General features: G+C 38.8%; 3 protein-coding genes across 12 annotated transcripts; 1 reads left to right on the top strand and 2 right to left on the bottom strand.

The window, feature by feature from the left end:
- Positions 1 to 21,159: 21,159 nt before the first annotated feature.
- Positions 21,160 to 71,386, top strand: LOC131228221 (LIMR family protein At5g01460). 2 transcript variants are annotated; one of them, XM_058224112.1, is made up of 14 exons: positions 21,160 to 21,662; positions 22,603 to 22,688; positions 24,577 to 24,695; positions 25,124 to 25,234; positions 25,336 to 25,434; positions 25,556 to 25,678; positions 48,277 to 48,339; positions 48,437 to 48,501; positions 68,369 to 68,478; positions 68,555 to 68,669; positions 68,759 to 68,824; positions 70,352 to 70,462; positions 70,631 to 70,697; positions 70,962 to 71,386. In XM_058224112.1, the coding sequence occupies exons 1-14, from the start codon at positions 21,313 to 21,315 to the stop codon at positions 71,007 to 71,009; spliced, it is 1,533 nt and encodes a 510-aa protein (XP_058080095.1). In that variant the 5' UTR covers positions 21,160 to 21,312; the 3' UTR covers positions 71,010 to 71,386. The 2 variants fall into 2 exon arrangements, with proteins under 2 accessions (XP_058080095.1, XP_058080096.1); XM_058224113.1 differs by lacking the exon at positions 70,631 to 70,697.
- Positions 71,387 to 79,441: 8,055 nt separating this feature from the next.
- On the bottom strand, positions 79,442 to 92,851 carry LOC131227228 (putative disease resistance protein RGA4). Of its 8 annotated transcripts, none has more exons than XR_009162122.1 (3): positions 92,373 to 92,841; positions 90,373 to 90,674; positions 87,904 to 88,189 (listed from the first exon to the last, which is right to left on the bottom strand). XR_009162122.1 is itself a non-coding variant. In XM_058222980.1 (3 exons), exons 1-3 carry the CDS (start codon positions 92,667 to 92,669, stop codon positions 88,168 to 88,170), a joined length of 366 nt encoding a protein of 121 aa, XP_058078963.1. In that variant the 5' UTR covers positions 92,670 to 92,851; the 3' UTR covers positions 87,904 to 88,167. The 8 variants fall into 8 exon arrangements, 4 of the variants coding, with proteins under 4 accessions (XP_058078964.1, XP_058078963.1, XP_058078961.1 ...); XR_009162124.1 differs by lacking the exon at positions 92,373 to 92,841 and adding an exon at positions 88,319 to 88,365 and having other exon boundaries at positions 90,373 to 90,706; XR_009162123.1 differs by lacking the exon at positions 92,373 to 92,841 and adding an exon at positions 88,326 to 88,365 and having other exon boundaries at positions 90,373 to 90,706.
- A 3,598-nt stretch (positions 92,852 to 96,449) lies between these two features.
- On the bottom strand, positions 96,450 to 111,463 carry LOC131226720 (uncharacterized). 2 transcript variants are annotated; one of them, XM_058222385.1, is made up of 9 exons: positions 111,369 to 111,463; positions 106,535 to 106,634; positions 106,253 to 106,373; positions 106,111 to 106,166; positions 102,806 to 102,853; positions 102,602 to 102,699; positions 97,763 to 97,832; positions 97,508 to 97,618; positions 96,450 to 96,775 (listed from the first exon to the last, which is right to left on the bottom strand). In XM_058222385.1, exons 2-9 carry the CDS (start codon positions 106,628 to 106,630, stop codon positions 96,716 to 96,718), a joined length of 660 nt encoding a protein of 219 aa, XP_058078368.1. In that variant the 5' UTR covers positions 106,631 to 106,634; positions 111,369 to 111,463; the 3' UTR covers positions 96,450 to 96,715. The 2 variants fall into 2 exon arrangements, with proteins under 2 accessions (XP_058078368.1, XP_058078369.1); XM_058222386.1 differs by lacking the exon at positions 111,369 to 111,463 and adding an exon at positions 110,401 to 110,423.
- Positions 111,464 to 122,354: the final 10,891 nt, after the last annotated feature.

Below are 122,354 nucleotides of genomic sequence, written 5' to 3'. Positions count from 1 at the left end.
GTATATTGTTTGTCAATTACACTTATCTCCTTAATAAAGAGAAACCAAAATAAGTTACTTGTAGCATAAGTAGCTTATATAAAGTAACTTACGATCAAACACCCCCTAAGCGTGAGAAAAGATGGGAGGCAAAAGTAGTGATGGTTAAGGAAATTAGGCCTAAAGCTTATTCATAATTGATTCTCATTGATAGGATAGCTTGAACTTGTTGATCTAGGAGGAGATTGTGTCTTTCTTGGAGAGACATTCACGTGCCTGTTCAAGACATTTTCACGCCTTTTCACACTATAGTTATTTTATTGTCCTGTTCAGACAGGATGATTATTCCAACGGTTTTAAAAAAAAAAAAAAAAAACCTACAATCACTTGGCAAGGCATGTATAACTACCATGCAAGTTTGAGTTAGTCCAATTGGGACTTTGATTAGGTAGAACCCCTCCAGTACTCACAGCAGTACTGGTCATTTCTCTGAGGACCCCACTATGATGCATGTGTTTTATCCATGTTATATATCCATTTTGTCAATTCATTTTAAGGCATGATCCTAAAAATATGGTAAATCCGAATCTAAGGTGGACCACACAATAGGAAATAGTGGTGTTTGAACACCCACGGTTAATACTTCTTAGGGTGCAATGTAATGTTTATTTGCCATCCAACCTGTTGATTAGGTCACAGACACCTTGATGAAGGGAAAACATAAATATCGGCTTGATCCAAAACTTTTACTCCCCAAAAAGTTTTTAATGGTGGGCGTTCAATCACCACTGTTTCCTGTGGTGTGGTCTACCCAAGATTTGCCTCTGCCTCATTTTTTTGCTCATGTCCTAAAATGGGTTGTGTAGATAAAACACATACATCTTGGTGGGCCACGGAGCTTTTTCAACACCAACATTGTACTGGAGGAAGTTGGATTGCATATTGGGTAACTCGGTGCACTTTTACGTTGGGCCCACAGTGAATGTATGTGGTTTACCCATGTCGTCTATCCTTTTTTTTAAGCTCAGTACAGGGGTTGACCCCAAAATTGAAGCATATCCAAAGCTCAAGTAGACCACACCACAGGAAACAGTGGGGATGAAGATTTCCACCATTGAAACTTTCCTATAGTCCACAATTGATGTTTGTTTGTCATCCAACCTGTTTATACAATCACAAACATGGATGAAGGAAAAACACAAATATCAGCTTAACCTAAAACTTCCGTGGCCCAAACATGGATGAAGGGAAAACACAAATATCAGCTTGACCTAAAACTTTTGTGGCCCAAACATGGATGAAGGGAAAACACAAATATCAGCTTGACCTAAAACTTCTGTGGCGTTCAATGCAAGCTCTTCCCTGTGGTGTGATCCACTTGAGCTTTTTCAATGGTAGACGTTCAATGCAAGCTCTTCCCTGTGGTGTGATCCACTTGAGCTTTGGATATACTTATTTTTTGGGTTCAAGTCCTGAAATTATCTGATAAAATGGATGGACGGGGTGGATAAAATACATAAATCACTCTAGTCCCCACAGAGTTTACACAATACCCAATCCACTTGGGTAGTGGAGGGGTCACTGCTGAATCCAAACCTGTCCAATTGACACCACATGAAAGGAACCCAATTGACAGACACTATGGTTGGACCCCTGAATAGCATCCTTGATTAGCGGAGTCAAGCCCCTAGTTAGACCCTCATTTACATTTGGTTGCACCATGAAGGATAGACTCTGCATGACAACGACAATAATTATTTGTGGATGTCTGTTAGTAGAATCTACCTCCGGATGTCTCCTTCCATCATCATTGATGGGGCCACACACGATAACAGCAATCATGAAGTCCTTTTTCCCAACGGAAGTTGATAAATAAACTTTTCTCCAATACGTTACAACTCATAAACAACTATTACAGAAGTTTACTTATTCTATTCTAATATATAAAATGATACCTGTTTATAATACTATAAAAATAAAAATAAAAAAGCAAACACAGCTGCTTTTTTATTCTTTTTCTTGAGGACGCGGATTGCATGCGAAAGTCTTTCCCGGGTACACTTCCTCCCACGGGAAGCTAGGTGGGCCTACCATGATGTTTATGATGTTTATGTGAAATTCATTATGTTCATCCAATTTGGTCAACCATTTTTCCATATCTGACATGGCCAAGCTATGTGGGGCTGATGTAGAGCGGGTCACGGACAATTTCATGACTAAGATGGATCAAAAAAGGCCCGGTTGACGATAGAAGTGATCCGGACCATTAGACCTTAGATCGGGCATATCTCACAATCCAGAATGAATTATTGGACATAAAATATATGATTTTGGGGTAGAAGGAGCTACTTTAGCCAACCAACCTGCTATGCCGGGTTGCGCAAGCCGGATTTGCGAAATACCCCCGGGTTGTTTCCTATTTTAATTCCATTTTTACTATAAATAGTAAGTTTTAGTTTAATTATAACTCTTCATTTAGGAGAACGGTTTGGTGAAGCCAAATAGGACACTTACTATTTTTGGCCGAAAACCTTGCGCACTAGTAGACATCATGACCGTCTATAAATAGTAAGTTGTTAATTCTAGGAGTTTTAGTTATAGTTTGATTTTGATTTCTCTCCCGTTGTGAACTTATTTATTTCATTCATTAATTAATTTCGAATTTTATAAATTTTATATTCTATTTTGCTTGTTTTCTTTCTCATAAATTCATAGATTCGAGAAACCTCTGTGAGGAGTCCAGATAAATTCCGTGGATTTGGAATAGTTATCCTCTTGAGGAAAATAATGCTCGACCTCATCACGTTCATCCCTGTGTCAGGGGCCCACTGTGAAATTTGTGGGAAATTCACAAAATTAAGTGTGTGGTGTGACATGAAAATGTGAGTTGGGAAATACCTAGGGTTGAAACCTTCCTAGGGTCTACTATGATGTTTATTTGCCACAGTGGATTCCAGTCATTGCCTCAGTGGTAGACCCCGAGCAGTTTCAACACAAGGTCTTGGGTTCAATGCACATAGGTGGTGAAATCCGACTACGGCTTGCCTGGGTCTGTGTAGGGGATGAACTGAAAATATAAAAACATTCACCGGATCCAAAACTTATGTGCCCCACGAATCTTTCAACCGTGGGCATTCAATCGTCACTGTTTTCAGTCGTGCAGCCCACTTGAGTTTTGGATCTTTCTTATTTTGAGATCATGTCCTAACATGATCTGAAAAAATGAATGAGCAGGATGGATTTCTCACAAGCATCACCGTGGGCCCTATCAAGGGAGAAAGTTATGGAAGGCTTTGCAAGCAATTCGCGTCCACTTTTGCAGGTCCTATGTTCCTACTGTGATTTCTTGAACAAGGAGCGTTACTTTCGCTAAAGTGAATGGGACGACTTCATGTGGATGAGATCCACACCCTCCATCAGGTTCACCATCTTGAGTTTGGACTGGGACCCAAAAATCTAGCGGATTTATAACTCAGGTGGGCTACAGTATGGGAGCAGTTGAGATGGGACTCAATACCGTTAAAATTAGATCTAGACCATCCAAAAAGTTGAGCATACAATGGATACATAATGACAGTAAACTGCACTGAGAATATGACAGTAGCCATCTCACTATGCCTTTTGAATTTGGACCACTCATTGTGTCACTTTGAACCGTCCATTTGCTGGCCATCAATTAGATGGCTTGGATTGCTCGATCAGTGAGAATTTAGAGATGTAGTCCAACCACAATATGGCCTGAAATATGAATGCCCAGGCTAGCTGTACATGAGTGGCACGTGTGGAGAGGATTATTCATTACATTTTTTAAATGGTGGTAAATAATCACTAATCTACAGGACAGTAGGGAGAGGAGAGAAACGTGTTCCTGATGACTGGAATCGTCTCCAACCCCTGTTTTTACTAACGTGGTCCGTGTATCCCTGTAGGGCCACCTTGATGTATTTGCCTTATATCCATCCTGTCCATCCTTTTTCCCAACTCATTTTAGGGCACAAACCTAAAATCCAAATCTCAGTTGGACCATACCACATGAAACAGTGGTGACTGACAATTAAAAACTTCTTGTGGGCCATAAAAGTTTTCGATCCAGATGATATTTGTCTGGTCCCTTCATCCAAGTCGTTTTGGCCTATTCAACAGTTTGGATGGAAAATAACCATTCTGGTGGCCCGCAATAAGTTTTTAATGGTGGGCGTTCAGTATATTGTTTCTTGTGGTGTGGTCCACCTCAGGTTTGGATCTACCGAATTTTTGGGCTAATGCCCTAAAATGATATGGGTAAACGGTTGGATGGCATGGATATAATACATATACATCATGGTGGGCATATCACCCATCTTAGTGAATTGACTAGACCATACATTCATGTGTAATATCAAATCTATGGTCCAAAGAAGTTGTCATGTTTTTATACACTCTTGGTCCCAACAGGATGTATATATGAAATCTACTCTGTTCATCATGTGATAACCCTTATTTTCACCGTACATATAAAATATCAACCTGGTAAGAAATTCATATGTACCACACCAAAGGGGAAAAGTAATATTGCGACTAAAACCTCTGAGTTCATCAGTTGTGGCTCACCTAAGTTCTGTATGAGGTTGATTTTTGAATTTTACCTTCATCATGGTGATAAAAACATGATCAAGAGGTTTGGTGAAATGCAAAACACCATGGTGCCCAAACTAACAAATCTATGGTTGTCATCCCATCCCCCTTGTTCCCTTTGGTGTGGCCCACTTGAGTTTACCATATAACTGATTTTTAGTATCAGGGCCTGCGGTCTAAGAACCCACCTAATGGAAGGAGCGATTTCACAGATACAACATGGTGGGCTCCAAAGAACTTGGGCATGCCCGCAAAAACAAGTGTGGAATCGAAAGAGACTGTGAGAATGCCTCCGGGCTCATGCTTTGATGGTCTGATGATCTGAGCCATCCATATTATAAATGCTGCAGCATACCGGCCACAGTAAGAAGCTTATGCAGAATGAAATTTTTCTACGACCTCGCAAATGTAGAAAATTGAAAACTACAAATGTAATGGCTTATGTTCAATTTGAGATCAGAAGTCATGATAATTTTAAAGCATGACTTATCTATGTGGTCATCCAACGAATTATTTTTTTAAAAAAAATAACATACAGCCTAGATTCAATGTGCTAAGTTCAGATGATTAAGACAATCAATTCATACAATCTTGATATGGCAATACATGTATATCAATCTTTTTTAAGTATCTTATTTTTGAGCAATCAAATAGTATCGAAATGAAATGATTTTAAAATTATTTTAAAGTTTATCAAATTATTTTTTCAATAAGTGCAAGTTCATTCCAATTATACTTATAATAAGAGAAATATGATTGTTTTCATGAGATTGATCTTGCTCTCATTTATGCGTGCGATTCACAACTGTCATTCATGACATGATAAGCTTTGGCCTCACTTTTGAACTGTTAAATAGTATTTAAAATGAGATGATTTCAAAGCTATTTGAAAGTTTATTAAATTATTTTTCCAACAAGCATAAGATCACCCCAATCAAACCTCCAATGAAAAAGTTATGATTATTTTCGTGGGGTCTCTCTCGCTGTCATTTTCAAGTGCGATCCACGCACAAGTACAATCTCTTTAGACAAATGGCCCTCTACTACGGTAGGGCCTACAAAAAGCTCTTCGCACAACTTCTATAAGGCCTATTGAATGATCATGAGTGAAATCCACCTTGTCCAGTTGATGGGGATTTTAATTTCAAAGTATGTGCCCAAGTTTAAAGGAAAAAACATGACAGATAGACTATGCCAGTGGAAATAGTTGGGAGTGAATGCCCATTGTTAACACCATTTTTAAGACGTCATAATGGGATTCAATCAAACTAAATTCAATACTTTTTATGATTTTAAGACTAGCCGAATAAAATGAGTTGATCGGATCTCGCGTGGAGTGAGTTTATTCATGATTTAATGGCCCCTACTCTACAATGTTAAAAAGACACTTTTTGTCTTCTCGATGACACAATTGTCATACCATCTCCCAATGCATCAAGGGCATTCTTGTCCTGAAAAAAATCAAAAGCTAACAAAGGACTAAATAAATAAGAGAATGTGAATAAATTGGAAACTTCTATTTCGATATTTGGATGAGCTGGGCTGAGTTGCAAAAAATAAAATAAAAAATTTAATTTCTCATATTTCGATTGCAATCTGTGTCCAAACATAAAATCACGCATATATGTAACCTGATATAGTGATTCTTTTTTTCTTTTCTTTTTTAACTTTTGAAAGTATTGCTTATATTTTCACGTCTTTTTATATTTATAAATTATATGAAGTAGACTTTGGATATACTTGCATCATTCAATTAGACAATGTATAAAAGAAAAAATAATATGTGTGCTTGTTTTTTTTGTAGCGTTTTGGTTTATAAGTGTATATTGATGTCTTTTTTAACCAATTTTTCAATGTTTTCCGATGTTTCCAACAACATCGATACATTACACGATACAACTAATATAATCTCATGTAATAACCGATACATATCTGTATCCCAAGGGTGCAATACGTAATGCGATACCAATATTTCGAACACTGCTTTTTACAAGTTCGTAGAAGCATAAACGACTCTAGTAAATGGGGGACTACACATTGTGGAAAAAAGTGTAAATTTGAAAATTTATTTTTCTAAAATTAAACAATTAAGTGATTAATTAAACTTACTTAATGCTTAGAAGTGCTTTTCAAAATTAAAATAATTAAATAAATAAATTTAAAAAAAAAACTTTTAACAAAGCTAAACATGGCTCATTTTTTGTGATATTGTTCAATTTTTATATAGGTCCAGGATATGGACTTCTTGACTTCTTGATTTACATGCATGTCATGTCCATCATAAAAGAGGTCTCACTCATGGCTTGGGCATCCTTAAGATGTGCAAACTTACATGCATATATGTGTGTGTAGACACACATTGCATAAACTTCTATCATTGTCCAAAACTTGATGAGCCAATAGAAATATGTCATCAAAAGACTGATCTTATGAACTCATGAGCACTTTGACATGTGATGTGGCCAGAAAATCTAAATGGTTTATTAGACTAAGTCACCTCATGAAACACCCAAGGTCCGAAAGTTAGCATGTCTAAAAATTTGGTGGGCCACAGCAAAGTGAGAGGCAAATCAAATGACGAAATTCCCTGCAAGTTCTCATATATATATATATATATATATATATATATATATATATATAAAGAGAGAGAGAGAGTGTGTGTGAGGAATGCTTACCTGCGCACCTTCTTACGTGGGCACCCATGCACACCTTTGCACACGTGTCATGAGAACATAATGTGAACGGTCCATGTGATGTGGCACCTTTGAAATCTCATAAGCCCAACTTTCAGCCTAATACAAAACTTTGGTAGGCCATAGCAAAAGGAAACAGTCTCCTCCATTGATTTTGCATTTCTCTTTGTTATGGCCCATTGGAGTTTTGGATCAGGCTGAAATTTGGGCGCATAAAATTTCAAGGGGTGCTGTATCACATGGACCGTTCAAATTATGTCCCATGACATGTGTGCAAAGGTGTGTACGGGTGCTCACGTAAGAAGGTGAGCACATATATATATATATATATATATATATATATATATAGAGAGAGAGAGAGAGAGAGAGAGAGAGAGATGCTCACCTTCGCACCATTCTCATGAGAACTCATGAGAACTTCTTGAAAACTATTCTCATGTGATATGAGCGCAAAATTCGAATGGTCCACGTGATGAAGCATCCCACGAAACCCAGGTCTCTCTCTCTCTCTCTCTCACTCTCTCTCTCTCTCTCTCTCTCTCTATATATATATATATATATACACACACACACACACACACACACACACACACACACCTGCCCACCTTCTTAGGCGAGCACCCCATGCGCACCTTTGCACACATGTCATGGGCACAAAATCCGATCAGTCCACATGATGCGGCACCATATGAAACCTCTAATGCCGAACTTTCAACCTGATCCAAAACTCTAGTTGCCCATAACAAAAGTAAACAATTTCCTAGTTGAATTTGCTTCTCTTTGTTAGGTCCTACTTAGAGTTTTAGACATGGCTGAAAGTTGAGCCACAGGGGTTTTATGGGTGTCACATCTCGTGAACCGACCAATCAGATTTTGTGCCCATTATATGTGCACAGGTGCTCACCTAAGAAGGTGTGCGGGTGAGCACAACTCTATGTTCACTTCACAACTTTTATCCATATCATGTTTTTTTTTGTTGCGTAATTTTTTGCCACTGAACTGGACCGTACAGTCCATCGACCACCTTTCTTTAGTGGGCTAAAAATTAAAAAAAAAATAAAACAAAAGATCAGTTGTTCATTTTCATAAATTTATGGTTTGGACAGTTTGATTCGAGAGGTCAATTGTTTAACTGTCCAAAAGTGCAGAAGGTTGAGACCATTTATTACCAATGCCTGATTCGTCTGAAGCATTCCTCACACGGTTGAGCTGGAATATCAATTATTTATGTAATGCTACACTTTTTTTTATTGAAAACCCCCTGAACTTGTAACATTTGTAAGTAACTTCCACGTCTAGCTGCATTGTTTAAAAGACCCTGCCATTCAGTTTTTAATTAACCCTAATTAGGTTTTAAGTGAGACTTTGATTTAAACCCTGCCATAAAATACAGGTTGTCCAATTCCTCACGTGCAAGGGATTTAAGCTTTTCCATTATTGATATGCACTGTTTACTATTTACATCTTCTGATATAAAATCAAACCATTTCACACCTTAGGTGGGGCATACATCATACATGAAAAAAAATAAAATATCTGAAATAAAATTTTAACTATCATTCAAGCAGGATTCATCAAATGATCAATCTATCCTTTGCACCACCACTTGATCATCTAAAGATAGAAAAATGGTCATTTTAAAATGGTTACCAATTCATGTATGGGGTAACACATATTAAAAGGCTAAAGATAGCAAATCATCATTTATAGATGAAGAGTATCACTCCACTTGCTATCGTGTCATCCATTGCCGGAATTTAAACTAGGGGTGGTACGTGCAGGTCTCCCCGCATGTGGCTCACGCCATTTGAGGTGGCCCAGCCGACAAACAAGTGAGCTGAGCGAAACAAGAAAAGCCAGACAAGACAGAAAAGAAAAGAAGGGCGTGATCCAGCATTGAAGGGCCATGGATTGGGCCATTAAAGAAGACTTAAAATGTATACCCGATGTTCAAGCTAAGTTGGGTAGGGCCAATGATGAATAGCCGGTCCTACCTAGCCTAACCATGGTCAATGTGTTGGTTTGAAACATGGGATTAAGTGGTATGGAATTGCATTTGGTTCAGTAAATTCCATCTACCATTTGGAATCGATGGGAAGGATTTGATTAATCCAGGTACTGATCTTCTACTCCCAATAAGAGATACAGTGGTATTTTTTGGCCCCATGTTGATGCATGTATTTTATCCATACCATCCATCCATATACTCCCGTTGTCCATCCATATATGCCCTTTACACGTGACACTCAAGTTGTTATGAATATAGGTGACTAGCATTAGTTATGAAATTTGATCCATTAATTACAATTTTAGGTTTCACCCAAGGCTAATTTTATTTAAAACAATGTTTTTATCAAAGGAATATTTTAATCCTAACTGTGGGGTTCAATGGTCAAATATACCAAATGTTTTTATCAAAGGAAGGTTAGGTTTCAATCCTAAACAAGGGATCGGGTGGTCAAATACTGTGGTATTTCTAGACATATAATCATTGTATAATAATTATGTTAATTACATCTAATGCAATTGAATACCACTTTAACTGTAACATCTTAGATTTTTGCTATTTTCTATTTTCAAAAAATCTTAGAATTTTGTTTCCTTAATTAGTTTGCATTATCATTTACTGACCCCTAACATTCGAAGTGAGCCTATACACGGGTGATACCAGTAATGAACCGCACATATCCAATTAATTAACAATGGGAAGCTAACAAATCTGCTCGATCACTTAAAACCTCGAGTCTACCTTCATGATTTCTTTATTTAAGGCCCAAACCTATTAGACATATCGTTGACTAATCAAGATGACCACAACTAAATAAAGACCTACTAAAAGCTGAGATAACTTGGGGTCGGATTCTAACTAACAAATCAAAATAATCTAGTTACTCATGTAGCCTAAGAATCAATAGTTTAAGGTGATTCGGATCAGATCATTATTTCTGTTAGTTGTGAATAGGCCATACTATGAACTTACCTAATCCAAACTCTAATTATCACGTACAAGAAATCTCGTTACCTAATTCATTCCAAAAATGCCCCGATTATCCAAATAAGTTCTATTTCACTCATTATGGGGTTGCTCACAACCCCAAGTGTAGGGTCATGATGTAGTAATAATCTTGGTAAGACCGAGGTCGAATCCACAGGGACTAATCTTGTACGTTTCTAAATTTAAATAGAATCAAAACTAAAAGAAGATTTAAATCTAAATCTGAAATATTAGAGAGAGTAATTGTGAATGAAATAATTAAAACTTGTGAATTTAAAGGTGAGAACTAGGGTGCCAAGGATCCACTTGTAGCAATTGAGATCCTACCTTGCTTGATTTAAGAGATCCAACTGGAATTAGAGTCCTATCTTATCCAGTTGGAGAAAGAGATGATCAAATCTCTAAACTTCTCATTGATGCAGTTTCAAAGGAGGAGAATTATGAGGATTTGGAAGGGATTCCGTCACCCAACCATGCCTCAGATACGATGGCAAATAACAGGATTTACCGATCCCGCAATCTCAATTAAGAAAAGAAGATATCGAAAGCTATCACAATTCTATTATAATTTGAGTCATAACAAACCATTGAACATGAAAATATTTCTTAAAATCAACTAGAAATCAATGGAGTTAAACACAAATATGATTCAGAGTAAAGTAGACATCTCAATCACGCTACAAGCTTCACATCTTAGTCATAGCTAAGAGGTTTAGCCAACCATAGACATGATTGAACTAAAAACTCTTAAACAAAAAGACCAACTAGAACCCGTGAAGAAATTGAAGTAGAAGAATATTATTGGCGCTCCGCCTTAGCCTTCTCTCCCTTCCCAAACCCTAAAATATGCATTGAAGCATCCTAAAAACTCTTATTTATAGTTGGAGAACTTAAACTTTCGCACAGAGTTAGAAGAATCCGAAAACCACCTCAAATTTACACAGTACGCGTAGAATTTGCGTAACCTTAGGCTAGCCTAAGCAGAGATTCGGTTAGCTGACCAACAGTGGGGTTAGCCGTACCGACACTCGGGCTAGCCAAACTTCCGCAAGTTCCAGAAGATCATGTCGCTAAATTTTTAGTTGAACTTTCTCAGGCCGGCCGAATTCTTGAGCTAGCCGACGAACACTTCAAATCTTGGATTCTCCTCATTCCTTACTTGGTTTCCTTGGATATTTGGCACATGGATTCTTCAATCTTGTCTCCTAATATCTCTCCTTTGCCTTGGTGATTCTTGAGCACTAAATCCATGCTTTTAGTATTCTTTTCAATCCAAGCTTTCAGATTCACATTGCAACACAAAACATTCATAAAGTATACCATTAAGCAGTATCATGTTCATAAAACCAAAATATAAATGAAGAAAAATATGTAATATTTGAGTCTCAACACACTCCCCAACCAACATTTTGCTAGTCTTGAGTAAAAACATGCGTAAAATAATCTTCCAACTTCAAAGTTTAAAACTTTTTCCAGAAAATAAATTTTTGTGCAATCAAATATGCATGAGTAGAATCAAGACATGAAAGTGAGATTTTAAAAACCTAGAGCTGAATCATATAAGCAATCAATTAAATATGTTCTTTATCAGTTTTAAATTTATAAATTCATGTATCAAGTTTTTCCAATGTGCTTGGTGAACATCAACTTACTTCCCATGAACACACTATCAGATCATAATGTTAGCCATGCTCATCATATCAAAATTAATCAAAAACTCAAGTATTGATTCCGAACATCTCCCTCTTTCTTCTTTTTCCAGTTTTTGATTTTATATCGATGGTCAAATTTATTTTTTTTATTCATTCTTTTTCAGACATTACATCCTTTTCAGAGACATTCTTCATTCTCCTTAGAGATGTTGTCATTCTTTATTCTTTTCATCATTCATGGCCCTTTTGTCGATCTTCTATTTTTATCTGATTTTTCATCTTTTAAGGTGGATAAAATTCTTCAGACTTAATTTTCAACATCTATCAATGATTCACATGCTACTAATCAGAAATCCTAGCGTATCTTAAGGAAGCAACTTGAACGTATTTTATGATTTAGATTAACATGATATACAAATTTCCTCTTAATCATTCAAGAACTTTAAGTGGTAGTTTACTCGGTGGATCAAACTCCAACAATTCAAGATTCAGTCTTCATCTTATTATACTACTCAAGGCATTTTTAATTACACAAACTATCGCTTCCAAACAAGTTTTAATTTGAAAATTTTAAAATTTTCACAATTTCTGATCAAAACTAAACAAAATACTGATTAGTTTACCTAATCCACACCCCCCCCCCCCCCCCCAACCTAAACTCTACATTGTCCTCAATGTAAAAGAAATAAACATATAATGCACATGAGGCAACGAAAAGAAAGAGAGTAGTGATGGAAAGATAGTACTTAGAGAAGTAGAATTTACGCTATTCCAAGGATCTCGGTGTGAAGATGGGTTAGTACAAAGAATAGACAAACTGAAAGCAAATTACCCTAATCCTATGAAAGTAATAAATTATAATCCTAAACTAGGAAAGCAAGAGAAATCTACTTAATCATACAGCAAAGTTCCTCCTCCGGCCTGTATATTGATAAATTTCTAAGTAAGTTTCTCAACAAGATCATTCAAAAGCCCCTTTTGCAATGAGCTTGGATGCCCTGGAGCATAAATGTCTAGAGAAATTTATATACCTCAACAAAAAATCATCGTTGAATCGTCTGAGGTATCCAAAGTATATATGATTCACCTGTGACAGATACATTTTCAAAATTAGTACACCGTGGTGAATTAGAGACTACAAGTAGATGGAATTCAGAAAACTTTTCAGTAGGTGGTGTAGTCTTAACACATTCTGAAGTTTCAAACTTTGGTTCAATTTTTAGCTTCTCCTCATTTGATGGTAAGCATTCAGGATCTGGAGAAGGAGGTTCATCAGAATAGGGATTTCTTCGGTCAGTATCAACTACCGAGGTATTGTCTCGCAAGACATTCACCAGATCTTATATCATGGGATCATTTGAATCTGCAAAGTATGCCAAGCATTCTTTCAGAGAGTTGAGAGAGTCAGTTGAGAGGGGCTCATTGTCCATATTGAAAACTGTGATGATTTGCCCAAGAATTTCATCGTCTTTGAAAGTGGATGAAAGCATGTTCTCTTGCTCTTTATCTTGGTGATAATAAATCATCACCGGATGTATCTTGCCTTGCCCTGCATAGGTAGATTGAGGATTAGCAGGCGAAGAATTATTGTGAAAACTCTGTTCAATGGCACTACTCAAGAAAGGCATTGTATCGTCAAGGGTTGACAACTCAAATGGTGACCTCCACTAGGTGGTTTCAAATTCCAGAGTCCTATTGAGCAACTCGTCCATCTCCCTAACCATATCATAGTTTAAATCAGGGGAGTGGTCTAAACATGCCTCACAAGAGTTGGAAGGGTCGGTTGAAAGGGGCTCATCCTTCATATTTAAGTCAGACGTGTCAAATGGGTGGAGTAAATCATTATGGTTGACAACTTCCTATACCTCTCGATCATTGATCTGGACCAAACTTGAGATAGATTCCAGGAGAATTTGGGCTGTAAACTCATGATTGTCATCCCACTCCCCATTGTTGTCTAATTCAGTATAGTTCACAAGTGAGTTGAAATCACTTTTCTCGCATTGTGTTTGTAGATTGGGTTGAAGCTCGAATAAACTAGCATCTTCCTCCTCATTGAAGCCAAGTGTGTCTTATGGGTGAAGTGTGTCAGTTAGGGGTGCACACGGTTCGGTTCGGTCCAATTTTTGGGTGAAACCGTAAACGAACCATTCCCTATGGTTTTAGGATTTTTGGAACCGGAACCGGACTATTAGCACCCTAGAACCGAACCGGAACCGGACTGTGAAAGCCGGTTCGGTTCTGGATCGGTTCCATGGTTCTAAGCCTTTTAAACTCCAGCCCAATTGCACTTTTTTAACAAATACTATTAAGGTCTTGGAACCATACAATCGGGAGTAAATTGATGGAAATAACTTCGTATCAATTCTTGGACAGTTTGGATGTTTTACACCCTAGAGATGTAGACACATTTATGGCAGTTGAACGGTAACTTATCATCCAACTAGTTACATGGGAGACCTTTTTTTTAATAACCTACACGATGCAATCAAACACTAGACACGTGGCTTACATGTAACAGAATATAAATCGTTCAAATAATGGGACCCACTATAGATGGGACAGAGCTCCAAATTTAGATTCATTAGACAATTCTAACCTCTGATCAATGGACATTTTCCTGTTGATTTGGACTGTCGAAGATTTCTCACTATAACGGTCCATCAGATGTCCACGAATCAGCCAGTTAAGATCATATGCTAAATGATGATCCTTCGATATTGGGCCCACTACTTGGACAGTTCAATTTAAGGTACATGTATGCCATGTGTAATGATGCTGACTGTACATGGGATATAGCCACACCATCAGATTGACTCGGCAATGCTGTTTGCTGAGCTTGGAATTCAATTCAATGTACATCTACTTTGTTGAATTTGAATATGTTGTTTTGACCGTTCATTAGATGTCCATCGATCAGTTAGTTATGACTTGCGTTCATTAAATGTCACGGTTCGAATCTACGGTTTGTGTAACGGTTCGGATCCATGGTTTGTGAGGTTTGGATCTGCGGTTCGATTCAATGGTTCGGTTCGGTTCTACAGGGCTCTAAACCGGAACCAATCCGTAATCAACGGTTCTCGGAATTTTGGAACCGGAACCGGACCGTTAACACCCTATAACAGGACTAAACCGAACCAATCCAACAACTCTGGTCTGGTTACACGGTTCCTAATGTTTGATGTGTACCCCTAGTGTCAGTATCATTATATTTGAAAGATACTTATGTCTCTTGAACATCCCTTTGGACAGTCATCGAAATTGACTTTTCGGAAAATTGAACCGTATGCTCATTAATAGAATCTAACTTCTCATTCTTAATTTTAGTATGTTCCACAATCGCGACATGTAAACTTATCTTTTGTATATATTTTATAAGTTCTCATAATGCTTAGAGTGTGTTGTGTTGGATGAGTTCTAGATTTTGTATGGAATTCTGAAGTGAATTCTGTTGGATTGTTTCTGTTTGGATCTTAAAGGTAGGAGATCTAAGAGAATAGTCACTATAATCGATTGTTAGTTCGTATCTCCAATGTTGTTATTTCCACTGATCATAGTTATACAGGTCATATGTGGGAGAGTTTGGTGGTTGTTGGTACACGTTATCACCGATAATATAATCACGGAATGTTTTCTTATTGCTTGGTGAGTGATAATCATTCTCACTCCAATAAGCACGTACTGTTTTCTTAATCCGTGGAGTGTAATTATTATCCGCTAATGATCGCGTAGGGACTTCTTAACCAATGAGGCATTATATTTTAGTCGGCTCTCGATGATCATTTCAGGAAAGTTTTAAGACATAGGTTTTTTCCTAACATAATCATCTGATAGCCCTTCAAAATATCTCTCACTTTCCAGAACTAACTCAACATACTGACATTCCCATTCTTGCATATACATGGTGAAACCCAACTTCTAAATCTAATTCTAAAATTAGTTCCTAAAAAAACAAAATCTACAGAAATATGGAGAGTAAGTAGAGGGAAGACGTTATCAGAAGACAAGACTATAATTTAAGATCATACAAGATCAGAAAACAATGTTAGTTACTAAAATAAAAAAATAAAAAATAAAAAAACAAAAAAATCTTAAAACAAAATTCTAAAATTAGAAAGTTCTAAAAACCCTAAATTAGAAAAATTCAGAAAATAAGAAAAAGCTAACCTAAAACAAAAATTAAACTTAAAAGGAAAACTAGATGAACTGAAACAAAGAAAAGATCTAGAAAAGATAAGAGAGAAGGTTGAAACAAAATTACCAAATAAGAGTTGCTATGTTAAAATTCTACAAAACAGAAAATAGGTTAGTTTATAAAAACAAGCTAGGAAAGTACCTAAAATAGAAAGATAAGTTAGTTTCTAAAAATAATTCAAAAAAACCCTAACTTAAAAATATAAAGTAAACAAACTCTAATCTTAACCTAATTCTAAAACTAATTAATCTAAAAAAACGCAACCGTTAGTCCCCGACAACGATGCCAAAAACTTGTTCATAACCCTGAGTATGGGTCGCGATGTAGTAATAATCTCGGTAAGACCGAGGTCAAATCCACATGAACTAATCTTATACGTTTTAAAATTTAACTAGAAGAAGATTTAAATTTAAATATGAAATATTAGAGAGTGAATAGTTGTAAATGATGTAATTGAAACTTGTGAATTTAAAGGTGGGAACTAGGGTGCCGAGGATCCACTTATAGCAATTGAGATGCTACCTTGCTTGATTCAAGAGATCCAATTGGAATCAGCATCCTATGTTATCCAGTTGGAGAAAGAGATGATCGAATCTCTAAACTTTTTATTGATCCAATCTCAAATGATGAGAATTGTGAGGATTTTAAAGGGATTTCGTCACCCAACCATGCCCTGGAGACAATGGCAAACAACAGGATTTACCAATTCCACAATCTCAATTAAGAAAAGAAGATATCTAAAGCTATCACAAATCTATTATAAATTGAGTCATAACAAACCATTGAATACTAAAAATATTCCTTAAAATCAATTAGAAATCAATGGAATTCAACATAAACATGAATCAAAGCAAAGTAGACATACCAATCACGCTACAAGCTTCACCTCTTAGCCCTAGTTAAGAGGTTTAGCCAACCATAGACATAATTGAACTAAGAACTCTTAAACAAAAAGACCAACTAGAACCCGTGAAGAAATCGAAATAGAAGAACATTGTCGGCACTCCGCCTTAGCCTTCTCTCCCTTCCCAAACCCTAGAAGATGCCTTGGAGCATCCTAAGAACTCCTATTTATAGTTGGGGAACTCAAAATTTCGCACCAAGTTGGAAGAATTCGGAAACCGCCTCAAATTTACGCAGTCCGCGCAGAATTTGCATAACCTTAGCCTAGCTTAAGCAGAGCTTCGCTAGCCGATTGACACTCAGGCTAGCCAAACTTTCACAAGTTCCAGAAGATCATGTCACTGGATTTTCAGTCGAACTTTCTTAGGCTGGCCGAATTCTTGGGCTAGCTGAACCAAAACTCGGGCTAGTCGATTGACACTTCAAATCTTGGATTCTCCTCATTCCTCACTTAGTTTCCTTGGATATTTGACACGTGAATTCTTTAATCTTGATCTCCTGAGATCCCTCCTTTGCCTTGGTGATTCTTGAGCACTAAATCCATGCTTTTAACATTCTTTTCAATCCAAGCTCTTAGATTCACCTTGCAATACAAACATGCATAAAGTATACCATTTAGCAGTATCATGTTCATAAAACCAATATATAAATGGAGGAAAATATGCAATATTTGAGTCTCAACAGGGGCTACTAAACCCGAGGCTATAGAAAAATATTCATGTTAACAAACTTGACTTCTATCCCAGGACATCGAGCTGAGATCGTGTCTCAAATCGCTTAACTTGTACTTGCAAGGCTAGTGCATGATATGTGTGAATATTTTAAGTATTAATCAAGAACTTAAATTAGTTGCGTGTATCTTGTTTTTGACCAAATTTAGGATACCAATCTAAGTTAATACCTTGCATATATCTATATAGGCGTAGCCCCGATCAACTATCGGTATTGTCGAACTGACTTTTGATCATACCCATCGATCGGTGCATCCAAATGGCGGGCCGATCATATCCATATATACATCATCATTATGGCCAACTATCATACAGTGTATATCGACCCCTATACCCCATAGTGGGCCCCTAAGGTTAAAAACTCCCTCCCATAGGGTTAATATAATGAAAACCTAGCCCTTATGGCTATTCACACCACTTCTGTCACTATATAAGACCCTCATCTGGGCACCCCCTTTCCCCATACGAAATTTACCTTAAAAAGAAAGAGATAAAGAGAGAGAGAGAATGAGGAAAATCTTAGAGTGTTTTTGATGGATTCACTTTGATCAAGCCCCAGCCTCGACCGTTCTCCTCCATTGAATCCATCATACTCACAATCAAGAGGTAAGAAACAAACCATACTTCAAACCTCAAAATTTATAGGTGGAATTACATGAATCTCACTTAGTTACTTCGAAATTAGTGTAAGAGTCGTTTTCCCCCAGATCCCTAACCCTATAAGCTCAAAATTAGAGATTTTTTCTTAAAGCTGTAGACCATTATTTCTAAGTTGTCATTTATCAACCCTTGATGGTCTTAGTTAATAATTTATTGTTTGTAGATATCTTGTTGTATGCTAACATATTCACATTTCAATTTGATCGCAACATGTATTATTGCTTGTTTATTCATGCTCACATTTTTGATAAAATGCCTAATTAATTGAATGTGTTGTTCTATTGATGCTCACATATTTGATTGAATGCTTATGTGAATGTGTAGTTTTATAGCTGCTCACATGTTTGATGAATGCTCAGGTGAGTGTATTATTTCTATTGATCTCACATGTTTGATGAAATGCCCAAGTGGTAACGTCATTGAATTTATGCTTCATATGAAATATTGTTATGATTTCTTGATGAATTATTAGTCCTTAGCGATGTTTAGGATTGTTTACAATGATGGGTCAATCGGTAAATCGCCCGAACTAAAGGGTGACCTGAGTTAAGCTGACAACCCTAGGTTTATTCAATCGACCTGGGTTGAATACGAATGACGGACAATATCCGAACTACATAGAATGTTTACACCCAATGCCGGTTGCACCGGGTTTCTCCTAGGTCAATCAAATTGGTCTAATAACTAATTGATCATATATGTTTAATATAAGATATTCCGTTCCTAATGGATTGATGAATTTATTCATAACCGTTAGTGTGATATGATTACACAAAGACTCATGAGACAGGCATGGTGGTATGGGACATCGTGTCCGAACTGTCAGCCTACGCTGAGATGGCGTGCCTGCCACATAGGCAAAACATTGGGTAACAAGTCCGACATATTTGTAAAACAATGCGTGATGAGCCTCCCCGTAGTGACCAGTGAGTATTAATGGAGGTGATAGATTGTTGTTCGAACGACCTCTATCAAATATCCGGCCGATGGTTCCGTACCAGAGAACCGTTCGAACGACCCAATGGAATTTGGCGATGAGCGATTTCCTTTATGATGATTTAGTTTTATATGACAAGCTCACACCTATGAACCGAGCTATATCATACTCGATGTTTAGGTGACGACCTATCTTGGATTGATTCTTACACCTTTGGGTATTATGTCATACCTTTGGAACTATTGATTTATGAGATATAATGGGTGATACCTAAATTTGAATTAAGAGACGTTGGTGAAAAACTGTCATGTGCCGTAACAAGTTACATAATCTAGATAAAGACTCATGATATAACGTTGATATCTTAGCTTCACCAACATGCTGTTTGAACCGAGAGTAATAACAACTTGGCTAATCATGCATAACATCATAACAATAGTGGTGGGTTATACTTCGGCCCAACCATTGCGCATATCATCATGAAAACTATTGTTGTGTTGTACTGTGGGCCAACCATTGCGTATAATATCGCATTATTCATTAAATAACTAACTTAAGAATTATTTGTTTTATGTTCTTTATCATTACCTGAGCTGATTAAATCGATAACATGTGTAACTTAATACTAATAGAACCACTGAGTTAGCTATTCACTCCCACCTAGGACGAGGTTTTAAAACACAAACCAAATGATAATATCAATGCAGGTACTATTGAGATCTCAGACCGATAGGCTTAGATTAGCTTATACCACTGCCGTTAGATTTTGGAAGGTTGAGACAATACTTTAAATTTTACACTTTAATCATTTTGAGTATCTATATTGTGACTTGTATAATCCTCATTTGGGCAGACATCACTCTTAGATTTGTACAATTTAAATATTAGCCATTTATTTCTGAGCTTAATTATTTATATTTAACTTTTGATGCCGATGATTTAAAACTATTATAAATGGTGAGTGTTAACCGGACAGTGCAAGCACGTGGGAACCCACCCACGTGCATCTTTACTAGGTTCACACCCGAGAACTCGGGATCGGAGTTTCCGTACTCAGGTCAGGTGCTAATATTCGAGGCGTCACATACACCCATGTTCCAAACAAGCTCGCGTATACTATATTGTACATTAAGTATTATTTATATATACTATAGAGTTTATATGTTGGCATGTGTGCCTAATAACATGGAAGGTAAAGTATGATAGAGGATATGTAAGCACTTATAAAATTTTCAATTTGTGGACCTCATTTAGATGACAAAGTATGCATCGATGCACTTATGTTAGTTTAAGCATAAAACATATAATTGAGTGGGGCATACACTTGGTCAATTAATCATCTTATTCAACATAAGTGTGCCACATAAAATACTTGATAATTTCAAAGAGCTTAATGACTCATAAACACACCTTTATCAATAATAAAGCAATTGTACACATATCATATCTAACTTATTTTAAACTTATAAGGCTAACCTTAGTTCGACTCTTATATCATTTGGTCGCATCTTAACCTTTAGTCTAACTCGAGCTTTTAGGGCGAGGACCAAGGTTAGGAGCTCTTTAGTTTGTTAGGCTTGGGTTGGCCAAGGCCAGGGTCCAGGGCTCTAGGGCTAGCCAGAAGCTATAGACCCATTGCCACTCTTAATTCAATCACAGTTAGGAGTTTGGACAAATATGCAAAAGGTAGGGTGTTATATACAAATGAGATAACTTAGGGGGTTTCTGTTGTACAAAAAAATTACAGGGGATTTTCTGCGAAAAACTCTATTAAATTAACAAAGCTCTCTTCCATTTCTTCCCTCTTTTCTCAAAAGATCGGAGGATCGATAGAAATGCCTGATCTACGAGAGAGGAGATGAATGTCCTTCGATTCTTCCTCTTTTGAGAGATCTCGATCAAGAAACCTAGGGTTTTTTTTTTCCTCTCCTTCGTTGAAGTGAAAAAAAAGGGATGGGGGATTTCAATCTTGCGCTGGTGATCGTTGCGGTCGTGGTGACCGTGATCGTATTCGTGGTGAGCATATACCTGCTGGTGAACTACCAGCATCCCGACGATGTCAATCAGGCCTACTTCCCCAAGTTTGTCGTCATCATCGGCCTTTCCATCTCCATCCTCTCCATCTTGATGCTCCCGGCGGACGTTGCCAATCGCCAGGCCTGCAGCCGCGCCATCTACAATGGAGCCTGCAATCTTACTCTCCCCATGAAAGATCTCTGGCTTGCCGTCTACATCGCCGACGCTGTTCTCGTTTTCTTCATCATCCCCTTCGCCATGTTCTACTACGAGGGCGATCAAGACAAGTACGTATACTCCCTTTTTCCATCTTGGGGTCTACTATGTAGGGGAGAATATGCATCAGATCCACCCATCGATCATGTGTTACGTTTTCACCATGGATCCTTAAAATCAGTCCAGTCCAAGCGATTGGTGGGCCACACCATCGGGAATGGTGTGAAGTCTTGCCTAAAAACTTTAAATTCACATGGTGTGGCCTGCATGAGTATTTGAATGTCCTGATTTCGGGGAATCCATTCATTATGGTGTGGTGTATTAGATGAGTGGATTGGATGGCATATACACAACACCGTTGGGCATTGACCCTACACGCAATTTGGATGATTTTAATGGTAGAACTTCATATCTCCACTGTTCCTGTGGTGTAGCCTAACCTTACTTTTGAATTGACCTGACTTTTGGGACCCAGTCAAAACACAGGGTGGCGCACCTGATGGTTGGGGTGGATCTTATCCGCATGCTGTCCATCCACATCAGCAATAGTCATGCTCTGACATGATCAAGCATTTTTTAATTCAAAACCCTAAGCCAAGGCATGTCGATACTACAGCTGCATAGTGAATATGAAGCTTGATACACAGGCACTTAGAAATGGTGCACATGGAATGTATTAACTTGTGGAGCTCTCTATGGCTGAGTTATATACCAAGAATCCGGTTGAGTCAAAAACTCTGATTCCAGAACACTTGTTTATTGAAATGAGACCATTGGATTTTATTTTTTCCCATTTTTAACCATCCGATGAATGCCCACCAATCGGATCATCAGATGATGAAATAATCATAGAATTTCATTCATTATAGAACTAAACTAGTGAGCCTGGTTTTGACACTTTAATTTTGATCACTTGTATGCCACGCATGCAAATTGTAAGTATATCATCTATCATACTCTGCCAGAGTATTGAGTTTTTCTCTCCTGTTATAATGTTGATGGTGGTGGCAGGAGCATAGGAAAACGCATAAAGAGTGCATTGATGTGGGTCATTACGAGTGCCATTGTTTGCGGGCTTGTGCTCGGCATCCTGTATGGTAAGTTTGTTTTCCCATATTTATAGGATTTATTTTTCAAAGTATAAAAGATATACTTCTTTGTGGTCTGTTTGGAAGGATGGCAATCATCGCAATTTGGTGGTCTGTTTGGGAGGAGAGAAACAATAGATGTTTCAATGACAAGTCGTCTTCGGTTAAAGACGTTTAGTTCAGGGCAAAAAAATTATTTCTTGAATGGGCGGGTAATGTAATCAGGCTGTTCCTAGGAGGTTAGGCTCTCTGCTACCTCAGCAGAGTCCTCCCTTCCTTTGTATCTTTCACCCTTTTTTCAATATATTTCTCCGTTATCCTTTTAAAAAAAAAAGTATAAAAGATATACTTCTTTGTTGCTGTCATAGACATGGGTTGGGATGGATGAGTAAGACTGAGGATGTTGGGCTGATGGCAATTTGGCAAAGGCTGATGGCAATGGCTGTAAATAGATGAAGGCTAGGGCCTTTAGGGAATCGGCCACCTTATTTTTTAAATGCTTTTCCCAGGGAGGTATGCACTTGTCTGTCAAGCTAATGGCAAATGTTGATGGTAAGGGCTGTAAAATAGACGAAGGTCAGGGCCTCAAGGGATTCAACTATCTTTTTTTCAAAATGCTTGCTTTTGGGAAGCTATGTGCTTATCTGTCCTCTGCATACTTTAGGGGAATTCCTTTACAACAAGATGGAGAGTGCTAGGCTGGGGCATTTAAATGTAGCTTCTACACTTTAACATAGTTGTTCCGTGCATGGATCAATATGGATCCTTAACCATTTTGAAGTACACGCTATCATTAGCTAATCTCCATTTTTTTTTTTCTTAAGGGCTTGTTTGGGAGCTTGGAAAATATAAGGAGATAAAGTGGCATTTTAAAAAAAAGTTATTTTCCAAGAAAGCATTTGAAGAGAAAGGGGGTGGTTGGGGGAATTTTTTTAGGACTTTTCTATGAAAACACATTCTTGGAAAATGTTTTCCACCAAAAAAGTGAACTCCCAATAAGGGAAAATGTCTTTTCATGGAAAGTGTTTTCCACCCAAATAGCTTCCAAGCTCCAAACAGGCCCTAAAAGGAAGTGGTTTCTCTTGTGGAACTAACTCGTTGCTAGCACTAACTTGTTAATGTGGTTAGTCAGATTGCCAATTGGTTGGATAGCCTCATTTGCTTGGCACACCTTGATATTAACGTGGCAAGTCATTTGAGATGAATGAGTGGCAAGACGAGGAAAGATAGAATTAGAAATGAATGCATTCACGGAACCTAGGTGTAGCACCAATAGCTAGTAAGATGAGGGAAAGTAGGCTTAGATGGTTTAATCATGTGCAATTGTTGCTCCAATTAGGAGAGAGTTGGTGCAAGTTGAAGGCTCTAAAAGGGCAAGGGGAAGGCCCAATTCCCAAAGGACATGGGTGGAGGTACTAAGAAAAGACTTCATGACCTATGGTCTAATTGAAGTTATGGCCCTTGATAGAGTGGAGTATTGGGACAAGATTCATGTAGCCGATTCCGATTAGTTTGGAAAAGGCTTGGATGATGATGATTATTATCACCCTGACATCAAACTTCTCTCCTATCTTCCCTTTAGATGTTGGTAAGGGGGGACTAAATGCTTCTTTTTTCATTTTGCATTTTTCTTTGTATCTTTATCATTTTTCTTATTAATTTTAATGCCTTTGTAACATTTGCTCCTCCTAATTCATCCCTATGTGTCTTGGAAAATGGGGAAAATAGGTTAATCTCGTCAGGAACTTTTACATGGAGCACATATCAACTCCCCTATGTGATTATTATGCACTCATGTGCTTCAGTCATTTTAGTCGATCCCACTAAGTTGGCATGAGGCTTAAATGATGATGATGATGTGCTTCACTCATTTGTGTGTTTTGTTTGATGGTACCAGCGCTAGTTGGAAAGGTGGACTTCACAGTTAGGCATCTTTCTTCAGCCACTACAAACTTCCCAAGTACTTGGACAGATTTCACAAGCACTCAACCATGTGTTGGTAATAATCTTCATCAGGTCTGTCCCTGTCCATTCATGTTTATCCCGTTTTCTAGTTCCACTGAGTTGTCTGATTTTTTCAAAAGATTGTTTATAATCATGCAAACATTTAAAATAGATCTGTAGTTCATATGGCTAAATTGTTGATAAAGTGCTTCCATTTATAATCATGCAAACATTTAAAATAAATCTGTAGTTCATATGGCTAAATTGTTGATGAAGTGCTTCCATTTATATTGGTTTCTTTCCATTACTGCGTTCTTTCACTTCATTTATACTTTTCTATATTAGCAATTTAGCATGCTTGTAATTTTATCATTTCCTTTCTACTAGTTCTTTATGAGATTTTCTCTGTTAGATCTTTCCAAATTAGTATGGATACTGTTGCTGTGCACGTTCCTAATCTCTTTCTTGTGTTGAACATTTCTTGTGCTTTTATTTTTTAGTGCTCTGCATACTCAGCAAGTGCTTCATCAGAAACAACTTGGACTATGCGCACTAGCTTTCCAGAATATGTGGTTGCTCTTGCCACAATTGTTGGCTCCGTGCTTTTCTCTGTATGTTTTCTCTATGCAACTTCAAGCTTCTTTATCACTTTGTATTATACCTTCAATGTAAATGCAAGGCTCGTAAACTGTCTTTGTGATTTTTCCATTAGATATTCGGAGGTGTTGGAATTGCCTGCCTGCCTTTGGGGCTTATATTTTCATTTATTCGGCGTCCCAAGGCTGTCATTACACGCTCACAGTATATCAAGGTGCTTCATTCGTCTATAGTTGCAGAAAGTTGCTTGTTTTGTGCATGCTTTTTTGGTTATTTAATAGCTAATCCATGGTTATTACTCACAAAGAATTGGCACTGAAAATGAAATCATGCAGGAGGCAACTGAACTGGGGAAGAAAGCAAAAGAATTGAAGAAAGCAGCCGATGCACTTCATCAGGAAGAGAGAAGTGGGTCTAAGGGGCGAAAATGGCGCAAAAATGTGAAGGCCGTTGAAAAGGTTCGTCTGATTTTTGGTTATTGAAGCTTTGGATCTATTTCTGGCTGCATGCAGTGACTAACCTGTATCTCATCTGTTTTGTTGCTTCCATGTTGCGTGTTGCTCCTTCACTGCCTTAATAGTCTCCCAGTACTCTAGGTTTCCTAATCCAGTGCCAGTTGGTCCATACTTAGATGCTGCTCTTCAAATTTTTTTTCCAAGTTTCCTAATGCAGTGCCAGTTGGTCCATACTTAGATGCTTCGCTTCAAAATTTTTCCTGCTTTGGTGGTCTTCAATAAATATTCTTTGTTATCTCTCCAAAAAAAAAAAAACACTCAAGGTTTTCTTGTTGCAAAAGAGAAGGTGCCCCCCCCCCCCCCAAACAATAACTTGTTTAAGGAAATCTTTACAGCTTAAAGCTTGCAGTATGTATTCTTTAACGTGTTGCCAGTTTGAACCTCATTGAGAACTGTCCATGGTTTGCACATCCTTCGACACAACTTTTTTTTTTTTTTTTTTTGGTTGTTGAAGAATAACACAAGATTTTATTAAAAAAGTGCCGAGATAGCGCAAAGATTACAAGCGGAGAAAAAAGAAAGAAAGAAAGAAAGATCATCCACATATTTAATTCAAGAGGCCCATTCTAGCACAAAAAGATGAGCCTTGAAAAGACCTCCACCTTAGAAGCTTCATTTTGGAAACATCTCCCATTTCTTTCTCTGCAAATAGCCCATAGGGAAGCTAGAAGAGTCAATTCTTCATAATACTAGAGCTCCCTTCCTGGCCTCACTCCATGCCAAATAAAAAACATGACCCCCACTGATTTAGGCAAAACCCATGAGATATCAAAAACTCTAAAAAACCTATTCCATACTTGTCTAGCGAAAAAGCAATGGATGAAAAGGTGATCTTTGCCATAAACATCACACATACATTGGGTAACACCATTGACCTTTTTCTAGGGATTATCAATGGTTAGAACTCTTTCTCTTCCAACTAACCACCAAAACGCCTCTATCTTCGGGAGAGCTCCATAGCACCACACCTTCGCCATTGCCACTCTCGGCCCAACCTCATCTGAATGCCTTAATAACCCATAAAGAGACCGGACTGAAAACAGACCTGATTTACCCTTAGTACAAAGCATTTTTATACCCCTCCTTTTTTTTTTTTGAAAGATAACTAGAATTTTATTCAAGAGCCGCCAAGGCGGGAAAAATACAAGAGCTAAGAAAAGATCCAAGAGGAAAAATCAGCATGGAGAGCTGATCGAACATATAAAGCCCATTTCGAAACAGCTAGTTTGACCATATGAACGATTTCCATAACTGAGAAGTCCCTATTTTGAAAACACCAGCTGTTTCAGGCCCACCAAACATACCAAAAGATCCCCCATAGCAACAAGCCTCCATATTGCTTTATTGGGTTTACCCATTATGCCTCCGTGCCAAGCCCACAATAGTTGATCGGCCAACTTCGTCATCACCCATGAGCTATGGAAGATGGTAAAGAAGTGTTCCCAAACCTTCTGAGTGAAAGGACAATGAATTAACAGGTGATTGATCGATTCCGCATCCCTCATGCACATCAAATAAATGTTTGGGAGAATAAGAGATCTCCTTTGAAGATTATCAATAATTAGGATCCTTTTCCTTCCTACTAGCCACACAAAAGCCACAATCCTCGGAGGGGCTCCATAAGACCATTGGTGGAAAGGAAATGAATGGGGGCAAAGATGGATTGGAGACGAATATGTAGAACGAATGCACTGAGAAGACACCGGAGCTGTGAGCTTTCCAAACCAATGAGTCATCTTCTAGGGGCGAAGGCAAGCGAAGCTTCAGAAAATTGAGCATACTAAGGAGTTCCTCAAATTCATCGTCTGATAAATTTCATCGACAAGGAGGAGCTGGCTTCGCCAGTACACAAGAAGCAACGATCCATTGTTATAAATTTGTCAGTAGCAAGGTTTGCCAAAGCTGGAAAGATGTCCTGTAAAGGCCAATCCCCACACCAGGTATCGATCCAAAAATCAATACGATCTCCCCTGCCAAGCGAAGAGGAGACTCCTGCATGGAAAAGATGCCTCAGTGGACATAATAAATTAATAATAGCTTTTCATACATGGGATGTGCGATAGAGAAAAGAAGGTTTAGTGTTCCATCCCCCGTTTGAATACCATATTTGGAATCGAGAAGTTCCCTCCAAAGTATAATGACTTCAGTATCGAATCTCTAGTGCCATTTTCCAAGAAGGGCAATGTTCATGTGACCTAGTTTTTTCAATCCAGCACCTCCCTCAGAGATTGGCTTGCACATCTCATCCCATTCTAGCAAATTGAACTTTGTTTGATCATCGACCCCCTTCCCAAAAAAGTCCTTTCTCAGCTTGTTAGATCTATCCAAAAACAACTTTGGGTATTTGAAAAGAGAAAATATATCGGCATGTTGGGGAAAGCCATTTTGATAAGAGTCAGTTGCTCTCCGAAGGAAAGATAACGATGCTTCCATCTTGATTACTTTCTTTCGATCTCTTGATAACCTTGTCCCATAGATGCTTCGTTGGCTTTCCAATGTAAAGAGGCAAACCGAGAAATGATGGGAAGGATCCCGTTTTGCACCTGAAAATATTTGCCATTTGGATGTGGGCATCACGAGGTAGGGGAATCCCCAACAATTTGCTTTTGGAGGCATTAGCATTTAAACCCGAAACCACTCTAAGAAAACCGCGATTTTCTGGAAATTATCAACTAAATTGAGATTTGCATCACAATTGAGGATTGTGTCGTCTGCATACTGAAGATGGCTCACTTGCACCCCTGCCTTTTCAACCTTAAAACCTCGGATTAAACCAATTTCCTCTGCTTTCTGAAGCATCGTACTGAAAGCCTCTCTGATAAGAACAAAAAGACATGAAGATAAAGGGTCACCTTGTCTTAAACCGCATGAAGCCTTGAAGAAACCAATAGGCAAACCATTAATCAAAATTGAGAAAACGAGGATTGAATACCGAACTAAATCCAACCCCTCCACTTGAGACGAAAGTCGAGTCTTTCTAGCATATGGTCTAAGAAGTTCCAGTCGACATGATCGTAGGCCTTTTTGATATCCAACTTGCATATTAATTCACTCTTCCCTTCTCTATGTTTGGAGTCGATCATTCGTGGGCTATCAAGGCAGTGTCAAGGATCTATCTACTTGCTATGAAAGCACCTTGATTTTTCATTATCACCAAGGATAAGACTATAATTCTTATGGTGACAACTTTGGCAAGGATTTTGTAGTGGCTTCCTATTATTAGACTTATAGGCCTGAAGTCTTTTAACGATTATGTTCCTTCAATTTTGGGGATAAGGGCAATGAAGGTGGCTCCAAGATCCTTAGAGAGGTGGCCTTTGTCATAAAATTCAAATATAAAATCCATAATATCTCTTTCTAACCATTGACCAAAATTTCTGAAAAAATATCGTCGGAAAGCCATCGGGACTAGGAGCCTTATCACCACCAGTGTTCGAAATATCGATACTATCGGCCGATATATCGGCCGATATTATCGGTATCGCACCACTGCGAGACGATACACCCCCAATAACCACCGGAAGATACCAAAAAATTCATTATCCGAATATCGGCCGATATATCGTCGATATCGCACGATATATCGACAATATGGCCAGATTTCCTCTCCATTATCGTCGGAGACAAATGCACGGACAGAAAATCGGATCCGGCTTGTGGAGAATAAAAAAAATTGAATTAGAAAAAAAAGAAAAAGAAATCGGAGCGTACCTGGCTGGAGGTGGGCCACTCGACAGGTAAGTAGGATTTTCTGCAAATTTTCTTCAACTTCCCCCTTTCTTGGAGATTCCGGCGAGGAATCAGGCCGTGGTCGACTTTTCCGGGTCACAGGAGAGAAATCTATCGACGTCCGAAGAAATCCAAGCGAAATCTGGAGAAATCCTCTCCGAAATGTTGAGAAATCATCGTGAGATATGAAAATTCCTGGATTTGGGCGAGATTTTAGGGTTCCGGAAGGCCGGAACCCTCGCTGCGTCGAAAAACAAGGGCGTTCGAGCCCTCTTTTAGTGTATTTGGGTCGGGTGGTGTACCGTACACCACCGAGTGTTGACGTCATCAAGTGCTGTAGGTCCCATCATAAGGCATGCGTTATATCCAAACCGTTCTTCCATTTGGCGAGCTCGTTATAAGGCTTGAGCCGAAAAATAAGACAGATCCAGAGAACAAGTGGACCACACCCCAAACAATAGACAGTAGTGGGATATTGAACGTCTACCATTGAAACCCTTTTGAGGTCAGAGAAGTTTTGGATAAATATGATATTTATTTTTCCTCTTCATCCAGCTCTGTGTGACCTCGTGAACAGATTGGATGGAAAATAAAAGTCATGGTGGGCCGTATGAATGTTTTAACAGTGAGAATCACTGTCCCACTGCTATTTGTGGTGTGGTCCACTTGAGCTTTGGATATTAATTATTTTTTGGCTCATGATCTAAAATAATCTCTCCAAATGGTTGAACGGTGTGGATATAATAAATATATTATTGTGGGGCCATATAATATTAAATCTAATTCAAAAGGAAGCGGATTGGCTGGTGTACCACACGAGGACGCGGATTGCGTACTACCCCCGCCCGTCCCTAGCTCCGAACGGGCAGGTCTGTGGTCGGGCCCACCGTAATGTATCTGTACATCCAAACCGTTAATCCCTTTTCTCATATTATTTTAAGGTATGAGTACGAAAATGAGGCATATCCAACGCTCAAGTGGACCACACCAAATAATAAGCTTGGTTGCATTAAAATGCACTAAGCATTAAATGTCAGTGGGATTAAATGCAAGAGTCACCATAACGTTTATTTTCCATCCAATCTGTTCATGAAGTCACAAAGACATGAATTAAGAGGAAAAACAAATTTTATATTGATCCAAAAATTCCGTGAACCCCTAAAGGGTTTCAATGGCAGACGTTTAATCCCCCCATTACTTTTTTCAGTGTGGTCCACTTGATCGTTAGATCTATCTTATTTTTCGTCTCAAGTGGACTATACTCAAGGAAACAATGGTGGTTGAACACAGTACCGTTAAAAACTCTTTAGGGTGCACCTTGATTTTCCCTATATTTTATTAGGCACTTAATTTATTTATAACTTCACGTAAGTTTGAATGAAGAGAAAAAACAATTATCAGCTTGATCTAACCTTTTGTGGCCCACTAATGGTCAATCATCATTGTTTCCTATGGTACGGTCCACTTGATTATTGGATCTGCTTCATTTTTTTTTTGAATAATGTCCTAAAATGATATGAAAAAACGGATGGATGGGGTGGATACTGAATATAGTTGTCATAGTTCAATCGCATAGCGCATATCTTAGTACAATATACAAAGGAAACCTATTATGACCATTTCTTTTTTCAGATTTTATGATTTAAAAGTGTGTATTAGGGTCTTTTAAAATAATCCCTGAAGTTTCATTGAAAAAATCAACAATTATCTTAATGTTTCCCCATGTTTCCCAAAAGTGCGATAAATTATGCGATACAAACAATATATCCCATGCGATAACCGATAAGTATCTGTATCCCAAGGGTGCGATACATTGTGCGATACCGATATTTCGAACACTGATCACCACACATAGAATCGAGGGCGAATTTAACTTCTTCCTTTGAAAAAGGCTTTTCAAGAGAATCATTGTCCTATACAAAAATATGGGGAAAGTAAAGATTATCCAGGCTTGGTCTTCTCCAGTCATTGCAGGAGAGCAAGCTGCTATAGAAATGGACAATGGAATCACAAAGTATGTCCTTATTCGTGGTTCTAACACCATCCACCACCAAACTGGATATCCTGTTAGCCCTTGTTCGAGTACTCGCCATATTATGAAAGAATTGCGTATTCTTATCCCCCTCCTTCAACCATAAAGCTCTTGACCTTTGATGCCATCGAATTTCCTCCTCTGTTGAAAGGATTTGTACTTTGCATTTAAGTATGCTCGCTGAAGTCTTTCCTCTTCCGATAAGTAGCCGACTTCTTTCAAATCATGATCATGAATATTTGCTGAAATGGACTCAAACTTAGCCTCTCTAGCCCTAACGCCTCTTTCTTCCAAAGCTTAATTTTTTCTTTCAGCAGTTTTAGGTTGCAGCTTAATCTAAACCCATCGAAGCCTTCCACCATTCTGATATGAGCTCCTTAAAGCCCTCTATTTCCAGCCAAGCTATCTCAAATTTGAAGGGATGAGGACCCTGGTTATCAGCCTTTACTTCCAAAACAATCTCTGTGGTCAGATATAAGTCTTGGCAAACCCCTCTGAGAAACCAAGGGGAAGTTTTCAATCCAATTATGAGAAACTAGGAATCTGTCCAAGCAAGACAAAGTAACTTCTGTCTGATTATTGGACGAAGCGTACTTGGCACCCTCCAAAGGGAGGTCGATAAGATAACGAGAAGCATCCCAATCAGAAAATTTCTGCATGCTGCTGGTTACTCGACCCCATTTAGATTTTTCATAAGAGAAGCGCACGACATTGAAGTCCCCTCCAATGCACCATGGGAGATCCCATTTCTGTCTAACGGAAGAGAGTTCTGCCCACATATGATCACCCAGGGAGGGAGAGGATGGTCCATAAACCATAGAAAAAAAACCCAGGTGAAATCGGAAAAACAACAATGAAGAACAACTGAAACAGAATAAGAAGCGGAATAGTTGTCCGCCCGATTCCAGATATCTGTATTCCATGCCACAACCCCAGTTCTAAAAGCATTCAAGGCAACCCAATCAAAATTTGAAATACCCCAAACATATTTTTACTTTCCTTTGTCAATTGCTTGGAGTTTTGTTTGATTAAGCGCTATAATCTCTGCCTTTGATTTCTTGCATTGCCCATTCTAACCCTTTTGTTGCCCTTCGACTTGGTTGAAGAATCATAATTAATCAAACATTCCAAACTCATAAGTTCTCTCCAGCCTTTTGGGGATTTTTTAGCCTTCAATAGTTACTCTTTGTAGAGCCTCTGAGTTCCTTTCCCTTTGATGAATTGAATGAAGTTGCAGACGTCCTCATCTTTTACTCCAAAGGACATGCAAACCATTCCTCCCACTTTTTTGAGAATGTCCTTTGACCATCTGATCTGGGCCTCAGACAGATTGATATCATTTGAGGGGATAGCTTGGTAGGCGGCAATATTTGTTACCCTTGTTTGGGGTTCCACGGCATGTTTGTTCGTACCGGTCAGTTTCCTCAACACAGTCGTTGTCATGGTCTTTTGCCTCATCTTGCCGGTTTTCACTTGCCGAAGAAATGTTTGGAAGCTCATTGTCTGGGGAATCTAGAGCTTTTGGATTGAAGGGGATATAAACTGTGAGAATGAGGCTCGAGGATCCCACGTGGTAAGAGGGGGCACGTGGCTGGATATTTAAGTAGTCCACACGGTAACAATGCACATGAGCGCTAGATCAAGGTTCAACTTGTCTCCTTGTGACGATTTATTGAACACATGTGTGAGGGTACACATGTTGGGTGAAGATGAGTTTTCTTCGGGCGTAACGATTGGAAAATTTAAAAAATGAGGCTCAGGATGAGGCTTGGAACAACTCCGAGACGACTTGTTTCTCACTAGTAAACAAAATTTGAGAGTCTCAAGGAGCCTCACAAACTCCACCTCTTCATCCATCATATTCCTATGGCAAGGAGGAGCTCAAACCACCACATTTCCAATAATAGAGTAACAACTACAGACCATTGCGTTCTTCAAGGGGAGAGGTGGGCTAATCTAGGGAACACCAACTGGAGCGGGGCATCCCCGATCCACACATCTTCCTAAAAGCAAACCGTCTCCCCATTTCCAATAGCAAAGCCTATAACAGAAGAGAATGTGCTTCCATAGATACCCCTTTCCAAATCCAAGAGGCCCTAGAGGAAGCTTTCACCCTCCCATCCTCCTTCTTGACAACCATATTTTTCAGCTATCGTTTTACGCCAAAGAGTATTATCTTCAACCACAAAGCGCCACAGCCATTTTCCAAAAGTGCTAAATTCATCTTTTCTGAATCCCTAATACCAGCCCCTCCCTCATATGGCCTACACATAGCTTTCCACCCCATTAGGTGAAATCTTTTCATGTCATCTACTCCTCTCCATAAAAAAAATTGCACCTCGACTTTTCCAATCTCTCCAAAACAGACTTTGGGCATTTAAATAAGGACATGAAGTACAATGGGAGATTTGACACAGCCAATTTAATGAGGGGGATACGACCACCCAAAGAAAGATATCAAGACTTCAAATTAGAAAGTTTCCTCTCAAACCTCTCAACAACTGTATCCCAAAGATGCTTAGCCGGCTTTCCAATGCAAAAAGGAATCTCAAGGTACGTTGAGGGAAGACTCCTGGCCTACACCGTACACCGAAGCTATCCCATCGACGTCCTTCCTAGCCATGCACACCCCCAGCAAGTCACTTTTAACAAGATTTGCCTTTAGTCCCGAGACCACTTCAAAACAAAGAATAACCATTCTCAACCTGTCCAACATAGATTCACTTGCTTCAAAAACAAGTAAGATATGGGAACACTTGTTCTGTTTGGCTTGAACCTGCAAATAATACCTGCTTCCTGGCCTTTGACAAGCATCCTACCAAGAGCCTCTGCGTCTGCAACCACTACGAACAAAAGGAGTGAAAGGGGATCCCCCTAATGAATACACCTTGATGAGCTGAAGAAACCTTTGGGAGAGCCATTAATCAAAACTGAGAACATGGCTGATCGGATACACTCCCTCATCCAACCCCTCCATTTCAACCTGCATCCTATTCAACCCATCATTTAATCTAAAAAATTCCAATTCATGTTGTCATATGCCTTCTCGATGTCCAGCTTGCAACCTAACCCATTCATATCAGGGGTCGATGCACTCATGCACTATCAACGCACTATCCAGAAGTTGCCTTCCTGCGATAAACACACGTTGATTCTAAGATATAACCGAGCTCAATCCTTAGACACAACGTGAATACTGCCTATTGTTAAAAGGCTGGTTTCTTTGAAAAATTTCGTTACATCAGACAATAGTTTGCATAGGAAGGCATGTCACTTGTTGTAACCCATTTAGAAAAGAACACCTCAGCCTACTCTGTTTTTCTTAGATCAAGAATCTCAACCATTTGGCTGTGACTTTCAGTCACTCCCTAATAAAGTCATATGTTAGGTGTGGGAAGGATTCATATTATGGCTGATGGTCTAACTGAAGTTATGGCCCTTGATAGAGTGGAATGGTAGAACAAGATTCAGGTAGCTGATCCCAATTAGTTGGGATAAGGCTATGATGATGATGATATGCTAGGGATATTGATGCAGACAATATCAGGGCTTATGGGTCTGATGTGGACTCGTTGGAGTAAAAAAAAAGAAGTTCCCAAAATGAATTGATTTCTGTTTGAACTTCGTACACTCTTTTATCCTTTTTGAGTTTGCAAGATTTGTCATCTGACAAATTAAATTATGAGTTCAGTACGGTATTACGGATAAATGGTGAGATTTTGGTTGCTTGGGGCATCTTGAGTATTTTAAATGATTGGTCGTCAGGATTAGAATTAGCAGGCTGGGAAGGATCAGCAGTTGGGATTAGAAGTTGTGTAATGCTTCTTTGCACTTATAACTTAAAGGAGAACAAATGGACAGTTTCTTTAAATGTATTCTTCCATTTATGAAATTAGACGTCAGAGGAATTCTCTGTATAGGGTTCAATTCATGTAGAATAGATCTCTTGATCCTTCTTTGCCTGTTCAGACCTCTTCTTCATTTCATCTTGTTTGGATCATAGTCATCTACATTGCTTACCATACAGCTACATTGCTTACCATACAGCATTAGCTTTTTATTTAGATTGGCTATCTCACATTGCATGGAATTTGTAACATTATTTTTTTAGTTTTACAATTTGGTTATAACATATTTGTATGCTTTTTCTGTTGAGTTAGAAATTCTATTACTTTTTTATGGATGCTTCTGTTGGGTAGCTCTATAATTAGCTAGTATGCCTCCTTTTAAATGTTACATTAGGTTCTCTGTAGAGCATGATAAGGTCTTCCAGTTTGTGGAGATGGGGTTGGTCTCATCTTTTGGACATCTTAGTGGGGAAATGTAGAGGGGTGCTTTTTTTGACCACCCAGTCATTGTCAAGTGGGGAAATGTAGAGGGGTGCTTTTTTTGCCTGACATTTGGTCTGGTAGTGAATCTGGATAGGTGTTTCGTTGTGACCAGTGATCGAAATATTGGTGTTGCATAACGTATCGCATCGTTGGGATACATATATGTATCAGTCATCGCACTTTTTGGGAAACATGGGGAAACATTGGGAACATGGTTGAATTTTTCAATGAAACTTAAGGGATTGTTAAAAAAAAAAAAAAAAAAACCTTAATACACATTTTCAAATCATAACATCTCAAAAAATATGTGCACACAATAGGTTTCCTTTGTACGGGGTCCTAAGCTATGCGCTGTCTGATTGAACTAATGCAACTATATTTAAATTGAATGCATAACATTTAGAGTGTATTTGATCATCATTTCGTGAAACACTCCTAAATACTTTGAAATTAGTCTCAATTGACAGTTGGTTGAAGGGAAATTTTGAAAAAAAATAATATTTTAATAATTTTTTAATTAAAAATGATTTTTAATTTCTGAAAATTGACAAGGACTTAACAAATCAGTAGATTAGCCCTCATGCATGCTTGATTTCATGTTTGGAGTGCAATATTGCAAGCAATTTAGGAGAAATTTGGGAAATTTTGAATTTTCCCCAATTTCCCCCAAATTGGACCACCTACACTCAAATTTCGAAATTAGAGTGCGTGATGATCATTTAATCAAATACTCCTAAATACTTTGAAATTAGTCTCAATTGACAATTGGTTGAAGGAAAATTACGAACAAAAATGGAGGACATGAAGAACCGTTGGATATCGAAATCAAAGCTCCAACTCCATGATTTTTCATGCAAAACATGAAGAACTAATTGATTTGTAACCATTTAACATTGATTTAACATAATTTCAACAAAAAGGGATAAGAAATTGAAAATGCTCACTAGATTGAACATGTGGGATATATCGGCACTACCTATGTGTTTCGTATTGCACAGGTAGGATACAAGATATATCGGCTGATATCATCAATATTTAAAACATTGTTTGTGACTTCATTAAGTAGGCCTGTTTTGTTGGAGATATGATCCCCACAAGATCCATATCCTTATAGTAGCATCGAACAATTAATTCTTCATGTGATTATGATTTTTTTTTTGAAATGTAACAAGAGCTTTAATTCAAAAGGTGTCGAGCTGGCGCCGCAAATTACAAACAAAGCAGAAAATCAAAAGTACAATCCTTCTAAAAAAATTTACATTAGAAGCCCATTCCAAAACGAAGGATCTACCCTTAGTAGAACATCCACTTCCTTGCTAGAGGCATTATGGAGGCATCGATTATTTCTTTCACCCTAAATCTCTCACCAAATAGCTAAAATTGTCATCCTCTATACCGTGGTCTTTTGCTTCTTGATCCTCACACCATGCTTCCACAGTTCCACTATTCTGCAGTGGCCATGCAGCAAATAAAGAGATGATTAAGCTACTCCGCAATCCTCATACACACCACACACACGTTTGGAAGAACCGTAGACTTTCTTTGAAGGTTAGTGAGAACTCTCTTCCTTCCCACGAAGCAACCGAATGACATGCCTTTCAGAGGGGCCGCATACTACCCCACATGGGATGTATAATCACATCACTTAACCACAAGAGAGGAACTCAAGCATCCATAGAATGACCAAACCAAGAAACGACCGGACTTATCCTTGAGCCAAAGCAACTTGTCCTGCTCATTTCTATCCGGAGCAAACAGAATAAGCTTGTCTAGAAGCCTCACAAACTCTCTTACTTCCTCATCATTCATGTCTCGATGACAAGGAGGACACCAAACGATATTGTTTCCCACGACAAAATAACACTCGGATACTTTAATGTCCTTTACCAAGGAGAACTGTGCAATTCTTGGAAACACGACCCGGGAAGGGTAATCACCAGTAAAAAAAAAGAAGAAAAAGAAGAAGATTATCTCACCATTCCCGAATGAGAAGCTTACCTTGTCTCTAACCTCCTTGAGCGTCGAGATCCCCTTCCATATTCTAGAGGCTCTGTAAAGGGACGAGTCTATATAGGTGCCGAAATCCCCTTCTTCATGTGATAATGATGCACAATGCTTTTAATAGCTCCTTGGCCCTTAAAGGGTGCTGTTGAAGGTAGCAAAAGAAATGAGCCACCTATGTGAGCAGAGAAGGTTTCCTCTAGACAGATTGTTTCCTTTCAATTCTTTCCACCACTGAATCCCATAAGCACTTAGTTTCCTCACACATAATGACAACCCACGATAAGATGATTGTTAATTTTCTTCCAATTCTTTCTACCACCAAAACCAATTGAGCATTGCCAGTTTGGTCACACACAATGACAACCCATTGAACCCACTATAAGATGATGGGAGGCAACCAACCAAGCAACTGAATTCCTTAGCCATAACTTTCAACCCTTTTTGAATCAGACAAACCCCAAGAATCTTGCCTCTTAGCAAATCGATTTTCTGACTGAGATTGCTTGGAAACATCTGCTAACCCCCTTGAAGTTTGCCACTTGATCAACTGCAGTGTCAGAGAAGAGAAGCGTACTGGAAACATGCTATAGATGGGTGATTTGAAAACTATATTTCTCACCTTAAACTTAAAGCCTTGTTTAACCATTACATTGTGGCAATGCAATAATTCAATTAAGAGCTTCTACCACCACCAGAAATAAAAATGGATAGAAGATCTCCGTTGCGAACACCTGTACACCTCCAGAAAAAAGCTTTTAGGAGTACCATTAATGAGAAATTGAGAATGAGTAGTGTGTAAATATACAATTTGAAATCCACTATCCTCACTTTATCCCAAAACCTATTCTTTGAAGCTTGTATTGCAGAAAATCTAGTTCCTATCTTATGCTTCTTCGTGCCAACTTACATATTAACCCTGGTTTATCCTCTTTGTACCTTGGGTCATGCATAATTAGAGCCCCAACAATGATTTGTCTTTTGAATACGAAAGCCTCTTGGCACTTTAAAGTCACTTCACTGAGCACCCTTTCGAAGAATGCTTGCTAAGATCCTGGGCAAAATTTTCTACCGGCTTCCAATGAGGCTACTACCTTAAGACTTCCTCAACCTCTTTTTTGGGAATGAGCACATTAATGTAGCCCCAATTTCCTTGGACACCTTTCCTCTAGAGTAGAACTTTAAGATGAAGTGTTCATTACAAGGTCCAATACTTGGAAGAAAGCAGTGGGGAACCCAACAGATGCCAGGGCCTTGTCCATTCCTAGGTCCAATACTGCTTGCTGAACATCATCCCAACCAGGTATTTTAACCAGTTACACCAGTTGGTGTCTTCATCATTAATTTTGTCAAACCGGAGATTGTTAAGATTGTGTTGTTTCCATCCGTCATCCAATGAAAGATCAGAGTAAAAATCCACAATGGCCTCGCACATATCCTCTTCATTCATTGCATTTTGGTGAGACAGGTTTGGAATTATTTCCTTTCTTTTTTTTTTTTGGTTTTTGGATCTCATGGGGCTTCAGTGATTTTACTTGTGAATTTGGATGGGGTGGGGATCGTTCAAGGTCCCATGGAAGGTGGTATGTTTTGGGTTTCATTGGGGATTGTAGAAGGAAAGTGACTCGGGAAGAAATATTAAAAGAAGCAAGTTTCAAATGATCAAAATTGGGCATTCCCAAGATAGGAATTCCATGGGTCATTGGGGGATTGGGTTGGGATTATGGAATTCTGAAACCTTGTTATCTCCCTGGGGTCCCCTCTTGTATAGTGCATGTTTTTGTTTTCTTGGTTGCCAACTGAACAAGAGGGTCATCACCGGTTCCTAGTTATTGCACTCTTCCTTAAATAAAATCATCAATTGCTAAAAAAGTAAAAGTCATGACACCTTAATTCACCTCAATCCTGATGTGTTTCTCCAAATGCAATGGTTTGACATATCTAGTTTGATTGGCCATCTATAATGAGTTACCTTTGAAAAGAAGATGGGGCGACGACTACAAGTGGGTCACTATCTATTCTTGGCTGTTGTAGTCTTTGTTTAGTTTCCCTTACATTAGGCTCTTTTTTTTTTAATTTTTTATTTTAATTATAAAGGTAACAAAACTTTCTTAAAGAACCCACTAAAGCAAAAGCTATGTAGGAAAAGAATCCAAACCAAAAAATCAAAAAAGCTATGTAGGAAAAGAATCCAAACCAACTAAAGGTTGCAGATGTCCACAACTTTCCAATGGAAGCCCATCCCACTATTTCCACCTTTATCTTTCTCACCACCTCTTCCACTGATCCACATCTATTTTGAAAAGAGCCACCATTCTCTTCCCCCCAAATAGCCTACATCACTACCATTAAAACAAGACATCTCACCGACTTCCCTTCCTTCCCTATCCCTCCGTCGTGCCGAGCCCACAAGAGGTCTTCAATAGACTTCAACATCACCCACATTATGTTGAAGGTAGTGAGGAAGCACCCTCACACCTTCTGAGTGAAAGGACAATGGATGAAAATGTGATTAATTGACTCAACATCATTCATGCACATAACGCATGTTGGGGAGGACCATTGACCTTTTTTTGGTTGAGAGAGCTGAAAATTTTATTAAAAAACCGCTAAAGTGGGAAAGAATACAAGAGCTAAGGAACAAACCACAAAGAAAGATGAGTGTTCGAAGCTGATTTAACATAGAGAGGCCAGTCCGAAACAACTAATTTGACCATATGTATGATTTCTGCAACAGAAAAGATGTTGTTCTCGAACCACAAAGAAAGATCAGTGTTTGAAGCTGATTTAACATAGAGAGCCCAGTTCAAAACAACTAATTTGACCATACGTATGATTTCTGCAGTAAAAAAGATCTTGTTCTCAAAACAATGGCTATTTCGAGCCCTCCAAATATACTAGGGAACCCCCATCGCCACTAGTCTCTAAACAACTTTTCGAGATTTTTCCACCATACCTCCATGCCATGACCACAAAGAAAGATCAACGTTCAAAGCTGATTTAACATAGAGAGCCCAGTTCGAAACAACTAATTTGACCATACGTATGATTTTCGCAACAAAAAAGATCTTGTTCTCAAAACAACAACTATTTTGAGCCCTCCAAATATGCTAAAGAACCCCCATCGCCACTAGTCTCTAAACGGCTTTCCAAGATTTTTTCCATCATACCTCCATGCCATGACCATAAGAGCTGATCGACTGACTTCGGCATCACCTAAGAAGTATGGAAAATACTGATGAAGTGTTCCCATACCTTTTGAGTGAAGGGACAATGTATGGAGATGGTTAATGGATTCCTCATCCCTCATGCACATTAAACAAATGGTTGGGAGGATGAGAGATCTCCTTTGAAGATTGTCTATGGTTGGACTATTTTCTTTCCGACAAGCCACACAAATGCCACGATCCTAGAAGGAGCACCGTAAGACCACTGAAGGAAGGGAAAGGAATGGATTGTAGGCGGCTCAGAGATCAACTTGTAGAAGGAGCGCACGAAGAGAAGACCTAAAGCATGGGCTTTCCAAATCAATGAGTCTTCATCCTAAAGCGAGGGCAAATGAAGCTTCACGTGGTCAAACAACTTAAGGAGATCATCTAATTTGATGTCCGAGAGGTTTCGCCGACAAGGAGTCGTCCAATCAACGAACCCGTAGATAAACGAGAAGCATCGATCCACACTAATGAATTGATCGAAGGCAAGACGGGTCAATCCCGAGAATAAATCTTGTAAAGGTCTACACCCACAACAAATGTCGGTCCAAAAGTGAATATGGTTTCCCTTTCCTAGGGTAAATGAAATTTCCGTATGGAAGAGATGCTCGGTGGTGGCAATAGCCTTCCAAACATAGGATGTGCGATATAAAGAAGTTTTTATGCCCCATCTGCCCGTCTGAGAACCATATTTGGAAATAAGGAGCTCCCTTCACATCCTGTTTGCTTTAGAACTGAATCTCCAATGCCACTTTCCAAGAAGAACAATGTTCATAAGATCCAATCTTTTCAAACCTGCTCCTCCCTCAGAAGTCGTCTTGCACACTTCATCTCATTTAAGCAAGTTGAATTTCATCTTGTCCCCAGTCCCTTTCCAAAAGAAATCCCTTCAGAATTTCTCGAGTCTATCCAACATTGACTTTGGACATTTGAAAAGGGACATAAAATAATATGGGCACATTGGAAAAGGCCGATTTGATAAGTGTCAGTCGACCTCCCAATGAAAGGTATCGATGCTTCCACCTTGACAAATTTTTTTCGATTCTCTCAAGGACCTTATCCTCTAGGTGTTTTGCTGGTTTTCCTATGCATGGAGGCAGTCCAAGATGGGAGGAAGGGAAGGATCCTATTTTGCATCCGAAGACATTAGCTAGCTGCTGAAGCTCATCACAAGATACATGAATTCCTAACATCTCACTTTTGGATACATTGATGCTTAGACCCGAAACTGCTTCAAAGCAAACCACAACTTTTCGGAGGTTATTGACTGAAGGAAAATTTGCATCACAAAAGAGGATCGTATTGTCCGCATATTGAAGATGGCTAACTAGCACCCTTGCCTCAGCTACCTTGAAGCCATGAATTAATCAATTTTCCTCGACCTTATGAAACATCCTACTAAAAGGTTCCCCAATAATAACGAGGGGATATGAAGATAAAGGATCTCCTTGCCTGATGTCACAAGAAGACTTGAAGAAGCCAAAGGGAGACCCGTCAAGCAAAATAGAAAAAAAAAAAAAAGGGAGGTTGGATACAGGATTGAATCCAACCTCTCCATTTAATTCCACACCCAATTCTTTCGAGCATATAATCCATGAATTTCCAATCTATGTGATCATAATCCTTCTCAATATCTAGCTTGCAGACAGTTCCACTCTTTCCTTGTCCTATGTCTTTCTAGAGTCGATGCACTTGTGTGCTATGAGAGTAGTGTCAAAGATCCATCTGCCGGCTATGAAAGGTCCTTGATTTTCTAAAATTACTAAAGGTAAAACTCTCTTGAATCTTGAAGCGAGAACTTTGGTAAGGATTTTATAAGGACTCCCAAGTAGACTTATAGGTCTAAAGTCTTTCAAAGACTCCGCTCCTTCAATTTTTGGAATAAGGGTAACAAAGGTGGCTCCAAGCTCCTTAGATGAGAGGAAGGGAAAAGGCAGATTGTCCAGCCTCGGTCTCCTCCAATGCTTGCAAGAGAGCAAAGTCTTGTAGAAGCAAACAATTGCATTACAAATTTGGTCCTTTTTCGTGGTTCTAACACCATTCACAACCAAATTGCTTATTTTATTAACCCGGGCGCATGCACTAGCCATATTGTGAAAGAAACTCATGTTCTTATACCCCTCCTTTAGCCACAAGGCTCTAGACCGATGTTGTCATTTGATTTCCTCATTGGAGAAAGAGATGTACTTTGCATTCAAATCTGCTCTCTATTTTGTTTTCTTCTGACAAGTCACACGCTTCTTCTTTCAAATCGAAATCATGAATTTTTGCCAAGGTTGATTCAAACTATTGTCTCTCTAACACCCAAAACCTCATTTTTCAACATCTTAATTTTTTTTAGAAGTAATTTGACCTTACTGTACAATTTGAACCCAACATAACCTATAACTTGAAAGGAAGATCGCCATTCCAATACCAAGTCCCTGAAGCTTTGATTTCCAGCCATGCCAACTCAAATTTGAACAGACGAGGACCCCGATTGTTATTATTAACTTCTAAAATAATCGATCTGTGATCAGAGAAGATTCTCGAAAGACCCCATTGGGAGACTAGGGGGGAATTTTCCAACCCAACTTTGGGAAACTAGGAATCTATTCAAACGCGACATCATAAGATCTGATTGATTGTTGGACCAAGTGAATTTAGCACCCCCTAAAGGGAGATTGATAAGATCATGAGAAGCAACCCTGCCAGAAAATTTCTGCATGCTACTGGTCACTTGACCCCCTTTTGATTTTTCATAAGAGAACCGAACGAGTCTCCTCTGATACAACATGGGACATCCCATCTCTGATTGATTGAGGAGAGCTCTGCCCATAGCTGATCACACAATGAAGGGTGATAGGGGCCATAAACCAAAGAAAAGACCCATGAAAAACTAGAAGCACAGTCGCGCAAGACAATTGACACTGAGAAGGAGCCGGAGAAATCGTCAATCAATTTGAAATACCCTAGACAAAAGATAACATACCTCTATTGGTAGCCTACAAATTAGTTTCGTGGAGAGTTATAATTTCTGCCTTAGACTTACTACAGACCTTTTTAACTTGGGCTCTTTTCAACTTGCTGCCCAACCCTATAACGTTCCGAGAGAGAACTAACATTGATCGCCAACTCTACCCATTCTGACCCTTTTGTTGCCGTTAGTCTTGATTGAAGAATCGTAATTTATCAAACATTCCAAGCGGAGAAGTTCCCTCCAACCCCTTGGGGAATTTTTTTATTTTTGCCTTTGATAATTGCTCTTTGTAAAGCCTTTGAGCTCCTTTCCCTTTGACAAATTGAAAAAAATCGTAAACGTCTTCCTTGCTCATGCCGAAAGACATGTTGACCATCCCTCCTACTCTTTTGAGTATGTCTTTGGACCAATTATCTGTGCATTAGACAAATTAAGATCTTCAGAGGGAGCTTGCTGGCTGACGAATATATTTGCGGCCTGTAGCTGAAGATTTACAATGGGATGACGAAGATATTTCGTAGCACGTAGTGGGGTGACTATTAAGGCATCCTCTAGTAATTGATCCTCTTGGGCCACCACTTCCACCACAAGGGACTCATCATTGTTCTCCTTTGATATTTCATCGAGCATTGGGTCTTCATCGCTTCTTGTTTCGTCATCCCATATCTCTTCTTGATCGCCTGGTTCTCCTGGCTGCCCTTCTATAGCTATGGAGTTAATGAAGTTTGCAGCCTCAGGGGAGAGTCTTCAAATTGGCAGGGTAGAGCACCTTAGCTTCCGTGGAGTCAAGGGGTCTCACAATAGTTTCACAAATAACATTGGGAGGAAAAGTAGGTCTCACAATAGTTTCACAAATAACATTGGGAGGAAAGGTATCTTTTTTGTATCGACTCATAATGATTGCATGTGGTAGTAGGGGCCCGCGTTGCTGGAAATGTAAGTTATCCACGTGTGTGGGAGGACACACAAGTGCAAGTTCGAGATCTGGGCCTTCTCCACATGTCGACAATAGGGAGTGGTCATTGTCATTCGCATGTGTGGATAGAGTACATGTGTTGGCATACGAGCTATCGATTCCCGAACTGATTACACTTTAAAATTAGAGGCTTGGTAGGAGCCTTGGGGTTGCTTCGAACCAATGTCTTAGGTAGGGAAGAACTTTCTTGACGCCACATATCCCCAATTGACTTTCGAGTCTGTTCAAAGCTGACAACAGAATCTGAGCTTGATCTCTGGACAAGCAGGCTTGGGTTTGAACCGTGGATTGGGCTGGAGCATAACTCCATCCCCTTCTCTCGTGGAGCACGGGATGTCTAGAAATGGATTATCATTTGCCCGTTCCTCACCTACCACCAGTAAGCCATTGAGATGCTGACACTCGTTAGGAGAAACGTCCAAAACGTCGCAGGAGCATAAAAATGGTGTTTTGCCATCAACATGCCAATTGTTGCAGATCTTTGCCGAAGTCTCTCCTGCTCGTTTGCCCCAAATGCTCCCCACTGCTGCGAAGTCCCCCATGATTCCTCCCTTTGAACTTTTAGTGCCAATTCCTCATCTTTGACTATCACCTTGATAAATTCAGAAATGGTAGAGCTTTGCTTCTTCTCGATGCACACCCATGCCACACTAACTTCCTCTCCGGCCTCCGTCAACGGATCAATGGCTAGCACTTCACTGAAGCTTGATCCTAACACGAGGAAGATATCTCAGAACCAAAGTTCCATTGGAATTTGCTCGATTAAAATCCAGACGGCTTCCCTTTCAAAGTGTGTTTTCCACCCATATTTTTAGCTTTTTGATAGGGCCTGCCTTCCATACAAACTGTCCCCGTCATAATAGCTTTCTCAAAGTTATCTCTGGATTTGAAGTTAATCCAAACTTCATCAACGTCAACGGGTCTCACTGAAAACTGTTTCCGGAATGCCGAAACCCTAGAGCCACCACTGAATTTGAGCCAAGGATGTGTGTGACAAAGTCTCTGTGAGTAAAGACCACTGAAGGATATGAAGCGATTTCTCGATTACCTTTGGTCTTATGGGGATTCTCAGAATATCGCTGCCGGCATCTGTCTAGATCCATTTTATCTCGTCAGCGACTTCCACTCTGTCAAGAGTAGTCTACTGCCCTTTTACAAGCTTTGGGTCCTGCTTCTAAATGTCACCATCCTCCTGAACTCCAATGCCAATCTGACCAGATACCGACTAATGGTTACCCATCACTGCATCTCTGAAAGAGGTAGAACCACCCTTCTGGACTGTGCCGTTCTGATTTTTTAGATGAGGGGTTTGCTTACTGGCTGATATCTTCGTCCTGTCTGTCTCCCTTATCGATCAACTTGGATTTGCCCTCCCTCCCTGTTTCTCACAGAACTCGAAGTTTCAGACACCCGAAGCTCTTTCCATGCATCAATTCGATCACCTTTTCCCCTTCTTCCTCAGAACTCATCCTGATGAAAGCGAATCCGTTATGATGATTTGTCTCCCTATCCCGGGGAATGTGAACATCCATGATGATTCCGGCCTTACCGAATACTCTGGAGAAGTTGATCGGAAGCCATCCTTTAGGAAATCTGACAACGAAAAGAGTTGGATACTCCGTAAGCATCTTTCCAGTAGTTGTTTTTCTATTTGAGGAGGTTGTTTTCTGACAAAACTTCTGCTACCTAGAATCTTGATGTGTTGAGTTTTCCTCTCCTTGTCCTGTACTAGCCTCTACATCTAGCTGAAGGTTTGTGCGTTGATTGTTTTCTTCCCCGATTATTCTTTTTCCACGAGCTTTCTCCATCCCAGCATCTCTTCTGATTTTCCTTGCTTGGGGGGATGGGACACCATAGTACCAAGAGTAGAAAGCATGTCAAGATTTCGTTTTTGACTGTCTTCCAAATCAAACTGTAGAAAGAGGAAGAGCGAACTTATGAAGTGACCCTGACTATGCGCATGATCATCGATTCCTTCTCACCCAGGGAGTGTGGACAGCCCTGCAGCCAGTCCAAAAGCTTTATAAAGTTACCCATCGAGGGGTGCTGACGCCCTTTCATTAAGAAAGTTATCGCTGCCCCCTCCCCCCCCCCAAAAAAAAAAAAAGAAAAAAAGAAGAAGAAGAAGAAGAAGTCTTGGTACTTCAATTTACCTCAATCCCTTTGTGTGTTTTCCAAATACAATGGTTTGCCATTTGTAGCCTGATTGGCCATCTAAAACGAACCACATATGAAAAGAAGATGGGTGAGGTCCTTTCTGAAATTTTGGTAATAGGAAAAGATCATCGAGATATATAAATGCTCCTTGAATACTAGGCAAATAAAACAAGTGTTTGGAGGGCTCACCATAAGGCAGGATAAGGCTGTCTTGTAGCGGTTCGTTTAACCATGTATGGGTCCTACCCTGGAGTAGGTGAGTCTATTTTATGTATTGACTCTACCCATTGAGTGGTGAGCATTAGTATGCTTTGGATGACTGAAGATATATATTGAGAGATTTAAAGCTTAATATGATCAATCTTCTGAAGGAGTCAACCATCCTAGTACTACTATTGCCCAAGCATAGGTCAAATATTGCAGTTTTGTATGTTCAAAACATACAATGGGCATTTCTTACAATTGCATAGGGGCATGGCTGAAATTTTCTGAACTTCTGAAGGCATTTGTTTGCATGATAGGTCACGTGTTGAAAACTTAGCTATTTTGTTGAACATGTGTCTCTTTCTGATTTCTTTGATGTGTTACGTTGTTGCCATGTCTTTGTGGGATTGAGGCTCTTAAAGAGGAAGGTAGAAAAAGTAGGTTTAGGGACTTACATGAGAAAGAGTATGTTTTTTCAGTAAGATATGGTTGATTCAGCGTATAAAACTGAGTACCTTTGGGGTTGGCCTTACTGTACTCAAACACTTATCTTCAACCGTTGGAGGAGGATAGAGGCAAAACTAAAGAAACTAATGATGGTATTGGCTGGGAATGAAGTATCTAAACCTCCAAATCAAAGGGTGTTTTCTTCATTATTTGCATGTGTGGAGTGATATGGATGAGTTATATTATGTTGAAAAGAAGAACAAAAATTCCGCAAGACCACATTTTATCATTGCCACCTATACTATAAATATCATCTCTTGTGTAAATCCATCTAACACATTCTTGGTCCTTTAGGACCTAGTTCAATCCATACAGTCTTAATGAGTTCCCCAGTCATTACTAAATGAGTTGTGTACGATAGGAGTATTGCACATTTACTCTTTGGTCCATTTGAAAATTGTCTAATTTCTGAAGTGATGGCTTAATGGTGCAGGAGTTGCTCCTCTTGGAAGAAGATGTGACGGCTTTAGAGGAAATGTATCCTCAGGGAGAAAAGGTGATTACTGTATTATATATGGCATGATTAGTTGTAGGTAGTCAATCATGTTTGTTAGTGATTTGTTCTTCTTGTGCTTTGGCATAATTTTTTCTAGGCAGAGGCCACATGGGCTTTCACTATTCTAGGCTACTTGGCAAAGCTTGTATTAGGAGTTGTTGGGTATGTTCTTGACCTCCGGCTGACATTGTTTTGTTAACTATGTAAAGTTATGGCATTGATCTTTATTTTTCGTTATTTATGTTAGTGGAAATTATAAGTTACTGCTTCATTTATTTTGTTTTTGTTTTTGTTTTTTAAATTTACAATGCACTGGTTTGGGAAGGCTACTAAATGAGGTACAGGAGAATCAACAATGTTGAAGAACTGTACAATTTGTTTCCAACTTTTGACACAATTAGTAGCATAAATTTGAGAACACGGTGAGAGAGTGATACTGTATGTGATGCGTTGGTGGACCATTGTTGTAGGATTTGTTTCTCTTGTGTACCAAGATCATTAACATGGCTTGGGTAGTGGAGAGGGCAAAGATGGTATTCAGAGCTGGGCCGTAAATTGCAATGGTTCTCTGTTTTGAAGATAGTTGTAACAAAGCTGTCTGTTGTATGCCAAACACGTGCCATCACCCTGTGATGACCTTTCTCTAATTAGAGAGGGTGAAGATGTTTCAATTGTCAGTGTCTTCTTCTTCCCTCCCTACACATTCGTTGATTATTATAACAAGCTCTCAAAGACGTTTCTTAGCGATAGTTTAGGCCTGCCAGGGATTGGTTCTTATTTTTACCACTCGAAATACTATAGTGAATTCTTGTTTGCGGTGACTCTACCTTGGTTGGAGATGGTTAACGGGTCTCTCCCTTCAATGTCATCATTTACTGCATTCTTGTTGTTACCTTCCTAACAGTGTAACAAGGAGAATTATGTTTCTTCTAGAGAAGCCTTGGTCTGTGAGGATTGGATTATTTCATCCTGGAGATTCCTCTTCCATTTCACACAGAACTCATCAGCCATAGATCTTGAATCCAAGCACTCATTTGCAATTAACGACTTGTCAAGGATTGGCATTACATTCACAAGAGCACCTCGGTACTGAGAGATGATTAATCCCAACACCATAAAGAGCACCTTTCATTCTGTCAATAACATTACACACTAATAACTAAGGTACTTGGCATGAAGTCCTCAGTTTTGACTGCCCTATGTTAGTAATTAAAGGGTGAGAGTAGTGCCGACCCCTCATTGAAGTGGCCTAATCATGTAATTCGATGATAGCCTCCAATTCCATTTTAATCACCTTCCTAATACTTGTGAAAGGAAGCTATAGTGACCCTTCTAGACCCAATACCTTATCAATCCTATTCATCCGAAGACCACCTCTTTGCCTCTTCCTCAAATTTTTTCCAGGCCAAACTTTATTCCCAATAGGGAGTTGATCATGGTGGAGACCATCCAATTTGAATTTTCCTCACTTCCTGGAGGTCTTCATGTACTTCTGTCCATTTAACTATCAACAATTAAGGAATGTAGATGTGAGAGGTCAATGGACCTCCACCTTTCACAGGGACCTCACAAAAATTGAAATGAGCTTGCAGGGATGTTTTGGATGCTTGAGGGACTGATGTGTGCCGAGTCATGCAAGATAGAAGATTATGGAGATGAGAGAGGTCTGAGCATTTTCTTGCGGGAAGATGATGATGAAGATTATGTTGATTGGCTCCTTAGGCTTTTTTGGGAAGAAGGAAAATATTTGGGCAGAAAGTGACTTTTATTAAAAAGTAGCTTTCCAAGAAAAAAAAAGGTGGAAGGTAATTGCTTTCACCTGTGTGGGAGTTTACAGAATTTTCATGGAAACTCTTTTCTTTTCCCCCTTTTGATGTTTGGGAGTTATTTTCTAGGAATCTAGATTATAAATTAAATGGTGTACTTTGCAAATTGTTCTTGTGCATTATGCATTAGAAGGCTAGGATGGTACCAATACACCACCCCCCTTGCTATGTTGGCTCCACGACATACATTGGCCCCTATGGGCCAATAGGTAACATATTGTTTATACTAGAAAAGGTCTAATCATTGATTTGGACCATCTATCATGTTTGGACGGCCTTTGATGGCCTAACTCTTTCAAAAATCACTTCCATTGGATGATCCTTCCCATCTAACCATGGCTTAGGAGACTGGATGGTCTATATTGATTGTACTAGAACAGGTTCGATTATTGATTTGGCCTGTCCATCGTGTATGCCGACCTTTAATCACCCATCTCTCTTAAAAAATCACTTTGATTAAATGAACCTAACCATCTCATCAATGGTTAGGAGAATGTATGTTCCATATTGATTTTACCAGAAAAGGTTCAATTATTGATTTGGATTGTCTGTCATGTGTGGCCCACTTCTAATGATCATCTCTCTAAAAAAATCACTTTGATAAGATGATCCTAACCATCTCATGAATGATTCAGAGGAGACCGTCATATTGATTGTACTAGAGAAAGTCCAATAATTTATTTTGACTGTCAATCATGTGTCACCCACTTTTGATGGCACTTCTCTCATCACTTTGATTGTATGATCCTAACCATCTAATTAATGACTAGGAGGATGGTCCATATTAGTTGTAGTAGAGAGTCTGACCATTGATTTAGATCGCCCGTCATGTATGGTTCACCTTAGATGGTTCATTATCGTAACCATCCGATTAATCATTAGGAAAATTGATGGACCATGTTGATTATACTAGAGAAGGTGACATCATTGATTTGGATGGTCCGTAGCCGGCCCACCTTTGATGGCTCATCCCTCTCAAAATCAATTTCATTGGATGCTCTAACCATCTAGTCAATGGTTGTGAGACCCATATTATACTGAAAAATGTTCGATCATTGGTTTGGACTGTCCATCATGATCGTCACCATAGTCATGATGAGAACGTTTTTGTTGCAAAGGGGAGAGTATTTTGTTTGAAAAATAAAATAATTGGGGGGTGCTGAGAAAGTTTTTGTTGCCACTTTCCAATAAAATCCACTTCGGGCTTGTTTGGATTTGTGAAAAGCGTGGGAAAAGAAACATTTTTTGAAAGCGTGGGAAAAGAAACATTGTTTCTCAGGAAACCTTATTTCCAGGAAATTGTGGAAAGGAAACTTTGTTTTCCATGTTTGTAAATCCGATTTTCTTAGAAATTTTAGGGCATGTTTCCCATTTTATTGTTTGGTTGAATAAAAAAATTCCTAGTAGTTATTGGATGCCAGATTAACATGTGACACATATAGAATGCTCGAAGATAGACAATGGCACTTGTGGGTGCTTAAGCTTAATGGTGTCACACATGACACATGAGGGGTGCTTAAAGTTGTACGATGGCAAATGTGACACAAGTGGCACATTAGCACATTTGACACATGCGAGCACTTAAAGGTAGATGGTGGCACATGTGCACACGACCAATTGACACGTAGCACATATAGAGTGATTGAAGATGGACAATGGAACATGTAGCACATGCGGGGCGTATGCGAAAGATGGATGGTGGCAAGTGTACGGCACAAAAGATGATGGACAATGGAAAGTTAACACATGCGAGGCCCAAGTGAGGATGGATGGTGGCACATGTGACACAAAAGAAGATGACAATCGAAAGTTGGCACCTGTGGCACATTTGAGGTGGTTTGTACATGTGGGGCCCAAGTAAAGATGGATGGTGGCACATGTGGCTCATTGGCACACATGTGACAAAATAGAAGATGGACAATGGAACAATTGGATATGTGACACATGTGAGGCAATTGGAGATGGACAGTAGCACGTGTTTAAATCTTGAAATTTTCATTTTCCTTTAATTGTGGGAAAATGCCTTTCTTAGGGAGGGAGAGGTGGGAAAATAAATTTGTTGATTTTCCAACAAAAGAGGAAGAGAGAAATGGGTGTTTCCACCAATTCTCAAAAAAAAAAAAAAAAAACAAAAACAAAACAAAAGATCTTCACAAAAAATAGAAAATTAGTTAAATGGGAAATGGTGTTTCCTTTCCTTTCCATGAATCCAACAGGCCCTTATTGGAGAAACATTTATGCTCTGAAAAAAATAGCATTTTTTGGATGGTCCATGCATTTTTTGAGAGAGGTGGGTTGGACATGGACCATCTCTCTCTAAAAAAAATCCACTCTAAAAGTTCATTAACAAACTAGTGAAAATGGCACTCCTAGGAAAAATTTCCACTCAAATATTTTCTTGCTTCCCAAACAAGCCCTTAGAATTGTCCTATTCAGGTGGTTGGTGAGCCATGTTAAGGTGTATATGATTGATCATCTTCATTTAGGCAGATGATACTTGTGAAATGGGTGTTGCATGTGTATGAAGGATGTTGAAAGTGTGAATCACTTGTTCATTCACAGGTCTCGCTCTTCAGAAAGATTTGGTCGTGTTGATGCTTGGTAAATGCCTGGATCTATGTTTATAGCGTAGTTGTGGCTAACAAGGTTTTAGAGGGGGGGGGTTCGGGTTTCAGAATGTCAATGTGGAAAGTTGGCATTATGGAGAAGCCATATGCAATAAATATGGCACTTCAAATAGAGGGTGAGACCTTGGAAGAGCTAAAATATGGGAAATGTTCAAATACATGGAAAGGCATCATACTGTGGCCGCCCCGTCAAAGTTATGTGGAAAATTGTTTGATAGCAAGAATGAGATTCAAAGTAAAGAATGCGGATATGGTTCTCATTTGGTTCGATGAATGGCTCAAGGAGAAGCTGTTGGCCAATAAATTTTCTAGACTTTTTAGGGTGGCATCAAATAGAAACTTGATGGTTAAAGAGAATTGTGAAATCATAGGAGGGAAGATGGTAACTCATTGATTGTAATCAACTTATGTAATGGACTATTAGATTGTGCTTTAATCAACCTACGTAATAGTTGATTATCTTGTGCCTGTGGGAGTTATGTGCTCTCATTGTTGGCTCCTGGCTCGGATAAAAGAGGTGGGTTACGTCAGTCTGGTGGTTGACATCAAACTTATGCCATACCTTTGACCATGATTTTGAACAGTATGACATTCCAAACTCATTCTAGGGTGTTCCCTATAAACGAGTTCTCCATCGGAAGCCGAGTATAGTGAGAATGGGCAACAGTTGGATATACTTGTTTTATTTATTCCAAAAGGTTCAGGGATGAATATGTATGGAATAGAGAGATTCCATCCCGCCCAAGTAAAGAATTGTTACAAATAATGGAAGCTTGGGTGAAACTAAGTGGAGGTCCGAACCAACTGATGTTGAAGAATCAGTGGATGAGTTGGGGTTTTGGTTGAAATGCCACTTGAATCGATTCAAGAACGATTACCAATTACTCATATTCAGTTTTGATCTAAAGAAGCGAAGTTTCTTTCATTTTGGTCGGCCGTAGAAGTGACATCACAAAAATCCATTCTGGACATGCGCAAGTAAAGAGGCTAGTTCAAGAGCATTGACAAATGGAATATAGGAAAATTGATAAGTGAGTATGGAGTTAGTAGATACGATGAAATGGAGGAGATTTAGCATAGCTTGTGTTCAGGAGACGAAGTAGAAAGGGGGCCAAAACTAGAGAAATCGATAGATGCGATACTTTGGTATATAGGAAAGGACAATAATATAAATGAGCAGGGATAGTGGTAGATAAAGATTTAATTAATTAAGTTGTAGATGCCAAGAGAGGAGCAGTTTAGGTGGTTTAAGTCCACTTTTAGGGAGAAGATGATCGATGTCTGTGAATTATGAACCAGATAACGAATTTGTCTACAAAATTCATAATATTATAATGATATCTAACTATCTACTATCAATGATAGATATATCAGAATGAATGTAATATGAACATATCTTACATTTAGGTGTTTGCAATTATTTTTGAGGGCCAAAATTCATGCGTAAATAGAAAAAAAAAAAATATATATAAAATAAAATGGCACCCTAAATATGTAAAATGCATATTAACATGTTCTACTATGATTAACACATCATATGGCATCATTAAAACAGCAAAAGAATCATTAAAAAATGATTTTTCGAATTTTCAAAAAAAGGGCCGAAATAAATGCGTAAATAGAAAAAAATATAAAAAAAAATATAAAATGGCACCCCAAATATGTAAAATGCACATTAACATGTTCTACTATGATTAACACATCATATGACATCATTAAAACAGCAAAAGAATCATTAAAAAATGATTTTTCGAATTTTCAAAAAAAGGGCCGAAATAAATGCGTAAATAGAAAACAATATAAAAAAAAAAAAAAAAATGGCACCCCAAATCTGTAAAATGCATATTAACATGTTCTACTATGATTAACACATCATATGGCATCATTAAAACAGCAAAAGAATAATTAAAAAATGATTTTTCGAATTTTTAAAAAAAGGGCCAAAATAAATGCGTAAATAGAAAAAAATATAAAAATATATATAAAATGGCACCCCAAATCTGTAAAATGCACATTAACATGTTCTACTATGATTAACACATCATATGACGTCATTAAAACAGCAAAAGAATCATTAAAAAATGATTTTTCGAATTTTCAAAAAAAGGGCCAAAATAAATGCGTAAATAGAAAAAAATATTAAAAAAATATAAAATGGCACCCCAAATCTGTAAAATGCACATTAACATGTTCTACTATGATTAACACATCAAATGGCATGATTAAAACAGCAAAACAACCATTAAAAATTGATTTTTCGAATTTTAAAAAAGGGGTCAAAATTCATGCGTAAATAGAAAAAAATATTAAAAAATTATTAAATGGCACCCCAAATCTGTAAAATGCACGTTAACATGTTCTACTATGATTAACACATCATATGACATGATTTAAACAGCAAAACATAATAAAAAAAGTATAAATACCTATTTTTGACGACTTTCTGAAAAATGGCCCACTGAGCTTTGATTCAAAAAAATCTGTAATATAATGTGTTTTTATCTCAAATACCTAGCCAAGGTTGGTCGAAATTAGTAGTAGAAGGAGTGAGAAACAGTTTGGAAAAATGAAAAAAAAAAAAAAAAAAAAAAGTTACCGTTACGGGCCCGTATTGGCCGATACAGGTACAAAATCGGGTATCGGCCGATACGACCCCGAAACGCGTAACGGTTCCCACCGTTACCATTACGTATCGGCCGTTACGGCCGATACGTAACCGTTTTGGCACACCTTGTTTAGCATAGCTTGTGTTCAGGAGACGAAGTAGAAAGGGGGCCAAAACTAGAGAAATCGATAGATGCGATACTCTGGTATATAGGAAAGGACAATAATATAAATGAGCAGGGATAGTGGTAGATAAAGATTTAAATGATAAAGTTGTAGATGCTAAGAGAGAAGTTGTAGGTTTTTATTAATACAACTTGTATTAGGAGAGGAGATGATCAATGTTATAGTGCAGATGTGCCCTAGGTAGAGGATAGAATCAAGAGATAGTTCTAGGAGTATAAGGATGGACTAATGTAAGGAATTCCGAACGGAGAGAAGATATTTGTATGAGGAGACTTAAATGGTCATGTGGGAAAAAAAGTAGTGGATATGAGACTGTACATGGAGGATATGGTATTGGGAGAAGAAACAAGACAGGGGATGTTATCCTTGATTTTTCTATGGCATGCAATCTGGCTCTATCAAACACATACTTTAAAAAGATTATTGAACATTTAATAACTTTAAAAAGTGGATCATATACAAGGCAAGTAGATTTCTTTGTACTTGGGAAAGCAGAATGAAAAATATGAAAGGTTTGCAAGGTTTACCTTGAGAGTCTGATTGCGTAGGTTAATGGTTATGGTTATCTGGATTAAGAGATGAAAGAAAAGGTAGTGAAATTAATAGGCATCCTAAAACTAAGGGGTGGAATTTGAAAAGAGAGAAAACAATGTTTTTCGTAATGATAGAAGAATGAAACTTGAATGTCAATGAGGAAGTAAATGTTATGTGGATTGAGAAGTAGCAAAAGATGTTTTAGGAGTATCTAAAGGCAAAAACCAATCATATAAAGAGACTTGGTGGTGGAACGCTGATCTATAAAAAACTATTCATGAGAAACATTCATGTTTCAAAGTTTGGCAAGGGACTAAAAACAAAGAAAATGTTGAACAATATAGAATTGACAACAAGATTATTAAGCGTGGTTAGGCTAAACTTAAGGCTTATGATGATCTTTTCAATAGATTGGGGACAAGAGAAGGTGAGAAAGATGTCTTCGAACTTGTAAAATGAAAGAGAGGAAGAGTAGGGACCTAGTCAAGGTGTGTTGTAACATTAATGGTGGGTGTAATGGTCCCCCCCGTTATCATTAGCTTTCTTCCTTTTTTCTTTCTTTCTTTCTTCCTTTTTTTTTGGCAAAAAAATCCAGAAAAATGTGGGAAAATCCTAAATGTTTAGAGGATTCTTAATATGTATTTCCCTTTTTTTTCCCGAACATGTTTATAATGGTGTTACGATCCATTCTTTGATAAGAATGTTGTTTTAGCTTGCCTGATGATTTTATGAACCTGAGAGGCTTAGATTGACTGTAAAACTCTTATATTTAATTTTCTAAATATCTAACATCAATGATTCAATATAAATAAGATTATATGTGCATGGATGTAATAATGAGACGATTAATTATATTTATATAACTATGGACAATGTGATAAACTCAAAACATAAGTCCTTAAATATGAAAATAATATTACAAATAAATACAAATAATACAAATTTACAAAAAAAATTATTACTCCAGGGTGTCCCCACCCCATTTTTTTGGTGAGACTATTCCCTACGGATGCACACAATCACCTGCATACAATTTATACACACTAATTCACCAATTGCCACCAGAATGAAAATCTTGCTGCTTGTGGTTGCTTGACCTCAATGTCGTCATTATCGGGCTGCAGCTGTGAACATGTCTGACATATCCATAATAACCTGAGTTGGAGGGAAAGACTGTCAATAAAACCCAAGGATGACTGATTACGATTCTCATTGCCATGGTGCAGTTGTTGTGTTGACCTGGAGTAAGATTTCCACCTGTGCCAGGTGAAGACCCATAGTCATAATTAGAGCTAAGAGGCGGGCATTGAGTCGAGTCGGGCCGGATTAGGTCCAACTCGACTCGATCCGGTTTTTGCAAGTACTTGACCCGAACTCGATCTGATTCGGGACCGAGTCCAGCAGGGCTGACTCGATCCGAACCGATTCCTTGCTGGCCTGACCCGAACCGAGTCCGACTCGGTCAGGGAAACCGAGTCGGATCGAGTTGAATATGTCCGGTCGATTCGGATTAGGCAGAGTCAAGCCGAGTCGGAGACTTTGGTGCTAGGAAGGAAACAGGAGGGAAATCGGGAGAGAAAGGAGGAGAGAAAGAAGGAGAGGAGGGAAATCGGGAGAGGGAGAGAAAGGAGGGAAGGAGAGGAAGTCGGCTCGGGCTGCGGGTAGGGTTAGGGTTCGAGTAGAAGAAGGTTAAAGGTAAAAAGGAGAGTAAAATCTGACTTTATACTACCCAATTCCGGTCCGGATCCGACCGGATCGAGTTGCTACATGACCTGAACTCAACTCGGTTTGGCGTCGGATTTGAGTGGGTCTACTCGATCTGACCCGAGATTGTTACTATCAGATCCCCCTTTCAAGGGGCGACAATCCTCCACTAGATCCAAAAGGGACCCTACTATAATGAGCAGAGGCCCAAAGCGAGTCTAAACACTCATCTCCTGGCCCAACAAGTGTGCGTTGAGAATTCTTCGTTCCCTTTCGTGTGAATTTCCCAGCGGCGAATTAGCAACTTGTGGGGCCCTATCTATTCCATCTCTCGAGCCCCTTTGGCGTCGGATTCGAGTAGGTCTGCTTGATCCGACCCGACCTTGGCTTTCAGTTATCCGACCGGTTTGATTGAGTCGGATCCCGCCCACCTCTAATTAGAGCCATCAGGCCCACCATCATAGCCGTACCCGTAATGCGGCTTGCCCTAGTACTGTTGCTCGTACTTGTACTGTGGAGAGCGAGTGCAAAGATGAATAACTCGGATCTAAATCTAAATGTGTATACCCCATATTGACCCACTCCATATGGATCATATCGATTGGGACTAGCCCAAGTTTAAAATGGCTCAATAGGCTTTGTATACTGTCCATGGTCATATCTATATCCGTAAGCATTTTGACATCCTCTGGTACCACCAGTGCTAGCCTCCCCATGATGCTACCTCCCTAGCTGGTCATATCATGACTTGGTACACTCATAAGGCATTGATGTTGATCGGCCTTGCGATCTGTAAACGGTTGTACAGTGTGTCGAGCAACATTATCATTAGGACCAGCAGGTGCATCATCATCATCATTACCATCATGAGCCTACGTCTCTATTTCTCTACTGTTGTTGACCGCCCAAGCTTTGGGCGAAGGCTAGCATCATGGGTTTGCTCCCCACAGATGCAAGTTCGATTCCACTCCTCGTGCTTTACCCGATGCACGTGGTTTGCGGGTGATTGTGTGCATCTGTAGGGATTAGTCTTGCCTTAAAAAAGGGGCAGGGACACCCGGTCATCGTAAAAAAAATATTGTTTTGTTGGTTTAAATCTTCCATAACTCTCTTTGGGTCCTATCCGACAATTGCACGACTCTCTTGCTGCCCCACGCATAACACTGGATTGTGCACCTGGACTTCTATATGGTTGAATGCGACTTATGTCCAATAAACTTGGATAACATTTATATTGAGCAGGACCCACTTCTACCTTGGTTGAAACAATCACCATCCTCTTCTACCTGTTTCTCCCTTTGTTCCGACCAAGGTCGATGTGGGTCCTCATCGTTAATGTTGCCCAAGTTTATCGAACAAAAGTCACATTCTTCAACCAAACTAGCTACACACCTTGAATTCCATAATCATAGCTCATGTTGTAGTGCATGTAGACAAGTCAGTCTAATGTTCTAGCCTGCAACCTACTTCTACTCTTCGACTTGACGAGTGCAAAATAGCTCTGCAAGTGGAAGTTGTTTGGCTTAAATTTTTTATTGTAATTGGCTTAAAAGGCTTTGCACTTCTCTAAAATGCATCAACCAATCAGCTGTATAGAAATAAAAGAAAAAAAACTATGTTAATCAGCTGCATAGAAATTTAAAAAAACAAAAAAAAACTATGTTATGCACATAATAGTAAATTGTCAAATCCATTCTACATCACTAATAAAATAATTTCTACAATAATAGCAATAAAAACAATTTCTTACTCGGAGCTGTTCGAGAGATTGCCCTTTGTGCAAGAGCATTGGAGAAGCTGCCTTGATAAAATGCATATACTTCCAACTGTGGACAATAATTAATAGGCCAAAACATTTATAGTGTTTTAAGAATCAAATTAACAAAATTAAAGACCAATAAGTTAAGGCTTGTACTCACTTCGTTCAACGCCCTTAATTGCATATCTAAGTCGATCTCATCATGTACTCTTTATCACGTTCTTTAGCTTGACATGAACACCAAATGATGCGGCATGTTTATATCTTGGATTTAAATAGTATTGTACATTACAGTGATGAAAACAAATACTTTAATGATTAAACCATAAAAATAATTTAGTAATAATTGATAGAAACAAGTGCATAATAACAAACACTTTACCTGCTGCATGAAGGTCGTGGTGAAGCTGATTCGTCCAACACGTCAATCATCTTATGGTAATCTACAAAACTTTTATTTGGGGATAGGCATATTTTGGACATGGCCTTAATTGTGCACGAGTGTATCGATGCTCGATTTAAGCAAAGTCGGGGGTTGTATGCAAGCTGGATGTAGAGGTCTATGATCACGTGGAGTGGGGATTTCTGGGCTATATGTTGGGGAGGTTGGGTTGCGGCACCAAATGGTGGAAACAGATTCAAAGTGGTTGGGTCTCCTTTCTTTGTGCTCAAGAATGGATCTTCGAATGGTTTTTTCAAATCCTCCGGGGGCCTCGGGCAAGGGGATCCCTTGTCTCCATATCTTTTCTTGGTTATAACAGAAGCTTTCAGTTGGATATTAACTAAAGGCCAAGAATTCGATTTTTTTAGCGGTTTTCGGGTGGGTAGGACAATACACTCAGTCTCTCATCTCCAATTCGTTGATGTTACGATAATCTTTTGCAAAGCAGACTTGACTATGGTGGAAGACATGAGGAAAGTGGTGATGTGCTTTGAGGCGGTTTATGGTTTGAAGATTAATGTGGGGAAGAGTGAATTATTGGGAATTCACTTGTCAAAAGATGAACCCTCCCATCTGGCTTCTTCCTTTAAATGCAAGGCATGTTCTTTCCCCTCTACATATTTGGGACTTCCACTTTGTATTGGGAAATCGACAATTCGCATACTGGATAGGGTGATAGAAAGAATTGAGAGAAAATTATCGAAGTGAAAGAGCCGTTATCTCTCTGGGTGGTTGTCTAATCTTGATTAAGGTAGCCTGTCACTCAGGGTGGGGTAGGTTTGTGGGTTTTTAGCAATATGAATTTGACCCTTCTCGGGAAATGGTTATGGTGGTTTCGATCGGAAGAAGTTTGCTTTTGGCACGAAATTATTTCATATGAGTATGGTCTTCAACGCAATGGTTGGGAAGCTAAGAGGTCTTCCTTATACAGGGTCTCTTATATCTGGAAATCGGTTATGATGATTAGAGATGTTTTCTGGAAAGGTGTCCTTTTTGGTGGGGGATGGTGCCAAAGTTTGATTTTGGGTGGACACTTGGTGTGGTGAAACCCCTCTGCAACACGACTTTCCTTCTTTCGCTTGTCTTGCCCCTTCCGTGGATTTGATGGTTGCGGATTGCTTCTCTCGCCATGGATCGCCGGTCACTTGGGCTGCTCCTTGTAGGAGGAACTTGTCGGATGATGGGACAATTGATTTTGCAGCCTTGTTAGGCCGCTTGCAAATTGTCTTCTTGCCAGGGGGTCCTAACTCGATCTGGCCGATGCATGGTTTTGGTTGCTTCTCGGTTAAGTCGTTTTATAAAAATCATTCAGCCCGGTGGTACCAAACCTCAGGATCAACATTCTTTCCACTTGGTTTTATTATGGAGAACCTCCTATAGTTGCCTCCTTCATGTGGATAATGGGTAGAAAGAAGGTCCTGACGATCGATAATCTTCAGAAGAGGTCTTTGATGACCCCCCAAATGTGTTGCATGTGCTGCCATGCACTGAAAGAATTGACCTTCTATTCATTTCCTGCTCGTTCACTCAAGAGGTTTGGAATCATTTCATAGTTGCCTTTGGTACCGCTTGGGTGATGCTAGGGTTGGTGCGGGACCTTCTTTAGGCTTGGCATGGGGGTGATGGGGTGAAGCAAGCTTGATCGAGATGGCATTTGATGCTGCTGGCGATCTGGTGGTCAATTTGGGGGGAAAGGAACCGTTGATGCTTTTGTAATCAATCCTGGCCTCTTTAGGCAGTCGTGTTGGGGGTTAACCTTTTGTTGTCCAATTGGACTGAGTTGTAGCGTCTTCGTCGGGTTTTTTGCATTTTTTCTCCCCCACCTTGCAGGTGAAGGCTTTTCCTTTTCCTCTAGTTGTTCTTTTCCTGTTTAGCTGTTGCTAGCAGGTTCTTAATAAAATTTCAACGTTCTTCAAAAAAAATAAAAATTCAATGTAACTTTACATGTATTCCAAACCATGTAGATCTAATCATACTATATGTATTCCTAACCATTCGCACTTGAGATAAAATAAAATAAAATAAAAACAAATTCGGTTGATTTTTGCTAACAAAAATTTACAATTGTTGATTAAATCTACAATTTTGTGATCACTGATCACTCTTCTGATGAAATTTACCCGAAATAAAAAAATTAAAAAATATATCAAATGATATTAGAAAGAGTGATCTAAGGAATCCATTTGTAGATTTAATCATTATACATGTTTTCCTACCATCTATTCTCAAGATAAAATAAAATAAAAAACATTTTTTGTTGATTTTTGCAAACTGTCACCATTCACCCGAAATTACCTAAAATTTTAAAATTTTTGTAAAAGTACTAAATGACATTAGAAAGAGTGATTTGAGGAATGCATTTGTAAATGTAATCATTCTACATGTATTCCAACCATCCAAACAAGATAAAATAAAAAATCAAGCAGCTAATTTTTGTTAACTGTCACTATTCATCCAAAATTTACTTGAAAGTAAAAAAAATAAAATTAAGGAAAAAAATCAAATTACATTGGAAAGAGTGATATAAGACATGCATTTGTAGATCTATTCATTCTACATGCATTCCAACCTTCCACACTAAAAATAAAATTTAAATCAAACAATTTATTCTTCTTCTGATTTTAATTTAAAAAATGGCAACAAAAATTGAAAAAGTAATAAAAATAACACCAAAACAGCCACAAATCTAGCAAGATATGGTCGATTTGATATTTTCATCTTCAAACTAATTGTTTCCAACAAAAAAATATTTAAACAAATTGAAGTCTTATTAATCCTCCCCCCACCAAATGGCCCATCGGAGTTTCGATTCATCCAAATCACTTCAATTTTGTGTTTTAATCCACAGAATGTACAAGGTGTGTCGAAATTGGCCGAGGATCAGTCTCAAAACCAAAAATGTGAAAAGAAATGGAAGAAAGGTTAATTTTTTAGCTCACAGCACCAGTTCTATATATATATATATATATATATATATATATATATATATATATATATATATATATATATATATATATATATATATAATCAACCGTTTTTTTTAACTGGTATACATATAATTGTGATGGGGGTAATCACTGTTACACCTTGTAATGGCCATTACGAAGTAAATTTTTTAGGGGTAACCATTACAACCCCATTTTGCAGAACGGGTTCCCCAGGTATTGTTATGGCACACCATGGACCTAGATCATGTTAGATTCATTAAGAGTGATAACCAGAGAATACTAGTAAAGGACAATGAGATCAACGAAAGGTGGAAAAGGTATTTTTAGAACTTGTTAAACAACAACCACTCTAAAAGCATAGGGATAAAGGAACCATAAACTCAAATGACAATGAAGACCATAGATACTTTCATAGGATTAGTACATCTAAAGTTAAAGAAGCTTTGAGAAAGATGAAAACAAGAAAGGCCATGGACTCGGATTATGTACCAATAGAGGTTTGGAAATGTGGGAGATACTAGGTTATTTTGGTTGACAAAGTTGTTCAACAAGATGGAAAAATTGAAGCAAATGCCGAACGAATGGAAGAAAAGTACCATGGCAACTTTTATAGGAATAAAGGAATGTATAGAGCTGCACTAATTATCGTGGGATTAAACTTATAAGCCATATTATGAAACTTTGGGAGAGAGTGATTGAGCAAAGATTAAGGCATGGGAGGAACGTATTAGAAAATCAGTTTGGTTTCATGCCTGGAGGGTCTACAACTAAAGCTATTCATGAGAGCGGAGAGATTACAAGGATGTTGCCCATAAAATTCAAGCTGGGTGGAAGAAATGAAGATGTGCCTTTGGAGTTTTATGTGTCATCTTGTACTATTCAAACTGAAAGGGTGGTGCGTAAATGTAACTCGTTGTTCAAACAACTATTCAGAGTTCCTAGAGCTCCCTGTAAGGCTTGTTGGAAAACTCGCTGTCAGACCTGATTAATTGCTCTTTGTTATTCAAAATGAATGGTTTCATTTTTGTAATTTTCTAATCGTTCCAAATTCTCATGAGTGGCATTAATCAAATTCTGTTTTTCTTGTTCTATTTCAGAGTATCCATTCACTCAAAACTCATCTACTTCCATTTACACTTTCCGTAAGCAAGCCCGGGCTTTTTCGAGCTGCTCAATAGTTCCTCTGCGTAATGCTTCTGAATTTCGAATAATAGGATATCTAAAGCTAAAGACCAACCACACATTATAGGACAAAATGTTGGGCAGTTAAGGAACAACATGTTCATACGATGAGTGTAGCTGAAATATGGATGTTGAGATCGATGACTGTCAAGACAAGGATAGAATTAGAAATGAATGCACTCATGGGAACTAAGGAGTACTACTACCAGGTAATAAAATGAGGGAAAGTAGACTTTTAGATGGTCTGGTCATGTGCAAATTGCAATGGGGAACAAGAAGTGCTCCAATTAGGAGTGAGTTGGTGCAAGTTGAAGGCTCTAAAAAGGTAAGGGGGAAGGCCGAAAAGGGTGTGGGTGGAGGTAGTAAAAAAAGACTTGATGTGACCTATGGTCTAATTGAAGGTATGGCCCTTGATAGAGTGGAATGGAGGAACAAGATTCATGTAGCTGACTGCAATTAATTGGAATAAAAGAAAACATTCTTATCTAGGTTCTCAATACCTTTTGCATTCAAAGGGGTTGCTGCAGACGACCAATGTAGGAATTATCTATCAATTGCAAGGGGCAAACTAAGGTATTCAATAACGGTAATGGTGGGTGTGACAACCAGCTTTGCGGCCGTTACAATACAATCCATGACGGTCGTTATAGCCCTAGAACAGTAAAAAATATATTTTAAAGAAGAAAATGTATTGGCCCGTTACAGCTCCATATCGGCTATTATGACCATTATAGGCCCGTTACGGGCCCTTTTTCTCAGAATGGGTGTTACTGCCCCGCATGCATAACAGTTCCCACCATTACCATTACATAACGGCCACTATGACTGTTACGTAACCGTTTTTTAATACCATGGAGCAAACTGGCTAAGATTAAGACTATCACTCATTGTATTCCCCCTTGAGAATATCTTGAATGTTAATTCTAAAAGCGCTTTCAGGTATGGGGGGTGTTCTTAGAGATAAACAACAGAAGCAATGCATGCCTGTTGCTTTTTTTTGACCTTTCCCAAGAGGTGTTACTCATTCTGCCGAAGTTTTAGCTCGTTGTGATTTGATCTAGACCATTCACAGGAATTTGAAGGACTATTCAGGATCTCACCCATGGGGTTTGAATGTTGTACTCAATGAAATTAGAGGCCTTGTTGCAGGGTTAAACACTTAGTTTTCCCACAATGGCAAGGGGCTAATTTGCATACAGATGATTTGTTAGGCCTGACAACAGGTGGGTCTAGGGTTGGTTTTGGCTTAGATTTTGAATTGGCTTGGCTTGGATATATTTGATGGAACTATCCTAGAATGCAAGATGAGAGATCAATTTGCATATTAATTTTAGCAATCAACATGTAAAATCAAATATACATAATAGATTTGGAAATTAATATTTATAACACGAAAGTCCTATGTTATCACATACACGGTGCACAAAAATATAAAATAATTTAAGAGTGGCCCACTTGGAAGTAGGGATTTTCAATCTAGCGTGGGTAGTGCAACAACCATGTGAATAAACGATGATGCAATCAAAATTTTGATTTGGGGAAAGTTTCACAAAAATTCAGATTTTTATTAGGGTTTTGGGTTCATGGATGGAGATTGAGGATTGAGGTTTTTTTTAAGAGATTCAAAGGATCTAGGGATTAGGGAGTTTTGGAGGAAAATCAAAGAGGGAAAACCCCGAACGGGGCCCCACATGTGGCTGCCCGTATGGACGCACATGCATGCGTGCATTTGCGCATGCGAGTCCTCACATATCTAGGTAAAGGAGAAGAAAGAGAGGGAGGATTGAGTGGGGTTTTGATGGGTTTAGAAGGTTGTAATGGAAGGGGAAAGAGGAAGACAAGAGAAGAAGAATACATTTTGAAGAAGAAATGAATAATGTACCTTGGAGAATCCACCACCAAACAACCTTCCACTCTTCCACAATTCAATTGGGAGCCCACACGTGGCTGTCCGTATGGACGCACATGCGTGTGTGCATGTGCACGTGTGAGTTCACATGTGTCTAGGTAAAGGATAAGAAAGAGAGGGAGGATTGGGTGGGGTTTTGATGGGTTTAGAAGGTTGTAATGGTTGGGTGGGGTTTTGATGGGTTTAGAAGGTTGTAATGGTTGGGTGGGGTTTTGATGGGTTTAGAAGGTTGTAATGGAAGGGGAAAGAGTAAGACAAGAGAAGAAGAATACCTTTTGAAGAAGAGAGAGAAATAATGTACCTTAGAGAATTCACCACCAAACAAGCTTCTACCATTCCACAATTTAATTGGAAGAGAGGGTTTTTCACAAACCCTAAAACACAAGGAGGAAAATTCATTCACACAAGAGAGTTTCTTTCTTTTTTCTTTCTTCTCGATAACACTACCAAGGTTGGACATCCCCCCCCCCCCCGTGCTTTTATAAATAAAAATTCGGCATAATTACAAATATGCCACTCACTTAAGTGAAATAGCTCATCATCCAAAATAATAAAACTAAAACACTTGTTATCAATCTCAACCATCAAATAAATCCTAGAAATAACAAAAAACATAAAAGAAGGAAGATCAAAGTCCAAGGGGCCCAGATCTGGAAGATCTAGCGACCCGATGGCCTTATCGATAAGATGCAACGGTCAAATCGACATGAAATAAAAATCCTATTATTAAAATGGTCTCCTAAGCAGCCCACATGCATCATCCCAAAGTGGAGTCTTCCTGATGCATGTCCAATGCATGTGGGGTCTTCAAAATGGCTCGTCGGGCCCTATCCAGAACTCGTCTCCCATCCACAAAGAAAGCTGCACTGATGTAGGTGGTCGTCTCCGTCTCTGGTACACCTAAGTAGGTCCTCTGATGTCTCCATCACTGGCCTTGCTAAAAAAATTGAATTTTCTTGGCCTGGGTCCAGCCTTATGAGTTGGCCTGCTAGCGTGCCACATCTTTTTGTATTAGATATTCTATTCCCTCTTGTCTTTAATAACATTTCGTTATCTTCTCAAAGGAAAGAGAGAAAAAAAGAAGAAGAAGAAGAAGGTGAGAGCAAGGGTAGCAAGAGTGAGGGAAGTGCATTAGAAGGTCCGGAATACATTGGCCACACACTTGATGGGTGGACCGGTCTGAATTTTGGGCCATGGCTTGTTCGTGGTGGCCCCCACTTGGGGAAAAGCTCAAATATTTTGAGTATGCCATATCGGCTATATGAGCTGCGAATTCCCTCCATGACCTTGAACCCTTGCACTCTCAATTTATAGGAGGTCATATCAAAGTGAATTTGTGCCCCCTTTTTTTTTTCTTTAATTTGGTGGGATTTTCCAATTAAAAAAAAATATATGAAAAGACATTTTAAAAACTACATTTTATAAATAGCAGCCAGTCTTTCCCTTTCATGTTGGTAATCATGTAGTAATTGGGCTGGGGTTCAATATTGTGTGAGGCTATGTTGGCATGTGAATGGTGGTCTCAATTTGAGACTCTTACCTATTCATTTCCAATAGCCCAGGCTGGTACAAGATGAAGCTGACTTTCTCCAATTCCTAAGGTCTAATGGGAAGGGATTTACAATCCATGCGGTGAATTTGATTTGTGGTGGAACAAACAATAGAGACTGGAAATTTTTATGGCTAAATAGATAGTCTTCTTCTTCTTCTTCCCTGCCCCATTTTGTGAGACTATTCCCTGCGGATGCACGCAATCACCTGCAGCTTCTTCTTCTTCTTCTTCTTCTTCTTCTTCAGGGAGATTTCTGCTGAAATTCAATGATTTCAGAAGAAATATATTTTACCGATAGGCATACTGAAAAAGCTGAAAGTTTGACAGAAATATTTCCATAATTATATAAATATTTAATTTTAAAAAAAGGTTTAAAAAATGCAGAATTTTTCAGCTGAAATAAACCGAAATTGTAATTATTTTGGTCTTACTAACAAAATAACTAAAATTAATGATTTAAGAACCTTGATTTTGACATCTATGGCACCCTCCCTGTTTGAACTGAGGGTTAAAGCAGTTGAATTGGGTTGATCTATTTATGCATTTGTTTTTCCTAGCAGTTGAATTGGTTTATCTATTTATGCTTTTGTTTTTTCTCATTCCTTTTTTTTTTTTTTTTTAATAATTGTTCCCTAGTAGCATCTAATAACCTTACCAAATTAGTTATCATCTTGCTGATTTGTTATCTGAATGAATTTTGGATGGTATTCCACGAAGGACAATGGATTTAATATAGTCGCCTTATTTGTCCTCCAGGTTCATTGTTTCGGTGGCTTGGGTTGCACATATTGTTATATATTTGCTGATTGATCCTCCTCTTTCGCCCTTCCTGAATGAGGTTTTTATCAAACTGGACGATGTATGGGGTATGTGATGAGAAAAACTATGTAGTCTTTTCTTTTCCTTCCCAAGGATTCTCTCTGACTTCTGCCAATTAACCAGGTCTTCTAGGTACTGCTGCATTTGCCTTCTTCTGCTTCTACCTTCTGCTAGCTGTGATTGCAGGGGCAATGATGCTCGGTCTGCGATTAGTTTTCATAACCATTCATCCCATGAAGTAATGAACCTTGCCACATTGACTTCCATGATTGCCTTTGAGAACTGGCATCTGTTGATTGCTTGCCATTTAACCTTTTTCGGTTCCAGGTGGGGAGCAACTCTGATGAACTCTTTTCTTTTCAACGTGGGACTCATTCTCCTTTGCTCCATCAGGTTTGTACTTTTGGTTATCTACTCTTTTCTGGCTAATGAAATGGCAACTTTTGAAATTGTCTCTACGAGACCTCAGAAACAATTCATTGGTCTTCTGAGTCTTTGGGAAGTGGAATAATTACATATGTATGCATATCCACATATGCACGCACGTGCACACATACACATGCAATGGAGAATGCTAATTTTTCCGTCTTCGTAGCATTGTTCCCAAAGCATTTAAGAGACACATGGGACCGTCCAATTATTAATCCAGACTTTCCAGCCCTTCCATACTGCTACTGGAGGGCTACGATGCAAAAAATCACACAACTTGGACGAATCTAACCATTCAATCAATAGCTTGCACAAATAGGCAGTCAAAATTGAGCAGGTAGAAAAATAGGTCCAACCATCATCTTTCTAAGATCTATTTGATAGACCCTGCAGTGGATTTGTGACATCTATTTGATAGACCCCACCATGGTAATGCTTATGGAAGCGGATTGCATACTAAGTAACTCAGTACGCTTTGCGTACTGAGTAAACTCTGTGGGTCACACCATGATTTATATATTTTATCCACTCTGTCCATCCATTTTACCAGATAATTTTAAGGCTTGAACCCAAAAATGAATCATATCCAAAGCTCAAGTGGACCACACCACAAGAAACAGTGTGAATTGAATGTCTACCGTTGAAAAATTCTTCGGGGCGACAAAAGTTTTGGATCAAGTTTATATGTGTTAGCTCTTTAAAAAAGGCTTATATTTGTGTTTTCCCTTCATCCATGTCTGTGTGATCTTATGAATAGGTTGGATGACAAATAAATATCACTGTGGGCCCTAGGAAGGTTTCAACGGTGGAAATCATTATTCCCACTGTTGTCTGTGGTGCAGTCCACTTGAGCTTTGGATATGCTTCACTTTTGGTCTCAAGCCCTAAAATGAGCTGGAAAAGCGGATGGACGGCGTGGATGTTTACATTCATGGTGGCCCCAACAGAGTTTACTCGGTACGATAAAAGTGTGCTGAGTTACTCAACACACAATCCAATTTCAATGCTTATGATTCCAAAGCACTTTGTTTTGATGATGCTAACAAAAATCTGATCTACTGCTCATACAAATGGATGGTTATAAGAAAATAACCCACATTCAAAAGGGTCAGAATCATCTGATCTGTGCGATTCTTGCATTATGGCCTGCAATAGTGCATGGAATGACAAACAGTCCGCATCAATGATTGCACTGTCTCAATCTCTCTTTCAAAAAAGTCACACAACATTCCTGAAACTCTTTTTGATGGTGAGAGATGCATGTGCACCAAGAGTGTGCACACCCTCCAGTGTTCTGTGTTTGTGCTTGGCTTGTTGTTGGCTTGACCTTATATCCCTTTGTGGTAGTGTTGGGAGCTTATCAGAACAGCGTAGGGTTGGAACTCAAGTCTGTGAAGAATAACTAGTAAAGCATATATAAGTATTGATTGAATCAAAAGTTGAATGTTTGGTTGGTATTATTACGTGATATAATTGTGTTCAACTATGCAGTGTAATTCAGTTCTGCGCAACAGCATTTGCTTACTACTCACAAGCAACCGCAGCTCAAGAGATATTTGGTCACACATTGGAGTCCCTTCGTGGAATTAAGTATCTGTACAAGTAAGTTAACAACTTACAACTGCCCTGCTTCTTGTATAAATTGCCAATTGATGTTTCCAATGATGATTGTGGCATTGGTTGAAATACCGCTTGAAATGATATCACTGCACTTGTTTCAAGATCTTGTAGTTGTGACTCATTACAATGGATCTCTCTCTTGTTATACAGGTATAATGTGTTTCAGATTGCATTTATTGTTTTTGCGGGACTCACATTTGTGTACTATGCAGCATTTGTAAGTTTTATGCTTCTCACTCTTCACAGTATATAATTTAAGATTGGTGTAGGTTTGAAGAATATGATGCAATCCTATCTTTTTGGAATTTGTCTTTATCTTTTGTACGAAGATTGCAATCTATTTATTTTGGAAACTGCTAGTAGGTAACTAATTCTTTAGAATTGGTTATTTATTCATTAAAAAAAGGAGGAATTTGTCTTGCTTACTTGTTCAAGTATATGCAGCATATCACATTGGGATTTGTTTTGCTCTTGTTTTCAGGGATGGAAAAAGAGAAAACCTAGTGGCAGGTTTCAGCTTTCCTCTTGAATTTGCAGGTTTGGCCAAGTGATTTCAGATCTGGACGTGTATGGTATGATTTTGTTATCTTCTATCCATATTGAGAAGAGCCGATACCAGATATTGTTGATTGTAAAATGTGTTTCTGCTTGATCACTAAGGTCTGATTTTGAGCAAAATCTAAAAAGCATATATAGAGCCAATCCACAGTTACAGCGGCATTTGGAGAGGTGGGTGTGTTCGAGTGCTGATGCCGCAGGGGCCATGTTTTTCTGATTTCTTTCTTTTCCCTTGTATGTATTATTTCATGGATGATTTTCATTTGATTTAGTGTAGTGTGGTGATTTTGTTTCTATTAACAGACCACTGACTGATTGGAAATAAAATCACAATATGAAGTGACAGCATTCTAAGCATTGCCGTAAAAATGCAGTCCCAATTTTCTTATAGGTTTGAGAAAATATACAAGGCACTGAAGGTCGATGAGATTGATTAGCTTTGTAGCCTTCCCTGCACTCTCCCTACATCGCAAATGTGTTAATATGGTTTTTGTAGTTATTGGGCTAGACTTCCATGTACATTTCCATCCCATCAGTGTGATTTTCGGGCAACGCTTTTCTTTCCTCATGTTCTGCTGTGATCCTTTCCTTGTTTTTTTTTTTTTTTTCATTAGTTAAAAATAGTCTCCTCTGTTGGAATATTAGCAATGCCCTTCTCCAAACATCAATTGATCAATTTGGTTTCTTCTTACATCATGGGCATTGTCGTTCTTCATGAATCTAAATGTGCATTTCCTTCTTTTCAATTTCTCAATCTAGACAGATTTGGTTTTGATTTCCTCTTTATAGTCTAAAACCTGAAAACTCGACTCGGCTTGATGTTCATTCAGGTTGGGTCAGCTCAAGGACTTGACCTGACTTGACTCGATATTTAAGTCATAAATTATTATATTTGTGATTATAAAGAATATTTAAAATGAATATTTCAATGTAAGAATTATACAATGAGAGATCTAGCATCAGAGAATGCGTAGCCCAGTTGTAGATGTTTCTACTTCAAATAGAGATCATGTATTCAAATTGTCTTGTGCATTTTCATTTTTAAGAATACCAGTTTCACAAGCTAAGTGATTCAGCTTGAGTCCCCTCAAGTTGTGTCCAGTTGACTTGACGAATCTTCCCAAGCTCCGGTCGAGTCAATCTCCAGACTGAGTTTCCTAAGGATTCAGCTTGAAATCTGCTCGAGTTGAGTTTACTCGATGAAGTTTTAAGTTGAATCAGCCATTTTAAAACTATGACCCTCTTTTCTAAGCCTTCCTCTTCACTCTCTAACTCCATTTGGATATCTCCTTAATCGTGTTGCAACTGGTCCCTCGTGCAAAAAGATTCTTCCAACCAACTTATTCACCTTGAAGTTCGATTCGATTGGTTTCTTGATCAGTGCTCTTTCAGCAATCTATGCTTCCAATAAGTACAGCTCTCGAAGGACCTTATTGTGCTTAAAGACAGCTTCAGGGGACAGTCCCTTGCTGTGCAGTTGGGGACTTCAACTCACTCCAGAACAGTAGTCTTAAGTCAGGGCATGTTTGAATACTTGAGACCATCTTGAATTTTTAGATATTGACTTGAATGTACAAAATCAATCTTATGGTGTTCTTAAGTTAACACCAGGACTGCAGAGAATTTCATTAAGATAGCCCAGGATTCCCTTGATTCTAATGGATGGAATGCAGACGATCATGAGAGGCTTCTTAAGACCAAAGCCTTCATCTTTTCTATTTTCCATGAAAGGTGGTACCATCATTGATGCCAACCCAATTCGAGGAGGCTACTATGTCTCACTTCACCAACTTACATGTTTTGCAAGAAACAAACTAGACATTAGAAGAATTTGTCTTTAAATATGTTTTGTAGGCCGTTTCCAAGCTGAAGTGTAAAACATCCCAATTTTTAGCGTAAATAATCTACACCAAGGTATTCAATAACGGTAACAGTAACCGTAATGGCTAGCCTTACAGCCGTTGTGAGGCTGTAACTGCCATTACAGCCCTCTTTACTGTTGATTTTTTTCTTCGAAGGAAAAAATGTATCAGCCCTGTAATGGTCTGTTATGGCCTCACCTAATGGAAAGCTCTGATAATATACACATTGTACACATCGGTGTTAGTTTTTATGCCCTTAAAAGTCAACCCGTTCCCTATTTAAGGCATCGATTACTATCTTAGGTGCTAAACGCATCTTAAGGAATTATACTTGAATGCATATTATGGGTAGACCATGTAGTCCATCATTGTAATTAAATAAGCCCTGTCCCTGTGGACAGGCAATATCATAGGAGACTTACTTGAGGTTCCTTATCCATGAAATTTGTGTTCAGAACCGATATTGTACTTGGGTAGTACATGTGTAAGGTTGTCATGGTACCTGATTATCTCATGCAATTTGAGCTGCAGACTCACGTCTCATGTGTTCGGAACCCTTGCATGATGCATAAATAAATAAATAAAACACTCCTTGATTGGGCATTCCATCGAGAACACGGGGTTTTGAGGGTTCCCATTTTTTAATTTTTTAATTTTTTGTTTTAAGTTGTGAATCTGAAGTCCTTGAGAGTGCCCATAAATTATGAGCCTTTGATTTTTTTTATTTTTATTAAATGGTCATCAAATCATGAAGAAACGGCCTGTATGGTTGGTGTCTAGTTCAGAAAATCTGAGTACGAAGAACTTGTAAATATTCCTTCGGACTAAATAAATATGGGTCTTTGGGAGTTGGATCTAGCCACAAATTTGTCGAAAATTCTTCTTTGATACGAGGATTATATTATCATACTAAAATTTTGGGTGAATACGATTTTTGAATATTTGACTCTGGAATTTTCATGCTTTTGGAATAACCTAATTAGGTGATATCCCGGATCCACCGAGGTGGGTGGGACCCCTGACTTTGGGGCCTACTGTTATGTATGTGACTACATCGAAGCCATCCATCCATATTGAAAGCTCATTTTAGGGAATGATGCAAAAAATGAAGCAGTTCCAAATCGTAGGTGGACCATAGTACAGGAAACAGTGGTGATTGACCATTAAAAACTTCTTGTGGACCACGAAAGCTTTGGATCAATATTATTTTTGTGTAGCCTCTTCATCTAGGTGTTTGTGACCTTATCAACAGGTTGCATGGCAAATAAACATTCTGGTGGAGTCAGTGAAGTTTTTAATGGTGGGGATTCACCGACTGTTTCCTGTGGTGTGGTCCAACTAAGATTTGAGTCAGACTCATTTTTGGTCAGGCCCCAAAATGAGATTTCAAAATGGTTGGACGGTGTGGATTTAAGGCACAAACATCACTGTGAGCCTCACAGTCAGGGGTCCCACCCATTTGGGTGGATCCGGGGTACCACCTAATCCGCTCCCGAAAATGTGTTGCTAGAAATATGAATAATCCGAAATTTTATATAAAAAAATGTTCTCTATTCAAAGATTTTTAGTAGAAAAAAATATTTCTTGAAAGATGACTTTTGGAATTCCATGCTTTAGTATTTCCATGCTTTAGTTTTTATCCGTGCTAAATATGGATGCGGATTGCGTGCTGTGTAGACTTTGTGGGACCCACCGTAATGTATGTGTCTTATCCATGCCGTCCATCCATTTTTTAAGCTCATCTTAGAATATGAACTTAAAATTAAAAGTATCCAAAGATCGAGTGGACCACACCACAGGAAACAGCGGGAATTGAACGCTTACAGTTGAAAACTTCTTGGGGGCTACAGAAGTTTTGGATGAATTTGATATTTGTGTTTTCCCTTCATCCATGTCTGTGTGACCTTATGAACAGGTTGGGCCCTAGGAAGGTTTCAATGGTGGACATCATTACCCCACTGTTTCCTTTGGTGTGGTCCACATGAGCTTTGGATATGGTTCAATTTTCGTAACATGCCTTGTAATGATCTGTTAAAACGGATAGATGGCGTGGATAAGACACGCATCATGGTCGGCATCCACAGAGTTTACTCAGTACGCTATAACCTGATGAGTTCATTGAGTAGGCAAATCTGCCTTCCCGAAATATTAATTACTATCCTTAACATCTTTAATTTATTGGGTTTTACAACCATCCAAAACCTTTCAAATATAAATTTGAACCATTTATTTATCCATACAACTACGAGCAAGCCACCTTGCAAGAATCATACAGCGATCCAATGATCCTAACCCTCCTTTGAATGGGCCAATTTTTTAACAACCATCCATTATTTACTAGCCATAAATTACATTGTTAGAATCATCAAATCAAAGTGTTACTTTAGAATTATTAAAAAAAAAAAAAAAAAAAAAAAAAACATAATAGGATCTATCCACTGGATGTTTCAAGATGATGATTCTAGTTTGTTTCTCCAGTTAATCTTGACTGTCCATGCTATACATTTTCATGCTATTACTTAGGATCATATGATCGGCATGATTTTTGCAGCACGACTTAATCCTAGTTGTATGAACGAATTAACGGTTTACATCAACATTAGGTCACCCCATGTGGCATTTAAAAGGTTTAAAGAAGAGTCTATGACACAGTCAGACCCGATATGTTTCGATCTCATGACTCGCGCGCCCCCCGCCAAGACACCGTGACCCAAACCTGACCCATTGCCACCCTTATCTTGAACTGATCGAGGTAGGTCCATTGGGCTAGGAACTCTCAAATTTTGTAGGCCTAGCTATTTACACCTTGCATGAGTAAGTTGCTGATCGATCGTACACGTGGACTAGATTGGGCCTCTTTTTTCTGCTGCGTTCTTGGATCCGATCGGCCCGTGAAATATTATACATGTTTTTATCCAATGCCTGTATAGAGGTGCCGGACCCACCAACCTTTCACACTATTTGCGGGACACATGACTTAGATGAGATGAGATCCAAACCACCCAACCCCCTAGATTCGCCATTTTTTTAACCGACCACTGACCAAAACGCGTCTTTATTAGGCAATCCTATCCGTTGATCATTGACATTTTTCTCAAAGGGCAGCATTTCTACCTGTCTTCTATTGCCCTTCCGTAAGCCACCAATTAAATGGCTAATAACTTTTTTTTACTATGGCACATTCCCTGTTGCACCTTCTAAATCAATGGTCCAGATGTCATCCACGTACACCAATACCTGATTCCTCTGCTTGGTATCATTGCATAAGCTCAAATTTTATGGTTCGATAATCCATAAACAGGCGCAAATTCTCACGTGAGCAGCTGACTTGTCCTCACATGCGGCGCTGATGTATAGCTATCCAGACCATCCAAATTGTGGGTCATATCGTGGATGGAGCGTGTCTCTAAAATCATACTGATCAGGCAATCCTGGCCATCCAAATAATGGCTCTATCAAATGGATTGTTAAAAGTAAAATAGTGAGTGGTCCAATTCAAAGGAAAAATTAGATGGTTTTTGTTATATTGTTATTTGGCTTGAATTCGGTCGTATGATGCTTGTGTGCAGTATCGGACAGGCTCTGAATTGAACGCTTTTGACTCTAAGCGTCTAGCTAGACCTAGAGATCATGTATTTAGCAATTTGGTCATCCATTGAACTACATGTAATAAATACAAGAGATTTGTGAAGGAAAATATTCATTTTTTTTAATGATTTCTTTTTACCTTTTACATGAAATGATTTTTTCTCACCATGATAATAATTGATCAATTAACAATATCACATGAGAATAAGCAAAATAAAGATAATTTGCATTTATAAATGTTATTAAAGATAAACACTTACAAATTAAAGAGAAATTCTTAAGAATCCAATGACTGTGGCATAGATAGTGAGGTCCTAAAGCTAAGGTTTTTCTTAGTCTAACGACTTAGTTGTTGATGAAGGAGATTACATAATAAGCTAAAGTTAGTTCAGTGTAGCAATATAGACGGACTGGATTACACTACACCTAAGCTAAAGTTGGTCTATCATGGGAGCGTAGACGGATTGGATTAATTAAGAGCCAAATTAAGAATTAGACTAAGATAGGTAACATTATACTGTAGAGTTGTGTTATGTTGGGTTGGCAAGGGCCTAGAGCTCTTTGACTTCCTCCTATTTATAGAAATCCCAGGTGGTTGTTGGAGAGAGATTTTTATAGCCACTCCTCGCGTATACTGATGTGTAAATAACTATTTAGGCCGGTAAACAATTGTGGCATATCACGCAATGCCATGTATATCGGTTGTTTATTATGAATTGGTCATTGGTTGTGTGTACATTTTCAATCCACTACGTGGGTGAGAATTCTTTATATGTTGCCACGTATAGGTATTTATTTTCTCTTCCACTTAAACGTGCACACACTATAAACATTGGCCAACTTGGCATTGCAGCAATGCTACTTCATAGCTCCTTGAGTGGTTTCATATATAAGAATCTCTTTTGCATGATGTCATAGAGCATTGAACGAATCCGTCACATGTAATAAATACAAGAGATTTGTGAAGGAAAATATTCATTTATCAGCCATCTGAGTAGCCAACCCTTTTACATGAGCGAGATATATGACACGCCTTCCGTGATAGGGCCAATTCAGCTTACCCTTTTTTTTGCTACTAATCACATTTTGGATTCTGATTACATTCAACCATCAGAACAGATAAAAAGACCTTCCATTTATCTTTTATTGAGATTTTGCTGCCATGTGGCATGATCCGCGTTACTAGATATCACACAGTCAGATTAAACATAAACACTCATCCATGAAATTTATTTAGTTATGCTCTATCCACATTTTTGTTAGTGATTTGACAGTCTAGGCCATAAAACTATGCCATGTGTATGTTCAAAGAGACTTCACCATTTTGAAAAATGTGCAAGACTAACATAAAGATTCTAGCTCCGACTTGAAGCTTTTAATTTGTAGAAGTGGGCCATGGTTCGATTATCTAGAGCCATCTATTTGATGACCCCCCACAATGCATGGACCATGGCCTAACAATCTCTCTCACTGAAAGATCGTATTTGTCAATCTTTGGCAATTTCTCATTGAACATAGGATGGTGCTATATATGTATACACACACACACAAACACACACACACACACACCATACAAGGTGATTGCAATTTGATTACAACTACTCATATTTCAATAAGAAAGCAAGCTCTCCCTCAAGGCAACCTATGTTGGGCTTTAATTAGGATACATAGACACGTGTAATGATTGGCAGGGATTTGATTTCAAGTGTGCGTGTGTATATGTGGCGGGCATGCCAGAGTCGTATGTGACTCAAATCAAACCAAATGTCATGTGACCCCAAGCGTTGAAATAGACCGATTAATATTGGATTTGAGAAGATCGGCCAACTACTCAACCACCGATTAACAAGAAATTGGGCGATTTACGAAGGGGAGGGTTGGTCCTTCGGATGAGTTCTTTTTTCCTTAGATGCATGAATTTTTTATTACAACGGTGATAGCTTGTGTTGTTTATCAAGAAAGTAAATACTTAAAAGAAAAGTAGGAAATATAATGTCAATTGCCAATTTTATTAAATTAAATAAGAATATAGTATAATCGGCAAGAAAGTAGATAAGTAAAGGGAATTACTAACGACAATTCGAGTGGGCAAAATAGTCGTGGATGGTTGATGGTCCTTTAAACCTTAACAATTGGGGGACGATCATCTGAACTTGGACAATCATGAGACAGTCGTGGTTTGGCCAGCAAGTTATGCATGGGGAATCACTAAGGCTTAGAGATTTGAGGTCCAATGATAAGGTCGTGGACAAGAAACTAAACTAATTCTGACTTGCTGCAGTGATGCGTTAGATAGAGTTGGGAGATTAAACTAAAGTTATGCTAATTGATTGAACTTGGTGCAAAATGGTGTTGGAAAGAAGTGGAGAGGCTAAACTAGGCTAAGCAAAGCAAAGATAGGTATTCATATAGGATGAAAAGCTAAGATATGTATCTTTGAGCTAAATAAGATATTTGTGTATTTGGATTGGCGAGGGCACGGAGCTCTTCATTCTTTGTTGCTTTTATAGACTTGGAGTGGCAGTGGCCTTGGGTACACTCTCCTTAGCTTTCGGGATTAATCAGTTAACAACCTTAGCCTACTAAGCTTCTAATTCAAGACGTGGCTAGTTTGCTAATGTGTTACCATATCTATTTGTATTTCTCTTTCCTAATGGCTTTCTTTTCTTATTGCATAGCTTACAGATTCATAAATGTACATGGCCAATCAAATCTTACCATGTATTGGAGCACATCACCACCTTAACGTTATACTGGATTATGCGTGTTGTCTAAACACTCTACGTATGCATAACCAATATCCTTTGTTGCTAAGAGAATAACCACCTATAGGGCTTCGGTCATGCGTACATAACTAAGTGTTATAGCACTCTTATTGTGACACGTCTCTAGTGGCAGTGTCCTTCGGATCTTACGATCTCTTTACGCTTCATGAGTACTTTTTCCCAGCTTCCTTTACAAGTCTGCCAACACGTGGCGGCACCTTATTTGCTAGACCTGGTTATAACAAGTCGAGTGTAAACGGCCTCAAATTACGTTCACTCTAATCTCCACCGTAGACATGTATGGTGATCGAGGTTGCAACTCGTTACCTAATGGAGCTATCTAATTCGATGTAACTTCTTCTCATATACCTATATAAGCCACAGTCCAAAAGTCTTGATGATCAAACAATCCTAACAATCTAATGAGGTATTGTGGACAACCAATCAAATGGTTAGAAATGCCGACCTTCAAAACGAGGCATTACAAAGTGAACAAAAATACGAAATGGATGTTCATTGAAATATCTGTCCTTCCTAAGAGAATGAGAACAATCATAATATAATCAATCCAATTAGGTCACAATACATGAAACCCAATTCACAATTCAAAAGGAAAAGTATAAGAATAAAAAATGGGCTCTATTCTTTTCAGCAATTCATATTCATCCATATCTCAATTTAAAAAGAAAAAATTGAAATAGAAATATAGAAAAAACTGAAGGACCAACTATAAAGACTTCAAAATCTACATAATTGAAATATCCAATTATAAAGACTTCGAAATCTACATAATTGGAATCCTGAAAACTAAAACTCAATTCAAGATTTCAAGTACAGAAGTTAGAAATAATCAAATCTATAGCAAGTAAAACTCGCACCCAATTTATGAAACCCATATGTGGGATTATGTGTGTCATGCCCTAAAAGTGGTACCTGAGCCCCTAACTCCACTCTTGAGCTATGACTGGAGAATTTTTTTTTATGGTTCTTTCAGTAGGATCCATCCTGACAATGATATGACAACATCCAAATAAGATATAACTATATTCAAAATATGATATATCAACATTCAAAATATACATCCATTTTAAATACATTATTGCATTCATAACAGTCAATGCCAGGGTTTCCTAAAAGTTAAACAGTAAGTAGAGTGAACTTTAAAAGTCCAATGGGTACATCTCAAATAAGGGCCAATAAAGGAAGTATAGTAAATATAATAATCATGATGAAATAGAATGTAATACATTGTCATGACATTAGTCATCAATGCGGTGGGCCATGAATGTGAGACATATATGAATGCAATGCGTATGAAGGCCATCTCTACCATATCCAAGTACTGTAAATATGACTGAAACCAGAGGGTTATCTCCTCTTAAGTAGCCCACATCTCTTACCACTATCCTACCTTGGCAAATGGAATATCTATGCATTGAAAGCGCTCATCCATATAGCCCGATGATAAACATATTTAGATAAGATACATATGATAGGCTTGTTACACTTATTCTCCATTCAACCTCAACAATAGGACTAATGTGGGTCTATATGACTATCTTACTTAGCCCGATGATGAAGAGACACATTCGTAATAACCCTAATTAACCTTAGCAATTAAGGACCTCATTATAGCTGTGATCGGTCTCAAATTCATGTAGGGGCGGTACATATAAACTATGATACACACACATTGTCTTAATGGACTTAAAATCCTAAAAATGTGTGGAGCCTTTGAGGAGTTTCGATGGGTTTCAAACTCCTTTCTCCTACAACTACATAAACAGGGTCGGGTCCCCAAACATGCATGCATTGGGAGCTTTTCTTCCCATCCAAGTGATTCTCTAAAGGGTGTAAGGTGCGAAAGATTTTGGTAAACTTATTCAACAATGGCTTCCCAATTAGGTACGTAATTATCTCCATACTTGATGAATAGCACAATCCTTTTCAATTTCGCAATATATAGTTTACAATCCGTCCAAGTATCAATCTTCAAACAAACAGGTAATTATTAAAATCATCTTAAAGTTTACATTCAACAAAGAATATCAAGTAGTTAAGATTCCGTCGTTAGCATATTTTTTAGGATGAACGAATAGGTGGTCTTGATAATCTAATCATGCCACCAAGTGGGCTCCATCTATGCATGGACTAAACAATAGGTGGCACGTCATCAATTGCAGCAAAGATAGTCTCTGCTTTAATTTGCATTTTCATTTCCATCCATACAGATTACTTTTGGAGAAGTAGAGATTTCGAGTTCCCTAACATTGTTTCAACAAAAACAGATAGAATTACTTCTGTTGTCTTTTCTTAATATTGTGGAAATGCCCAACCGCTGAAAGTGGTGATAATCTAGAAAGAAACTTAATGAAACTGAGGCCTATATGCTAAAAAGAGTCACTAGAGAAGGATAAAGAAAGCACATGGAAAGCATCAAGAAGCTACCAATGTTGTTGTTTTCATAACATCAATGTGGTGGGACACCTTCCCTAACAATGTAAGATACTTTAATTGCTCATATTTAAATGGGAAAAGAAGTTATCCCTAAGGGCTTGTTTGATTTTCCAGTGCAGTGGTAAATACCGTGAAAATATGTAATAATTATTTCTCCTGTATTTACCTCGCTTTTTTCGATGTTTGATTTGACGACCTGTATCTTTAACATAAAAATAAAGAACGCCACAACATATTTGTCAGTCCTACCATGATGCGTATCGCTTATCCACACCATTAATCTATTATGCCTGATGAATTTATGACATGAGCCAAAAAAAGAGGCATATCGAAAGCGTAAGTGGACCACGCCACTAGAAAAAGAGAATCAAACACTTATCATTAAAAACCTCTCAGGCCCACTGTTTCTTTTGGTGTGGGCAATTGAGTGTTCAATCTGCCTCATTTTTTGGCTCATACCTTAAAATATTGTATTAAAACGACTAGATGGAATGAATTTATCATATACATCACCTTGGGGTCCAAAAATTTTAAATAACTCTTTTAAACTGGTTTTCGAGGTAAAAAGCACGGTGGATTTTCAGATGATTTTCAAACGAGTGAAATAGTAATAATTACTCATTTCACGGGTATTTACACCGCCACTGAAAATCAAACACGCCCTAAAGGATGCCTTAAATTGTGTTCACTTCAATCACCACCATAGACATGTAAAGTGATTATGATTACAATTGCTCGCTTGATGTAGACCATCTAGTTTGGTTTTATGCCATGAGTTTGGTGATAGGACACATTTAGAGGTACTACTATGCATGCTTCATCTTATGTGCCCAACCAGGGAATAGGCCATGGCCCAAAAGCCTCAATGATCAAATAATCCTAATAATCCGATATGTGGCCTCTCTTCAACATAAATGGGTAATTGTCATACATGTGGCACATTTGTAATGATTAGGATTATTGGTCTGGTGGGCCATTATGTAGAGGTCCTAATTGCTTGATATGTGTAATTTTTTACTTAAGGAAGCTGTCGTTGATTTTCTCAAGTACTGACTTGACTTAATGACCTTGATAAAATCTCATTCAATGTGCATCTTTTTCTTAGAGGAAGTTGATGGTGATTTTGTTTAAGTACGCATGAAAGACATATTATTGACTTGACTTGTTAACCTTTACAAGAAAGGATATACGATCAAAATATAAAAACTCCCTTCCTATGATTCCTGGTCCATTTGCAGCAATTTAAAAAGTGATACAGACAGTCATCAACCCTACAAGGCCCACCGCAATTGGGAGATGAAAAATCTTACTAGCTAGATGGAACCATACCCTGACTGCTGGAATTTCTGACATCATATGATGGTTGCTACACATTTCTTATTGATCTGCGCAATCAACTAGATGGACGGATTGGATCAATGCATGCATGTTGAGTACTAGAACAGGGACCTTACGAGTTACAATATTTCGAACAGAAGCATGACATAAATCCTAAGGTTTTAAACACGTGTATAATAGACCAAATGATTTGTTTGGGTAGGGGATGTTAGGATTTATGGAGCACGATTATAAAGAAAATTTTATAATTTCACATGGAGTTTTATGTAAAACTCTAGTTCATTTGAGGTAATATATATTCTGTCATGAGAGAGAAAGAGAGATCGTCATTGTATTCAGAGCTGCTTTTTCATTTTTGCCTTTAAGCATAGTGGATTGGTGTGAATCCGCGGACATACCGAAAGGGAACCACGTAAACATGTTGTGGTTTGCAACTTTTTTCTACTTTCTTTCAATTTCAATATTATTGTGTGTGTGGTCGAGAAATGATCTTTCTCCTAACAACTAGTATCAGAGCTCCTAGTTTAAGTGGGAGCAATGTTGGAAGAAGGAAAGGTGGAGATTGAAAAATTCAATGGTTCAAACTTTGCATTCTAGAATATGCAAATAGAAGATTACCTTTATCAAAAGGATCTCTATCTTCCTCTTGAAGAAAAAAATCAAAGAAACTAGAGAAGATGTCTGATAGTGACTGGGAGGTGCTAAACAAAAAGGCTTTGAGAACGATTTGACTTTCTCTGGCGAAATATGTTGTGTTCAACATCTTGAAAGAGAAGACCACAAAGGATCTGATGGCAACCCTATCAAGGATGTACAAAAAACCATCTGTTTCCAATAAGGTTCTTTTAATGAAAAGATTGTTTGATATGAAGATGTCTGATGGAGGAAGCGTGACTGAACATCTCAATGAGTTTAACACAATCACGAGCCAGTTGGAGCTGTAGGCCTTAATTTTAATAATGAAATTAGAGCTCTTATGACCTTATTAGCATTACCACAAAGTTAGGACAATTTGGTGAAAGTCATAAGAAATTCTTCTTGATCAGCTAAGTTAAAGTATAATGATATTGTAAGTTCCTCTCTAAGTGAGGAATCTCAGAGGAAAACCTCGAGATCTTTGAGTGAAACATCAGGGAGTGCTTTGAATGCCGAAAAAGGAAAAAAACAGTAAACAAAAGAAATAAAAATCATGGTAAATTAAAATTAAGAAAAAACAGATAATCCAAGCCTCCACAAGGAAAAGGGGGATGGTTATTAGAATTGCGGTAAAAAAGGACACATAAAGCGGGATTGTAAAGGTCCAAAGAAACAATAAGAAAATAATAATTATGGAGATAAAAATTTTGTAAACATTTCTGAAAATAGTATTTTTGATGCCCTAATTCTATCTTTGGATACTTGTAATGAATCTTGAGTAATAGATTTTGGTGTCTTGTTTCATGCTACTTTGAGTAGGAATGTTCTTCATAACTATGTGCAGTGTAATTTTTTTTTTTTCCACACGTACTCACACACCCGATGCACGCCCATGCACTCACACCACAATGGGTGCTCAAACCCATGACCTCATGTTGAAACTCATGTGAGTCTACCACAAGCCATAGCATCAGAAAAGTCTACTTAAGATATGATAAAGTCTATTGTATCATTGGAAAGGGCAGCGTTCAGATAAACAATCGAATAGAATAATGTTGAAGCTGAAAAATGTCAGATATGTTCCAGATCTGAAAAGGAATTTGATTTTGGTTGGCCAACTTGCGGATTTTAGACACATGACGACTTTCACTAATGATTCATAGAAGATTATGAAGAGGCAATGGTAATTACTAGTGTGATTCGTAGAAGATTATGAATGGGCAATGGTAATTACTAGTGGTAAGAAGGAAGATACTATTTACTTGATTTTCAACTCTAATAGTTCCATTATAATTGCATCATCAGGGGTGGACACGAGTTAATGGCATCATAAACTTGGGCACATGAGAGAAAATGAGGATGAAGGTTTTACTTTCAAAAGAGAAGATACTAGAGTTGAAACCTATTGACCTAAATTTTTGTGAAGATTATGTTTATTGCCAACAAAGGAAGGTCAGCTTTTCAAAGATCAGATGACTCTAAAGTTGAAGTAGTTCACACTGATGTAGAATATTGATGTGGGTTTAATTCATGTTCAATATGACTGATGTTGTGGGTGCATTGATTAATATTAATGTTGGTTTAATTCATGTTCAATATTACTGATGTTGTGGGTGCATTGATTTATATTAATGTTGGTTTAATTCATGTTCAATATGACTGATGTTGTGGGTGCAGTGATTTATATCATGTTTAGGATGTGTTATTGCTTCACTTGATGTCATGAATGTATTGGGTTTGGTTTTGTTAGTATGTGTTATTGTCTCTTCGATTGTAAAGTATTTGATTTAAATCAAGTCATTAGATGGATCATTATGTGGATTGGATATAAGTGCAGTTTAGTTTTGTGCCGCTCTTGTGGAGATGTTATTCATTGAGTATTTGATTATTGTTATATATTATAGAAAACATTTATATTTGGGTGCTCTACCTTGAAAAGATCATTATATGTTATAGGTGCTCTGCCAAACAAGATCCTTTACTCAAATATTCATGTATACATGGGCTTTTTAACTCAACAAAAGGATATAGCTACATGCCACTTATATGCCAATGTGGCACACGATGCAACATCCAAGCCATCTTCAGATGGGTCCCACCATGTAAATGCCTTTCTCCACAATTGGGCCTGTCCATCAATTGTTTCTAACAGCATGGCCTGTTTGAGCAGTAGATTTGCAAACATAGCAGCTGGAAGGATGGATCAGATGTCAAACACATTTGCCATGTTAGCAAGTGGAGTGGCATGTAGTTGGGCATGCTTAGCAAACTTCTAAATAGGAACTCAGGTAATGTGGATGTATGTTTTGATTCTATTTATTTACATCGATTGTAAGCTGTTAGGATAAGAGATTTGTTAATCCCACGTGCAAAAACGTGTGCAAATCCAGCCCATGTTTTAGATATCCAAGCCTTCCATCATGTGATCCCCACTAAGTAGATGCCTTGGCCCAAAAGCCATCCCAGTCTATATATCAGGATGTTCTAGCTGTCTTTAAATGTCATTGACAACCAATGACTAATTATAAAAATGAAAAACTAATATTAAAAAATGCTGAAGAATTTAAGAAGAATTGGTTGATTGATTATTTCATAGCTAGATTATTGATTTTGAGTAGATAGCTACCTAAATAGGAGGCTTAGGTCTTCTTATTAATGGGCCAGCTATAGGGCTTGGGCTTGCATTCGAACATGTCTAAGAAACATATCAGCAAAAAAAAAAAATCAAGTTAAACATAAAGAAAAAAGAGTAGAGAAGTTTACTCTTAATCCAGTGACTATTTAGCACAAAATGAGATTTGCTAGCTAGGCTTGCCCTTTCACCCATGATGTGATGCTCCAAGCCATAAATCTAGGTGGTCCCATGACATATGCCCCCATGAGAGAAATCTAACTGATCTGACATCTTCAAGTTCCCATAACATATGGAACATTGTTTCAAGTTTCTTTGAGATAAGTAAGACTTTCTACATATGGACCATCTTCAATTTGAACTTCTGGATGAACAATCCGAATCATCACATGGTGGGGCAGAAGGGGATAGAGCTCTGTTAGCAAACATGAAGCTATGTAAACATGAAGTCCCACTACGAACATGAACTGTTGAAACTCAGTGTCGTCCACACATTGGTTGCGCCACATTTGTAAAACAAAAATGGAAGGTTTGCAAAGAAACTATGGATTCAGATTTAATGGACGCTTGACGCCCACTTGATAAGCAGACCGGCCTCATTTTTGGTTCAACCATCAGCAGGCATTGCTTAGTCTCCCACAAGTGTACCATGTTGGCACATGTGCCGTTAGGCCCCTTCTCCATCTCATTTGCTTGAGTCCCACTCGCATTCCTCGATAAAACTATGGTGTTTAAATGCTCTGTTTGCCAAATAAATCAGCTAACTATAGAAAGCAATCCAGGAACCATACAATGCATGTATCAAAGGAGGTAGTTGACAATGCTCAGACAAAATTTATATGGCACGCTGGGAGTATCATAAATTCCAGGAATCAATGATATATAGCGAAGCATCGTCAATGTATCTATATCACCAATATTTTTTACTGTATAAATTCCAAGTGTCTCTTGTATCGCCGATATTTTAGACTGTGCAAGTGTCACTTTGTAATGCCAGTGCATCAACGATATTTTGATAATATCACCAATTTATCGATATGGCCAAAAATCTGTTGATTAAAAAAAAGCTTATTTCAATTTATTTTTTTTATGGGTGCATGTTTGTATGTGTGTATATGTATGCATGTATGGATGGATGGAGGGATCATGGATGGATGGATGTAAGTACGTGCATGCATGGTTGGATGGATGGATGGAAAGATCTGCCACTTACCTCAAGGCTCCCCAATGTTTCCTTGACTCAAGGATACATGCTTTTAGGCACCCATTAAAGGGAAACTTATTATTTGATTCCTAAATATGCAAATATGAGTCTTTTTCGCTATTATTTAATTCTTAAATATGCAAGTACATGTATTTTAGCATATCCCGAAGTTTTGTTGAAAAAGTGTGCACCGTTTCCCCAGTGTTTCCCAGCATTTCCGAGAATCGGTGATATTATCGGCGATAACGATATTGTTTCTGCATCACCGGCCAGTGAAACTTTTAGCAATACCGATACTTCAAACACTGCATGCTGGTATTAAATTTGCATAAATGGGACCCATAGTTCTTTGGAATTTACTTCATTACAGGGTATGCCTGTAATGTATAATCACGGTAAGTGTATTATTGGATAATAACATATCCTTCAATGTCTGATTTTTTTTAACATTGATGATTGTATTACTTAATGGCCGAAACCACAAATTTACAAGTATAAAAAACAAAAAGATTTACAATTCCCACCAGCACTCCGGAAAGTGAGGAATGATGTTTGATGCTAGCACCCATTCCATCGCATGAGATTTTGCCCTACGGAAAACCTCCAACACCTGCCCTTTACGATTTCTGAAACATCGATCGTTCCTCTCAAACCATAAAGCCCAAATACCTGCTAACAAGAATAGATGTCAAATTCTCGTTCCAATATTCCCTATCCCCCCACCATGTCACATTAGAAAGAAAATATCAATAGATCCTAGCGATACCCATGCTACTCCGAATAAATTGAGGAAGTTACCCCTTACATATGATTATTGAGCATGAGATTTTGGCAGATCCAACAACCTGAATAAGGCAATGTCCATAAAAAGATGTTATGCCTACCTATTTGGATTGGTTGAATTTAAAAAGCAACTGTGGAAAAAAGAAAGTTTTCTACTAATGTGATGTTGGGAAATTATTTTACATTTCACAGTTTTCCTCAAAAAAAGGAAATTTTCCAAAAAGGGCATTTTCCTTTTCCTCCATAAACCTTGATAATCCACATTTACACACATTTTGATAAACAAATATCACTTTTTTGACCATTGACCATTCCACATTTCCTTGAAAATATGAAGACTAAAAGAAACAACCTTTTTAGAACTCTTTTTACAGGTTTCCTTATCCATCATTTTTCTCAGATATGACATTTTCCTTTCCAAATCTACTTCTTGGATTCCACCAATCCAAACAAGCCCTAAAATACAACTTCTAGCTGTAAAACTATGACTAGCCTACATGATAATCAAATCAAATAATATAACAAAAAGACTATAACTTGCACAATTATTTCTTCTTCTTTATAATATATATATATATATATATATATATATATATATATATATATATGGGAAAAGGTACTATGCGCTCGACCTCACGAGTCCGTCCCATGAGGTTGAGCTGTGTGGGCCCCACCGTGATGCGTTTCGAACATCTACCCCATCAGTCGATACACTATTCCATCATGGGCCTAGGTCTTAAAAATCAAGTCAATCTGTGACTTGTGGGGGCCACACCACATACAGAAGTGGAGAGGGGCCGTGCCCCATTAAAACATTCATAATCATTTTTTGGGCCCACCGAGATGTGGTTTGCAAATCCAGCCCATCCATTATGTGTGTCCCACTTGGATGAGGGTTCAGACTAAGTTTCAGACGCATGCAAAATTCAGGTGGGCCCCACCAAGTGCTTTTATATGTTTTAACGGTGTCTTCACATGATTTTAGATGGTATGGCCCACCTGAGTTCCGTATACGGCTGATTTTTCGGATATACCATAATTTAAAGGGGACCCATCAAATGCACGGTGTTGATGGTCGACACGCATCACGGTGGGGCCCACACAGCTCGACCTCACGGGAGCTTATCGTGAGGTCGAGCGCATAGTACCTTTTCCCTATATATATATATATCATACCTAGGAATTAGTGACTTAATTTCACTCTAACAATATTTTAAATGAATAATCTTAAAGTCAATTACCTTATATTTGAAACTGATTAAGCTTACATTTGAAACTGATTATCTGCAGTGTTACTTCAACCATGGAAGCATTCAAAGTAGCATTAGCCTTAGATTATCATGAGCTCCTGAATTGTCTACGGTGTTTAATACCCATTTGTATCTTGTCTCACTCCTAAAGTACAATTAATCGATATGTTAATAATCTACAGAGTAAGTAAGACATTTTTTATTGCAAAGTTCCTCAAGAATTCTGATTTCACTGGACAATTCCTTGACTAAAGGGAAGCACACAAGCTTGACTTTTAATCAGCTGGAATGAAGTGCCCTCCTTAATTTCTTTTCTTTTTTTCTAAAAAGCAATGAATTCAAGCATTGCATCTCTAAAAAAAATTGAATTCATCCATTGTAGAGTCCACATGGTATGTGTATGACATCCATTGTGTAAAATAGGTGAATCCCACCATGATGATCAGCAAACATGAAATTATGCTGATACAATCATCAGGTGGGCCACACATGAATTTGGAGTATTTGGGGTGGTGTCCATTGTTTTGCATGGCAAGGCCCATGGGATGGTTGGATTGGCCCAATCTTTCGTTTGTGCAATAAAAATGATAGGATGCAACCATTGAACAGGTCAGAATACCACATGGGCCCCACAAACACTCAATGTCATCACTCTTTTCTTTAAAAGAAAAAGATAAAGTACTTGGGCCATTTTAGCTCACAAAAATCACTTCCCAGTACTAACAGTTAGTAAAGGCAGTAAAATCATAAAAGTAAGAAGCATGGCCGTAAAAATCCCCAAATTATAAAGTAAAGATAGGGTTGAGTGAGAAGGGGTACCTAAAATGGGACGAAGAGGTAGGAAGGAGAGCATTGATGCATCTCGCCTTCAACTCCAAGAAACGTCCATGCCCTTCACCTCATCTCAGAGATTCTGATCCAGACTCGGTATCTGCAATCTGAATATCTGGGATGTGTGATATCTTGTGCCAGTCCTCACCTTTCTCCTTCTCGCATCGCTTCTCAAAATGTAGACAACCTCTGATTATCAGACTTTGGAGGTTTGCTAGCAGTTGCAACCCGGATGGTAAACATGCCAATTTATCACAAGGTCTGAAGGAACTTTAATTCTCCAATATTAGCTGGCAAATGGATCAATGATTCATGATAATATGGTGAAGGATGTTGATAGATTTAGAAATGACTCTCAATTCAAGAGTCTCAAGGTTTGCAAATGGTGAAGGATGCTGATAGATTTGGAGTTTGAGGTTTGCAAATGGTGAAGGATGCGGATAGATTTGGAGTATAATTTTTGCAAATGGTAAAGGATGCTGATAGATTTGGAATATGAGGTTTGCAAATGGTGAAGGATGTTGGTAGATTTAGAAAGGGCTCCTATTGGAGTGTATGACTACAACACTTCAAGAGTCTCAAGGTTTGAGAATGGTGAAGGATGCTTTGCAAATGGTGAAGGATGCTGATAGATTTAGAAAGGGCAAGATTTGAGAATGGTGAAGAACGCTTTGCAAATGTTGAACGATGCTGATAGATTTAGAAACGGCTCATATTGGAGTATAAATGGTGAAGGATGCTAATAGATTTAGAAACGGCTCGTATTGGAGTATGACTACAACACTTCAAGAGTCTCAAGGTTTGCAAATGGTGAAGGATGCTGATAGATTTAGAAACAACTCAGTCTCAAGGTTTGCAAATGGTGAAGGATGCTGATAGATTTAGAAACGGCTCGTGTTGGAGTATGACTACAACACTTCAAGAGTCTCAAGGTTTGCAAATGGTGAAGGATGCCGATAGATTTAGAAACGGCTCATATTGGAGTATGACTACAACACTTCAAGAGTCAATGTTTGCAAATGGTGAAGGATGTTTTGTAAATGGTGAAGGATGCTGATAGATTTAGAAACGGCTCGTATTGGATATGACTACAACACTTCAAGAGTCTCAAGGTTTGCAAATGGTGAAGGATGTTTGGTAAATAGTGAAGTATGTTGGGCTCGTATTGGAGTATGAGACAAGTCAAGGTATGTTGGCTCGTTTTGGAGTATAAGACAAGTCAAGGTATCTTAGGTGTTTCAACTTGTCGATACATCTTGCACCAACATCCTGAAAGAAGGACCACCCCACCAATGTCTTCCATTTGTTTAATTCCGTATGACGATGGAATGAAACCTTCAGCCATCCAAAGTTGGACCAGTTTCTCCTTTTCAATTTCATGATCTTTTGGAAATATTGAGCAATATGCAAAGCATTGCTTCAAATGTGATGGCAGATGATAATAACTCAACCTTAGAGCAGGTAAAATGTGATTCTCTTCTTCAGTTAGATTCCAAATTTCACTTTCTTTAAGAAAGAATCACTCTCTTTCCTCTGTTTTAAAGCGCATCAGGCTTCCGAGCACCTTCACTGCCAAAGGTACACCCCACACTTCTTCACAATTTCCTTTCCAAGCATTAGAAGGTTTGGCTGTTCTTGTTGTCAGCAGACTCTAAAATTGCTTTAGTTAGCCTCCTCACATCAAAATCATCAGACACACAAACCCACATTCTCAGATCGAAATGCCTCTCTACATTCACATCATTATATGCCAATTGATGAAATGTTATATTTCCAACTCCACCCATGCCAACGAAAGGAATGATTGTAACATCCCCTCTGTTATCCTCACTAATCAGTAATTCTATTAACTTTTCTTTATCTTCCTCCCTCCCATAAACATCCGACTCAATTACGAACGAGTCAGTTTGTTCTGAGATCTCCTTTATCTTATGCCCCATATTTAAACGGAACGCGAGCGGGTAGGATAGCGAAAAGAAATCATGTACCTTGTTTGTAACACGCCCCCGAATCTCCACTTGTCTGCGTAGAGATTCCGCCGTGAATTCATCCAATATTTCATCAGCATCATAAGCTGAATCTTTAAGCTTTCCCAGCCAATTCCGAAGCGCCTTGTCCTTTACTCGCCGCTCCTCAGCATCTTCGGCTTGTATCATTGATAACGTACTCCTTAGACTTTCCATCTCCTCGCGAACAACCGACAACAATCCATACCGTTCTAGGATTGGGGAGGCTGGTTTTTCGAAAACTACTTGAAGAAGGTCAGAAACGACTGCTTCTGCCATACCTTCTTCCAAACAGGGAAATCACAAGAACAAACTAGAGATGTTCAAAGGGAAAGGGAAGGATTTCAAGATGAAATACGAGATCGTTCTCCTCAGCTATTGCCTATATATGTGCATTCTTTAAGAAAGGAAGCTGCTGGTGATTTTCTTGGAAGGAAGGCCGCGTTGTGACCTAGCTTTGTGACCTAACTTTCCTATATATACTCTTTTTTTTTGGCCTTTAATGAGAGTTTTTACATATGACCGCCCGAATTTAGGGCCATCAACCTATAAGCGCCGAACTTAAAATATTCAAATTAACAAACTTACCGTTTGCAAATCAGTCGAAATAGCCACTTACACCCTTTGGTATTTACCGTTACACTCTATTTATAAGGACTCGGTGTGCAAAAGATTTGATGCGCCCACCTTAATCTACATGTGTATTTGACATTGTTCATCCATTTTACCAAGTCATTTTAGGCCTTCAGCACCCCAAAAAAAAAAAAAAGAGTAAGATCTGAATCGCATGTGGATCCTACCACACGAGATGGTGGTAATTGAATGTCCACCCACCATTATAAACTTCTTGGGCTAGTAAAGTTTTGGATCAAGTTGACATTTATGTTTTTCCTTCGTCTATGTCTATGTGGCCTTAAGAAAAAGTTGGATGATAAATGAATATTATTGTGGACCTTCTAAAGTTTTTGTGGGTGCATGTTCAATGACCACTATTTTGTGTGGCGTCTCCACCTAAGATATGGATCTACTTCGAAATTTGGCTCAAGCCCTAAAATGAGCTGGAAAAGTTGGTGGACAGCATGAATATAACACATACATCGTGATAGGCCCACAGATTTTTCAAAGCCGACACTTAAGGGGTTAATAATCTTTGTGGTGCATGTTTCCATGACCATAGTTTTATTTGGTATAGTCCACCTGATATTTGGATGCACCTCATTTTTTGTCCCATGACGAAGAATGAGCTCACAAAATGGGTGAACGAAGTGGATTTCTCGCAAACATTATGGTGAGCCCCACCTAGCATCCCAATGCAGAAACTATCAGGAGTACGTGGCTTCTCATTAGTACACGTCATTGCCTGCATTATAAAACATGCTGGTTCTCCCTCCCCAATAGACTACTAAACAACACAACTTTTAACATGAGGAGCTTCTTTGGGCCCACCATGAGTATTAGATTCACACCATCCATCAAGTTTACCAAATCATTCTAGAGCATAAGTCCGAAAATAAGACAAATCCAAAGTTCAGTTGGACCACGCCACTAAAAGTAGCAGGAATTGAATAAAATATAGTTGAAGACTTTATAAGGCCAACCATAAGGTTTATTTCCCATGTAACCTATTCATAAGCTTACACAGACCTGGATTAAGGTAAAACACAACTATCAGCTTTATCATATCCTTATGTAGCCCAAAGAAGTTTTCAACACTAGAGTCCAATATCCAATGTTTTCCTATATGGTTGGTCCACTTGACATGTGGATGTGCCTTGTTTTGGGGTTCATGGACTAAAATGATATGAAAAAATGGAGGGATGGCATGGATGTGTAGTGCACAAAATATTACAGAGAGAAAATCGATGTGTTTTGAGAACTGATGACATGGACGAATGAGAAGCTACGTCATTGAATTTATCGTGTACCTTCAACAAAAATGATCTGCACACCTTAGCCGACAAACACTTGGATCCACCGAGGTGGGTGGGATCTTGACTATGGGGCCCACCTTGATGTGTACCGTACCTTACATCCACTCCATCCATCCGTATTGAAAACTCATTTTAGTGTGTGGTTCAAAAAATGAAGCAGATCTAAATCTCCTCTCAGGTGGAACATAGTACAAGAAATAGTTGTGATTGAATCCCCACCATTAAAAACTTCATGGGTCCATGGGAATGTTTATTTTCCATCCAACCTTTTGATAACGTCATAAAGACTTTGGATGAAGAGACCACACAAATATAATCTTGATCCAAAACTTTTGTGGCCCACAAGATGTTTTTAATAATCAGTTACTGTTGTTTCCTTACTATGGTCCACTTGAGTTTTAAATACGGATGTAAGGTACAAACATCAAGGTGGGTACCACAATCAGGGATCCCACCCACCCCGAATCCACCGAAGTCGCGCCTGCCCCCTTCATAAAAGAGATGGTTTACTTGAACGGCAGTTAGTCATTTTTGAAAATACTAATTATAAAATACTAACTCCATTGGACGTGAGATGACTAAGGGTGCAAACCAAAAGCTTGTTAATTTGAATATTTTAAAATTGGGTGATTATAGGTTGATGAATCTAAAGACAGGCTGTTACATGGAAAAGCCTCTGTCCGTAGATTTTTGGGAGCGATCCTTACAGTGTAGGCCTAACTTGGTGAATTTTTTGCAAATCCATGCTGTCCATCTGCTTTCCCATATCATTTTAGGATGTGGTCACAAAACTTAAGAAGATCCAAATTTCAGGTCGACCACACCACTGGAAACAACAGTGATGAATGACAATTAAAAGCTATTTGTGGGCCAGGAAACTTTTGGATCAAGTTGATCTTTATATTTTCCCTTCATCCACGTCTGGTTGACCTTATCAACGGATTTGATGGAAAATAAACATTACTATAGGCGTTACTATGGGCCCTAGAAAGTTTTTAATGGCGATCATTCAATCACCACTGTTTCCTGTGGTATGGTCCACCTGAGATTTGAATCTACTTAATTTTTTCAAATTCATCCTAAACTGGACTGGAAAAATAGATGTATAGATAAACACATCATTAAGGTGGGCCCCACAGCAAAGGTATCACCCACTAATGTGTTATCCCGTAACAACTAATCCGCTCGCAACCTGATATTAATCATGGCCGTATGGATGCCTGTAAAGTCCTTAAGTAGGAATCTGTTTACAGGTAATCATATTACACGAAGTTGTTTGGATGGGTATATTTGCTTGTAAACAGGTCGTAGGTTATAATCCGATTACAACTTTTATCTGTAACCTGAAACAAGAGAAAAAAAAAAAATTATGTTTCAAATTACAGGTAAATGAATTTCAAGCAACTATTATAATTTTTGAAAAAGTTTAAACCAATGAGAGCTGTAAATCATCTTCCAACAGTGATATTTTGACTCCTTAGGGCATGTTTGGATGCTGCAATAATTCTTTTGCAGACAATCTGCACATGACGGCAAATATCAAGCATCAAGGGCAAACCTTTCACAAGGTAGGCTTAATACCAGTGCAACACAGACTTAACCATCCACCACCACCATTATCATCTAAGCCTTTTCCCAACTAATTGTAGTTAGTTACATGAATCTTCAGCCATTCCTCTCTATCATGGGCCATAACACGCCTTAGCACGATTGTGGCATGAGTTTGAGGCAGACAGCCAACCTGACACAATCTATCCGTGCAAGGAACCAGCAACGAGAGCATAAAAATCAGACAGGCCTAATGCATAGACTATTACATAGGTTGATTACAATCAAGCGCTATCTAATAGTCTATTACAGGTTGATTACAATTGTCCATCATTGCTACTTATAATCTTCATACAAAGTAACTATTTCAAATACTTCTGCTTTAGTCTAGTCAATTCTTCCAGTCAACCAAACCCGGATGGCCATTGAGAGCAGTCTGAATTTTTCATGTTTCTTCAACTATATTTAGACATTGTAAGCCATCTGATCAGTGGACCAACATGGCTTTCACCCAAAGGTGATCTTTATGGTGTGCAGCCCACAGTTTGCTTCGATCAGATGTTCTACACATGTGACATGATTGGCACAAAAGAAAGCATTGTACGTGAAAGTTTTGGATATAGCATTTGTATGTGAGCATTTGTCTTTTGCTTTGGGCTGGACTGGCATATGCCAAGGCCAACCTCAGCTTGACTTGAAGGCTGGAAAATCAGTTTGGCTGGACCTGAGGCTTCATCTGACAAAATGCCATGCAATCAAACAACGACATAACCTTGTTATATCATGCTCTAGAAAATAACAGTAAGGCGATGATAAATAAAGAGCACGGTATCTGCAAAAAGTGCCCTAATCTTCTTCTTCCTCCTCAAATCTGATTTTCTTTGGAATGGGCTGAATACTCCCCACCTGCGTTTAAAAAAAAAAACCCACAAAAAACATAAGCAATGGCCAAAGGCACCATCTTTTAAAAGGTCCCAGGCAGCTTTTAGACATGATAGGTAATCTGAGCCGGAGACTTTATAACTGCTGATTAACCAAGTTACGGAAGAGATGGTTATGGTCATCTGATCAAAATGGATTCTCCCACAAATACTATCAAAGTGGACTGCTTCTGCCTAATGGACTATGCATATCAATAATTGTACCTTTGATCAAAGTTGCCCACGTTGTCTGGTAGCAATCATCATAACATAAAACTGGGGTGAATCTAACGGACAGCACAGATGGATGATTTGACCACTTATGCATATAAGATCACTAGGTGGGCACATTTAAGACCATCAATGCATCTGGTGTCTGCTGAAGTCGGTCCCTATTTACATTACATGGCTTGGGCAAGTGGTGAATTGGATGCTCAGTTCTGAACTTGAGCCCGACTTTAGTAAAATTCGACTGACTTGGTCTGATTGTGTTAATCTTTTAAATTATTTTATTTGGAGTACCGATCATCTACAACCCATTTTTACAAGCATTTTGCCCTAGAAAAGTGGAAGCAGTTTTCCTGAAGGTGTGAAAAAGGGTTGTAATGTACAACTGGTTGTAGGTGATCAGTTCTCACGAGTCAGATTCAGGATTCAAAATTTATGAATATAACACAAAAACAAAACAAAATAAAACAAAAAGAGTGTGCATTCTCACAATTTCCGGGCATTCGTAATCAATACCAGCAGCCTCTATTCTCTCGCGCCGCTTCTTGTCTCGTTTCAAGATTCCTTCCACCAACTTCCGGTGTTCTTCAACCGTTCTTTCCTGAATAATAGAGAGAGAGAGAGAGAGACTTGAATAAAGCAATACATATGAAATTATGAATGATCAACTACAATAAGTGCTCTCTTACTATATTATCGGCAGTGCCTTGTTGTCTCTTTTCAAAAAAAAAAAAAAAAAAAGTACCTTGTCATGCCGCTTGCGTTCGATTTTTATTGAATCCAATGGCTGGTGTCGGTGGTTTACTCCATTCCATCTGAAAACAAAGAAATGATCAGCCATCCACATAAATTGACCCCATCAGTGTGACTACCAACACTAATAGACCCAATATGCAATTCTCATGGCTGATAATACAATGATAAGTACTTCCCTAATGGATGACTAGAGAACAGAGAGGAGGAAGTAGAACAGAGAACAGCAGCAAAGAAGGGCAAAGGAAGAATCAACACACGAGATTGACAGGTGACTCTGTTTGTTTCTAACTTTCCTATGAACCCATCATCAGAAACATTGGAGGATGTGTTCAAAATGATGGATGAGTGACAGTTTGTTCAGTCCAGGCCCTAATCAAGAAAAGGGGCCAGGCCTTCGCCCTAGCCCTACAGGGTCAAGCTGGGCTCGGGCCGGGCCTGAAAGGTAGTTTAAACTTAGGAAAAGGGCAGGAGAGGAAAGGATGTGAATTGTTGCATTTCAATGTGTTTCTCTTTCGGAAAATTGAGAGGCTTGCATTGAAGAGGATGGTTCTCTCCAAGTCCTTGTAGAAAAAGCTTATTCTACAAGTGTGGCATGCAGGGCCCATTGAGGTGTGCTACATCTGGCCTGTCCATCAAGGTTGCCCCACCATGAAAGTTGGATGCCCCAAAAATCAGACCAATCCAACCATCATGTGGGCCACTGGGTGAATATAGATATGTTTGGATGGTTGCCATTGTTTTCTGCAGTGGGGCCTACCATTTTGTTTATCTGCCATCTAACCCGTGAATTACATGAGCCCCGTCATGATACCGGGATGAACCAAAATCAATCCTACTTAATTATTAGGTGGACCACACCATATAAAACAATTGGCAACCATTCGAAACCTTCAAATTCTAGTGTTGGCCAACATGATGGTTGGATCAGCCTGATTTTTGGGGCGTCCAACCTTCATGGTAGGGCAATGCTGATGAACAGGTTGTATGCCACACAGGACTTTGTAGACACTACTACGCACAACACTTGTTAAGTTGCTTCTACAGTGACTTGAAGAGCAACCGGGCCTCTCCATTGAAGGCACCTCGTTGACTCAACCAATCTGACAGCTGTGATCCTGAACTGATATAGATAGTTGATACTCTGGCAGAGTGTGACGGATGATATGCAGACACTTCGAAATTACTTAGAACCTGCATACATGGCATCAAATAAAACTGTCCAAATTATAGCTATCAGTTTAGATGTACCCTGAACCAAAAGTTACACTTGTTTTCATTGCCACTCTCAGATTTGTTGACATTTATTGGATGGTTTAAATTAAAACATATCCAATAGTCTTACTTCAACAAACGAGCGTCCAAGAATCAGAGGTTAGGATTGTTCAACCAATCAGATTATTGAAGAGTAACCTATCCAGGGTGAGTTTCAAATTTTAATTGGTTTAATTTGAGTAAATATATTCCACGTGTGCCCTTTCTAAACTCGTTGATTGTAACTAATCTATGTAAAAGACTATTAGATAGTGCTTGATTGTAATCAACCCATGTAATAGTCTATCACGTCGTGCCTATGGAAGTTTTGTGCTCATTGCCGGTCCCACCTAGGGGGTTTGCGTCGGGTTGGCAGTCGGCGTCAACTTATGCCATAACTTTCATTATGAATGTTGGAAAATGATTCACGTAGTTGACCCCAAGTAATTGGGTTAAGGCTTGGATGATGATGACTAGAGGTGGGCAGGACCCGACTCGACTCGGCGGATCCGACTCGACCCGAACTGAATGACGGGGTCGGGTTCGGATCGAGTAGACCCACCCAAATCCGAATCCCGACCGAGTCGAGTTTGGGTATATAGTAACCCGATCCGACTTGATCCGAAATCCGATCCGGTCGAATCTGATCCAAAACCCAACTCGGACCGGAATCGAGTACTATAAAAACAAATTTTTTTTTTTAGTTTTACTTTTACCCCTTTCATCTACCCTAACCCTACCCGCGCCGGCACTGCACCAAACCCGATCGGAACCCTGAATCCAGACCAGCTAGCAGCCCAGCACCCGATCGGAACCACTCGTCCTCGTCCCTTCATCGGGTATTTTTAATTTTTAAAATTTATTTTTTTCTATGGGTTTTCAGGCTCGGGATCTCGCTAGTGGTTCGGCCGAGATCAGGAACTCGCCGATGGCCTGCCCTGGCTCGAGACCTCGGGTGTAGGCCGCTAGTGGTCCGGCCGAGCTCGGGACCTCGCTAGTGGCCCGCCCTAGCTCGGGACCTCGGTGGTGGCCCGCCTGGCTCGGGACCTCGTTGGTGGTCTGCCCTGGCGCCATAATTGGGGTTGCAACTCGGGGGTGTTGGGTGGAGTTGAGGTCAACTTAAGCCTAATCCGACCTCAATAGGACCCAACTTGGAAATCCGGCCCAAGGTTTCTAACCCTAACCCCACCTAAATTCCTTTTTGCTCAACCCACAATAAGAACCCAACACAGGCTAAGTATTTTGTGATTATTCCTAATTGGACCCAACCTAACATTAAAATGAGTCAATGATCCATTAACCTGATCTAAATCGTAGCCAACTCGATCCAACTCGATTTCTCTAACCAAGTCAGACTCGGTTCGGGTCAGCCCAGCCAAGATTCGGTTCGGATCGAGTCAGGCCTGCTGGACTCGGTCCCGAGTCGGATCGAGTTCTAGTCAGGGAGTTGGCAAAACCGAATCGAGTCAAGTTGGACCGAACCTGGTCCAACTCGACTCGATGCCCACCTCTAATGATGACCCTTTCTAAGTGCATGTATATCAAGCGTACACAGTCAAGAGTAACAAATAATTCTCTTCACCAAAATCAATAATGCATGCGGTGGGATAGTTACAAAAAAAAAAAAACATAAGGTTGGATAGTTACAGGATGAGCCAGGTAGGTTGGGCTATTCAAATTGGTCCTAGCCCAGCTCAGCCCATATGCCTAGCCTAGATTTCAAGCCTACGCCTGACCCTCGGGCCAATTTTAAGGGCCCAAGTCCAAGCCATAAGTGGTTGGGCCAATCAAGACGGGCCAAGCAGCCCAGCCCAATGCCAAACCTAACAAAGATTGAGAGTGGTTTGGTCTTAAAGAAGACGACAAGAACACAGTTTTTTCATGGAATTGCTTAATGCTAAAGGGCCAATTGAATCCTTATTCTAATGATGGATAACAGTAAGAGTAGATGATAAAGAATAAATTTGTGAAGCATTTGTAACCTAATCAATGACTAACAACCTAAGGAAAGGAGGTCTAGCCCTAATCAATGGGTGTCCATTGTATCTTTGTGAGGCGAAGCCAATTAGTCATCTTTTCATGCATTTTGCCCAAACAGTTTGGGGTTAAGTTTTCTCATTGATTAGGGAAGAGTGGGTGATCCCTCAAATTTTTTTAATTTTTTTAATTTTTATTTTATTTATTTATTTTTATTTTTATTTTTATTTTTTTTGGGGGGGGGGGTGTTGCAAGAGAAGGGTAGGGTTGTGGTGTTTATTCATGCTCGTTGTGCTTTGGTCACGGTGGTTATAGTGGAATAGCAGGATCTTTAAAACTTTACAAACCTCCTGAATTTAGTTTTCCTTACGGCAAACCATTTAATTTGGGGTAAGTCAGAAAATATTATTGCGTAAGGGACATTTTTGTAAGCCTGTAGAGCCTGTTGATCTGTTTACTGGATGACTCCTTGTCATTCTTTTTTGCAATGAAACTTTGGAACCCTTCAAATAATAAAATATAAATTGCCTCCATATGATAGATATATTCTTTAGGCGTTCTCCTTGGCATCCATTTACAAGATTTTAAAGGTAAATGCAGATGTGCTCACTTAAATGTGAAACAACTGGTGGAGTAAATTGACAAGCCAAGGGTTTGATGCTCTTACATTTGGCAAAGAACTCGGAGTCTAGGACAGCTCATCAAGTTTCTGGTCCAGCCGCAGGCTGAGCTTGGGCCAATTTCCATTGCCTGCCTGTCAAGCCTGGATTTAAATTTTCAGGACCATTTAATAAACAGACAGGCAGACCCAGGCACAGATCTACCATAGATTGGATAGTTTTTTCTATTGAAGCACACCTTGACCTTCATTCAAGCCCATTTATGGATGTTAGGGCTCCGGCCGAATTTTGGATGGAAATCAAAAAATGCACTGCGCTCGATTCTTGATAAACCCTGAACCGAGTTCTGGATGACCCTAGATGTCATCCAGAACTTCTGATACAAGGAACTATTGCATTCAACAAATTGTTGTGCTAGATGCACACCGTGGATGGCATGGACACATCCAATAGCATGCCTGCATTTTCTACAAGCACATAATGACCTGACAATTAAAAATTGATATCTTGGATCGTCTTCCATTACTTTTAAGAAGGGTAGTGGCTTGTTTAGAGAATGATAAACCCCGTAAACCAATTGTGGAGGCATTTCATTAGATGGTACCGGCAGATATCAAACATGTGTGAAAGAAAGCACAGAAGGATTGTGGACAAACTATCATTTTGTTAGAAGGTGGATACAAGGTTGTGGAATCATTTTCTTAATGTCTTTGCCTTTCCTATGTAATACAAAAAGCAGTAACATTAATATGTCTACAAATTAAAGCAAATACAAGCAACAAACTACTTATGCTAATAGAAACAATGCAGCATTGTAGGACTCAGAAATGATTAATAAAGGAAAAGTCATCTAGTATTGTCCTTCCATCAATCATGCAATTAACATAATTCTTTAATTAATTTAACTTTGTCCAGAAGATCATTAATTAATTGAGCTATTGAAACACTTGGACGGTTGACTAATGAAACAAATTGCTTACAGCTTCGGATGAACTCGTTCAGGAGGGACAAGATGGACTTGCAACATGTGTTCAAACATTAAATAATTGTGCATACAATCAGCCACAATTTTGGCCACCTGCAACCATCATAATATATTGTTAAGACAATTACACCAGTAAATATAGTAGAAGAAATTGAAATTGAGCAATTAACGTTAAAAAACATGTGAAAAAAAATACAACCTCAGGAGACTCAAATTCAATGAAGCCATAGTGCTTTGACTTCCCTGTCTGTTAGAGCCACATAGCAGAAGAGGGGTCAGTGTTTATCAACAAAAAACAAAGAGCTCCAAAGACCCTATCCGAAAGGGGGAAATGGAACACCATTCTCATCTAGTGTTTACAAGTAATAATTGTCATAAACATGCTTTCATTCTTTAATTTATAAAACAATCAATGATTAGCTACAAATGATGTCTGAGTGGTAAGCAGTCTACAGGGGTGGCAATGGACTGGTTTTGGACTAGGCCAGGTTAGGCTGGAAGTGGACTGCGTACTGAGTAAACTTCGTGGGGCCCACTGTGGATGTACGTGTCTTATCCACACCATCCATCTGTTTTTTCAGCTCATTTCAGGGCATGAGCCCAAAATTGAAGCATATGCCAAGCTCAAGTCGACCACACCACAGGAAACAATGGGGATAATGACGCCTACCGTTGAAATCTTCCTAGGGCCGACAGTGATGTTTATTTGTCATCCAACCTGTTCATAAGGTCACATGGACATGGATGAAGGGAAAACACAATCATCAGCTTGATCCAAAACTTTTGTGGTCCCCAAGAAGTTTTCAGCTGTAGGCGTTAAATTCACACTGTTTCCTGTGGTGTGGTCCACTTGAGCTTTGGATATGCTTCGATTTTGGGCTCATGCCCTAAAAAGCAATGGTAAAATGTATGGACGGTGTGGATAAGACGCATACATCATACATCACAGTGAACCCCACAGGGTTTACTCAGTACGCAATCCGCTTGCAGGTTAGGCCCAGGTCCAGCCCGACACTTAAGACCACATATACACAGAGAAATAGGGGTTGGGCTGAGCCCGAACTAACCCAGCCTGGCCCAAAAATTGATAAAATCCCTATTTCCTACTTGAATATTCCTAATCTATCCATTGACCGAGAAGGCCACATATGCACAAAGAAATAGAAATTTTAGAGGAATGAAACCAACAGTCTACATTCAAGATGGATTGATTGCCTGAGGATTGAGAGGGTGCACTTGCGGGTGGGAGTGGGAATGGGTTGGTTTTGGGCCAGGCCAAGCTAGGCCTGGGCCTGCCTGACACTTATACCCAAGGCCCGAGCCTGACAAAAGTTTATCATAGCAGGCCTAAAGCCCGAAAATTTTTGTTGGGCCCGGGCCCAAAAACGGATAAAATCCCTATTTCCCGTTTGAATGTTCCAAATCTATCCATTGATAAGTGGGCCACACACATACAAAGAAATAGACATTTTAGAGGAATGAAACCAACAATCTACATTCAAGATGGATAGCTTGCCTAACTAACGATTGGGAATGACATAATTTAACACATGTATATATAAAGTCGGGTCAGGCTAAAATGGCTTGAGCCCAAGCCCGTCCCAAAAATTGATTGAGCAACACATGCAAGGCCCAAGCCCGTCCCAAAAATTGATCGAGCGATACATGCAGGACCCAAGTCTAGTCCACAGGCAAAGCTGGTAGGTCCAAGCCCGGCCCAAAGACGAGTCAAGCATGTCGAGTCGGAGAGGCAACCCCACTCATTGCCAAAATTATTTGTGAGATACAACATGTACATATAAAGATGGGTCAGGTCAGGCTAGGCCAGACGGACTCGAGCTAAAATGACTTGAGCCCAAGCCTGACCTCAAAACTAGTCGGACCATGCATGCAAGGCCAAGCTAGTAGGCCCAATCCTGGCCCAAAGCCAGGTTGAGCTCATCCGGTCTGGAGGGCTACCAGCCCATTGCCACCCTTAGCAATCTAGCATCATAAGCAAAAGAATTCAAGTTTGAGTACCTGGATTGTTGTACTAAAGAGGGGAATCATTGAATACAATAAGCACTTTCTTGTTTTTGTTTTTCAAAGAAAGAGAATTTTCATTTAAAAAAGAACATTACAAAGAGGGAAAACAAGTTCCCAATATGACAACCTGATGACTCAACCTATATGGGCAAACAAAATGCTTGGCTTCGGGGAAAGAGACCAGATTTCATTGAATGGAAAGCGTAACTCTCAAACAAAACTTCCACAAAGATATCCCTTTACAATTTAGAGATGATGCACAACTAGACATTGTGGAAAAAGGCAGTGAAATGTGAGACAGTGATCAAAGAATATGATACCAAATCATGATGCCCCAATCCTTGATTACAGTAGACAGTTAGAGAAATACAATATTGAACCATTGAACTAACACTGCAGTGCAGGGACACCCTCAATTTGGTATTGAAGTCATGGAAGGAAGGTGTGAAGCAAAACCAAGATGTCGCACACGCACACACATCTTCAAAAGAATGCATGAGGGTGGGGAAAACAAAGGCAAAACTCTTTTTTCTTTCCATCAGAGGAGAGTAACAAGAGAGACCTAAGGACCTATGGTTTAACCAAGGATATGGTCTGTGATGGAGTGGATTGGCAAAACAGGATTCATGCAGCTGACCTTAGTTAATTGAGATAAGATTTAACATACCACCCCATCTCATGTGCCCACATATGTCGGAAATACAAGCCATGCAAAAGGTAACCTTAACCATGAAGATTCCCAGGCACAGAAATCAGTCTTCAGATAGGCCACACAAGTATGTTAAATTTGACCATTTGGCTGTCTTGTCTAAATAGTCAAGGTGGCCTGTATGATGCGTGGGCAGGCCTGATTTTGTGCCAGGTGATCTTCATGGTGGGGCACACCTTTTGCATGTCTTAGGTGTCCTATACACAAGTTGTCCCCATCATGCCAGGCATGGTGGGGTACACATGTTCCACAGCTACAATGTCCTACCCATGAGTTGCTTACAAGTTAGACAGATTGTTTCTCAAGCCCTACAGATAGTTCTTGCTGATCATTACTCGTTGAAGAAAATGACTCTTTGTGAAACACCCATAATGAAATTTCCACCAAATGATTCATTTATTATTGTTGTTGTTGCTATTATAATAAAAATTATTATTATGACTATTATTCTGATTTTAAATTTCAAGATTCATCCACTCTCTCACAGTTTTACAATATGGTTAGCGAACAGAAGGTTGGGCACCAGCCCTAGAAAGAACGTAAATAGAAGAGTGAAAGTACCACAATAAAATTCGAGAATACCATAACCTACACTTGTAGCACAAGACTTAAAATCATCTTCCATTAATTCGACCCAAGAGGCAAACAAATGTAAAAACACATTAATTGAAATATTCATTTTTAATAATCGCTACCGATGATATAAAAAAGAAAAAAGAAAATAAGGGAAAAGAAAAAAAGAAAAAAGAAAAAACAAAGAAAAGTCCAACCTTCCTATTTCGCGCAATTCTCAAGTTCTTGATTTTGCCAAATTGTTTGAAAAAACCTGAAAAAAAAAAAAAACCACTAGATTAGAAGAACAGCAAAATTACAGCACTTGCAGAGCGAAAGAAAGGAACGGGTGAATGGCACCTTCCATTTGATCCTCATAGAACCCATGTGGTATGCGACCTATATATAAGACTGTGGCAGTATCTTTCACAAGTTCTTCCCGGCTTTTGGGTAGTTTTCTCCCTGGACCACCTTCTAGTGGCTGGAAATAATAATAATAAAATAATAAGTCTTGGAAGAACTTAACAGACATATACATATACATATATATATATATATATATAGAGAGAGAGAGAGAGAGAGAGAGAGAATTACATGGAAAGAAGGGAACATTCAGAAACTGTACATTAGCAAAGAACATACCAAAAAGTCCGACACTTCATCTCTACCCGAAACAACTAAATCAGAAGAACTCTTCTTTATTTTCTTCCTCAAAGCTTTCTTAGCCTTTACCCCCATTGCACTGAAAAGTTTAAAAAAGAAAAAAGAAAGAAAGGTAAAAGAAAAAGAAAGAAACCCAGTTTCATTTTACCAAGGAAAAGGATAAAGAAAAATAAATGGCTTTCTCATGAAAAGGCAAAAGTAATCCTTCTTATGAAACGAACTACAGAAATAAATAGTTTGTATCAGCACAAAAGTGGTGTTAAATAGCAGGTTTGAGTATTGACTTGCATGGAGACTAAAACTGGTACGACTTGCTCCACTTCAGTCATTGTTTTTCCGTCTATTTCAGTTCTATTTTGGTAGCTTTCAGTCTGGTGACTCATCTCGTTCACCAATGAAATTAAGACAACAAGTCTAAGTCAACTTAGTTGCCGAGGGAGGGTTCATTTACTATTAATCAACCACAAGTTTGGAAGAAACAAGCACATAAAAATATACTACTACATCCAATTGAAAATAATGTAAAAGAACTAGGTGTTTATTGTATCAACCCCTTCACAATAATCATTCACAGAAGCAGATGATACTGAAAATCACTTGATGGCTACCAAATGGTCAGTTTGGCAGTCAATTATTATGTAATGTAATGGTATCGGCCAGCAAGATGCCCTCATACCAGCCAATACAGCCCTGTAACTTGGAACAGTCCTTTTCCCTGGGGGCAACTTAAAAAGTATGGGTAAAATTCTAAGAAATGTGATGAATGATGATCCCAAATATGTATTCTTTTTTTTTCTTTTTTTTTTGGACATGTATTTGATGTTGTAACGAGCCATTCTTTTAAAGAATCCTATCAGTCAGGCAATTTTAGCTTGACCTATTAAAATTTGACCAAATAGGTCAAATCGAACACAAATCAAGCGCGATTTAGTGGATTAGAGTCCCTTATAAATGGGGCCGCAACTTTGATTCAGGTCAACCCGAACCCAATTGACCCAACCCGAGTTCGGGTTGGGTTGTGTCTGGCTGTCATGGCTCTCAGGTTTAGTTCAGGTTGGAAAACGCGAACCTGAATTGAATTTGGGTTGTGTTCGGGTTGAGCAAATTTGGCTCAGGTTAGGTCAAGTTGGGAATAATCACCTGTATTGGGTTGGGTTTGGTTGGGTTGGGTTGAGCATACAGGACTTCAGGTTGGGTTTGGGTTGGGTTGATTGCAGGTCAACCCCAACCCGCCCGAGTTGCACCTCCCAGTTGCATATAAACATAACAAAAACATGATAAAAAAAAAAAAAATTAAAAAAAAAAAAAAAAGGTGACTGTTTACCCTTTCTTCCGATGTTTTCCAAAAAATAGACCACACTCTTTGATTCATTGAATGCTACTCAAATTTTGTGTTTTAATCCTCAAAAGAGGCCCATATCTATTTTAAAATTAGTTTATAAGCTTCCTTCATGGTTGAAATGAAGAATGAAGTGGAAAATTGAGAGAAAGTCGGAAAAAAAATAAAAAAATAAAAATAAAAATGGAACTTTTATGCTTGTAGGGACCAGTATTGGTTGTATTGGCTGATACTAGCTGCATGTTTTCATAACGGACTGATTCAACCCCGTATCATGCAACGGGGGGTGATTGTTTCCCTTGGGCATTGGTTGATACTACCGATGCATAACCATTTTCTAATACCATGGTTTGTGATTGAAGGGCATTCATACATTTTCCCTATAGCAGATTCATTGATTCATGATCAATCCAGTATTCAATCACTCCCTCACTGAAAGTAAGCATCCACACATTCTCCATATGGTAGATCCATTGATCAATGACCAGTTCGACAATCGAATCTCTCCTTGACTGCAAATCTGCATTCATAAGTTGTCCATATAACAGAGCTATTGATCCATGATAAATTGGAGAGTCAATCTGTCCCTAACTAAAGATCAGCATTCATATGTTGTCCATATAATGGAACCATTGATATCTGACCAAATAAACAGTCAGATCTGTGTCTGATTGAAGATCGGTGTACATATGTTGTCCATGTAGTTTTGACCCAAAAATTATATCTCCATAGCATTGTGACTGTTAAATGGAGAGATTTGTGACCTGTGTTCAGATCTGCCAATGCATGTGCACTGGAAGCGTAACATTCTACTATCAAAAGATGGCAAACAAGAACTTATATGATAGCCAGGACCTCTGCAGTATGTTATTAAAGCAAATTAGTGATATGAACAAAGGCTTCACAACTTAATTGAATGCTCTAATATGCAGGGTCAACTCTATAAAGGAAGAACAACTCTACCCTCAAATCTTCTAGCAACAAACTAGAGGTGAATATGGGATCAAGGAATGCCCTCCCCAGATAATTTAGACTGAATAGCGAGGACTAAATTGATGATCGTGAAGTAAACCTGTGAGGCCTACAACCTTGGTACCCACAACAAGGTCTAAGGGCACTTGTGTGCCCACTCAACAAGATAACCCAATCTATCCAGAGGGAGGATAGAACTATAGTGGCAAGGATCAACCAAGTGCATAAAGATCAAAATCTTCAATGGTTGGTTGAAATCACTGGAATGCTAACCACATCACAAAGTCAATTAAGCTGCTTTTCACAATTCTGAAAATAAGGGCATGGCAAAGGATTGGTGGTACATGGTTAAAGAAGACTAGTTCTTTCAACGTCGTGGTCTTCCTCCCGAGGGAAACTGGTAAGAAATGAAGGTGAGACTTAAGTAGATAACTCCTCTCCCAGAGACCTGATAACCCGACCATTGGGAAGTACACACAACAGTATTATGAGTTGACAGTCCGATGTCGACTATCTAAGAGTTGAGACAACCAGGCAACAAGTTGCCTGATATTATAACGGATTGAGGGCAGGCAATCCAAATTGAGCTGGTGAATTTTTAGTATGCATATGAAGCTTAGGTAGCAGGGAAAGTGCAAGCGTGACAAAAGCATGACTAGACATAGACTTTCTCAGTCGGGAATATTGATGCAAGACAATTAACCAGTTGCTCTAAAAGCTCAAACTGATAGAGCATGGCGAATTAATCCATTTATCTCATAGCCCGGGCCCCAAATCCATGGGTTAGGTCCTTGGCCAAACCCTCTTCCCACCTCACACGGGCCCCAAATTCATGGGTTTCGCGGGCCACCCACCCCGAGTGTGCCCCTACGTCCCACAGGTCACCCCACTCGAGCCCGGTGTGAAGATGCCCATGCATTAAATATCCAACGTGTATCCCATATGAGTAGCTCTATTTGCATCATTGCACCACATGCAGAGGAATTTCAACGATCCCCTACCGTCACCAACACGGACAGCTCCTAGGCTATCGACATTACTGGCTCTAAGTCCCCTCATGAAACAAGGGAGACTTTAGAATGAGATCATGGATTTTTCTTTTCTTTTCTTTCTTTTCTTTTCTTTTCTTTTCTTTTCTTTTTCTTTTGTGTTTTTTTTTTTTTTTTGCTACAAGCGTGGAGGTAAGGACATCTTGTAGGAATGTGTCCTAAGAAGAACCTCAACTACTATCATGACCATCTCAAAGAAAAAAGTCAAAACAAAATGAAGAATTGAAAATAAGGTCACTAAGGAACTCAATGAAAGCAAGTGATATTGAAGACAAGGGCATCTTCTATCTCTTGCTAATAACTATGCAGATTGAGATGGCAACTCCGGAGAAAACAATTGAGATCTGGTTGCCCATCAAAGCCATCATCAACAATAGCAGCAACTTTAATATTATTTTGTAGAAAGCAGTTGATAAGTTGCAGCCGTGAGTGAAAAGAGTACCAACGACCATGGATTTAAGTACTAGTTTCAGAATGCCACTCACATGGGGACCAAAACCGATACAATTAGCCCCAACTTGGTCTAACACGTTCCTGTATCAATGGAACAACTCATATCATTTTGGACCGAAACTGATCATAGAACTCAAACGATATCACATTGTATCAGACAATATTTAAGGGGCGAGATAATGTGAGTGACCCATCAAGGCCTAGTGATTAGATATTATAGTGAGTCAGTATGATGTGACGTCATTCCCATGACAACCCACCACCTTCTACTTTGCGATCCTTGGATGTATGATCGCCATGTGAAACATCATGGACTCACCAACACCTACAATCTTGCGTGTGATAGAAAGCGATCGTTATCCACCCAATGAATGACGATCCTCCATAAATGGATGGCAGGATAAAGACCTTTACAATAACAATCAAGTGCAATGCCAGTAGAATGAAATCATTTTCTTTATGAATTGGAAAGAGAAGGTCTCGAACTATGGTCCACCCAGCAGATAACTTCCAACCTATTGAGTGAATGCAGAATCCAACCCTTCCAATAGTTTGGCCCCATAATGAGAATCACCTAATGCCAACTGCCAAGATCAATCTCATCCACTCATCAGGTGGGCCACACCATAGAAAATAATGCCTGGCCATCAATAAATAGAAAAATACAAGTGTGGTCCAATCAATGAGTGGATGTGGCTGATTTTTGCATAAGGTGATCCTCCTCGTGGGGCCAGCCTATTGGACAGATTAGAGGGCCGTTTGGATGCCTGTAACTCTGTAAAATGTATGAAAGTTACAGGTGACTTTCTTACAGTTTGTGTTTGGGGAAGAAATGTTACAGCTAACAAAGTCTCAACCTGTAACTTTCTATCAGGTAAGATTGCAAAAAATGTAAATTAGGTGTTTTTCAAGTCACAGGTTACTTTGTTACAGGCAACGGCTATCCATTTCGAAGTTGGGGGAGGGGGTGAAAACGCAGCTGCATTGAAAGTGCACCTACCTGCTCTGACCCAACGTCTCCTTCTCCCTCTCTCTCTCGGCGTCTCCTTCCCTCTCTCTGCTCTAGTAAGGTAAGCCCTAACCCTTATTTGTTTTTCTTTTCCCTTTTTATCTTTTTTCTACTTCATCCGTTTTTTGCCTTTTGCGTCGGTGCGAACGGGCGCTGGTTAGCCAAGGGCGGTTTCGGATCCGTAACGGCGGGGCCCACTGTGATGTACTTTCCTTAAATCCACACCGTCCATCCGTATTTAAAGCTCATTTTACGGAATGATCCAAAAAACAAAGCTTATAAAAATCTCAAGTGAGCCACACCACAAGAAACAATCTTAACTAAATCCCTACCATTAAAAACTTCATGAGGACCGCTGGAGTATTTATTTGCATCAGTTGATGATATAACAACGACTTCGACGATGAGACCACACAAATATCATCTTGATATAAAAACTTTCGTAGTCCAAAGGAAGTTTTTAATAGTCAATTATTACCATTATTTCTTATATTATGGTCCACCTGATATTCAAATCATCTCATTTTTAGGATCATGTCTTAAAATGGGCTTTTAACATGAATGAATGACGTAGATGTGAGACAAATACATGGGCTCCATAGTTTCCGAACCCACCTACCTCAATAGATCCTCTCCAAATTAGCTAATGACATTAGCCAATAGCTAGATAGTTACTGGTTGGTGCTTTGTGGGCCCCACCATGTTGCATGTATTTTATCCATGTTATCCATCAATTTTTTCCTAGCATTTTAAGGCTTGATCCCAATGTAAGGAAATTGAGGCATATCTAAATCTTAGATGGACCATAGGAAAATAGTAGTGATCGAATGTTTATAATTAAAAACCTTCTAGGACCACTATAATGTTTATTTGATATCCTACTTGATGATTAGGTTATAAAGACTTGGATGAAGGGAAGAACAGTTATTAGTTTGATTTTAAACTTGTGGCCTCAATAAGTTTTTAACATATAAGTGGCCTCACTTTTACATGTTTTTTAATGTGCAGGCTTACTTTTAGTACCTACCTAATGATTAGTTTAGCTTAAGAATCGGTCCAACTATTCATCTAAATGGCTCAATAAAATTACATACTTTTATCAAAGCTTTTTTATGTGTCAATTTGATTTTTAAACAATTCCATATTCTAAAATCGAGTTTGTGTGAATAGACAACAGCTTAATTATAACTAACGTACAGATTATCCAAGCACATAAATTAAGTTACATGTAAGTAAGTTACAGCTTATACACAAATAGGATTATCTGTAACTTTCTTTCACCTATAAATAGATTACCTAAAACTTACTTATAACTTAAAAAACTTACAGGTATTTAAACGCACCCTAAGTGGCTTACAGGCTAATGTTCTAATTTTTCAAAAAGAATGAAAGATGGGGAAACACACATTTGCGCTCTCTTGAACTATGACCGATCAAGGGTATGTCCCACCAGATGGACGGTGTAGAGAGAGCCGTACATAGTTTTGGAAAATGAGAATCGAACAATTTCAAAAGAATGAGAAGGGTTTCTTGCAGGAAGAAGCTAGGATTTCTGACTTATTTCCCCTACTTCCTTTGGATATGATCTTCCTCACTAGAAGGAGTCGAAATGGTAAGGATCTGATCTTCCTCCAAATAAATATAAAGCCTTTCACTCAAAGTTACCGCGTTGGGAAGCTAGGTGGGGCACACTGGGAAGCTAGGAAATCTCCACTATATACTTTAAACTCTGTGAAGCCCCCTATGATTTATGTATATTGTCCACTGCCCATTCATTTTACCAGATAATTTTGGGGCTTTATCACAAAAATGAAACGCATCCAAAGCTCAAGTGGACACTGTGAATTGAACGTCTACCTATCGTAGAAAATTTATTGGAAGCAACAAAAGTTTTAGATGGTTGAGTCGTAGAGGATTGATAAGTGAAAGTTTCAGCACAAATAGTAATCAATAACCTCATCCATGATAAACAATGCTAGCCCTCGCAGATAAAAGGTTGAGTCGTAGAACTCTTAATGAAATTCAATCTAAATGACAAATGTTTTAATAGTAATGGGGGGGACACTAAAAGGATTTCACCTATATGAATATAGAGGTGGTGCTTTATGGGATTTTTCCTCCTTAGTCCGAGCTACTCGACTGGTCAAGTGAGCTGCTCGACTAGTCGAGTGATGCTCGACTCAAAGTTCGGCGAGTTTTTGGTTTTGGAATCCCATGGTGCTCGACTAGTCGAGGGTCAGGCTCGACCAGTCGAGTGGGCCATTCGACCAGTCGAGGACCATGCTCAACTAGTCGAGGTTACGCAAATTCAGTCCGGATTTGGTGCGAACTGCGTAAATCTGAGGCGATTTCGCAAGAGGTGTGAAAGGAAGTTGGCTAAACTATAAATAGGGGTCCTAGGGTTATTCTAGGGCAATGCAAGAGAGTCTCCTAAAGCTTTACAAGGGTTTGTTAAAGGGTTTAGGGCTATCAAAGGTGTGAGAGGAAAGAGAGAGAGAGAGAGAGAGGAAGCTTGTGGAAGAGAGATTCTGCTCGTAGAGGTGATCTACTTCGCAGTCGACGTCTCAACGCTTCTACGTCCTCGTGATCGGTGAGATCTCTCCATTTTTCTTTATCTTCTTATTGTGCATCCACTCCTGCGTGAGTGAAGAAGGTTTGATCTAAGCGGTGTGTGCTTGTGATCGGTTGTAACGTTCTACTTTATAGTGAATTGTTGGTCTAGATGAGGTCCCGTGGTTTTTACCTCTTTGAGAGTTTTCCACGTAAAAATCTCGTGTCGTGTGGTTTGTGCTTTGATTTATTTCATTGCTATATTATATCCCATAATTATGGTGTTTTCAGGAGGCTAGATCCTAAGGTTTTGTGCAACGGCTCCCAACAAAGTGGTATTAGAGCATTCAGGTTGGTTGAACGGAGTGTAATCAGTTCTAAATTATGGAAGGCGGCTCATCAAGGATGATCAGTCTCAATGGTTCTAATTGGACCATATGGACAGCTAAGATGAAGGACTTGCTTTATTGCAAGGACTTGTATGCTCCAATTCAAGGCATATCAGCAAAGTCTAAGGATATGTTAGATGATGATTGTAAGAAGTTGGAACAGAAGGCTGCGAGGTTTATTAGACAATGGTTAGACGATTCCGTATTCCACCATGTGTCTACGGAAACCTCAGCCGCTAGCCTTTGGCTGAAACTGTAAGGGCTGTATGAGAGAAAGACATCCGACAATAAGATTTTTCTGATAAGATGACTTGTGAATCTCAAGTTCAAAGATGGTGGTTCTGTGGTTGAGCACATAAATGAAGTCGGCAATATATTAAACCTGCTCTCCGCTATGAAGATGGTCCTGTATGATGAATTACAGGCTTTGCTATTACTTAGCTTATTACCTGATAGTTGGGAGACATTGGTGGTGTCTCTGAGTAACTCCGCGCCATACGGAAAGGTGTCTATGGAACAGGTAACTAGTTGTCTCTTCAATGAGGAGATAATGAGAAAATCCCAAGGGTCTACTCAGCAAGAGGCCCTTATGACACAAGATCGGGGGAGAGGAAAGAACAGTAAGGGCGGGAAGGCCCGAGATAAATCAAGAGGTAAGTCAAGTACCAGGAAGGATGTTAATACTAAAATTGTGGTAATAAGGGCCACTACAAGCATGAATGTCATAAGAAGAAGAATGACAAGAAAGGAAAAGGAAAGGAGAAGGAAGATAAATCAGATTTCACTGCAGTCGCTTCAGATGGCGACGTTGTTGTTATTCTTTCAGCAGATCATGATGTTTATCTCACGGCTATGAGTCAGGACACCGACTGGGTGATAGACTCGGGAGTCTCGTTTCATGCGACTCCACGCAGGGATTTCTTTACAAGCTACGAGTCAGGTGACTATGGGACCGTGAAGATGGAAAATTCTAACATATCAAAGATCGTAGGGGTCGGTGATATTTGTATGAAGACCAATGTGGGATGCACATTGGTTCTCAAGGATGTGAGACACATTTCACACCTTCGCCTCAACTTGATGTTGATGGAAAGGTTGGATGATGATGGCTATAAAAGCCGATTTGTTGGTGGGCGCTGGAAGCTCATCAAGGGTTTATTGATCGCGGCCAGAGAAAATAAGTGTTGCACCCTTTACAAGGCAAGTGTCAGTGTGTGTAAGGGTGGGTTGAACGCAGCGAAAGATTCAGCTATTGACATGTGGCACAGGCATCTAGGCCACATGAGTGAAAAAGGGCTTTAACTACTAGTAAAGAAGCAGCTCCTTCCAGACATGACAGGTATACCTCTCAAAATCTGTATTGACTGTTTATCAGGGAAACAACATAGAGTTTCATTTGTTAAATTTGTTTCTCATGTTAATAAATTGCATGCATTAGATTTGGTTTATTCTGATGTTTGTAGTCCTATGAGGACAAAAATCTTAGGTGAGGCATTGTATTTTGTCACTTTTATAGATGATGCATTTAGAAAGGTTTGGACTTATGCTTTGAAATCTAAGGACGAGGTCTTTGGTGTGTTTAAATTGTTTCATGCTATGATCGGGAGAGAGATAGGTAGATCATTGAAATGCATCCGCACTGATAATGGTGGTGAATACATCGGTGACTTTCATGAGTATTATAAATCTCTGGGTATACGGCATAAACAAACGGTTCCCAAGACCCCCCAGCATAATGGTGTGGCTAAGCAAATGAATTGCGCCATTGTAGAGAGAATCAGATGCATGTTATCCCATACAAAGTTGCCCAAGACGTTCTGAGGAGAAGCAATGCACATGGTAGTGTATTTGATAAACAGGTCTCCATCAACCCCGTTGAATGGAGAAGTACCTAAGAAGGTGTGGACTGGACAAGATCCATCGTATAGGCATCTCAAGGTGTTTGGATGCAGGGCATCCATTCACGTACCAATGGACGAGGTGCAAGCTCGATATGAAGATCAAGCAATGTGTGTTCTTACGATATGATGATGAAAAGTTCAACTACAGATTGTGGGATCCAATCGAGAAAAAACTCGTCAGGAGTAGAGACGTGGTTTTCTTTGAAGATCAATGTATAAAGACATTCATAAGCAAGAGAAGACCCAGCCTAGTTCAGGTGAGCTAGAGGACATGAATCCTCCCATGATGCCTAATGACGGAGGAGTACAGCAAGGTGCAAATGACGAGAGAGTTCTTATAGAAAATGGACCGAGAGAGCAGCTCCCACTTGATCCACCTATTGAGCCATAAGTGAGGAGGTCATCTAGGGACAAACATACCTCCAAGAGGTACTCACCACATGAGTACATTATGCTCATTGATGGGGGAAAGACAAAAGATTATTCTGAGGCCCTAGCTGATGCGCATAAGGGGGAGTGGTAGAAAGCTATGCAAGAGGAGATGAAATCCTTGCATAAGAACCACACCTATGATATGGTGAAATTGCCTAAGGGCAAAAAAGCTTTGAGCAACAAGTGGGTGTTCAGAAAGAAGGTTGAGAAGAAGAATTTACAAACGAGGTTCAAGGTCAGACTTGTGGTGAAAGGGTTTAGTCAAAGGAAAGGTATAGACTTCGAGGAGATATTCTCACCAGTGGTGAAGATGACATTCATACGGGTGTTGCTTGGGTTGCCGGCCAGTATGGATCTAGAGATAGAGCAGTTAGATGTTAAAACTACCTTTCTCCATAGTGACCTGGAAGACGAGATCTACATGCACCAACCAGAGGGGTTCGAAGTCAAGGGCAATGAGCATATGGTGTGTAGGCTAAGGAAGATCTTTTATGGGCTGAAATAAGATCCAAGGCAATGGTACAAAAAGTTCAACTCGTTCATGTTAAAGCATGGATATGACAGAAACAGAGTCGGACCACTGTGTGTTCACGCACAAGTTCTCAGATGGTGATTTCTTAGTTTTGTTATTATACATTGATGACATGCTCATCATGGGTAAAGACATCAAGAAGAATGACAGGCTAAAACAGGAGTTGGGCAAGTTGTTTGCTATGAAAGACTTGGGTCGGGCTAAACAGATCCTAGGAATGGAGATAACTCGTGACAGAAGCAGCAGAAAGCTTTGGTTGTCACAAGAGCGGTATATTGAAAAAATTCTAGAGCGGTTCAATATGAATGCAGCAAAGCCGGTCAGTACTCCACTGGATGGTCACTTCAAATTGAGCTACAAGCAATGTCTCAAGACGAAGGCAGAGGTGGATGAGATAAAGAAGATACCCTACGCATTAACGGTAGGAAGTTTGATGTATGTTATGAGGTGTACGCGCCCAGACACAGCATATGTGGTTGGTGTTGTTAGCTGGTATCTTGTCAATCCTGGCAAAGAACATTTGACAGCGGTAAAATGAATACTGCGGTATCTAAGAGGCTCATCCAGGTTGAGCCTATGCTATGGTAACGAAAAACCTATGTTAGAAGGCTCCAGATGCAGATATGGCAGGTGACATAGACTCCAGAAAGTCTACATCGGGGTTCATGTTCACGTTTGCAAGGGGAGCGGTCTCTTAATAGAGCAAGCTACAGAAGGTCGTAGCGTTATCAACGACGGAGGCCGAGTACAGTGCGGTCACAGAGGCAAGTAAAGAGATGCTTTGGATGAAGAGATTCCTACAGGAACTTCGTCTAAAATAAGAGCAGCACGTAGTCTATTGCGATAGTCAAAGTGTTATACACTTGAGTAAGAATCCAAGTCAGTACTCCAAGTCGAAGCACATAGAGATTCGGTATCACTAGATTAGAGATACTTTGGAACAGAAGATGTTACAACTTGATAAGGTCTATACGGACGATAATGGGTTAGACATGATGACTAAGGCATTGCTCAAGGGCAAGTTTAAGGTTTATAGAAACCTGGTTGGCTTAAAGAATGTGAATTCCTCCTGAGTCAAAAAGGGAGAGATTTAATGAGATTTTTTCTCCTCAGTCAGAGCTGCTCGACCGGTCGAGTGAGCTGCTCGATTAGTCGAGTGGGCCACTCGACCGGTCGAGTGGTGCTCGACTCAAAGTCCAGCGAGTTTTTGATTTTGGAATCCCAAGGTGCTCGACCAGTCGAGGGTCAGGCTCAACCGGTCGAGTGGGCCGCTCGACCGGTCAAGGACCCTACTTGACTAGTTGAGGTTACGCAGATTCAGTCTGAATTTGGTGCGGACTGCGTAAATCTGAGGCGATTTCGCAAGAGATGCGAAAGAGAGTTGCCTAAACTATAAATAGGGGTCCTAGGATTATTTTAGGGCAATGCAAGAGAGTTTCCTAAAGCTTTGCAAGGGTTTACTAAAGGGTTTAGGGCTATTAAAGGTGAGAGAGAGAGAGAGAGGAAGCTTGTGGAAGAGAGATTCTGCTCGTAGAGGTGATCTACTTCGCAGTCGACGTTTTAGCGCTTGTGTCCTCGTGATCGGTGAGATCTCTCCGTTTTTCTTTATTCTCTTATTGTGTATCCACTCCTACATTAGTAAAGAAGGTTTGATCCAAGCGGTGTGTGCTTGTGATCGGTTGTAATGTTCTACTTCATAGTGAATTGTCGCTCTAGACGAGGTCTCGTGGTTTTTACCTCTTTAAGGGTTTTCCACGTAAAAATCTCTTGTATCGTGTGGTTTGTGCTTTGATTTATTTCATCGCTTTATTATATCTCATAATTCTGGTGTTTTTGGGAGGCTAGATCCTAAGGTTTTGTGCAATGGCTCCCAACAGTACTGCCTCTCATGAAAGTTGGAGTTTCTCTTAGTATCATTCATAAAACGGAATAAGCACATGGCCATTAAATTTTTTGAGCAGGTAATATAAGGGAACTCATATAACACATGTGATTATGTGTGTAGTATAGCCGCTTCTTTCAGTAGGGAATAACTGGTTTAAGGCTGCGACTACTGGAGATTTTGATAGAACTTTGAAATACTTACATTAAGAGAAGATTCAAATCGAAATGTATCTTCCTTTATGCATAAGAATTATTTTTTTCTTTGACAAAATTTTCTATTATTTTAACCAAGTAGGGGATTGTTAAGTTTTTAGTTAAAAATAAAATATTCAAAATTTTGAAAAAAAAAATCAAATTTCATTTTTCTCTTAAATTTTTTGAAAAATTGAAAAAATAAAAAAGTTTTATTTCACATCGCTTAAAGAAGGTGAAAGTTATCGATGTCCTATAGGAGGGTGAATAGGACTATACCAATTTCTTCAATAAAATGCGAAAATAAAAATCTCAATCGTAGAAAGTATTAAAACATTGATTCTAATTAATTGGTAGGACAACATTCACCTATTATTTTAGGCAGGACGACAGCCTTATATCACGACGTCCTTGAAATCAAACTTTCAAAATAAAAAGAGACATAAAATCAAATGAAATAATTACCATAAATGCACAATGAGTTATAGTGGTTTGAAGTTTAACACATACCTACTCCACTCTTAAAATTACCATCAGCGTAATTTTGACTTTTACTATTTTAAGGTTTTCACGGGTTTACCTTAACAACATCTTACAGTTTTTGTGATTTTTATGAGCTTACCACAATAAAACCTCATTTGTGGTTTTCACGAGCGTACCACATTAAAACCCAATGAGATTTCTGGACTATCTCCACAAAACCCAAATAAAACAATAATAACAACAATACTTGCCTTTAGAAGACAAGACGTCAATTTGAAAATGTAGTTGAGGCTTCGAGCAGAGATCTTTTTTCTTGAGTGTTGATGAAGCAGTAATCCTCAACTATAAATAATATAGGTTGCAGATTCAATGTATTGAGGGATCTAATGTATTTCAAGGAATATAAATTAACTATTGTAAATTCAATTCTCTATTTCTCGAGTATAGATTACTCTATAATTGCATTTAAAACTAACTTGAGAAAGAAAATTGAAAAAGCTAAATAAGAATAATAATTACCACACAGATAGCTTTGGAAGGACCTGAGTTTCTCTCTAACTTGTAGAAGATTTATAGCTAAAGGATTTAGAAGTTCAGTCAGTCTAAAAATAAGTTCTGCCGGTCGGATTCCAACGATCATGTTCCAACGGCTATCGGATTTCTCAAGATAAGATAAATACAAAATTCGGTTGACCAGAAAAAAAATTGACTGGGCGAATCCCTTTGAAAATCTGAGATTTCATTGCTAAAAACTTGACCCGAGACACCTTCGGGGTAGCCCAATGTCAAGTTGGGCTGGCCGAACCCAAAGTTGGGTTAGCGGAACTAGCAAAAGATTTTTTGAATTTTTGAATCTGAAAACTTAACCGAATTTGTGGTTAGGTTAGCTAAAGTAAGTTGGGCTGGCTGAACTCGAAGTTGGGTTAGTTGAACTTTAGTGAACTTACACGGTAAATTAAACATTTTAACTATTTTTCAAAAGGACCTAATGTCTTTCTAGGGTTAATCAATCTGGTGGTTGCCACATTCATTGATCTTTATCTTAAAATCATGCCAAGTCTTTTATTCTTGTAATGTAGAGTCAATCTTCATGAGATGTCGTAGAAGACTCAAGTGTACTTGATATCTAACCAATATTTTGTCTACGAATTTTTACAACTCCAAGTGTGCTTCAAATACAAGCACTTACAATCTCCCTCTCCGTCAAATTTGTGACAAAATACATATACATACATACACATCAAATCATACCACAAACATTTACATTAAACATACAAATCTCATGGACTCATCCATCAATTTGAAGCTTCGGTTCAAAAATCATATGTACGCCACCCGTTGATTCAAAAAATCATTTGTCCACAACTTGTAGATTTAAAAAATCATTTGTACACCACTTGTTGCTCCCCTTGAGAAATATACTCAAGTTGTTTTCCATCCAAACATATATGCAAGATATATTCATGCCTAAGATGAAGAAAATTTACAAATTTTGCAAACATCTAAGCATCGCATCATCACATATGTATTTAATCAAAGCAACATCATTATATCATCACATATAACATCGCATCGCATCACACATGTATATGAGTACATTCTCCCTATTTTCGTCATAAGTTGACAAAAGATGTAATTAAAAAAAAAAAAAAAGAAGCATTATCAAATAGGCAGATGAATGAAGCATAAAGAGAATAAACTGTTTCAATATAATATAAACATCGTAAATCTAAGTCAAGTGTAGCACCAACTATCCAAGTATAAAGTTATTACAAACTATTGATTAAGAAAATTTCACTCAAACTCATAAGACGATGGAGCAAGCATCTCATGATCATTTATATTCAAACTCCTACTAAATCGATGGAAGTACTTTTTAATGTACTTCATATTTATTTTTTGAGTTTGAGCTAAGTACTCCTGAGATACATGCAAACCATCCATCCTTAGCTCTAAAACTGACAATCTCTCATGAAATTGAGAAGGCTGGTAGTCAGAATATGTTGGGTCTTATGATTCCTCCAAATCATAAAAAATATCATCAATGTTAATGTCGTCTTCCTGTCTTTCTTCCTGATCGTCACGGTGCTCAGGAACAAACGATAATTACATCATTTAAGATTAGAAGAATTAAAAGGTAATTTGGACTTTGGTACCTCAATTGACCAGATTTGGACATAAAATTTCAAAGCAAGCGAAGTTATAAATGTGCAAAGGGAAGCGAACTATGTCTAGGATGCAATCGGTCTGTATAATTAAATAACAAATCAAATAAGGAAGATAAACATGAACATCAGTCACAACAAAATGAACAATACGAACCATGATGTAACACCCTGGAAATCGGGGGTCGCGCATATGCTCAACTCCCGAGTTCCCGAGAGTCACTTTTAACAGATATTCATTAATATGCATTTAATCTGTTTTAGTCGCACAGCCTGGAATTTCCTGGAACATGAAACATAATCACACCAGTCACTGAAATGAAAGAGATCTATCATATACACAGGTCCAAAATATAAATGGGTCGCGCAAGGTATTGCCCAACTAAAACAACAAAAGAATGCTATGCCCCAAAAAAAATAACACGGCTGAGCCCACAGCCAGCAGTCCC

The sequence above is a fragment of the Magnolia sinica genome, chromosome 15, assembly GCF_029962835.1.
Source record: "Magnolia sinica isolate HGM2019 chromosome 15, MsV1, whole genome shotgun sequence".
Taxonomy (NCBI): domain Eukaryota; kingdom Viridiplantae; phylum Streptophyta; class Magnoliopsida; order Magnoliales; family Magnoliaceae; genus Magnolia; species Magnolia sinica.
The sequence above is the reverse complement of the archived record's forward strand: the minus strand, read 5'-3'. Positions and strand labels throughout refer to the sequence as shown.

Coding starts and splice junctions, on each gene's coding strand:
- LOC131227228 (XM_058222978.1), bottom strand. CDS start 92,669: ATGGCAGAAGCAGTCGTTTCTGACCTTCTTCAAGTAGTTTTCGAAAAA. Junction 88,366..92,372: donor GGGGGCGTGTTACAAACAAG/GTACATGATTTC, acceptor TGCCTTATTCAG/GTTGTTGGATCTGCCAAAAT. Junction 88,190..88,325: donor CTCATGCTCAATAATCATAT/GTAAGGGGTAAC, acceptor TCTTGTTAGCAG/GTATTTGGGCTTTATGGTTT.
- LOC131228221 (XM_058224112.1), top strand. CDS start 21,313: ATGGGGGATTTCAATCTTGCGCTGGTGATCGTTGCGGTCGTGGTGACC. Junction 21,663..22,602: donor TACGAGGGCGATCAAGACAA/GTACGTATACTC, acceptor TGGTGGTGGCAG/GAGCATAGGAAAACGCATAA. Junction 68,825..70,351: donor ATTCTCCTTTGCTCCATCAG/GTTTGTACTTTT, acceptor TCAACTATGCAG/TGTAATTCAGTTCTGCGCAA.
- LOC131226720 (XM_058222385.1), bottom strand. CDS start 106,630: ATGGGGGTAAAGGCTAAGAAAGCTTTGAGGAAGAAAATAAAGAAGAGT. Junction 106,374..106,534: donor ATGAAGTGTCGGACTTTTTG/GTATGTTCTTTG, acceptor TATTATTTCCAG/CCACTAGAAGGTGGTCCAGG. Junction 97,619..97,762: donor AACGCAAGCGGCATGACAAG/GTACTTTTTTTT, acceptor TCTATTATTCAG/GAAAGAACGGTTGAAGAACA.